This window comes from Phyllopteryx taeniolatus, chromosome 14, assembly GCF_024500385.1.
Source record: "Phyllopteryx taeniolatus isolate TA_2022b chromosome 14, UOR_Ptae_1.2, whole genome shotgun sequence".
NCBI lineage: Eukaryota > Metazoa > Chordata > Actinopteri > Syngnathiformes > Syngnathidae > Phyllopteryx > Phyllopteryx taeniolatus.
In genome coordinates, this window is record NC_084515.1 from 13578914 (window position 1) to 13722709 (window position 143796).

The 143796-nt window shown below is 41.5% G+C and overlaps 7 protein-coding genes across 11 annotated transcripts; 3 read left to right on the plus strand and 4 right to left on the minus strand.

Annotated features, from left to right (window-relative positions):
• The first annotated feature begins 540 nt into the window (after positions 1 to 540).
• mrc1b (mannose receptor, C type 1b) lies at positions 541 to 20135 on the plus strand. Its single transcript, XM_061797923.1, has 31 exons — positions 541 to 753; positions 1578 to 1940; positions 2296 to 2466; positions 2539 to 2694; positions 4305 to 4415; positions 4500 to 4637; positions 5228 to 5404; positions 6818 to 6972; positions 7054 to 7167; positions 7396 to 7511; positions 8146 to 8294; positions 8376 to 8575; positions 8992 to 9107; positions 9234 to 9306; positions 9973 to 10126; positions 10230 to 10268; positions 10358 to 10521; positions 11407 to 11468; positions 11655 to 11755; positions 11960 to 12102; positions 12945 to 13050; positions 13135 to 13259; positions 13367 to 13411; positions 13865 to 13967; positions 14536 to 14768; positions 14844 to 15009; positions 16785 to 16949; positions 18326 to 18442; positions 18535 to 18690; positions 18773 to 18802; positions 19550 to 20135. The coding sequence occupies exons 1-31, from the start codon at positions 681 to 683 to the stop codon at positions 19795 to 19797; spliced, it is 4269 nt and encodes a 1422-aa protein (XP_061653907.1). The 5' UTR covers positions 541 to 680; the 3' UTR covers positions 19798 to 20135.
• Positions 20136 to 21889: 1754 nt separating this feature from the next.
• cacnb2b (calcium channel, voltage-dependent, beta 2b) lies at positions 21890 to 39766 on the minus strand. 2 transcript variants are annotated; one of them, XM_061797926.1, is made up of 14 exons: positions 39572 to 39766; positions 35138 to 35143; positions 31975 to 32040; positions 31591 to 31713; positions 31380 to 31519; positions 31249 to 31310; positions 31141 to 31166; positions 30516 to 30596; positions 30360 to 30418; positions 30037 to 30146; positions 28194 to 28345; positions 28026 to 28121; positions 23644 to 23817; positions 21890 to 22527 (listed from the first exon to the last, which is right to left on the minus strand). In XM_061797926.1, the coding sequence occupies exons 1-14, from the start codon at positions 39617 to 39619 to the stop codon at positions 22048 to 22050; spliced, it is 1623 nt and encodes a 540-aa protein (XP_061653910.1). In that variant the 5' UTR covers positions 39620 to 39766; the 3' UTR covers positions 21890 to 22047. The 2 variants fall into 2 exon arrangements, with proteins under 2 accessions (XP_061653910.1, XP_061653909.1); XM_061797925.1 differs by lacking the exons at positions 35138 to 35143; positions 39572 to 39766 and adding an exon at positions 35561 to 35855.
• Positions 39767 to 40104: 338 nt separating this feature from the next.
• tmem236 (transmembrane protein 236) lies at positions 40105 to 44357 on the minus strand. The gene is made up of 4 exons (XM_061797928.1): positions 44062 to 44357; positions 43738 to 43810; positions 42775 to 42898; positions 40105 to 41967 (listed from the first exon to the last, which is right to left on the minus strand). Exons 1-4 carry the CDS (start codon positions 44307 to 44309, stop codon positions 41333 to 41335), a joined length of 1080 nt encoding a protein of 359 aa, XP_061653912.1. The 5' UTR covers positions 44310 to 44357; the 3' UTR covers positions 40105 to 41332.
• A 935-nt stretch (positions 44358 to 45292) lies between these two features.
• LOC133489144 (collectin-12-like) lies at positions 45293 to 74023 on the minus strand. Its single transcript, XM_061797929.1, has 23 exons — positions 73561 to 74023; positions 72485 to 72535; positions 60505 to 60627; positions 59766 to 59852; positions 58179 to 59222; positions 56901 to 57431; positions 56676 to 56818; positions 56497 to 56606; positions 56357 to 56421; positions 52805 to 52903; positions 51444 to 51528; positions 51287 to 51362; positions 51106 to 51201; positions 50881 to 51027; positions 50711 to 50801; positions 49605 to 49791; positions 49427 to 49521; positions 49024 to 49112; positions 48845 to 48932; positions 48419 to 48473; positions 48187 to 48349; positions 48007 to 48119; positions 45293 to 47380 (listed from the first exon to the last, which is right to left on the minus strand). The coding sequence occupies exons 1-23, from the start codon at positions 73565 to 73567 to the stop codon at positions 47173 to 47175; spliced, it is 3753 nt and encodes a 1250-aa protein (XP_061653913.1). The 5' UTR covers positions 73568 to 74023; the 3' UTR covers positions 45293 to 47172.
• Positions 74024 to 75748: 1725 nt separating this feature from the next.
• clul1 (clusterin-like 1 (retinal)) lies at positions 75749 to 83465 on the plus strand. Its single transcript, XM_061797927.1, has 9 exons — positions 75749 to 75905; positions 77196 to 77332; positions 77602 to 77750; positions 79200 to 79370; positions 79484 to 79916; positions 80732 to 80851; positions 80943 to 81142; positions 82197 to 82372; positions 82442 to 83465. The coding sequence occupies exons 2-9, from the start codon at positions 77236 to 77238 to the stop codon at positions 82461 to 82463; spliced, it is 1368 nt and encodes a 455-aa protein (XP_061653911.1). The 5' UTR covers positions 75749 to 75905; positions 77196 to 77235; the 3' UTR covers positions 82464 to 83465.
• Positions 82617 to 106425, minus strand: yes1 (YES proto-oncogene 1, Src family tyrosine kinase). The gene is made up of 12 exons (XM_061797924.1): positions 106065 to 106425; positions 97641 to 97931; positions 96335 to 96434; positions 95932 to 96030; positions 93600 to 93703; positions 93321 to 93470; positions 91918 to 92073; positions 90815 to 90994; positions 88879 to 88955; positions 87429 to 87582; positions 87198 to 87329; positions 82617 to 84555 (listed from the first exon to the last, which is right to left on the minus strand). The coding sequence occupies exons 2-12, from the start codon at positions 97921 to 97923 to the stop codon at positions 84347 to 84349; spliced, it is 1644 nt and encodes a 547-aa protein (XP_061653908.1). The 5' UTR covers positions 97924 to 97931; positions 106065 to 106425; the 3' UTR covers positions 82617 to 84346.
• A 3217-nt stretch (positions 106426 to 109642) lies between these two features.
• adcyap1b (adenylate cyclase activating polypeptide 1b) lies at positions 109643 to 112333 on the plus strand. Of its 4 annotated transcripts, none has more exons than XM_061798455.1 (5): positions 109643 to 109939; positions 110099 to 110203; positions 111042 to 111194; positions 111432 to 111536; positions 111893 to 112333. In XM_061798455.1, the coding sequence occupies exons 2-5, from the start codon at positions 110100 to 110102 to the stop codon at positions 112074 to 112076; spliced, it is 546 nt and encodes a 181-aa protein (XP_061654439.1). In that variant the 5' UTR covers positions 109643 to 109939; position 110099; the 3' UTR covers positions 112077 to 112333. The 4 variants fall into 4 exon arrangements, with proteins under 4 accessions (XP_061654439.1, XP_061654438.1, XP_061654441.1 ...); XM_061798454.1 differs by having other exon boundaries at positions 109646 to 109939; positions 111890 to 112333; XM_061798457.1 differs by lacking the exon at positions 111432 to 111536 and having other exon boundaries at positions 109646 to 109939.
• Positions 112334 to 143796: the final 31463 nt, after the last annotated feature.

Sequence of the window (143796 nt, forward strand, 5' to 3'; positions counted from 1 at the left end):
TGGAATCAATTGCTGGTACTTGTGAAATGCTATTCCAGGCAAGGACCACTGGAGTGCATACCACAATTCCAAATAAATCAAAAATTGACCCTGGACCCATTTCTGGAGTCAACACCACGTTTGGGAAAGACTGCAGGTCTCTGCCAAGGCCTAACTTTTAACCAAAGTGGACAAAAGTTACTATATGTCTCCCCCCAAATGTCATGGTTTTTTTAATGGTTTCTTACTTGGCCATGCGGAAATTGGCTAAGAAGTTTTTGCATGATCCTGTCCACAACCACAAGAACAAAGAAAACATGCACCAAAAAAAGAAAAAAAAAAAAAAAAGAAAAATGGTGTTGCGCCATGTTTATAATTGTGTTCAAACGTTTGGCGTTACACAATCAAACTGACTTTCATCCAAATTCTTTGTGTCAATGATGGGGGGGGGGGGGGGGGGGGGGGGTAATGGAACGCTGTACCAAATTGTGACTGATGCGTCACGTTTAGCATAAATGTCTTACACATCAATTTTTCCCTCGCTACAGGACAGGAAGTGAATGGGGCCACTTTCTCATTGAAGCCAGGCTAAGAGGGGGAAAAAAGGATCAGTTCTGTTAAGAAGTCTTCCTTTCCATGGTCACGATCATAAGTCCGCTCCTTGCAACGCACGGGCCACGTCTGCAGCGCTTCTCGGAAGGATGTCGAACGCCGGGATAACACTAGCCGCCGTCACGCTCCTCGTCCCGATGTATTTGTGCTTGCAGATGAATGGTACAGTATTCATATTACTACGCTATTTTCTTTATGTGGTGTTCTCTGTTGCAGGTACATTATGCAGGCTGCTAGCCTGAGAGTCGAATGACTTGCCATAAAATTAAACTTTTGTTTTTTTGGGATCAATAATACGTGTTGATGTCATAGGCATAGGTTTAATTGTAAAAAATTGCTATGATTTAAATAGGGCCTTTTAAGTGACTTAACGATGCTTACCAATAACTTATGGGGCCAATTAAAATCTATAAACTGTTTGAGAGTGTATGTGTGTCTGTATTCATGTTACTAAATGTATGCTTTGGTGAACAGATGGTGTTGAATTGCAAATTTATTGTAATTCCCAATCATATACAACACAAAAAGTCTTTGAGTTTGAGTAAAACTATGAAAGGACCAACTGATTATTAACCCTCCTGTTGTATTTATTACTCCGGAACAACAATAATGATCCGGCCTCACTTTGAACTGGGGCCTGTTTAATTATCAGTGTCATAAACATCAATAAAAATGCAATAAACATTGTGTATATCATATCTCATCATAAACTCATTTATAATAACAATTTAATAGTACATTACTACTCACAATTCATGTTCACAAATATGTGAAATTAAGCCTTTTCATTATATCTGTTGATTACACTGAACCATTCCGAAGAAGGTTCATGGTGAAAATTTACTTTTATCTATTTCTTTAAACTTTAGAATGGGTCAGTTGAACCGGCAACACAGACCTCATGATTTGGACATTTGGTTTTGTTGAAAAGTCTGCAGGAAGTAAACACATGTGATGGGCCACTGTTGTTTCGTTTCCCCGTACAGATTCTCCATTCTCGCTCTACAACAAAGCTTTGAGCTCGTGCCTACTGAAAAGGTCCTCCCGCTGCCTCGAGGTGCGATGGACGAGCGGCGACCGCATGTTTGTCACCTCCACCAAAAAATGTCTGGGGGCGCAGGGCAAAAGTGTGGGCAGCGAGGTCAACCAGTACGACTGCGACGATAGGACCGACCTGCAGAAGTGGGAGTGCATGAACGGGACACTGCTGGCGCTGAAAGGCCAGAAGCCAGAGCTCTATATTGAGCTCAAGCCGGACGGAGGCATCGCGCTCTCCAGGACGACAGGACCCGGCAACAGCTTTACAATCACCGGGACGGCCAACGGCGCCTGTTCTAGAACCCACAGAGGTATAGTGCACACCGAGGTGGATTATTGCTGAAGAACATAATCGAACTGCACTGTCAAAACACTCCCCAACACCACTAACTCCCCTGTTATGTTATGCAGGGTCAACCCATTTTTTTTAAGTTGAAAAATCTAGAAAATACATTAATTTAAAAAAATGAAAGCAATTTCTGATGGCTGTATTTTTAGTTGTTCTTTTTGTAACACATTTGTGAATTGTATTTTAATTTGACCTGTCTTAATGTAAATAAAGATGACAAAAATATAATTTGCATGTAAAAATAATTAGAGTGGGTGGGTTAGCGACCAAGTGTACATTTCAATATGAATTTTGTCAATCTTCTCTTCCAATGGCAGTATTGTACTCCATTGACGGGAACGCGTATGGAAAGCCGTGCATGTTCCCCTTCCTGTACAAAGATCGGTGGTTTGGAGACTGCACGCCGTTCGACTCCTCTATCAAGCGCCCCTGGTGTGCCATTGGGACCAAATATGAACACGAGCAGTGGGGATACTGCCCGACATCATGTGAGTTGAGTGTACATATTATGTCCCCCCCCCCAATATTATATTATTTTTTGTTTCTTTGTTGATGCTCAGCTTCGGAATACTGGAAGAAGAATCACATCACAGGAGCTTATTATCAGCTCAACGCTCAGTCGGTTATGAGTTGGGCGCAGGCTGACGAGAGCTGTAAACAGCAGGGCGCCACCCTGGTCAGCATCACCAATCCCAACGAGCAAGCTTTTATCTCAGGTAAGACCTCGAATGGGGCTTTGCTGCTCCTGAACTGTGGCAGGAAAACTACAGTACAGTATACAAGTGCAGTAGAAAATCCAAAGTGAGACTTCCAAATTGTTCTCATTTTTCAATAAAATAATTTCAAATCTAAAGGCAATTCTAAATAAATTGTACATTACTTAATTCAATTGTGACAGAATATTTAATAATAATATTGACACTATTTTATAATAATTTATAATTTATTTATTTATTTTAATTTTATAATTAATTTACATGTCTATTTATTTAATGGCATTTTAATTAAATAAAATTCATGGCGGCACAGGGATCGACTGGTTAGCAAGTCCGCCTCACTGTTCTGAGGACTCGGGTTCAAATCTGGCCTCGCCTGTGTGGAGTTTGCATGTTCTCCCCGTACCTGCGTGGGTTTTCTCCAGGTACTCCATTTTCTTCCCACATCCCAAAAACATGCATGGTAGGTTAATTGAGGGCTCTAAATTGCCCGTAGGTGTGAATGTGTGTGCGACTGGTTGTTTGTTTGTATGTACCCTGCGATTGGCTGGCGACCAGTTCAGGGTGTACCCCGCCTCTCGCCCAGAGTCAGCTGGGATAGGCTCCAGCACGCCCCGACCCTAGTGAGGATAACCGGTGCGGAAGATGAATGAATGAATGAATTTAATTTTATTATAATGTTAAATAAATTATTAACGTATTTAACATGGAGATTTGTTTGTGCCAAAGATAAAGACGTCATTAGAGCAGATGTACTAAAATGTGAAAAAAAAAACAATTATACACTCCTATATGGATTAAAACAATTAATTTCAATTTATATATATATTTAATATAATAACATTTTTATTGATTTAATGTCGTTAGAATTTAATAGATTTAATCAATTTACAGATTTTGTAATAATTTAGTTTTTTAAATTTATTTAACTACATTTTTATTGTTTAATAATAGATTACCTATTTATTTAACAAACAATGTAAATGCTATAAAAGAAAACATCACGTACGACACATGAATGTCACTGTCACAAAACCTAAAAGGCAACATTTTGACATTTTAGCTTGTGTACCTAAAACTCAAGTCAAGTACAAACACTCACTCTGACGGGAAAAGGCAATTGATGAAATTAATATCTGTCTGTCAATAAAAAAGCCACAGAAAAAAACTTTTTAGTTCTCTGGATGCTCACTGACTGTACTGCTGATTGGTTCTAGAGAAACTGCAACATCCGTAAATAAAAGTGTCATAGCAAGCGTAGGGTTCCCCAAGTCATAGTCAGTCCACTCCAGGGACTCCCAATATAACAATCTATACGCTTACTTTACAAAAAGCAGTTTAATATTATTATTATTATTACGACTTTTATGAGACCAACTATTCGTCTCAGAGAACATGCACCCTGCATCGTGGAGCTTGGACATTAGAACACTTTTCTACTCATCTCCATATTAGTTTTATGTCATTGTTCTTGAGAAGTTCTTGTGATTTTTGGCGACCTTCTGATTAAGCAATAAAAATGAGGAACAAAAGGGGGAAAAAAGAGGAACAACCTCTTCACCCTGTTTTTTTTCTTTGTGTACTTGCCCCCCTCTGTTATCAACACACAGCACTATTAGGAAATGTGAAGAATAAGCTTTGGATCGGGTTGGTCCTGAACCCCGACCATGGTTGGCAGTGGACGGATAGCAAACCCATGCGATTCCTGAGATGGGATAGTGGTAAGTATACGCTCAAGGAATAAGGTTTTCAGACTTAATGTCAACTCTCCACTGGTAACAAGAAGGATGCTGCTCTTGTTTTAGGATTCCCGCTTCCTAATCCGGGCCACAACTGCGCATTCCTGGAGTCGGCCGGCCAGCACAGGTGGCAAACTTTCTCCTGCTCAAAGAAGATCGGCTATATCTGCTACAAACCTGGGGCCCCGCCTCTGCCGCCACAGGGTATACACCTTCACATTTCACTCTAAATAGTAATAGGCTAGTAGTAGCCAGGGATCCTTTCCAACCCCTTTAAAACATCAACAAAAATGTTCATATGTTAACATTAATGTAACAGTAATAAGAAAAAATGCACTCCACAGTATTGTCCTTTATAAAACAAAATAGTAGTAACATAACTATTAGAACGTGAATAATTAAAGTCTGCATCATAATTTAATGCATCACACTGATCTATAACCGCCGGCTAACCTGATTCCAGCTCTGGCTGTCACTCACTCGGCCACGCCCCTTAAAGGTGCAATCCAACACACAAATACTACAGTATGTATAGTTTTTACAATTAAAAATACAGTTAATTTCTTTACATTCTCTATCATTGTGTTTTTATATAACAGTCGATTTTTCTTTATCAAAAATATGACTGTTTTGGGGGCGCTTGAATGGATGGATGGCATTTCAATGGGGGAAAATGATGTGGTAAATGAATTAAGTGATGCACTGGAACAAATTCAACTTGTCAGTCATGGTACCACAGTATTTGCGATAAGGATATCATTCAGCAGCGTGTCTATTTTCCTTTCCTGTCTCAGTTGAGCAAGGATTCTGTTCAAACCCCTGGATTCCGTACAACGGCCACTGCTTCCATCTCCTTCGGACCCCCAAAACGTGGTCCGAAGCGCAGAAGGATTGTCGCAAGGAGACGGGGGAGCTTGTGAGCATGCGCTACATTGAGGACCACAGCTTCGTCATTTCTCAACTGGGATACGGTGGGCGAGAGCAACACTTGATGGCAGTAAACTGTGTTAAACAACAGTGGTGTGTTTTAGCAGTTGGAAAATGTAAAGACAAAAAGGTCAACCGTTTTACAATCATATAGCACTTATGTTTCTAAATTATCATAATGATTGCATTGTTAAATATAATTCAGAAATAGTATTATACAAGGGGTCCTTGGTTTACATCAGTCCTGACATACAGACATTTCGAGGTTACAAATTGGTGCTCAGTTGGCACCGTACTTACTCTTATTCATTTGCCTGTTTTATATCTGTAATAGTTTTTGATTAACATGTTTTTCAATTTGATGGTTATTAGAACCATTGTGTTAATTGCAGCAGTTATACTAACAGCATAAAATAATTGAAATTCAAATGAATTGCACCTTAACCAAGCTACAATGCTAACTTTAGGTAATGCATATTTTTTTCAATAAATATTAAAATGTCACGTGTAGACTTGAATATCTTCAGTGTAACATAATGACCAATATGACCATTTTGCATTGTTTTTAAGCTAACAACAGCCTTAAAAATGTATGTATAGCATCACCCAAGCTACAATGCTAATACTGTAGTTTTAGCTTGAGAGTGCAACATATATCTATTCCGTAGATGAAAATAGTCAAATATTATAAAACATTTAAAATGCAAACATTACGACCAATATTATGTAGAAATCTCTCCACTTTTATGTGAAAACCAGTTGAATTGCTCTTACTGCCATATAAGTATGTATCCTAAAACAAGCTACGATGCTCCGCTTAAAATAGTAGAATATTTTTTAAAATGTCTCGAAGGCTTTGCTGTTACACAATGCCAAATATATAATATTCACTTGTATACAAATTGTCAAATCTCTCTACAAGTCAGTTAAAAAAAACAAAACACCTCTAACGAACTAGGATGCTAATGATTTAGCATATTGAAATGGTCAACTATATAATTTTTTTTATTTTATGAATGAGTAAATTCAAATGTAACTACAAAAAAATATATATATATTCTCTTAAAAACAAACAGTCAATGATCTGAAGTTCAGAGTCCAAACAAATTTCGCCTTAACCAAGTTACGATGTGCATGCCTTAGCTCTATAAAGTAAAATGAAGCTATATTTTATTTTTTTTCTCTAGATTTCACGGCTCGACCTCCAGCTGTACAAACATGTTTGCCATAACGACAAGTATTGTTTTACTATGATTCAAACGAATTTAGCCAAAGCTACGAGCTACAATGATGCTAATGCTGTATAAATGAGCGACGTTCACTAGCTAATGCTAACGTTAGCACAAACAGTACGTCACAATAAAACAATTTGGTGGGTCTTTTTCAAACTTCAATATGAATAAGTATTACAAAGAACATTCTGGGTATAAAAGGGGTTTCACACTCACTGTCCGCAGCCTCCACCGACGAGCTTTGGATCGGCCTGAATGACAGGAGGACCGAGGGCCTGTTCGAGTGGAGCGACCTGGCTGACGTCGCCTTCACCAGCTGGGAGTACGGAGAACCAACACTCTTGACAGACAACGAGGACTGCGTTCTCATTAAGGGCGAGGTAAGGAGCAAAAAAAAAAAAAAAAAATGTTAAATGAAGTCACGAATATGTTGTGACCAGAACATGATTTGTGTCCCACAGAATGGCAACTGGGCAGACCGCTCCTGTGATGAGAAACATGGCTTCATCTGCATGAAGCAGAGCAGCACGGACCACCAGCCAGATGAAGTTCACATGGATATTGGCTGCAAACCTGTGAGTGAAGTTCGATGACAAGGAAATCATGGATTTGTTTCTAAATACATTAACCATGTTTGAAGCAGTGGCGGTTCTAATTGGGGCCTGGGTGGAGGTTGGGGGGGTGCAATGCCCCCCAACACCCACCCAAAACTGTGCACCCCCCTAGGAAATGGAATGGACTCTAAAAACTTCGGCCACCACTGATTTTATCGACCTAATACAAAGAATTGATGTGCTTTCCAGGGTTGGAAACGACATGGCTCCTACTGCTACTTTGTGGGGACAGAGATCAAAATGTTTGACGAAGCCAAGAACGACTGCAAGGCAACAAACTCCTACTTGGCTGATGTGTCAAACGGGTAAGAGTGATTTATAGTTGATTACTGTGCACGCAACTTTGCAGAGGGAGTCCCTGCCATTCACAGCAGAGAAAAGGGAGAGGTGAAATAAAAACAATGAAACAAGTGTCTACTGATTTGGTAAAGCTCTATTTTATTGTATTCACCACTTGATTTTTTTTCCCATTCCAAAATAGTTTTTCCCACAAGTTCACAGTTTCCAGGTGTCCTAATGATAACATATCTGTGACATGCTTTGGTCAAAATATCCCAAGGGTCTCGCTCTACAATGGGACCAATTCTGAGTATGTTGTTGTGTCAGAATGCAGCTAAATTAAAAAAAAGCTCAACCCCAGACACATTTTCACAAATGCGCAGCTCACAAAATGTACTTCGTCGTGCAATTTCACACTTGATCGGTGAGGCAGGCACTTCAGAGACCTAACTATTTTATACAAGTCATTACAAAGTCATTTGTACATAATATTGCCCCTTAAATGCAAAAAGAATTGGTATCAGAATGAAAATAGCTTCTTTTTTTTACCACAGCCCCATCTGGTGGATATGGTGGGCCACTGACCCACTTACCACAAGCATCCTTGAACAAGAGATGTACAATGTTCACGACTGACTTTATGTATGCAACTGTCTCCAGGGTGGACAACGCCTTCTTGATCAGCTTAGTGGGGGCAAGGGCTGAGAAGTATTTCTGGCTGGGCCTCTCAAACCAGAAGAACTCTGACGAATTCGTGTGGACCAATGACAACGCGGTCAGGTTTACTCACTGGAATAATGAGATGCCAGGTATGGATGTGCTCTGCTGCAAGTAGAGGCGTAGACGGCGATGCCGTGATTCTTACCGTTTTCCCCCAACTGTTACTTCAGGTAGGAGACAAGGCTGCGTGGCCATAACAACCGGTATTTTGGCCGGCCTCTGGGATCTGCTGCCTTGCGACAATAAGGAGAAGTACATCTGCAAGCATCTGGCTGAAGGGGCGGTCTTGACACCGCTCCCGCCTACCATTAGCCCCCCGCAGTGTGTTGAGGGCTGGACACGAGTGGGAACGAGAAACATCTGTTCCAAGGTTTGTCTCGAAAATGGAGTTTGATGCTGGTTGACCGCCAAGGTGTTCCTTTCGGAAATCATGTAAAGTGGATTAAGTCATTTCAGATTCAGAGAATTTAGAGTCTTCAGTGAGCCTAACATGCATGTTTTTGAGATGTGGGAGGAAGCCATAGTACCCGGCGAAAACCCATGTTCGCACAGAGACAACTGAGATGTAGATCTGTTCACCACTAGTCCACCTTGCTGCCCATACAAATGCACATCATACATACATCTACAAGGGAAACAAGACTCTTCACGTTTATCTTTGTATCTATTTTTTTTGTCCCTTTCGTGATACTTTAATGGACTTCATAACCTAAATCAATCAGGAAATACTCATTGTTTCCCCCTATGTTAAATTATATAATCAAAGAACTGTGTTTTGCCCTCCAGTTCTTCACAGGGCCCCGTTCGTTTGAGAAGACCTGGTTTGAGTCCAGAGATTTCTGCCGGGCCATCGGAGGAGATCTTCTCAGCATCCATAGTAGCTCTGAGATGTTTGTGGGACGGTACGCACCATTGGGGGGGGGGGGGGGGGGAATATTACAACAAAAGACGTAATGACTATAATTTATTTGAATAATAAAGTAGGTGTGTAATGTATTATTTACATTTGTGATTTTTATTTGCCACAGCCACGGAAAGGCCTGGATTGGACTTCATATCGCTGACCCGAGTGTAGGCTATGTGTGGAGCGATGGATCCCCAGTAAGCGCACCACATTTTACACAAGCCACAAATACAGTATTGTAATCAGCTTGTTTTATGTAAGTTCATTTCAATTTACAACGTATTTTACAAGAGCTGGAAATATTGTAACTTGGCTTATTTTGTTGATTTATATCTATTCATTTGATTTTATTTACTGTATGTATTTGTACTTCTTCATGAAATCAACATATTTTTCGCAAGCCAACTTATTTATTCTTTAATTTATTTATGCATGCACTAATTCATTTATTATTTATTAATGATTGTTTTTTTTTTACACATTTATAGCTTTGTTGTCATTGATTTAATTTACGACCTATTTTACGACAAGCTAAAAGTATTGTGAATCGGCTTATTTTATTTGTTTTTTAATATTTATAGATCTGGCCATTTTTAGTTCCTCATTCATTCAATTTACAACACATTTTATTATTTAAATTATGATTACTGTTTTTGCATTTATTATTACTTATGTTTTCATTTATTTTATTTTACTTTTCTTATTTATTTATCAACCTGCATTCATTCAATATAATATAAAACATATTGTACACAAGCCATATTGCAATGTATTGTGAATTGGGAAATGTATTTATCTGTCTGTAGTACTCAATTAATTCAGAACAAAACCTTCATATACATATATTTTTTTTTATGCCGCAGCTCAACTTCCAACACTGGCAAGAGGGGGAGCCAAATAATTTTCAAAATTCGGAATCTTGCGCCGAGTTCCGCATATTTCGTTTCGATGACTCGGGCTCGTGGAACGACGTCCATTGTGAGAGCTACAACGACTGGCTTTGTCAGATCCGCGCGGGTAAAGAACCAACACGCTACAACTTTTGTTTTGATCCAAACCAAGCGGGTATATGTTTACCTTGCTGAGCTACGACCGAGTCTCGTGTGTCTCTGATTTACAGGAGTGACTCCAAGGCCACCTCCAAATGACACTGCCACCGGTGAGTAGACAGTCTACACACATACCAAATACACGTCACGGTCGGGCGGGCCGTGTATCTCAATGTTTCTGCCCTCCTCCCCACAACAGACATTAACACGACCTCAGACGGATGGCTCGAGTGGCGAGGGAGTCAGTACTACATCAATCGAGTCCCAATGGCCATGGACGACGCTCGGCATTACTGCAAGCAGCACCACGGTGACTTGGTGACGATCAACAGTGAAGCTGAAAATGTCTTCTTATGGAAACAGGTGCGAACGCTTAACTCAGAGGATGCTCTACAGTGATGTCAGTAACACGTTACTATAATATGGCCACTTTCTTGAGTAATCTAATGCTTTACTATTCCCAAAGAGATTAATGAAATTAAAGTTACTTATTCAAGCCACTGCACATTACTGTTGTTGCTAGGATGATTCACACAACACTAACAGTCTCTTTTGAATTGCATATAAAAGGTTTTAATGGGCAACAACAACGTATCCAGCTGGTAAACTACTAGGTAATTTGCAATCAGTGTTGGAAAAATTACTTTGGAAATGTAGTTGCTTACAATTACAAGTAACCCTGTGAAAATGTATTAGTAGTGTAACTATTTCAATTACTTTCTCAAAATAATATAACAGATTTTTTTTTTTTAGTCTTAATTTTGAATGAATGCATCAACAGGACCCTTGGATGATTCCCCTAATAAAGTGGATTAAAACCATAGGAATTAACCACATATTTGTTCTTTACACAAATAATAAACGGATGTTAATGCATAATAAAACGTGTTTGTTGCATTATATGTGTACAGCACCTAATTACAAATGTAATGTAATGCATTTTAGACAATATCGCTTGATATGAAAACACAAATAAGGGAATGTTTCATTAAGTCCAAAATTCTAAAAGAAACAAAAAATTAAACTATTCAAAAGTGAATGTTCTTTTATTTGTTCAAGAATGTAACTACGAGTCTAACCTTTTTAAAATCTCAGACAAACTAATAGATTGCACGACAAGGTGGTGCTTCGAGGTCATATTTGGACAAATATGTCATGTTTGAGAACACTGATCCTGAACCACAACACATAGAAGCTGAAATTGTGTTGTTTTTTTTTTTTTTTGTTTTTTTTTTTTGGTCAACACAGATTTCCAGAAGTTATGGGACCTATTACATAGGTTTGTCAGTGGACCTAGATGGCTCATTTTGGTGAGTAGGAATGACTGAAATACAATACAGGAAAAAGAAAAAAAAAGAAGTCCATTGTCATGCAGTTGCACACATCCCAACCATTCTAATTAGTTTCGCAAAGATTCTTTGATTTTATAATATTTTTGATAGATGGAATCTCTGCAATTGTTGTCAGTGTCTTTTTTTTTTAATGTGTCACTCAAGGTGGATGGACGGTACTTCAGTGGGGTACCAAAAATGGGACGAGGACCAACCTAATCAGAATAGCTATGATCAGAACTGTGTCGCTATGTCCTACTTTATGGGTGAGTACACATTGGAGGCTCGCTTTTAGACACATGTATTCAGTACCACGACATTTATACTACCTGCTTATATGACTTTTGAAACAGGACAGACAATAAAAATAGACAACAAAAAGAAATAATAAAAGACATATATGCAACCCAACATGCTACAAGCAAACCACTCCTTACCTCACCACATCTCGTCCTCCTCCGTGCTCGCAGGCTTGTGGCGTGGCTTCAACTGCGGAGAAGAGCATCAGTTTATTTGCAAACGTGGGACGACGGCGCCAGTCAACACCACCGCAGCCCCCACAGTTGCCCCCAGAGGTGGCTGCCCACTCAAATGGAACAAATTTGACTCCAGGGTAAGGTTATTGCCATCCTTCAATACGGCAGTACTTCTTAACGTTAGAGGGCCGAAGAGTTTTTTGACGGCGGTTACCTTCTTTTTATACTTAAAAAGTGAGTGATGCAATACGTCTAAGTTTAAGTCATTAAAGACGAGTGATTTCATGGTTTTATGTTTTAAAATGAACGTGGTTAACTTATTTGTACACTTATGACACTTAAGAATAGCAGACTGATGGTGACAGTTTGACCCTGGAACAGATTATTTCTATTTCATTTAGTAATTTGAGGGTCAGTGGACAGTTTAGACCAGGTCTGTCCACAGTCATCCAGCCCACCAAGCATTTCAAGAGTCCTGTAATATTTGTTGCATTAATTTAGTTGTTTTTTCCCCCCCTGAAATTGCTTAGTAAAAATGTGTACATTTATTTGTCATTTACTTTTTCCATTTATCCCATGAAATAATTGGTTGATTTATTGCAAATAACACAATAAAACAATTTGTCAAATAAACTATGTTGCATATATGTAAGAATGCAATAATATAAACATTATAATAACAATAAGAATAATTATTTAATTGAAAAAAATAAGAATAATTATTTAATTTTAAAAAAAGAAACTGATTTATGTACACATTTATTTTTATTTTTTTTAACCTCATCTATACACTGAGCTGGTCCAGCTGTCCGTTTTCAAACATGGCCTTTGATTTCAAAAGTTTGCCCGTCCCTGTTTTAGCCTTTTGTTCCACCTTTTTGTGTTAGTTGGGAATTATGTTTTTGGACCGTTGTTGTAGAAACTGTTAGTCTGTCAGTAGGAGTCTTTCTGAAATAACTCCTTGCTTTGACGTTAAAAGTGTTACAGCATCAACAGTAACCGCAAGACCACGTGGGAAGAGGCAAGGAAACAATGCTACTCTATGGGAGGAAATTTAGTCTCTATACCCACAAGGCGTGTGCAAGGTGTGCTGGTACATACAGTACATTGTAAATCACGCATTATAGTTGATTCTTGGTCAAGAAATGTTGTTCTTTGAAAACTCGCAGCGTATTTGGTCACCAAAATGGCAGAAGTGGCGGCAGACCTGTGGATCGGGTTGAACAGTTTAAAGCAAGACGCGTTTTTTTGGAGCGACGGAAAACCAAGGCAATACACCAACTGGGGCTACTCTGTAAGTGTATATACATACTCTATATACGATACGTATGAATAGAATAACATAGCAATAGCTTTTGGCTGCTTTGTATTTTAAATATTTCATTTCATATTTGTTTTTAGATACATCGACGTCGTCCAGGGACATTTTACCAAAGATGGAATGAGGTAAACGTTCAAGATTTCCATAATTCAAATTCCGTTATAAATAATTAATAAGGGTGTCATGGTTTGCAAATTATTATTATTATTTTTTTTTTAAAAGGATAACGATTTGGTAATTACCTTGGTTTTAATGTTACGGTTCAGTTAACTTTCGGTATAGTAAGAAGTAAGTAACAAAGAGGGTTAGGGTAAGTTTGACGTACTGCCAAAAGCATATCGCTAACCATGATGTCCGCTAGCCAAAGGTTGAGTTGCACTCTACTGCTGACAGAATAACTGTGGGACGAGAGCACAAGGCATTTACAGTTCCTGTCCCTTACCTAATATGTTCAATGCCTTGTGTCATGAAAAATCCAAATGTTGACGTACCGTTGCACCCCTGATAACTAATGATGAGCCGGTCTGAACATCCACTAATATCCTACCTGCATCTGATATTCCGTCTCTCTCCACTAGGAAAGTTGTGTTATCGTGACCAACAATCCCACGAATGGAATTGGCAAATGGTTGATCAAGTCCTGCAACGACACCAATGGCTTCATCTGCACCAGGAATCTTGGTAAGTATGTCTTGAAGCAGCCGTTTCCAAACGTTTTTATGCCATGCACCACCTTTAGCATCCCAAACGACTGAGCACACACCCTCAAAAAAGTCAATACAAAGCCTGGTTTAAATTAAGGGCTTAACGGTATATGTATTGAGCAGTTTTTAACAAAATTATTTTTGACTTTCCCATTTTGAGTGGTATTCCTACCCTTGCTGAAACAATTAAGCTCACCTAGTACACAGGGGGGGGAAAGTCCTTAATTTGACCATATACACGTTGAACATCATTAAAATGTGGTAAACTGGCGTAATTTGCCCTTCTTCTTGAACATAATAAAATAACTCAAAAATATAGATTTGTTTTCATAACTTCATGACTTTATTTCCCTTGAAATGTACGCAGTTATGTTTAATTGGCATTATGATAATGAGGGGGTCCTTGGGGGAAATGTCTTCTGCAAGGAAAGGGGTCCCTGGACCCAAAAAGTTTGAGAATCTGGAAACTGTTTTAGTTGGTATGAACCTCAACAACATCAGTTGTTCAAGTACCCCCGGCTTCAATTTTTCATTGTCCTCAACAGACCCGGGTCTCCCATCCCAAGGCGAACCGGTCGTTCCCAACATCTTCGTATCCCTGGGAAACGACAGCATCATGGCCGTGCCTGTCAATATGACGTGGGATGGCGCCAAAACACACTGCGAAGGCAACAAAGCCAACCTGGCCAGTCTGAGGAACGAGTGGACCCTGGCTTACGTGGAGCTGTTGGCCTTGAATCTCAAATCCCCTCTGTGGATCGGACTGAACAAAGACCAGGTGAGACGCTGCTGAAAATCCCGGTGGGGAAAACGCATTCCACGTGGGTAAATAATATACATCTGGGTTTTTCAGACCGGGGGTTATTTTAGATACATGGACGGCTGGCATATGAGCGTCGCCAACTGGGCTGAAGGGGAGCCCAGCCAGGACCGGCCATGCGGGTACCTGGACTTGGATGGAAAATTTAAAACGAGCCCCTGCAATCGCACCATGTACGGCGTTTGCATGCAGTCGACAGGTGCGAGCCGCTTGCATGCTCACACACACGCGCGGACAGACACACACAGGCACAGTTTTGTGACATTAAGCGATGTTAAGCTTTATCACTATAATGAGCGCCTATGGAGAGGAAAACGCTTAATGCACTATTTGGATATCTGTTGTTGACCAATACTGGCCACTCATGCCAGAGTAGCATCTGCCCCATTTGCACACTTGACTGAGGAGTATATGCACCATTTGCACAATCAACATTGTCCCAGATTATCGCACTACTCGTCACGTTAAACTGCATACACTCCTTGAAGTCTCGGCGCCCTTTGCACAATGGTCATTGCACCGGACTATTGCGAGATTAGTCATTCGAACTGCTCTAAGTGCTAGAGTACTCTGCATCTTTTTGCACAATTGTCAAAAAACAAACAAAACAAAACAAAAAAACAGATAACGAGCAACCCTTTATTGCTCAGTGACTGTTTTTGTCAATGTCTTTATGTCTCAAAAGTGTTCTCTGTCAATTGACTGTCTGTTGTCATACTAGAGCGGCTCCAACTACCGGAGACAAATTCCTTGTGTGTTTTTTGGACATCCTTGGCAAATAAAGATGATTCTGACTCTGATTAATAAAATCCAAAACATTAGGGATTTCATTCTAATATTTTCAGATGTGGAAGGGGGCATAATTAGAGATATCCACAGAGATTTTGGCGACGGTTGATCACAGTTTTGTGACAGTAAGCGACGTTAAGCTTTTTTTGTTACATTAAGTGTGGGTTTTTTTGACAGGATTACGTCAGCGCATACACAGAAAAACGTAATTAAATACAGACACTTCATGTTTTTAGCATGGATAGCAACAAATTGATGGTGCGCATTATACATACAAGGGTTTACCTGATTTTTGGGGTTGATTTTTGAGGTATACTTGAGCGTATTATACACGAGACATTACGGTAACTGCTTTTATGAAGAGTTATCAAGCCAAGTTTCACTCACACACACACAGTCGTACATGCTGTGCCTTTAAATTCTCTCTCTCTCGCTCTCTATCTCTCTATATCTCCCCCCCCATCCCCCCTCCCACACCCCCGTGTCTCGTCACCGGTTACGTTCCAAAAACTTTTGTTTTAGGTCTTTTAAAACTGGCACTCAGTAGTGCCGTATAGTGTACGAACACACAGTTACAACATTTGCACCTCCACATAACCTGCAGTTCTTCTTTAATAATGTTACGCAACTAAAGCTGCTGTTGTGTAAACCACATTCCATTAGCGTGAATGGCTCGCGTCTTCTGCAGAATATTTGAGTCACGTCAGGTTTAATTGGATAGCCCTTAATCATAAAAGTCTGAAAGGGCTTCACAGGCCCACAGTTGGCAAAAATCCACGACATCCCCTAGTCTAAAGCCCCCAACCGGGCAAGAAAAAACTCCAAACCCCATTTGGGGAGAAAAGAAGAAACCTACTCTTCGTCACCGTATCTCCATAATTTCTCCGGCGTAATGGATCTCTGTCGACAGCTTAAAATTGTTTTAAACACCCTTGGCTGCTGTTATTTTTTCTGTGTGTGTGTTATATTAATCGTTTGCCCGTGTGGCTGTGGTGTTTTCCATTGTATGTTCAATGGAGGACATGGAGGTCAAATACCCAAATATATAGTGGTACCATACAGTTATATTGAAATAGTTCTTTTTGAAAGACAGTAACAAACAACATTGTGTTGTGTCAAGCTATGTTATATGTTATGTTACGTTATGTTATGTTGCCCAACACCAATGACATTTGTCTCTCACAGACGTGGCGCCAACACAGTCAGCCAGCTTCCCGGGACTTTGCCCCGATGACGCCATGGCGGACTACAGCCAAAGTTACACGTGGCTGCCATATAAGAGTCACTGTTACTTGTTTGTCACAGACGAAATTGAATGGGCGGATGCAGCCACGAGCTGCGCAAGACATGGTAAGACTTTTGCGTGCGCACGTAGAACACCGGACCTTTATGCCTCAATTACCGGGAGCTGCGAGGTGCACCATCCACTTGAGGCAAACAAACGCCTCCCTTACGCGCAAAAAAAGCATTGCAATTGTATGTAATGATCCAAGTTCAGAGATTGTTCACACAGACATTAAAGAATGCTGAGCTCCTTTGAACTCTGTTGCTAACCAAGACAGCAGCACCTATACTGACGTTGCTTCCGGTCGTAATTCTTGAAAAGTTCAATGAAGCGCTGACCAGAACATTATTTGATTGCTCCAGCGCTGACGAGAACGATGTACTAATTATACGTGTAATTTTCTTGGGCGTTCTATCTAGAATATCATCCAAAATTAATAGAGGCCTGTAAACAGTCTCATTGTGGTCTTGCTGCTTGTTGTTGTCGGACTTATGATGATCTTAAGTCATACGGACAAGGCGTCTTTTATTGACAATTAGTGTTCTGGCGCATACGCTCTACAATGTTGCACATGCCCGGGTTTATGTTCCACCCAGTCCACCTTGTTTCATGCCATTTTGCTAAAATGGTATTTCCAGTTACACTTTACATTACTGATACTGTGTAATTTCGTAAAAAAAAAAAAGATTTCTCCTCCATCTGCAGTTGAGTCAGAAAAAAAACACCCCTGGCCACTATTTGCAAAAATACCATGTTTTTACTGTAAACTATACAAGTTCAATATTTATGGAATGGGAATCGTAGGAAATTAGCGATTTTTACGTGAAGTGGCCATTTTTAGGCATCCTAAAATTGGTAAATGAAAATGTATTTATTCATTAGTTGTTGTTTTTTTTTCCCATTTATCTCATTAAATCATTGGTTTGTTGATGTATTGTAAAGAGTACAATAAAAAAAATAGTAAAATAAACACCCTTCATATACATTTACGCATGTATTATTCATGTTATTAAATAGATACATTGTATTATTAATATTTTAATGTATAATACATCTTCATATAAAAGAAATATAAAAATGTAAATTTTCAAATTTAATTATTTTTAGCTATTGTAAGCCTCGTAGTACAGACGTATTGCTGCTACACCAGAAAGGAGGGAAAAAAATGAATTAAAAAAACAGGATACTGAGCTTTTTTTTCTGGTGTGGGAGCAATATTCTTCCATAACTGAAAAATGTGGCTATTAGGCTAACAATATTTGACTCACACATTGTAACTTTTTTTAGTTTTTTGTTTTACCTGGCCTGACCCATCTGCCCGTTTTTAAAAAACGGTGGCGCTTGAGCACAAAGGTTTGCCCACCCCTTTCCTAGAGGTTGTTCCTCATTTTGAAACCAACTCGCTAGACAGAATAAAACCTGATCGCTTCCCGTTCTTAAGGTGGATTTTTGGCCAGCATCGAAGATCCCGATGAGCAAGCGTTCATTCAAAGCAATGTGGAAGTGTTCGAGGACAGCCACACCTCATTCTGGATCGGCCTGTACAAAACTCATAAAGGTACAACTCGCGTACATTTTTTTTTAAGGGTAATTATTATTATTTTTTTTTAAAATCACTAAGCCTCACCTAATTCCATTGTTGGTTATCAGGCACATGGCTGTGGCTGGATAAAACCGTAATGGACTACACAAACTGGGGTTCGGAAGGTGCGGAGAGGGACTACGGAGAGATACGAACCTCCGATGGGGAGTGGTCGTCGGGCATGAAGTGGAATGACCGAGCGTACATCTGTGAAACACCCAAAGGTAGCGTCTGCTCACCTACAAAGTGTTGATGAGTTTCAGCACTTGAAGCCAAATGATGTTTTGTTTTCTTGTTACCCAACAGTGATGCCCAGAGATACAGACCCCGAATCTCGTAAGTTGCTCCTGCGCATATTTTTTTTCATTCAGAACATGACGCACAAAAAAACTGTCAAGGACGCATGTCTATAAATTGAACAGGAAGTCCATTATTTTAATTTGAAGCGAATTACTAGGCTCGCAGTACCTTGAAGAACTCCTACTCGGGAGTCTGCCCAAATTAGCCCCAATTGGACGCAGATATCCGAGACAAATGGGAAAGGCTAAATTGCAGCTGGCGAAGCATGGAGGCCAAGTTTAGTTCGATGATCATCTCTAGAATTCACTAAGAAAAGGTGGTGAAGAGATGAACCCTCAGCACCAGTTTCCCCGATCGACACGAAAGTCTATCATAACCACCCAAAAAAAGTCTCAAGGACCAATGTCTGAAAATTGAACAGCAAGTCGGCCATTTTGGTTTGAAGCAGCCGCTTGAGGTGAATTCCTGGGCTCCGAGGAAGGAATTCATCCATATGATCCCCAATCCAGTATAAGCGCAACCTACTTCCGCATTCAGCAAAGCAGCTTTTGAACTATTTTCCTATTTGACTTGTAATTTCAAAAATTGTTTTCCATCAATTTGTTTTAGGTATTTTATTTAAGTAATGTGATGAGGCGATTATACTATTTAAATTGTATGGTTTCACAGTCAAAACGGCCCTCTGAGGAAAACAATCACTCTAATGTGTCCCGCGACAAAAACGAGTTTGACATCCCTGATTATCGGGAAAAAAAACTTCATGATATGAAACATTGTGTGCAGAACCGCATGCAGGCGGCAATGGCAGCTCGCGCGGACACACCAGCCTGATCGTAGTGCTGATCATCACCCTCACGTCTTCGTTGGCCGTCCTCGCCTTCTTCCTGTACAAGACGTCGCCCCGCTCGCTGCCCACCTTCGACAACCCGCTCTACTTCGGCAACGAGCGAACGCAGCCCGACGTGGTGGACACCAACAAACTGATTGAGAAGGCCGAGGAGGAGATCCCTGAGCCAATTATCGCCCTGTGATCCGTGCACTGGCTGGTGGGAACGTGCTCATCTCAGGCAAATGTATCACACTGGCACGCTCCACATATTTGTGTTCTACTGTATAGGATATGTATTCAGTTATTTAATAATAGTAAGCGTGAGTTTCAGCGGCAGCAGCCATGTGTGACCTTGTGGAACTGAACTTTTTAGGCTCTGGGAAGTCTTGCTGGAACTGATTTGGTAGCTGATTGTTTTTTTTTCTCTTATTCTGCAAATGAGTGTACATAATGAATGAAATGCTGTTCATTGCTTGTGTTCGTCAATTGTGTACAAATGGCACTGCTTTAAATGACAATTAAACATGGCTTCAAATGTCACCTCTGAGCCTGCATGTATTTACCCGAGCCTTACTCGCACAACACAGCAAAGCGGGATAGTTAAATATCTCTTGAGGGATTATAATGAGCAAAACAAATTGAACATATCAAATATCACACAGTGAAAATTGCTTCCACAAAACTGAGGCAGGACAAACAAGCGTCTTCACACAATTGTCGCGATTTTCTGCTTGATCCCCTTTCACACAGCTGCTGTCCTGCCTCTGATGCAGGAAGATTTGCCGCTTGACTTTGACCTTTGACTGCCCATTCCATGTGTACCTTTTACACAGGCCAGCTTTGATGAGCGGTGTGAAAGAGACATAACAGTTGAGCTAGCATTTCTTTCCCACCTGTGTCTGTGGTGGGATATTGTCTAACTACGTGTTTTCACATATTAAATATTGTACTTGTCAGACGGTGATGTTGTGTTGAAGCCTGCTTTTGTGAAACCAGCAACGTTTTACATAGAAACCAGCAAAATGCTTTCAACTATAAAATAAAATACATAAGAGCAACAATTCAACACAGGCCAGGAGAAGTTAGGGTCGGGTACAGGGCTTTCACTATCGAACCTTTTTAGAATCAATTATCCTATCGCCTTTTCCATCGAGGAATCCCCCCCCCCCCAGTTTAAAAAAAAAATAAAACATTTTTTTTTTGTTACAACTAACGTATTTTATTATGAGGGATGGACTTCTATCCTTAAACTGCATATGTTGGTACTGTGTATGATACAAATTCTGTGCACAGAATTTGAGACAATGACAACGGTTAGCAATCGCAATTAGCATTAGCACGCTAGCTATTACCATTTTTTTTTTTTTTTAAACCCTATCGACCATTCAGCTCACAGATCATGTTATATGTACATGAGACATCTAACAGTGTCGTAAAAATAACTTAGACGATCCTCTGTCCTCTTTAGCAATGTTTCCCATTGGCCCAACTCTGTGTCCGTCTGCAACAAATGTCCGTGCGGTAAACATGGACAGTGGCCAAGCATAGTTCCAGGCGTCGCAATAATGCTTTAATTAACTTTTTTTTTATTGCCTCTAAGAAAAAATTCTGTCAACCAATTTTTATGGTCGATTTAGCAGAGTTAGCCGATTTGTTCCCCCAACAAGGAATTGGTTGACTCTACCCAATAAACGATTTCAATTACCTATGGATGCCACAAGATGGTGGAAAAGAGCTATTTGAAGCTCCTCAACTCACTTTGACAAAATTCCTTGGCACCAAAGCACTACGAGAAGTTCCTCAACTCATTTCAAACATAGTTCCTTGGCACCAAGATAACCACAAGATGGTTGCAAAGCACTATGTGAAGCTCTTCAACTCCCTTCAATATAGTTCCTTAGCACCAAGAAGGCGCCAAATCACTGCATGAAGTTCCTCAACTCCCTTGAACACAGTTCCTTCGCACCTAAATGCCGACAATATACGATGTGAAGCTTCTCAACTCACCCCATCAGTTACTTACCACCGAGATGTCAGCAAAGCGCCACATGAAGCTGCTCAACGAAAATCAACATAGTTTCTTAGTACCAAGATGGCACTTTTTTTTGTTTGTTTTTTTTAAAGGGGAATGGGCAGTGTGAATAATGTGGGTGTTGAAACCTTTTGTCAGGTGTGGCTCTCCTGACAACTGTAAGTACTACAACTACTTTTACTAGTACTACTATACTACTAATAACACATTGGTTTATATAGAGCTTACCTACAGTATCAATCAAAAAAACTAATATAGTCACTTGTGCTAGTGAGATTGATTTATTTGTATAACTGCTCTGTTTGCACCGAAACTAGATCAAAAGTTACTGTTATTAAAATGTTTTTTTTTTTAAATGTACAATAATAAATGTTTGTCGCTCCTATTTTTCACACATTTAGTCTAAAGTCAGAAGAGAAACTAGTGTAAATGCGAGTCCCTGTGGCCCAGCCTGGGGTTTCTGTCTCGGTCCTTGTCCCTCTCCCTGGCTCCTCCTCTCCTCTCTCGCTCTCCGTCTCTGCCCTGGTGGTTGTTGTGGTCCGGCAGAAAATGCTGGCGAGGCCTGTGGTGGTCGTGGTCGTCGCGGTGATGATGGTGATGATGATGGCGGTGATGGTGTTGGTCCCGCTGGTTATAGCGTCCATCCTCCTCCTCGTCCTCGTCCTCGTCAAGCCTCCGGGTGTGACTGGCGTCTGTTCTGCGGTGATGGTGGTGACGATGGTGGCGAGAGTGCTGGCCTCGCTGGATTTCTGTGCTCAGGATATGCTCCTCGTCATCGTCCTGTCCTCGACCCTCGTCGGGTTTCTGCTGCTGGGCAGAGGCGGCGGGCTCCTGGCCGGAAGGGTTGTCGCGGGGACCCTTCCTCTTGGGCGCGGCCGACTTCTTGCTCTTCTGCTCGTCCTGGCAAAGTGAAAGGCAACGCACTTTTTGACTTTTCAACATGCTGAGGCCATTTCAGTATTTTGAATTACCATTAAAGTCAAAATGAAACTACAATAAGAATACCGAATAGGAAATTAATTAAAAATAAGGAGAATAATTAATTATGAATTATGAACATTAATTAGGGTGGGTAGGACATCCTGTAATTTGGGGTAAACATTTTATATATTTTATAATTATTCTTTTTTTTTTTTTTAAACATGATGAATCCATTTGTTAAGTATTTTGTATAAAAGTGAGCAATCCATTTGTTAAATATTTTTTCAAATAAAATATAACAACAGTAACAAAAATACTAAAAAGTAAATGCAAATATTAATTATAAGTTCTTGAACAATTAACCTCTCGATAATTTTAAAAATAAAGATAATCAAATATTTTTTAAATACTGTCATTTTGGATCAATCTTATATTCAAATGCATTTCAAATTTTTATCATTTTTCAAACATGATTGGGCCATTTTTTGGTATTAATAAAACATATTTAATTTTGCTACTGTTACATTGTAATTTTACCAGGGAAAAAAAAACTTATTTTTCATGAGTAAAAAATATCCAATACAGACCTGTTTTTAGGCTTTCATATTTGTGAACCCTATCTTCAACAAAATTTTCAAAGTATGATTATTCTCATAATATTGTACACTTTTCCTACTAAAATTATGATTGCAATCATATAATATTTGGAGTTTTTTTTTTCCTCTATCGTCATTTTTTGTTCTTTTCTAATAATGACCCTAACACTCAGTAGTAAATACATTTGGTTTCAAATAATTTCAAAAAGTTGTGGATGGTAAGAGGAGACACAAATGAATGCAATGATGGAGTGGAATTGGATGATATGTCACTCACCAGAAAATGTCACTTGAGCATCTTTTCAGTGAAGGAGTAGGATGACGGGGAGAAATGAAATGTCAGATGAATAAATAGAAGCAAAAAGATATAACTGTAAGCATTCCTGCAATATTTATACGATATGCCTCTGTGGCCAGACTGATGGGTGGGACATGTTATGAGATGACATGACATCACACGGGCTGTTATGATATGTCACGCGTCCCCCGTGTTACCCACCGGTCTGACGGTGGGACTGGTGGGCAGCGTGTTCTCGGCCAGGCGGGCCACCAGATCGTTTGTGGGTTCCATCTCAGGAGGATGCGTGGCCCTCCAGTACAACTCCAAGTAGTCGGCGATGTGCTCGCAGGCGTCCAGCAGCTGGTTCTCGTCCAAGATAACGTCGAACATTTCCTATGGAAATGGACCAAAAAAACAAAACAAAACATAAAAACAGACATTAGTCATTCCGGCAGGATAAACATCAAAGGACACTTCATTAGGAACACCCGTAGAATTTCATGAGATCCAGTGCAAGAGTCAAACAATAATTCTACCTTTAAAATGATAATAATAATGTTGAGTTTTGATTTACAGTCATTTCGTAATGTTTATTATTGTGGTTGTAATTTTCAATGCAAAGCATCATACTGAGTGACAAATGTTTGTAATATTTTATAATTAATCATTAATCATTAACATAAATACATATGGTACACCTGCATTATTTTTAAGAAACAATTAAAATGATCAGCTTATTTAGTGAAATAATAATACAAATATTAATAATGAAATTATTATTTATTGAAAAGTAATATTATTACTATTAATTGTATTATTTAAATACAACAGGCATTCCTGAAAATCTATATGAATATTTTAAAAGACATTTTATTTATCAAATAGTAGCTAGTATTATGAAATATTAATAATAATAGTGAAATAAAAATAATAAAAAAGAATAATAAAAAATTGCAATTACTATTATTAGTTTGAAAACTAAATAATGTAATCCAGAAAAAAAAACATTTTTTGCATGACAAATTTAAAAGTACTTTTATTATTTATTTATTGAACTATTTATAAGTTCAATAAATAACAATAGATATTCCATCCATCCATCCATTCTCTACCGCTTATCCGGGTCGGGTCGCGGGGGCAGTAGCTTCAGCAGGGACGCCCAGACTTCCCTCTCCCCAGCCACTTCATCCAGGTCTTCCGGGGGGATCCCGAGGCGTTCCCAGGCCAGCCGAAGGATGTAGTCTCTCCAGCGTGTCCTGGGTCGTCCCCGGGGTCTCCTCCCGGTGGGACATGCCCGGAACACCTCACCAGGGAGGCGTCCGGGAGGCATCCGAATCAGATGCCCCAGCCGCCTCATCTGGCTCCTCTCAATGCGGAGGAGCAGCGGCTCTACTCTGAGATCCTCCCGGATGACCGAGCTTCTCACCCTATCTCTAAGGGAGAGCCAGGACACCCTGCGGAGGAAACTCATTTCGGCCGCTTGTATCCGGGATCTTGTTCTTTCGGTCACGACCCACAGCTCGTGACCATAGGTGAGGGTAGGAACGAAGATCGACCGGTAAATTGAGAGCTTCGCCTTTCGGCTTAGCTCTTTCTTTACCACAACGGACCGATACAAAGTCCGCATCACTGCAGACACTGCACCGATCCACCTGTCGATCTCCCGTTCCATTCTTCCCTCACTCGTGAACAAGACCCCAAGATACTTGAATTCCTCCACTTGGGGCAGGATCTCATCCCCGACCTGGAGATGGCATGCCACCCTTTTCCGACTGAGGACCATGGTCTCAGATTTGGAGGTGCTGATTCTCATCCCAGCCGCTTCACACTCGGCTGCGAACTGCTCCAATGAGAGTTGGCGGTCACGGCTTGATGAAGCCAACAGAACCACATCATCTGCAAAAAGCAGAGATGCAATACTGAGGCCACCAAACCGGACCCCCTCTACGCCTCGGCTGCGCCTAGAAATTCTGTCCATAAAAGTTATGAACAGAATCGGCGACAAAGGGCAGCCTTGGCGGAGTCCAACCCTCACCGGGAACGAGTCCGACTTACTGCCGGATATGCGGACCAAACTCTGACTCCGGTCGTACAGGGACCGAACAGCCCGTATCAGGGGGTTCGGTACCCCATACTCCCGAAGCACTCTCCACAGGACTCCCCGAGGGACACGGTCGAACGCCTTCTCCAAGTCCACAAAACACATGTAGACTGGTTGGGGGCGAACTCCCATGCACCCTCGAGGACCCTGCCGAGGGTGTAGAGCTGGTCCACTGTTCCACGGCCAGGACGAAAAACACACTGCTCCTCCTGAATCTGAGATTCGACTTCCCGACGGACCCTCCTCTCCAGCACCCCTGAATAGACCTTACCAGGGAGGCTGAGCAGTGTGATCCCCCTGTAGTTGGAACACACCCTTCTTAAAAAGGGGGACCACCACTCCAGTCTGCCAATCCAGAGGCACTGTCCCCGATGTCCACGCGATGTTGCAGAGGCGTGTCAACCAGGACAGCCCCACAACATCCAGAGCCTTTAGGAACTCCGGGCGAATCTCATCCACCCCCGGGGCCCTGCCACCGAGGAGCTTTTTAACTACCTCGGTGACCTCAAACCCAGAGATAGGAGAGCCCGCCTCAGAGAACCCACACTCTGCTTCCCCATGGGAAGGCGTGTCGGTGGAATTGAGGAGGTCTTCGAAGTATTCTCCCCACCGACTCACAACGTCCCGAGTCGAGGTCAGCAGCGCCCCATCCCCACTATACACAGTGTTGGTGGTGCACTGCTTTCCTCTCCTGAGACGTCGGATGGTGGACCAGAATTTCCTCGAAGCCGTCCGGAAGTCTTTCTCCATGGCCTCACCGAACTCCTCCCATGCCCGGGTTTTTGCTTCAGCGACCACCAAAGCTGCATTTCGCTTGGTCAGCCGGTACCCATCAGCTGCCTCAGGAGTCCCACAGGCCAAAAAGGCCCAATAGGACTCCTTCTTCAGCTTGACGGCATCCCCACCTTATGGCCACAGCTCCGGTCGCCCGCCTCAGCAACGGAGGCGGGGAATATGGTCCACTCGGACTCGATGTCCCCCGCCTCCCCCGGAACATGAGCAAAGTTCTGTCGGAGGTGGGAGTTGAAACTCCTTCTGACAGGGGATTCTGCCAGACGTTCCCAGCAGACCCTCACAATACGTTTGGGCCTGCCACGTCGGACCGGCATCTTCCCCCACCATCGAAGCCAACTCACCACCAGGCGGTGATCAGTTGACAGCTCCACCCCTCTCTTCACCCGAGTGTCCAAGACATGCGGCCGCAAGTCCGATGACACGACCACAAAGTCGATCATCGAACTGCGACCTAGGGTGTCCTGGTGCCAAGTGCACGTGTGGACACCCTTATGCTTGAACATGGTGTTCGTTATGGACAATCCGTGACGAGCACAGAAGTCCAATAACAGAACACCGCTCGGGTTCTGATCGGGGGGGCCGTTCCTCCCAATCTCGCCCTTCCAGCTCTCACTGTCATTGCCCACGTGAGCATTGAAGTCCCCCAACAGAACAATGGAGTCCCCAGCGGGAGCGCTCTCCAGCACCCCCTCCAAGGACTCCAAAAAGGGTGGGTACTCTGAACTGCTGTTTGGTGCATAGGCACAAACAACAGTCAGGACCCGTCCCCCCACCCGAAGGCGGAGGGAGGCTACCCTCTCGTCCACCGGGGTGAACCCCAACGTACAGGCGCCGAGCCGGGGGGCAATAAGTATACCCACACCTGCTCGGCGCCTCTCACCACGGGCAACTCCAGAGTGGAAGAGAGTCCAACCCCTCTCGAGAGGACTGCTACCAGAGCCCAAGGTGTGTGTGGAGGCGAGTCCGACTATATTGAGTCGAAACTTCTCGACCTCACACACCAGCTCGGGCTCCTTCCCTGCCAGAGAGGTGACATTCCACGTCCCTAGAGCCAGCTTCTGTAGCCGGGGAGCGGATCGCCAAGGTCCCCGCCTTCGGCCACCGCCCAGCTCACACTGCACCCGACCCCTATGGCCCCTCCCACAGGTGGTGAGCCCATGGGAAGGGGGACCCACGTTACCCTTTCGGGCTGTGCCCGGCCGGGCCTCATGGGTGCAGGCCCGGCCACCAGGCGCTCGCCTTCAAGCCCCACCACCAGGCCTGGCTCCAGTGGGGGGCCCCGGTGGCCCGCGTCCGGGCAAGGGAAAACGAAGTCCATTGTTTGTCGTCATCATTAGGGGTCTTTGATAGATATAGATATTGTAAAATAATATAAATAAATCCTTTTATTAATATTTCATAAACAATAGCGCTATTCTCAGCAGCATCTAATGTTCTGGTTGGTATTTGAATAATAATAATAATTCTTATTATTATTTTATTTTTTTTAAACAGAAGACATCCTATCCCATAATGTGTACGGGTGACCCAAATAAAGTTTTTTTTTTTTTTAAATCTGTGTGGTTTAAAAAGCTTAACCTTCAAAATGGGATGATTAAATTAACTACAATATATTGTCATTCCATATTGTTATTATACAACGGGTGTTATCATATTCAAAAACAGTTGCTTTTCGGCCCATATTCGGCCACGGGATGCCGCTGACCGGCGGACACTGGGCGAGCTTGTCTGCAGCCACCAGCTGGACATTGAGGTGTTTGGTCTGAGACTTTCCCCTGGTCTTGATCAGCCTGGTCAACACCTGTCGAAAAGTAAGTACATTTCTGTAAATACATATCTTTAACGATTATATCTTCTCACAAGTGGAGCTTACCTTCGGAGAGGAAATCTTGACGTAGACGAGGATGGGAGCTAGGGAGGTCTTGGACACCTGTAAAGGGTGGTTGACGGTGTCCGCATCCAGCACCACCAGCTGCAGGCTGCGGGCCAGTTCAAATATGCGCTCCACCTCCCCCTGGATCTGGGCTGAAATGGCACAAGCACATCTCACAGGTAATTCATCAATTCTCATTCACTGACCTATTGTCTACATAAGGCAGACATAGCAGAGATAAACAAGCGTCCATGTTCTTCTTCTGAATTAGCACTCCAAACATGCATTGAGATTTTAATTATATAACAATATCGTGTTTTCTCACATAGCAGTTCAGTACCTCAACTGCAGAGTACCAGGTGTTCATTGGAGGTAAGCTTTCATTTGTACGAAAGCATATGATAATAATTTACTGATTCATAGCACCATTTTTCTTTCCACAAATAAATGAAGAGATGTCACGAAATAACATGTATTATAATGAATATTAATAACAGACCTGTTGGGTTTTGAGCTCATTTACTTACTCAGCTGCAGAGCGTATCAGGCAGTTATTAAAAGCAAGGATTGAATTTTTACAAATGCATTTTAATATCAAATTAAATAATATACCGTCTATATATATTTATATATATATATATATATATATATACACACACACACACATACATTATATTATATACATTTTCCCATTAGCTTCTATTTTTTTTAATATATACTGTACATATATACAGTATAAAGCTATACACACGCGCATACACACTCACACACGTGAAATACAGGAAATACATAATTACAGTTAAGTTTATATTACACTGGCATAATTTGTAAGATGTATACCATTATTTCAGGTAAAACACATTTTATTTTTATTTTAATGGAATTCAATTAATAAGGCATTTCAGAATAGCAGAATCATTCTACTAAACATAGCAATAAAGAAAATAATGAGATTGCGCCCATTCATTCATCTGTCACATTTTCCTCAAATTTGCAAATGTTTCATACATTCTGTCAGGGTCTGTAACTATCTGAGCATACAGTATATAAAGTATATAAATATTGGCGGAGTAGTTTAGTCTTTAAAACTATTCCAACTCAGAAGTAGCGCGACGAAACGCTAACAATGCGAACAGCTAGCCTGCTAGCGTCCCACGTGTACATGGTGCTTCAGTGCACAATCGAACACCGCTAAATACTAACGATATGCTAAACGTTAGCTCAAAAAGTAAGTAAATAAATAAAACTGTTTTAATAGTGCAATTGGAAAAGTCTGCTACTGAGCTATATATATATATATATATATATATAAAATATTTCAACAGTCAATGTGTCAAGACCACCATCAGGCATTTTGTAAAGGCAGACAAGTGGGATTGTACATTTGGCCACTACAGGAAGGAGCAGCGGGATGACGGAGCATTCTAACACTGATAACATGGAAACGCATTCCCTTATACGTACCAGCGGCATCTGCATCAGGTGACAAAAGAACAACAAGAAGACAAAATTGAAAGTAACAAAGTACGTGACATTAGTAGTTGTGTTATAATGGGAGGCAACATGTATTAGCATAAAGCTAAATATGGCTTGTGTCGGGCCGAAACTGTCTTCGGGCAAATTTGGTCAATTTCATATTTTTCACAAATCCATACTATTGGTCAGTCCTCATGAGGGTGTGTTATTTTTAGCAATGATCGACCAATCTAAAGTGTTGAAACTGGCTTAATGATGCAATGCTAATGGCGCAACAAACATATCGGTTTTTATCTCCTGAAAAGTGACGATTTTGTAAATATGAGTATTCCGCCCGACACCGTACTTAAAAATACAGTATATGTACCTAAATTGGAGCGGGTGTTGGTGCGGTCAATTAATGCTTTTTTTCCAGGGTTGTTGAATATGGAGCGTTTGGCCAGAGAGATGTCCGCTGTCACCCGTGTGATTGTGATTCTGCAGGAAAGAAATTCAATTATTATTCTTCATATTCAGGTAGTCCTCAGTTTGCAGGTTATAAATGGCACGCAATGAACTAGTTATGTGGTCACACGGCACAATTTTTCATGCTTAGGTACCGTTGTACTTACAAACATTAAATGACTACTAGAACTTTCCTTTGGACTCAAGTTTTCTTTTCCGACATAAACAGCACCACACTTAACTGACCTGCCGTCAAAACGATGTTTCAAGAAGTCAAAGAGAGCTTTTTGCATCATGTCTGTAACCTAGAGCGCCAGGAAAGGGGATTCCAAGAGGCATCATTTCGATATTAAATAAAGCGTGAGGTTGAAGTGGGGGCTCTTTAAGAGGGCGGGAGCTCACCTCTAAGCCCTTCAGTGATGGCCCCATGAGAACCACGGGGCGCATGGTGGGCACCACGTCGTACATGGACACCTGTTCCCCCTGCGCCCAATCAAAGACACAACTATTCAGTCTCATTGCGCTGTTTGTATTTTGAAACAGTGCCACCTATTGGATTGAATGACCTCATAGCAGTTTAGGCATTTTTTTTTTTCACAACTGAAAACAGTCATCCCATCCCATCTATCCATCCATCCACTCTCTACTGGTTATCCGGCGGGGCAGAAGCTTCAGCAGGAAAGTCCGGACTTCCCTCTCCCCAGCCACTTCGTTCACCTCCTCCGGGGGGGGGTTCCCGAGGCGTTCCCAGGTCAGCTGGGAGACGTAGTCCAGGAGCAAAAGAATTAGATGCCTGAGCCACCTTATTGCACCTTACTGCTCCTTTCGATGCAGCGGCTCGCTATCTGTAAGGGAGAGCCCGGAGACCCTGTGGAGGAAACCCATTTCGGCCCCTCTTATGCTGCCTCTCGACAAAACTCCGCCGGGATGGGCTCCCGTTCAACTGCGCCCCGTATGAGAATAAGCGCGATAACTGTAGATGGATGGAAGTCTACAGTATATGATTAAAGAAAAATAACTGACTTACCGGCTTCTTTTTCACTTGCTGATTGGCTGTTGAAGGAGACGGTGGGTTTACATTTACTCATGTTGGCAATATCTGGACTGTATGTGGACTTCCTATTTCCAATCTCACCTTGCGAAGGTGGCGTGTATTTCTTTGAATTCATATCTTGAGCCACTTGTGATGACGCTTTGCTGAAACAAAGGAGATTAGATTTGATTAAACAGCACTTCAAAAGTCAAGTTTGGTTAATGATGGCCTACTTGGCTAAGGCCTTGGCCGCCTTCCTGGCCTGGACTTCTCTCCTGATCAGGATGGTCTCCAGGTTGACCGGACTGGGGATGAAGCCCACCACGCCGTCCTCCTTCACCGGTCGCCCGATCCACCATTCGTTGTTGAATTTCTGTTAATCCCAGACCAAAACATGGAACAAAAGTGCCCCACACGTGTATCCCACACCTGAATGTTCCCAACCTCTTTAACATGGAGGAAGTCTCGGGCCTCAAAGGTGATCGCCTGGCCCGGCACCGGCACGTTGTCGTCATCTGCCGGCGTGTAGGAGAAGTTGCAGCGTACGGCGAAAGCCACAGGCCGGTACTGAGGACATGGACACCAGAGCGGCTATCATGAACAACTGTCGAAAGGAGCGTTCACATGAATTTTAGGCCAGCCACGCTGGATCTTTTTTGACTCTGGATAATTGCTAGTTGATCTAGAGTAGGCGACAGTGCAGTTGCACTAGCCAAACATATCATCAACTAATTCTAAATCAACCTTATTTATTGAACTAATCATAATTATTCATCTGAGGGAGACATTTTGGAGACTGAATGAGGGCTGCAGTTAAGTCTGAAATACCTTTGCTTTCTCCAACTGCACCTGGGCGTTTCTTTCCTCAGCGGCGTCCGAGTCGTGACGCTCTCCCTGAAGGAGGACACAACAGTATTCATTATTCCTCCGCTTTGATTAACAGTGCGCAAAGTCAAAAAGTACTTCCGAGAAGCTACTTTCGGGGTTCCCGAGACGATATTGGGTTTACTCTGAGCTGGCGTAGACATCTGCTCGCACAGCACCCGGCTGTCCTATGAGCCAATGTCACCCGGCCAATAACATATGCACGACGCCCCCGCTGAATTATTCAACGATGCTGATGACTTTTGGAGATGTCTTCTTCTGGCTGGAACAAACCATCCTTCATTTGTGATTATACCTTAGATACCACTGCTCTTCAACGACCCTATTTCCTCAAATAGTAGCTGTGCCCCAAGACTGTTCAAACGCTGACTAGAAACGTGTACTGACTGCTCGAGCGCTAACTAGAAATGTGCTAACAGTTCGAATGCTGAATAGAAACATGTACCGTTGGCTTGAGTGCGGACTAGAAATGTGAACTGCTTGATCGAGCGCTGATGAGAAAAATCTACTGAGTGGTTCCCGGAAACGTACTAATTGCTGGAGCACTGACAAGAAATATGCACCGATTGCTCGAGTGCTGACTAGAGCACTGACTAGAACCCTACTGCTTGCTCGAACGCTGCTGCTCGAGCACTGACTAGGAACACGTGCTGATTGCTCGATTGCTGACTAGAAACATCACCTTTTCTCAAGTCATCCCAAACTGTTTGATTTTCACTAATTACAGTGCATTGTTTGTGCAAAATCCTACGAAATGCTCAGAAGAATTTCCTTATATGTAGTATATCGTTTGACAATGGTACCCAACAGTGACACACTGTATTTACCCATTCGAGTAAATGCAACTCGATTGGCTATCAAGCAGCTTTTTTGCGACTCATTTCCCGTTGGCCCGCCAACGAGGTTCTGACGCTCGGCCCCCGGGTGCTGAAAAACTCCCCAAAAGCCTCCTGTGCTGCTGCAACTGACCCTCGCTTACTTTGCCTCATTTTAATACGCCGTCATGAGATGGCTAAATTCATTTGCATGCTGTGCACGTCCCAATCCTGTTGTCTCTCAGACACTTTTTACTTGGGCAAAGGTAAAGGCTACATGCCAGCACTTTTCACAGCCAATTCTATATTTTATAGGAGGTAAAAAAAAATACAATAAAAATTCAACATGCTTCCCATTTAAAGGACCTCTCTCCTTCATGATTGTCTCCCAGTAAGGAGATTAAGATAGCACGCCCAATCCGGGATTTAAAAAGAGAGAGAGAGAGAAAGATAGAAACGACTCCATGTCAGCCCTTAGATAAGCGATACCAAACTGTACAGTATTATTATTTTTATCTGTAACTTTAGGCCTGGCTAGCGCCGCACTTGTAATGGAGACGTTTGATTTCCTTTGAAATGGAAATGAATCTTGATCACAGCCATTACCTTAAGTCTTAAAAGTATTTGTCATTTTCTTTGGCTTTTTTGTGACGCCACCACATAAGCGTATGGCAAACACACACACACACACAAACTATTATACGTTGATAATGGAGACGATTTTTGACAAAGAGGTAACATAAACGTCATTATAATTATTGTCATAATTATGGCCCACAAATTGTTCAGACCAAAAGTGACGAGGAATGTATTACACTTTTCATAAAGTCAAACGTGCAATCTGTGAGACTGCTATGGCTCACTTTTTTTTTTTTCCCCATTTATGGGAAAACGAGTGCGAATGTGAGCTCTGATGCTAAGACTAATACCGTACTGTTACCTGCAGTATTTTAATGCTAGGAACAAACCCAATCCTTAGTTTCTGTTCAGAATGTGTGCTTACTGGTTTGAACATATTTTTTTCAAACGTTCATACTTCCAGATTGCTGCCCCACTTCCTGGCCCAGAAAGGAGAGCAGGTATCTGGATGGAAAGGCGGCGTAAGAGGCTTAAGAGAGGTCGCCGGCAATAGGCCAGGCAAAGACACGCTGCCAAGTTTTGTTTTTTTTAGACACTCAAACGCCACACGCAGCCTGCCATCATGTTTCTCATCACATCATCAAAACCAGTAACCGTAGTTCCTAATAGACAGCTAACCAGTAAGGATGCTAACTACCTATTTCGTCACAGCTACTAGTCACCAACATGCTCAGTCTAGTCCAATCCAATGAACTTCTTCAAAGATTTTCAGCCTGGGGCAGAACTGGGAGAGGGGCTGCTTTCTAATCCACAGCAGGGGGGCGGATCGGGTGGCGGCCAAAGCCACTGGCTACCCAGATATGTGATCCAATACTACTTTTTCTGTGAAACCACCAGAAAGGGGTACCAAAAAATAAATAAAAATAAAAAAAATGCAGCCAAAAGCGACGAATCTGGACCATCGCAAAAATACATCACAGTCGGAGACACTTTGCCGTACACGGGTGATGTTGTTTCTGTGTGCTTAGGAGGAGTGTGTGCTGTCCAGGCTGACACCCACACAGGGGACACAGAGGTTTTATCAAGTGTAATGGGAAAAACTGTCTATTTTGGCTACCAAGGACTTGGTACCTATGAATAAGAGTTTAGTTTCATCACTGTTGAGTTGTAGAAAGTTGGATGAGAACCAGTGCTTGAGTTCAGAGAAGCAGTCAGTAAGGGAGGAAGGAGGAAGCGTGCCAGTGCGTTTGGTGGAGTTGGGTGTCGTCCGTGTGAAAGTAAAAGTTGAAATTGAATTTATGGAAAATATTCCCAAAATGTAGGATGTATGTGATAAAGAGGAGGGGGGGCCAAGACAGAACCCTGGGGCACACCAGAAGAAACTGGGGACTGATGGGATTTGAATGGTTTTATTTGAACAAACTGTATTGTACTGTATTGGTGTGGCCTGGCAGTGCTGCGGCGGCCGTCGGCCGGCTGGGTCTCATTCGCACTAAAAACACAGAAACTTTTTTTTGTGTGTGTGCGTGTGTGTGAAAGCCCATGTGCATTTTTGATTGGCTGTTACATCTGTTAAGTCACGACGCCGTGCATCAGTGATTTTAGTTTTGAATCGCAGCGAAACCACCCTGAAATGGTCCATTGACCGAATTGTCAACAGTTTGAATCCCATCTCCGACTGTCCGCTGCTGAAGTGTCCTTGGGCAAGACACTGACCCCTAAATTGACCCCAGGCATTGTAAATGACAAACTGATTTCAATTACCTTACCCGATTAAAAATAAAATTATAATATTCAATCTTAACTTCTCAGAGAAAAAAACAACAACAACTGCCGAACTGCATCAGATCAAGCGGAATAGTAATATCATCCAACATTAAAGCCTTCTCTTGCATTGAGTTCTGAGGATGCATCAACTACCGGTCGTGGTTCCAGACTATTAGAGATTATGCAACTCCTTCTCCATCCACACCATAGTGATATATAGGCCGTCAACACACGCACACTGACTGGTTTTTGTGGAGTGGAAAGGCCTCACACAGGGATTAGCGCCCAACACAACAGATGGCGCGTTCTGTCACACTTCCTGTTCCAAGTGCACGCGCACCAACACACAACAAATGGAGTCTTTTTACCTTTTTCTTGGGCGGCATGCTGCTGTCATTCCACGCGCGTCCGAGTTTGGGGGTTCACGTGCGGCGCCGTTTGGGTGACACTTGGGCCACCATGTTGCAACACCGGCGAGGGGACTTGCCCAGCGATGGGCGTAAAATCACTTCCCAAAGGGAAAAAAAGTAAAGAAGAAGGGGGAAGGAAGAAAGAAAGAAGAGAAAAAAAAAAAAAAAAAGCGCACGATTCTTCTTCTTCTTCCACGGAGACGGCGACAGGCGTGGGACTGAGGGGGTGCGTGAGGGTGGGTGGGTGGGTTTCGCCTGAGCGTATTAACGGCTTATTCCCCGGTGCCCATCTGTTGCGCGCGTCTTCCAGCAGCGAGCAGACCGACGCGCGGTGCACGCCGGTTAAATAAACCCGCCAGTGCATGCGCGTTGGGTTTGTCATCCATGCTCCAAGTGTGTGTGTGTGTGTGTGTGTGCGTGTGCATTTGTTGAGTTGGACTAAAACGTGAGTCAGTGAAGCGGCACAATCCAATGGGGAGATTGCATTCAAAAGCATGTCATTCCAGTGTGGGCAAATCCATTTTAGTTCTCCCAATAGTCACTTGATAGTCCCCAAAAACATTTAAAAAACAATTTTTTTTAAAAATCGTAAAGTTCATTCAGATTCTTGCTGATGTTTGTGGTGTTTTTGTTTTTTTTTATATATGGGAAATAATAATGGCTATAGGTTGGGGATTAACTAATTAGATGTAACGGAATTACGTAATTTAATTACAAAAATGTATGTAATTGCATTTCTAGGAGAAAATGGGCAATAAAATTACAGTTGCTTTTGGAATTTTCCATGATTACAATTTTAGGTACGTTTGAAAAAAATTATTTATTTCACATCACTTCCTACTTCTAATGCCGACGCTTGTGATTGGCTCTCTACCGTCATGTGTCATTCTGCTCCAGTCCCAAACATGACAAACAGTGAATACAGAAAGTATTCAGACCCCCTTAAATTGTTCACTCTTTGTTATATTGCAGCAATTTGTTCTTTTTATTTTTTACTCAATGCACACACAGCACCCCATATTGACAAAAAAACGGAATTGTTGAAAGTTTTGCAGATTTATTAAAAAAGAAAAACTGAAATATCACACAGCCATAAGTATTCAGACCCTTTGCTCAGTATTTAGTAGAAGCACCCTTTTGAGCTAATACAGCCATGAGTCTTTTTGGGAATGATGCAACAAGTTTTTCCACACCTGGATTTGGGGATCCTCTGCCATTCCTCCTTGCAGATCCTCTCCAGTTCTGTAAGGTTGGATGGTGAACTTTGGTAGACAGCCATTTTCAGGTCTCTGCAGAGATGCTCAATTGGGTTTAAGTCAGGGTGGGCCATTCAAGAACAGTCACAGTGTTGTTCTGAAGTCACTCCTTCGGTATTTTAGCTGTGTGCTTAGGGTCATTGTCTTGTTGGAAGGTGAACCGTCGGCCCAGTCTGAGGTCCTGAGCACTCTGGAGAAGGAATCTTATTTCTCACCATCTCGGAGTCCTTCAGATGTTTTTTTAGCAAACTCAATGCGGGCTTTCATGTGTCTTGCACTGAGGAGAGGCTTCCGTCCGATCACTCTGCCATAAAGTCCCGACTGGTGGACGGCTGCAGTGATGGTTGACTTTCTAGGACTTTCTCCCATCTCCCGACTGCATCTCTGGAGATCAGCCACAGTGGTCTTTGGGTTCTTCTTTACCTCTCTCACCAAAGCTCTTCTCCCCCAATTGCTCAGTTTGGCCAGACGGCCAGCTCTAAGAAGGGTTCTGGTCGTCCCAAACGTCTTCCATTTAAGGATTATGGAGGCCACTGTGCTCTTAGGAACCTCAAGTGCAGCAGAATGTTTTTGTTTGTGGTGCTTTTCCGCATGATGTATACATAAGGCAACCAAAACATTTTTTAATTATGTAAAAAAAAAAATATTATTTGTGTGAAGAACAAATATGTGATTCATTTCAAAATAATAATCTATGCTTTTAATACACTTTTTTTTTTACGAGGAAAGAAAATCAATCCAAATGTAATTAGTTACTGTATATTACTTTGAGAAAGTAATTGAAGTAGTTACACTACTACTATATTTTCCATCCATCCATCCATTTTCAGAACCGCTTCTCCTCGTTCGGGTCGCGGGCGTGCTGGAGCCTATCCCAGCTATCATCGGGCAGGAGGCGGGCTACACCCTGAACTGGTTGCCAGACTATTACATTTCCAACAGGATCATTTTCAAAGTCATCTTCCCAACACTGATGCTACAGTACTCTCTTTTAGTATCCCATTAAAGGTATAGTTTGTGGTAGAAAGAAGAAAGAGAAAAAAAAAAACACTGATATAAGTTAAAACTATCTATATGACCTGACAGTAGAATATCATTATAATTGTCTTTTGATAAATTATCCCTCCCTGGCCCCCTTCTAATGTGAATTATTATTTTAAAACTCGCCACACCGTGATATGTCAATCATTTGCGTGCACACACACTTGGCACACTCGTTTTATGTAAAGTTGTAACATGATGATAATTAAGCTGGAAAGTTGCGAGAAAAAGTCGCTGGCCCTAATAACTTTATGCTGTGCGTTATTATTTTGTAGAGGTAATTAACAAGAAAAGATCCTGTATTGCAACTCGATGTATTGCCCAGGTGCACGTAATGTTGGAGCCAACGAGTGTATGACCTCTTGACACTCTATTGAAACACTGAGTGCAGCAATGACGTACTCCTGGCTTAATTCAAACAAAAACCTGTTGGATGGCTCCAGTAGGGATGGATTCTTACCCACGTACAGCCCTACTTGTTTTATTTCTAGAATGTCAGGTTAGTAACAATCATAGGCCCATTGCATGATCAGGGCTTGCATGTTGTTAAGAAGTTATTACATAAGGGAGATGATAGGAGCTATGATACGCTGAAGTAACAACACACCATTTGAAGGCTCGCCCGGGTGCAGTGAAGCATGCGAGCGCTTTACTTCCTATAAGCATCAACAAACGAGCAGCCAAGTCTCCTCAATGCAGAGCACGGACGCCTCATTAGAACAATTCTGCCTTCATCATGCTCACTTTTGGTTAACACTGTCAGAGAGGTATTCATTTCATATGTTTATTATTGTGCTTGCAGTTTGCAGTCATATTTACCAAGTACATCTGCATGTATGGATATTTATTATTCACCCGCAGGTGTACCGAATGAAGTGACCGGTGTGTATTTTCCCCACGGTGACCACATCGGGCGGTACCGTTGCCGGGGCAACGTGCTGAGAAAGTGATGTTAGGGCTGGTGATGCAGCAGGATGGAGTTCCCTTAAGTCATGTGATTGTGTCGAGTCAGTCGCCGTCACATGACCCGTGTTGCCCCCATAGATAAATAAACGGACATCTGTACTTAAGCCGCTTACAAGCAGAATGTCTGCATGTCACTGTGTGTGTACATGCGTGTGTCTGTGTGCATGAGAAAGTGAGAGAATGTGTGTACGTGTGAGAGCGAGTCAGTGATTAACAATAAAACACACAATACGTTCCAACTATTTCCAACACTACAGAAGGAGCTGAAGCTGCAATTCCCAGCATGCCTAGCGGCATTGCTGCAATCCCCAGCATGCCTAGCGGCATTTTTGTAAAACAACCTGTGAGGCCAAACATATTGGATATGCCAAAACCCCCAGGTTTTGTATATAATAAAATACATAAATATTAGTAAAATCAACACTTTTACACATACGTTTAACAATTTTGTGTTTATTTGATCAAATAATTGGATAATTATGAAGCACTAAAGTTTGTCCACCCCGGCTTTATAGAAAATAGATGGATGTTTAAACGTCTCGCCTTTGTAATAGACGCAGAAGGTACAAGGAAGTTTGTCGCTTTGGACTTTCGAGCTCCCGCTGTACACATTCAAAGAAGACAGTAAGACAGTAAGCTCCGCTTGAGCTGATTGATAATGTATTGTCATTTTACTGTCGCAGATGCACGGACGCCGGTCACTTACGTAGGTGGACTGCACTCGCCGCCAGTTGCCCAGCCCACAGCAAAACATCCAGACATCAGCTCTCGGGAGGAAGACGAGGCTGAAGATGCCCGCGAGTGAGGAACTTTGTTGTTTCGGGCCAGGCAGGCGCTTGACGTACGGGGAGTTCCCGCCTGCGTCGCCCACCGGTTCTCCTCGGGAAGTTGCGTAGGGGGAGTCAGCGTGCCAGGAAAGGTATCATCTCACTCCACATCCTCGCCATTGATCTGAGATGTTGGGGGGTCCGCCACACCATTGCCCCCCTTTCACTGCTTACCTGAGTCACTGTGTTAGCACTCTTCTTTGCGTGTTTGTGTGTGCGCGTTGCAGTTGATGCTCTGCCTCCCTGCCTCTGTTGCCATGGCGCAGCAGGTAACTTTAGGTCTAGCGCAGGAGGCACACGGTCTGAATTCAAATGACTAAGATCCCGCCCCTTTTTTCCTCTCACCCGCCCCTTCCATAATGGCTGCCTCCTTTCTGTTGTTTTCTTAAAGTAATCCTCTCTTTGGTGCGCGTCCATTAAATGAATACAAAGTGCTCTGTGGGGTTTTGATTACCTCCCCCAAGGAGGCTGAATCAACCCTTTAAATACTAGGGTAGAGCAGTTTTTTTTTGCTTTACCCAAGTAACTTTTTAAAAAATGCGGATCATGTCTAATGACACACTTTTTATGTAATAATTTTCTGATTGTTTTTCATTAGCTGGGAGAAGTCACATGGCGCTACTGTCTTGTAGTGAGTTGTCCATTTTGATTCAAGCTTTTAATTGAATTTTTTTGAAATTGTTTTTGAGAAAACATAGGAGAACAAGCAAGCAGGGGAGGCTCTATCAATTAAGCAACATTTAGTCCACTTATACATTAATATGGTTATATGTCTCTATTAAATTCCGAAGAATTGAAATTTGAAGATTAGGGGCACATTATTATTCGACAAAATTAGGTCTTACTGTTAAAACGTAGTTACATAAGCCATACTTTGTATTTCAAGGTCTCAGGTACTCGTGAAGGCTGCTGAGACACGCCACCGATACTTAAGGTAAACATTTTTGTCATGCAGTAAGTCCTTCTTGCCAGTAGTTTGCGCTACACTGCAGCAGTTTGACACCGATGAATCCTCACGTGCGTCAGAAAGAAAGGACTTTGTACACAATTATCTGCCATTGTGCAAAAATTTTGTGATATCGGTGAGTACTCAAGAGTGAGGAGTCATTCTGGTACCGGTCTAAAAAAAAGTGAAGATATCGAACATCCCGACATCATTTTTGAAGTCATTTTTGTTTGTTGATTGGCTGGGAAAGAAAGAAAAGGCAACACGTGTGGTGTACATTCTGACTCAAGGTTCCAAAATATGATTCCTTGCCCTATAAAATTGCAAAAAATATATATTTTGGGAAATTATTAAATTAAAATTGTTCCTTTTCTTTTATGTCATCTATAATTTTTTTATTTAGTTTTTTTGATTGGCTGTGACAAATAGGCTAATGGTCATAGACAGGCATTTGGGGTCCATTTTATTTATTATTACATATTTTATTATGAATATATATTTTTAGAAATTTTCTTATAATACATTAGGAACTTTACCCATGTTTTTTTTCCTGTTTTGCTGGGAGATGTCCATTTGGACTCCTGTCTTGGTAACCAAATATGGTTCCTTGGATTCATATTTGTGTGCTGTACAAAAATGTCCCATTATGAATATTTATATTATAATTTGTTGTTAGGATTATATTGTGATATTGTCAGAACATGCTGTGCCTGTTGAATATTTTCATCCTGGTCATGCAGGTGAAGTAGAAGAAGGCCAGGCTGACCAGGGCGTTTTTCACAGGAAACAAGACAGGCGTGACGGTTCCGAAGACGGCCAGCAGGGCCACCCGCATGACCAAGAAGGGAAGGTCCTGGAGGGCCACCCCGGCTGAGGACCAGAACGGTCCGTCAGGGGTGAGGACCGCCCGCAGGCAGGACAGGAAGGCCAGGATGAAAACGGGGTACACCCAGGGCGAGTAGAAGACGGCCGGCTCCCCTGCCACCCGGACCAACTCTGCCGTGTCCAACCAGAACAGGAAACAATCCACAAACACCTCTGACCTGGCGTCTCTCCTCGCCAGGAAGCCCAGGTGGCCCGAGAAGGCTCGCGAGGACGAGCGCAGGTAGGCGGCGCCGGATGTTCTGGAGGCGATCGGCACGGAACGGCCCGCGGGGACGTCGGGACGCCTGCGGGGGGCGTCGGGTTTGTTCGGGGGCTCCGGTTGACGGTTCGCCGGGGAACCGTTCTGGGTTTGGTCGGGCTGCACCTGGTTGGAGACTGAGCTGGCCGTTTCCAGGTGGGTCAGAACCGGGCCCGGCAGCTCAAAGGTCAGGTCCAGGTTGTCAACTGCAAATCACAACAGCCATTGACATCGTGTACAGCACTAGTCAGATATTTACACACAAATTTAGACACTAGAGGAGGTGTGACCAAACTTTGTCATTGACAAATAAATTGTACAATTAAAAAATAAATAAAAAATGTTAACACCAGAAAATGATTGTAGTACAATATTTGTATATTTTAGTAGCTTTAAAAAAAAAAAAAAAAAAAAACAACTTGACTTACTATATTTACCATATAATATTTAGAAACTTGTGATTTTGATGATAAAACTATGTAATGTTTCAATACATAAAATATCTGATTTGTCGACAGGCTGGGAGAAATCCCATTGTTGTTTGTACTCAAGTTGAAGTAACCCAATACGGTACCTTGCCTTGTCAAATAAATGGAAAAAAAAGTTTGATTTAAAGATATCTTATAAGGTATTATTATTATGTATTTTTTTTAAACTCAAAGCTGTAATGTTGCTGGGGGGGGAAAAAAAGCCATTTTCACCCAAGCCACTATTCAAGGAGATGACGCAATGCTGATTAGCTCCTATAATATCTTGTATTTTTCAGTATTTCATCCTGATCTGGCGCATTGAAAATGACATATGACGGAAAATGACGCACTTATAGCTAGCGATGTGCAGAACGCGTCCCTTTGTCTCCCGTTTGTAAAAAGCAAACTCAACATGCGGTGTTACCACATAGTTATTTTTCTTAGAAATGTATTTTTTTTAAATATGTCAATGAATTGGGGCCATGCAATTCTAAAACCAAATGAAACCATTGAACCTGTTATCGCTTGTAAAATGTACATTACATTGTCCAAGGAGCCTGCAGGGCCGTATCCTCTCCACCAGGTCCACGCAAGTGAGCGACAACATCACCAAGGAGACGGGCAACTCGGCAAAGTGGTCCAGGCGCACGCCCGCGTTGACTTGCACCTTAAGATAGGTATAAAAATAAAAAATAAAAATAATAATAATAATAATAATATTCCAAAAATAAAAATCTCATTATTAAGCATTTGGGCTCGTGCACTGTTAAGTGTTGAAGACCAGTCAAAAATAACAACAGGTGTACAGGCGTGTGTGTGCTGCTGGTAAAGTTAATGGGCAACCTGTCACATTACTGACTGTGTTACTGAATAGCTCACAGGGTCTTGTGATGGTGGCCATTTTCTTAAAAACGTGACTAAAGTCCTTCTTCTGAGTGCATGTGAAGACAATAATGGGTCAAAGTAGTGGCAGCTTTTGACTGGGATTAAATAGCTTACTGCATTTGATTATGCTTCATTTTGCTTTTAATTGACAAGTCTACCTACCTATTCCTTTTCATAGTATAACTTTTTTTTTTGCTGAGCATTTTTAGCAAACCTATTTCTGAAATATTTAAAAACATTTCTAATTACATTTTATTGTGCTTTTTGATATTTGTATTCACCATTTTAAATGTTTTATTATGTAATATATTTAAAGCTTTAAAAACGTTAGAATAAAAATTCTAATTGACAATTTCATCTACATTTTCTTTGTTTAGCATTTAAAAAATGTAAATAGGTTTTAAAATTATTCTCTATGAATTGCTTATTACTACTAATTATATTAATTACATAAAATATTTTTTAGTTGAGAATCCTATCATCCTGTTTATTGTTTCGCATGTTTTAATGTTTAAATATTGAAAAATATTTTTGAAATGATTATCACTTAAAAAAAAATCATAATAATAATATGTATTGTTTGATTATTTGTATTTTTTTGCATTTATTTATTTGTTTTACCTGGGAGCTGGCTATCACAATAGCAAAGCAAGGTAGTGTGCACAAGACGAGATACGCCAGCGCTGTTGGTCTCCTGGGAGGGGGGGGAATCAAACACGTAAACGTTAAAATCCAATGCAACCTCAGGACACACAATGCCGAGGGAATGTGTTTTGCAGAGCGATACTGTCATCTCGTGGCGTTTTATAGGTATTGCTTGAGCAGATAAGTGTCACGTAACTTCTAATTGGTGTTTACATTAGCACGCTCTTAATAAATATTGAACCGTTTTACTAAATTCCGATTCTCATCACACACATGACATCATCACTGCGATGCACTCACCAGCGTGCGGTCTTGAATCTCCGCCTCCTCAGGGCGTGATACCTGAGGGGCACCCACACCAGGAGGGCACAGGAGGTCACGTAGGCCACTGAGGAGGCCACCGCCAGCCAGTAGGCGGTGTCGTCGCGTCCCCTCACGTCGCTCAGCAGGCGGGCGAAGCGCTCGCCGAGCGCCAACGCGGGGAAGGCCAGCGCGGCGAACTGCAGCAGCTCGTACGCGGCCAGCTTCAGCGTCTTGGCCGAGGTCATGGCGACTGACGACGCCGACGATGATGATGACAGAGCGGCTCGGTGGACTCTGCACGCTTTGGGAACGGGAGCGATCTTACGCTGCACGCTGACAAAGCGATTGTTTTACAGCTCAGCTAGTGCTCACTTTATATGAGACACATCCCATGATGACGGCGACATTACGCAGAGCTGCACACATATTAAAACTCAAAGGTCTTCATCGGGCTACCGTACAATTCGGAATTGAAATATTACTGAAAGTGTATTGGTAATTGAAACAGTCATAGGATTTGAAAGTGAAATGGCAATTGAAATTTTATTTTGTGACTGAAGTTGTATTTAAGTAATTCAAATTGCATTTGAAATAGCAATTTAAATTGGATTTGTGACGTATTTTTCATTGAAATAGCAATTATAAATTGATTTATAATTGAAATAGTAACTGATCTTGGATTCGAAACTGAAATTGTATTTGTAATTGAAATAGATTTTGTATTTTTAAAACTAAACTTTTTTTTTAAAACTTAAAAAAATATTGACATTTTAAATAATCAAAACAGTAAGTACTGTCATGGAAAATATTTGAAAGAGTAATTGAAATTGTATTTGTATTCAAAATAGTAACTGGACCTTTTGTAATTAAAAGATGAAATAGTAATTACAATTATTTGTAGTTGAAATTTTATTTGAAATAAAAATATTTGTAATTAAAACATTTTAATTAAATTACCATACTATATCACAATATTAATACTGTAAAAATGTGTATCAATCTAAAAAAGTAATTTAAGTATATTTGTGGTGAATAAATTTTATAAATTGAATATTTTCATAGAAATATAAGATTTTTAGATATTTTAATTAAACAAGACACCACCGCACACATTGTTCTTTACATTTGGCCTGTTTGTCTTTTTATTGTGAATACCAATTTATAAGTATGCTTAAAATAAAAACAATCGTATGTATGTTTTAAAAACCTAAACAAAACAGGCAGCACCTTCCACTGGGCATTCAATCCAACACCCTGAAATTTATTACCCCTCAAATCAATTTCATACAAATTAAAAAGGCAAAAATCTAAATGAGAGTGACTCCACTGTTTCTCCATTTCAAGTTAATGACCTCATCACCTGTCATTCCTCACACACAAGTTTATCTTGTATGGAGTTAAGCAGTGTTAAAAGCTTCAGGAGTGAATTCAAGTCATATTTTTAAGTTCAGCTTTGAAATGCGCAAAAGGAAGTTTTTGTTTGTTTGTTCGGGTTTTCATCCTACAGTACGACGATCACAAACGGCGACGTGAAGAGATTCCTTCCTTTTATAATGTACAACCGGCAGAAACGGAGCATCGTCCCGCTGTTCTTGAAATACGTACACCCCCTTTGCTCCGCTTCTCGGTATTTTAAAATAGCATGACAATCAAAATCAATACATAAATTAAAATACTCTACAAAAAAAAAAAAAAAAAGACAACACAGAGAGGAGCTCGTCCCCCCCATTTTGTTCTCTGAGGCTGAGCGCTAACAGTATTTACAGGGCCATGTGCATGCTTTGCTTTGCTCACCTCGCCCCCCAAAAAAAACACAAAAAAATAAAAAGTGGCGTCAGTTTTCAGTACTTGGTAAAACATAATACAGAATGTAGTGAAAGTCAATACCACTTTTGTATGACACCGTTAGCACAGTAGTGAGTACGAAGGCTGTTGTCGCATGTTAGTTTGTGTGGATTCAGACTGGACGTTGCGTCAACAACAACAACAACAACAACAACAACACAAAAATTGCAACTAAGAATGACGGTGATGCGGAAACCCTTCCGATTTTCCCCACCTCAGACAAGAGAACAACTCCCACCGCGACGGACGACAAATTTAGCTCATTCTGAGACCCGGAATAACAACGCGGCGTTCAATTATAGCCGTGCATCTCTCTGCCTTCTCTCACCACATGCACAATGAATACATGATTATAATTTATTTGGAATTCTTTTTATTTGAAAAGACATTTTCTAAATTCACAGAAAGTATGAAATATTTATCTATATTACATCCTGTTCTGTTGTGGGTACTATTGACCCATTCTGTCTTAGCGACTTACAATTCATTCATTCATCTTTCGTTCCGCTTATCCTCACAAGGGTCGCGGCCGTGCTGGAGCCTATCCCAGCAATATTCGGGCGAGAGGCGGGGTACACCCTGAACTGGTCGCCAGCCAATGGCAGGGCACACAGAAATAAACAACCATTCGCGCACACATTCACACCTAAGGGCAATTTAGTCTTCAATCAACCTACCATGCATGTTTTTGGGATGTGGGAGGAAACCGGCGTGCCCGGAGAAAACACACGCAGGCACGGGGAGAACATGCAAACTCCACACAGGCGGGGCCGGGATTTGAACCCCAGTCCTCAGAACTGTGAGGCAGATGTGCTAACCAGTCGTGCACCGTGCCGCGGGACTTGGGCAAATATTTTTATATTAAAACTTCTGCTTGTTAAAAGCGTAATCAACATCATGAAATGTAAGGTTGAACTAATAATTCAAATAATTTATCGATGTTTATTAGGACTTTTTTCTTTTTCTGACAATTCAGGACAAATTGACCAATGACCATTATTGCTGTTCCTGTGAAAGCATAACAGGAGGGTTACAAATAACATGAAAACTGACTTCTATAACTTATTAGCTAGATATTATGCAGAAAATGAAGGGCGCGTTGGGAGTTGTGCTCATTTTTGCCAAGCTGGAAAATCGAGAGGGTTGGCATCTTTATCTTTGATTTCAGAATCGTCACAAAAAAACAAAAAAAAAACAGAAATGATCTGGCACTACTCTGCTGACTTTTGGTGTAAATGAGTGTTTGTGGGGGCGGCGGGGGCCCTATAGCAAGGCCTTCTCCGAGTAGGGGCCTTGCAGCGGCTCGGCGGACGGCGGCGCAATCTGGCCAGAGGGGGCGCCGTAGTTGGGCGGCGCCTGCATCAAGGCGGCGGGGGGGCCGCCCGGGTAGGCGTGAGCGTCGGCCGGCGGCATGCCGCCCGTTGCGGCGGAGGCGTAGACGGGAGGCTGAGCCATGTACATGTGAACGTCACTGGTGACATGAACACAATGTCACAGTAGAGGGTTATTCACAGAGAGTGCTAATTTATCTGAAGTTATGGTATCATTAAATGTTTGTATATTTCAACTTGAGTATATTCCAGTAAAAAATGAATATAGCACTGCTATTTTTTTAAAGTAAAAAAATGCTTTTGAAGATGAAAAAAAATATTAAAATTGAGATAACAGCAGCAAAGCTATATAAAAAATGGATATAAATAACAGTGTATCACAGTTGTCAATAATTCCACCTTTATAATAATTTTTTGAATTTTAAATTTGTAATAAAAATGTAAACATTTAATTAACTATTAACTCAAATGTGCTTTTTTTTTTTTTTAATTTAACCAGATTTTTCACAGTATGTGAAAATCAATCCAAATGTTATCCTTCACAAAGAGCTAATTAGAAATGTGCATGTGTAGATGACTTAAATAGTGAGTGCAAAAAAAACATCAACTTCACTTAAGAGTGCAGCAGTAGCTGCTACTGAGTGGGCAATTTGGTGAATTAGCCTTAAAGATGTGAAAGACATGTCGTGAAACTGTCTTGTCGCTAGGCAGAATTCCCAAGGCTTAACCTGACTGTATGTCGTTGCGTTTCGTGCGCTTATCTGACCTGGGTGCGGGCTGTCCGGGAATGGAATGAAGCTGCTCCACGGGCATGTTGTAACCCGGAACGCCGCCGCCACTCATGCCGTACGAACTGGACGCGGGAGCGGCGGGGTACACCTACGGTACCGCAAACGCCTGTTAGAAGAATACTCACGCTTTTGACAGCGGGATTCATACGTTGCACCTGCTGCTGTGTGGCGGCGGTGGCGGGGGGCTGCTGCATGTAGTACTGCTGACTCTGCAGCTTGGCGTACATGGCGTACACGGGGTCTTCGTTCATGAGCTTGGCGTACAGCGACAGAGCTTCCATCACCTTCACGTTGAGCTCAGACAGCTCAGAGTGCTTTCTGGTCACGCACACACAAACAGGAATGACGAATCATGACATTCTGGGAGTGTTTGATGATAGGAAGTACCGGTCTGTGTCCTCCAGTTTCTGGTCAATGAGGGGTCCCATTTGATTGCACGCTCCTGACACAGAAACAAACACAAGTTACTCCATTTTTCATACATTAACTACCATTACAATTAGTTTTTTTTTTTTTTTTTTTTTTATATTTACTGTAATTTTTATTTTTACTTAGAATTTTTATTTTCATTACAATTAGTATTTAAATTGTAATCAAAGTATACACTTGACATTTAAATTTAAATCCAATGTATATTTCACTTATTTCAATTTCATTTACTATTTTGATTGCAATGGTAATTCAAATCAATATCTTTCTCAACTTAAACTTGCTTCACGGGATTAACAAAGTATCTATCTATTAAAAATAACTACCACTGTTGCAAACTGCTAGTACTATTACTACGACTACACCTCCAAGCATGTAGTCTACCTTCCAGCTGTAGCAACTCAAGACTGTCTGACTGGTTGTCTGTGGGGTCTGCGCTCTGAATCATCTGCAACAGTTGATCCATTTTGTCCTGAAAGTCCAAAAACACAAACACAAACCTTTAGTCTCTTCAAGCAGGATGACGCCTTGTTGAGTAAACTAGTCCATTTTTTTTTTCTTACCTCATCGATAAAAACAGGCTCCTGTTCCGGCTCGATGGTCTCCACCCGAATGTCCTCGCTGAACTGCACCGTCTTTTTTTCCGTCTTCACTGTGACAAGAGGAACACAGGTGGAATAAAAAAGCTCTTTGCTATTCATACAAAGAAAGTGAGCCCCCACTGCATTGCGGATTTTTCTGTTTAAAAGTTTTTTTTGGTGTTCAAAGAAGTTTACAATGTGTTTAAAAAGTGTGTTTTAAAAAAGGTTAGATGTGTTTAAAGTGACTGGGGTGGCTATTTTCGGGCTTTGCAGAAAAATTGTTTTCATTTGGTCTTTCTATAATGTGGGTGGCTATGGAACTTACTTCTAATCGTAAGTGTGTGTGTGTGTGTGTGTGTGTGCGCGTGCGTGTGTTTGTACGTACTCATCTCCGGCTCGGCTGTGAGATCAGCGGTGACAAAATTGGAGGGGAACAGGCCCACCCCCTGATAAGTCTCCCCCTTCCACCAGTTAGGGTCGCTGAAATGAAGAACGTGTATTCAGTCACATGACACACACACACTCATGCTTTTGTGTGCGTGTGTGTTTGTGCGCGCGTTGACCTGTCGTCCAGAATGGTGATGATCTCTCCCGACTTGAAGGTGAGCTCGTTGTCCTCGGCCGCCTCGAAGTCGTAGATGGCGCGCACCTTGCGTCCGTCCGACTTGTGCGCGGGCATCAGCGCGGACGTGCTGGGGTAGAGGCCGGACAAGGACGTCTGGTTCTGCTCCTTCAGGGACAGCTCGATGGCTGCCGTTAGGACAACGCGGGGACGGACGGACACTTTTGAGTCTCAACAAATAGCTTCCAGATTATGGCGATTCAAATTCAAACGTACTTCTATATTTGAGCATACACAACTACAGTACACAAATGTTTTGTTTTGTTTTTTTAAATTGAGAAAAAAAAAAAAAAAAAAAAAAGAGCCAGACTAAACAAATGGGAATTGTTTGTATTATGTGCCTTTAAAAATAAATAAATAAAGTTTCAACATAAGTAATTAAAATGTGAACTAACTAAAACATGAGCTAATTTCTTAAATGCTTCATTAATTACAAGGTGAAATAAATGCCTTTATTTGTTCATTACTGTATGTATTATTTCATTAGTTATTGTTTAATACATTTTAACTTCTTTTTCCTGAAAAGAAAATACAAACATTTACTTTGTCGCACTCAAAAAATGGGATAGGTCTAGTTTTTATATGAAATACATAGTAAAAGTAAATGAATTAAAATGAGATTTTATTAAACTCTGTTTCAAGCTGAAATATTTTATATTAAATTTATTACCAGTTAATGTATTTGGTTCTTTTATCATGATCCATTTATTTCTTTCATGTTCATATATTTTGTTATCCAGTCATTTTCTAATCCATCGTTTGTTGACCTGTTAATAAATTTTATTTTTATTATTACCTGAGAAAAAAATGTAAGCCTTTTTGGGAGAAAATTGGGAGATGAAACCTTTTCTTTGGACAGTGACAATATGCAAATTAAAGACAAATTGAGATAAGATTTGCTGAAGAAAGTCAACATAAAATGTGCCCGCTGCTTGTACAACCCCCCATTTTCAAGGCTTTTTATTCAATAACAGCGCAAGTGGTCTCTGCGTTGATATTTTAAAAAGACAAAATGGTATAAGCGCTTGAAGAGTCTCTTGACTTTACCTTTGGCCAAGTCTTCTTCTTCTTTCTTGTTTGAGGAAGTGCCAGGATCCTTAGCCACTAAGGCAGGGCTCGCTTTTGCCTGCTCCGCCGCCTACGAGAGCAAGACGGTCACACGCTGTACTCAGAATCTAAAGCCAATGACCGGACGACTTTCCGAGACACGGTCCGACCTGGGAGCCCACCGCGGGGAACGAGACGCCCTGCTCGCGCAGATTCTTGATCATGGCCGAGATCAGGCTGAGTTGGGGGTCGTTGCGGAAGTCCTCGGCCCACTCCACCATCAGCGCCTTAAGCTTCTCGCACACTTTAGGGTGACCCTAAGAGTAAAAATAATCAAACTACAGGCAGCGCAAAAACGATCAATTCATCCTTTACGGATGGAGATGATTGAATACCTTATTTAAGACGTTACTGACTTCACTGGCAAACTCTCTGGAGCACACTTCCAAGTGAAAGATCTTGCCACAGTTTGACACACATGCACCGAGAAGCTGCGGACACACACACACACAGTGACATGTTAACAACACACACAGTAATGACAGTGAAAACACATTTGGACACGTGTGTGCTTACAGTGAGCGCCTGCATGGCCACATGGGGATCCTTGTGATTAACTCGTCTCATTATGGAGCGAAGGCATTCTTTAGGTCTGCCAAGCAATAAAGATACATAAAATGTGAATATGTAACACATTTGTAAGAGTATAGACTGTACCAAACAGTGGACTGACCCAGTGCGCGACTGTCCTATCTTATCACATATGTCCAAGATGAGGCCCCAGTCCTCTGCTGTGTTCATCTCACTGGTTGCTTTCTCTACAGGGAGGAAACACGTCAAGGCAGTCGAGGTACAGAAAAAGTCAGTCAAGTCATCAACTGGCACAAGAATGGGGCCGGGGGGGGGGGGGGCTTGTCAGCTTGACGGTGCTTGAGAGAATGTGGCGACGAACCATCCACCCCTAATATTACCTGAACCCACAGCTTCTGTGTCTTTGAGCAAGACACAGATACCCCAAACTGCTCCCTGGGAGCTTTATTTGCCCCGTACTCCAGTAAGCGTTTGCTGACTGGGTAAAATCCAGAGGAAAAAAAATGATGTGCATGTGTTCACGACAAATAAAGATAATTCGTCTTACGTTGAGCAGCGAGTCATTACCAGCTGATCAACTGTTAACATCCACCAATGGAAGTAGTGATCCAGACCGTTTTCTGCATCATCTTCAGATGCGTACCACATTGCTTTCTCCTTGCCTGCCCGTCCGAACTCTACTGGAATGTTCCATCACGCTGGTGCTGGATGCAAGCCAAATGAATAACAGCAGGTGGCCAACACTAGCTACTCCTCCGCACAATGATGCCTTCGAAGGAGCAGGGTGTTTAGGTGAGTTTTATGAGCAGTGAGGTGAATTTGTGAACAGTGAGCCGCGAATAGGCGGGAGTTCATTGCATTTGCATACACCTGCGCATATGAGCCCAAGAAAATACAATGTGATGGCGTGTTAATTAGTTGCTGACTTAAGTTATTTAAATTACGCCCCCACCCACAAAATAAAAAATAAAATCAATAAAAACTCCACATTACAGCAATAGTCATCCCTCGCCAGCAAGCTAGTCGGTAAGCTTCATTGGCACGAGCTAGCCGGCTAGCAATCAGGTACTGTGCACCTGCACCGACTAGAAATACCCGGATGTTCCACTTGTCAACACTTGGGTAACAACAACAGACAAACTTTAAAAAGACTTAGAAGTCGGCTAATTGATGAGTTACAGATAACAAAATATTGGTCATAATGCCCCGTTCCTAGTTTCTTTCTATTGATAAAAACAAACAAAAAAAAAAACGTTTCCAGTTCGTCATCATGTTGGTGAATTGATGTGTCAGGGTTGCTAGGCTAGCAGAGCTAACAACACTCACTCACGGCGTGACTGACGTGTATCCCTACGCCACGGTAAACGACTCGGCGCATACATTTTTAGGCTTAGAAGTCACGACTGTGCGTTTTCGACGCCTCCAACAACAATCCATTGGCCAGTCGCGCCACTAGCCAAACAATGTTAGCATGTAGCATCCTCTTGGTCGGGCTCCACTCACCAACATCTTGGTCAAATGGGTTGGTCGCGAAGAGCGGCATCGCTGGAGCAACAAACGTCACCTTCCTCGGCTGTTGTTGTTTTCCTAGTTTCCCTGCTCCTTATTTGGTCGTATACAAATGCATAGTAGCGAGCGAGCGACCACTCAGTTGAATGTCCCCCCCCCCCCAAAAAAAAAAAGCGTCGCCCGGCCGATTTTTCTACACAGTCACTCCTTCTTGCTGGACAGCAACACGCAAGGCATGCTGGGAAAGCGAGTCTTAAATCCACCCTGGAGGAGAATCACAACAACGCTCGAAATGTGTGCTTATATTCAACAAAACTCATTTGTCTAATCTTTTAAGACAGTAGAAGTCTACTGCAGATGACGTAAGCATGTAGCTCGTGTCCAGTCCTTGTAATAAAAAATAAAAACAAAGATGATGTCATCGTCACATGATGATGGCAATCACGTGTCGTCTAATCGGGCAACACAATGCCAACAATGGTTTTCGTCTCGGTGTTTTAAATTGAATTTCAATGAAATGTCAATAATACATTCAAATCATATTCAAATGTTCATTACTTAATTTCCAGCCAAAATAATAGTGTGCAGGGAATGGCTATAGTTTCTGACCTATTTATTATATTTGTATACTGGTACATAAAAAGCTGTTAAACATGTGCCCCTTTTAAAATTACATTTAAAAGCTTGTAGGTCATGTTATTTAATGTAGTTTATATATATATATATATATTTGTACATTTAGATTTTTCCTCAATTAAGTAGTAAACGGTATATTTTTATAAATTGATTAATATATATGGATATTTTTAGCCTATTTTTAAAAATTATTATTTGTGTTTTTTCTTTGTGTAGATTCTCAGTCATCCAGGTCATCCACCGCAAAGGTTGAATCGAGGCAACTGGACTATTCTTGTTTGTTGACTTTACGGTCATTTTTTTTTTTTCCTTTTCCAAAAATGTTCAAAAATCACCTGTGCTTTTTGGCTAACAATATGCTTTTTGTTTTATTCAACAAGATTGTTCAACATGATTCTAGAGAATGAGAAGATGGCTGAAGAGCCAAAGTGTGCCGGTGCCAATTTTTACAAACAATTTGTGCAGTGTTGTAGCAACTACAGGGGAATTAAGCTGATAAGTGGTATGCATTATTTATTTTTATCAATGAAAACTTGTGAAAGAGTAGTGGAGGCCAGTTTGAGACAAGAAGTTGAGATTTGTGAGCAACAGTATGGTTTCATGCCTCGACGGAGCACCTCATATTTTTGCCCTGAAAATGCTGATGAAGAAGTACAAGCAGTCTGAAGGAGTTGCATTGTGTCTTTGTGGATTTAAAAAAAAAAAAGCTTACAACAGGGTACCAAGGGGGAAGTTTTTGAACTGTATGAGGAAATCTGGAGTGGCAAAGAAGTATGCTAGACTAGTTCAGGATATAAAACAGTAAGACAGTGGTGAGGTATGCTGCTGGAGTGACTTCAAGGTGGAGGTGGGACTGCATTAGGATTGGCTCTGAGCCCCTTCCTGTTTCAAAAACGGGCAATTGCATTAAATTGATTTAATAAAGTTTTTTTTATATATATAGTTAAGGCAATTATTATTGTTTTAGTCTTACATCATGATTATTGTGACTGCTCCCCCTCTCTTCTCATGCAATGGTCTATTCCACCTTCTTACTCTGCATGTGCAGACTTGATTCAGGAAGACGGTAGCAATGGAAATTTCTTGGAGAGGAAAAGGTGAGAAGAAAACAGTTTAAAAATAAATAAATTAAAAACAAGCAAAGTTGAACCTTTTCCATGGTGACGCCAAATGTGTGTAACTGACAACAGCAAGCTCGTTACAGTTGCAGTAGCACTGCTGACAGTATTATACTGCAGATATACTATATATGACGCTTTTCGTACTGCGTACTAAAGCGGTCAAAATGGTAAACTATCAAATGTTGATTAATGTTCTTATCAGTGATGGTAAAAGAGTTGAGACGATTCGCTTGTTAGGTAATCCTCAAGAATAATTTTAAGGAATTCATCATCGAAGACCTTGGATTCTATTTTCGTGACCGGCGTGAATCCAGCGCGACGGGCGGCTTACATCAGGTTTTCGTAATTTCGTGTGTGGGGGCACACATACGATATAATATACATTTTATTTCATATTAAAAATCGTTAAAATATATTTTTTAACAATGGAAAAAAAAAATCCTTTTTGATTAGATTTCATTTGCATATTGTACTTTCAAAATCCTGAGAATACATTTGTTTTTATTTGTTTATTACCAGTTATTCTTTTTCTATTTATCACATATTTTACCACTAACAGATCACTTTAAGAATTTGTTATTGAAGACAGACTTACACTGTTACAAAAGCATTTTATTGTAATGAATGTTGTGAATTATTATTTTAAAGACGTTGATTAAACTATTCCCTGAACAGTACACAAGTTGGCAAATATCAATTATATATAAAGTGATTATGTATTTAATAAGCGCCCAGCATCTTTGACATGCTATATTTAGTATTTGGTGAAGTAATCATCTTGTAAAAAAATATATACCTGTATAACATTGCATAGTGCGTATTTGTGCCTTTTACATTAACTTCACACTAGCACTTTTAGGGTATTTAAAAAAAAAAAAAAAGGAACTTCCAATAAAACAGCAGCACAGCTCACATCGAGCATTCCCTTTAAATGGCTGTTTCCTGTTGTTGCTGTATAACTTTGGATTAAAGAAAGATTAACGACGTTGGGAAACATTATGAACAGACAAGGAGGCTGCAATGATGAATGAATTCGATGATCGGCATCCTCAAGTCCTTCACTCATCCATACACACAAAGGCGGGCTGTGTACGTGTGCACGTTTTGTCTCTTGCACCACACAAAGTGCGTTTAAGTCTCTCCGAGCGAAGCTCCAACTTTAGCAACAAAGTCCTCTCTTCTTCTCCCTCTTCTTCATCATCACCTCCATTGTTCGTCACACGCTCGATTGTTCCTCACGCAGTGTTCGATGATGCTACGAAACTGGGGCCGGTGCTGCGGAAAATGGCAAAAATAAGACATGAGCATGTATGTACAGTGTTATATGCACCATTTACCATATATTGACACAAATGTCTGTCATGGAGTTAAACTAATGCGTATTATTAATATACACCACATAGTAATCCATCCACCCAGGTACTCTGGCTTTCTCCCACATTCCAAAACCAAGTGTATTAAGCATTTATATGACAGAAAAGACCAGAGAAATATATATCTAAATACGTATTTTATCGATGTAAAAAGATATTAGCATATATGGTCTTGGAGTAATCCAGAAGTAATTGAAAGAAATCCTTACTTTAATATTATGGTACGTGGATTACCTTACTGACCACATTTTTTTAAAACAGGAAACTAGTAACTGTATCAGAATACACTTTTGAAGTAATCCTCCCAACCCTGCAAACTGTGCATAGGAGATACTGACCAATGGCAGTCCGTTCACAGATGAAGCCCAAGCGCTCGGTGCAGTAGAAATCGTTCCAATTGCCGTTTTGGATGAGACCGGCGCAGTCCTCGCCGTGCACGTGGCCGCGCGTCCAGTTATCAGGCTGGCCCGGATTCCATTTCCTTTTAGAGGCGCCACATGGACAACATTGATGGCATGTATATTTCAGATTGAGGGGAAGATCAATGAAGACTCACTGGAAAACTGGTATGCTTCCATCCACCCACTTCCACACATTTTCTTCCTCTTTGTCAGTGAGGCCCACCCAGAAGAATCCTTTTCCTGTGACCGTGTTCTCCACAAACATCTGAGGAGAACCACGACATTGATCACTTTGTTTTTTTTGTTTTTTAAAGTCGAATGTTTTTCCATTCACCTGTTCCTCATTGTTGTTGATAATGATCAAGTGAGCCACCATGTTGGAACAAAACGTACTGGCCTCGTCATAGTTGACCTTCTGAGTGGCGGCGGAGAAATAATAGCAGCTGTCACCAAACCTCCTGAATTCTGCTGGACAACCTGGAAATGAATCCTCAAGGTTAATAAGCAACTTGACAATTAATCAGTGGTGGGAAGTAATTGACGCCAAAGTCAAACCCACCAGGAGCTGAAGTGGGGGCAGGCGGTGGATTCTGGGCCTGCCTTGTCACTGCGCTTTGCGGTTCATCAGCTGGTTTGGTGGCCGCACTGGGCTTTACCGGCTTTAAAACACTCGGAGCAGGCAAGCCGGGTAACCCCGGAGGACCGGGAGGGCCGATGTGTCCGACAGGCCCACGTGGCCCCTCTAAGCCAGCAGGTCCCGCAGCTCCCCTGAGACCCTGCGGTCCTTGCGGCCCTTGCACGCCCTGTAGTCCATCTCTGCCCGGAAGGCCTTGAGCTCCGGGGTCGCCCTTGTCTCCAGGGATTCCAGGTCGACCTCCAGTCCCTCTTGATCCTTTAGACCCAGGAAGGCCTCGGGAGCCAGGTGTCCCCTTTGGACCAGTTGCACCATGTTGGCCAGGAGCACCTTTCTCCCCTTTAGATCCCATCATACCTGGCATCCCCTTGTCTCCTTTATCACCCTTCTGGCCTGGCTGGCCTACAGGGCCCTGGGGCCCCTTGTCCCCCTTGGGGCCCCTTGGACCAGGTGGACCTGAAGACAATTAGAAACAAGTAGGAGGCCTATGTTCAATTGTATGGCTACTGCTGAAGCTACACGAATAGCCTTACAGTAAAGTAGTCATCTGCCAACCCCACAGAGACATTGTTTTCTAGCACAAAACACAGGTCACAGATTTATTTTTCCCCCTTCAAAATATAGATGTTCAGTTTTAGGGTTGGGATTTTGGGTAAACGTTAAGGGGTGAGGTTTGGGTTAGAGTTTAGCGGTAAGGATTTTTGGTTTCGGCTTGGAGGTGAGGTAAGGTTGAAGGTTAGGGAAAGGGTAAGACTAAAGGGTTTAAGGTAAGAGTAGGTTTTAATGGTTATAGTTTAGAGTAAAATTTTTAGGTTGGGGTGATGTAGGGTTTAGCATTGGCGTGAAGGCTTAGGGTAAGGTTTCAGGGTTTACAGTTTTAGAGACCAGGGGTTTAGGATAAGGGTTTGAGGTTTAGGGTAAAAGTTTAAGAGTAGGGTTTAGGATTTTGGTAATGGTTTATGTATTGTTTTAGCTTCAGGGGTTTAGAGTTCATGTAAGTAGTTTTGGATTTGTTTTAGGTTTCGGGTTAGCTGTTATCGCTACTTGATATTTGTACTTCCTAACCAGACTTTGGACACCCCTGCTCCACCTTCTGGGGAAGTTGATGTTGAAGTTAATGCATACAAATTTCACAATGACAAAATTTATGTTAAAAATACCATTTTTGCCCCCTGTTTTGATTCATGCAGGACACCATCTTACCCTGGAGGATGGTGAAGTTGGTGATGAGCTGCGAGTGCTTGCTGTCCACCAGCTTCATCTCCTCCATCACCACAGACAGGCTGTTGACTTCTTTGTCCAGCCGGGCCACCAGCTCGTCCTGCTGGCCTCGCAGGTCTCTGTTCTCGGCCTTGGCTTCGTCCACGCTGTTGTTCAAGCCCAGAAGCACGTCGGAGTGGCGCATCACCGTCTCTGCGCACGACCTCATGCTGTTGAGGTCCAAGCTGATGGTGCCGAGGAGCTGCGTGGCGAAGCTCACGTTGCCTGTCACCCTGTCGATGCCGCTCTCGTGCTTATCCAGGCGCGCTTCCATCTCATCAAACTTAGATGAGGTGGCGTTATCGTGGTCCCTCTGGTGGTCCATGAGTTCCCTCAGGTTCTGATCGTTTCCCTCGGCGAGGACGGAGGTGTTTTGGATCTGGCTCGCCAGCGTACTGAGCTGAGCCCCCAAATCGTCCAAGGCTTCGCCGTTGGACCGCACGGATGCCGAGTTGTTTGCTGCCAAAACCTGAAGGTTCTGGACTTTCTCCTTGAGCCAGTCTGTGTCAGCCCGCGTCTGTCTGGCGGTCTGCTGCAGAGTCTGATAGTCGTTCTTGAGTTTTTGCACCACCTGCCCGGCGTCTTCCACCGTCTTCTGCAGCGAGCTCAACACGTTGCGCTGCTGAGCCTGCGTGATGTTCAGCGCACTGATACTGACCTGAGCCCGGCCCTGCTCTTTGACCTGACCTTGAATCTCGGACTGGAGTCTGACCGTGTCCGTCTGGAGGTCGACGATCATGCCGCCGTAGGACGTCAAGGTCTGGTTGACCCCGTGCAGCGAGGCGGCGTTGCCCTTCAGTAAACTCTGCAGGGAGACTTGGCTGTCCTGCGTGTCGTCGCCGGTCAGTTGAAGTTCACTCAGCACGTCTCTGTTCCGTGTCGACCTGACGGCGATGTCGTTCAGCTGGCTCTGCAGGGCCTCTAGATCCGATTTAAATGTCTTTATGTCACTGGTGGTGTTTACCGACTTCTCGCCGGTTTGATAGTCTGAAGAGGAAATGTAAAAAGGTGAAAATAACTTTGAACCTCTTTAATGTTGAACAGTTTGTAATTTGGATTTTTTTTTTAAATTTATTTATTATTTTTTTTAAACACCTCTAAAGTAGCATAACATTACGCAAGACTTAATCCTTCCTCAAGAGACCTCAGGTCAGCCAGCATCAAAGGTTTCACTTTGCTTTTACGTTGGATTTTTTTTGTTAGCAGCCTGAATGACAAGGATTGTACCACGCACGAGTGCCATGGCCGCTTGTTGCTAGGCAGAATTCATAATTTGAGCTGTTAAGGGTAAATATTACCAAAAAAAAAACAAAAACATGTTTTTTAATTATTTGTATGCAATTAGTTAGGCCTCTGGGGAGAAGTGTGTGTGTTTGTGCACTTTCACAGTATTAAATACTTTATACGACTAAAGTGGCAAGCCGGTAGGTCTTACAGTTCGGAATTTGGCCAAAGTTTTCATAATAAATATGACAGGCAATGTCTGAATGCTAACGCTAACGCTAACGAGTGCGTGGCAGCGAAACTCACCAAGTTTCTTTAAGTCGGTCTCCACAGCGTTGATTTTGCCGCCATAATTCTGCATTCCCTCGGTGACACTGTCCATTCTCTGGACCACTGACATAAATGACATGAAGAGTTCATTGTGAATTGCCTTAATGTGTGCGCAGATGACAATGTTCAGCGCCTGATATTTACTGAAGTGCCAAGAATTCACTCAGACAAGCTGTGCAACCCTAGATGGCATCACAGTACACATAGTTTACATTTATGAACCTCTGTAGGTGCTGCTGTATTAATTAGCAACTGAGTTCAATTTGAATCAGCTGTTAATGCTCTGTACGTGAACAATAGCATCTGTGAACTGATGGAAAAACACTTACGGTGCTACCTATTTTTTTTTTTCCTGATGAGGAAAAGCGAGGCGTCTTCTATGTGCAAACAAGTATGCTTACACGACTCACAAAAAGTGAAGGATATTGGCGTTTCAGGTGAAATTTCATTCCAAAGCCCAATAACCTGTAACTTTTTGTGAGTAGTGTACATTTTGAAGTTGATGATGATGATGACAACTTTTAAAAGTGTGTTTAATTGGAAATGAAGCGACTTGGGTGTTATTTATGTATAGTGCAATGATGGCACTTCTCTCCCTCAGGACACTCTGACTTTGGGGTTAAAGTAAGACAGGTTGATATTTCTCTTGTCAACACTTGACTTTAAAATGATATCATGTGACGGTTACAGTGCACAAGAAGTCACCGTCACCAACCTTTGTACCCAAGGACAGCCACAGCGATGGTGAGCAGGGCGCAGAGGACGTAGAGCAGCACGATGGCGGCACGTAGAGCCCAGTCGTTTTTACACTTGGTGCACTCTGAGCCTTCCTGGATTCCTGCAAGACACGGAAAGCCGAATTAAAAAAGAGGAAGTCGTGGAAGTATTTGAAGTGCAGTAGCGTGCGTTTGATGTGGCACGTACTGTGCCTGTTATCGGGCCGGCTACTGTGTAAAAAGCATATTTACAATGAAAGCGCATGTGTTCGCCAGGTGGAAGAAAAAAAAAAAACTGCTCTATCCCACTCTTGTGTCATTCGTCCTTAAGATCTTTGGTCACGAACCAGTGGAGATATATACTTCTGTACAACACCAATAAACATGCGATATAAACAGTAAAAGCTTGTATTCAAGGGCTTTACTCGAAACGACCGAGTAGCCTCGAAAAAACCTCCAGCACTTTCCAACAGGCTAAACACTTTCAAATTGATGTGACGTGAGGAACATACTTGGGAAAATGACCAAGACCAGATGCGGCCTACCAAAAAACAAGTGATTTATAATTTATTTCCAGACAAAAGACAACAACTAGCTGTGTTGCGCTCCAACGAAAGAGATAAATTATTGCAGAGGTGAATGATTTTATGGTTTAGAGACTGTGGCGCATCCATTTACTCAACTGAAGACAGTACAAGGCAATTATGAGAGAGGCCTTTGGCAATAAGGGTACCATCATTAATTGCCCAAATCATACATGTCAAAACATGTCAAACTCAGGCCCGGGGGCCAAATTTGGCCCACAATGTAATTATATTTGGCCCGCAAGACCATATTAAATGTGTATTAGAGCTGGCCCGCCAGTATATAGCACATGCGCCACTAATATTACAAATCCCAGAATGCTTTGCTAGTGTGTTGGTCCATCTGTCTAGACCCTTTCTGTTGCAGTCGTTAGCAACTATGCTACCAGTCTCCTCATGCAAATTTACACTTCGCCTTCCCAAAAATGGCCAAACGAAAGATGGAAAATGTTTAACTTCCAAGACATGTGGGAGGAAGATTATCTGTTAATAATTGCTTTTTTTTGTTTTTTTGTAATGCCCTTTATCAACTCACTGAGTTAATAGTTTGAGGTTTGGATTTTTATTGAAGGGCATTCTTTTTTCTTTTTTGGGTTGCTTTGTTGTTGGCCTCTGAAAAAACATTTACATCAAACAGAAAGGTAGTTGGAGATAAATAGAAGATAGAGAGACAGAAGAAGTCATCTTATCTATTTAAATACAAAACAACAAACAAATACCACTGATGTCTTTTATCGCAAATTTGATTTCTTGTGTTTATAATATTAAAGTTTGTCTATTCAGTGTTAAAGCAAAATTTAAGTTTGTTGTCAATGATAAACTTTAACGCTACATTTCTGCAGAAAATGGAAACATACACATCGCAGTGATTTTTCATTAAATATTGAGTTTGGCCCACGGTGAATTTGAGTTTGACACCCCTGGCCTAAATAAATAAAGACTAAGAAGAATACTGAGTTTTATCATCGAACTTGACAGCACATACTCTGCCCCCGTGCAACGACAAAAACTGATGTTAATGATAATAATGATGTTAATATGTGTATTTCGAACCAAAACGGCCGAATTCCCAGACTGTTTTGTGGGTCTTCTTGTGTCTACCAAAAGTCATGTTTCGATGAGTTTGGTGTGGAAGAACAGGTTCACCAAACACCTTTGTGGCGAACAAATTGTTAAGGCCTATGTGTCTCAATGCTTATTGTCCATATCATAGGTCCAACGCACTCAAACGATCTCCTAAGCCAAGTTGGGACTGAAACTCCATTCTTCCAAGTCCAAGGGAGTGGGATCAGACCACCAGGTTGGTGGAGGGGTCCATGAATTCTGGCCCCTTACATCTGTCCAAACATCACATCTAAGGGGGCCCCAGCTGCGGACGTCGACGCGGTCACGCCGGGCTGTCGTCTTGTTTACGCACAGCCTCCTTGAGGGGGCGCCACATTAGAGCCCCCCCCCCCCCCCCCCCAACTGGTTTGTTCTCTTCGCTTAAGCACAACATCATCCCACCATGTAAACAAGATGAGCCCCTGCAGCCTTGAGGGGGGGGGGGGGGGGGGGGGGGGGGGTTCCTGTCCGTTTGTACCAGATTGTGCCATTCGTACATATTTTAAGGGCTGGAGGCATCTATGTTTATGGAGCGTCATCAGACTTCACTGTCATGCTGCACACAATGACAAAAACCTAAATTTATGAAAATTAAGCATCATGCGTCCTTTTAATATGTGACGCTTATATTTGGTAGCAAGCAGAAAAAATCTCAAGGACAAGTCATTCTTTGAGAGACCCTGGGAAACGGCCAAATCGACCCTTAAAATGGCTGCTTCAAAACAAAATCTCAGACTTCCGTGCTTTTTCGAGCGTGGGTTCTTTTTCTAACTTTTTGTGGGTCAACTTATGATACACACGCCTACCAAATTTCATGTTGCCAAGTGAAACTGGGGCTGAATTTTTAAAAACTGAGCCTAAAATGGTCGCCTCAAACCAAAATGGCAGACTTCCTGTGACTTTTTGGTCATGGGGTTTTGAGACTTTTTATGTGGCTCTACACATGATCGAAAAACCTTTTCGATTTTTGAGACCACTAAATGAAACTGGTGTCATTGGCTGAATTTTTAAAACATTCCTGCTAGTCCTAATGAGAATAATAACAAAGAAACTATGCTATGATATCTTTTGAATTCATTTATTATAGAGGACTTTATAAAAACTGAAAAAGTTCCTTTGCCCTGATCTAGGTATATATAAAAAAACATTTCCATGTACAGAACCTCGCTGCTGAGCACTCTAAGGTCGCTGTGTGGAAATTTCCATGGTAACACAAAAGCAAGCTTGTAGAGCACAGCAGAGTGGTTTTGTGTGAAGCCCCTTTGTGTCCCAATTCCATGTTATATACAGTACCAGAGCACGGCCATTCCCACAGCCACGGCATTTTTAATTTATTTTTATTTGGTCATATTACATGTGTCCTAAAAGGAACACGGAAGGACGCAATACAGACTTAGTATGTTTGTACTAGAGCTCCCCCTACAGTTGGCAAAAGTTACATGAGTCCAGTAGATAGCTTTTCATTTCGTCGGAACGTCACCGAAGTAAAGCTGAGAGTCACTTTGCATTAGCGCCGGCCCAGTGAAACCTTAAGTAAACAGAGTCCAACTTTGAGACAAATTAGCGTGACGTCGCCACGGTGGAATCGCTGAGCTAGCTTAGCATTCCTGAACTAAAGAGGGCCAGAAAATAGGCCGTCTCGCACATCTGGAACTTGTTTACACTGCAGCCAACTCCACATTGGATACATGCGCGCACAGTTCATCAAGGGACTACCGTATTTACACCGAGAGTGGTTTGGGGGTGCTTATTCATTCAACTGTAGATGGGCTAGGCCTTTATTTGTATGCATTTTGGGGATAGTTCATGTCAAGTGTAACGGGAACATAAACATGGACGCATCTACTGGAACACTAATCGCCGCATGACATGACAAGACTGCTTACGTGCTTTGGTAAGTGCTGCTGTTTTGGTTAGCAAGAGCATTCAAACGGGCTCAGCACTGAACTTTTTCATGTCCGTGCGCAAACGTCTATGACTGGAGATATTAGTTGCACCTGGTACCTACTTGGGGAAGATCCAGAGCCCCTTTCAAGCAGTGGCTGGACAAATACTACAGTAACTGTGTGAACACTATCGTGCAGAAACACTCACATCCCCCACGTGTGCCAAAAGGTAAGCTGAGCTGCATTGAGAGATTAGGACGCACAGATTAGCGCTAGCTTCTTATAAGCGGCACACAATTGCTTGGTGAAGTGGCAGTGGTGAAGAGTACACACAGTGTAGAATTAGAAGTGCTGATTCCACGAGTAAAAATGCTTTTATTGTCTTTATAGGTGCTCACAGTTTTCGGTTCTGCTCTAGCGTGCCCATGCTAACACTTAGCTCCGCCCTGGCTGTCGTGGTAATGAAATCAGACCCGCCATCGGCCCAGAAGGATATGTTTTCAGTTGCGAAAAAATATGAATATGGCTCCTTGAGAAGGACGCGCCAATCATCCCCCTGCAGATTCCAGCGGCTTGGCATGGCCTCCATGTTGCGTCTGACTTCTTCATCCGCTCTCGTCAGACTCGCTCCAAGATGAATAGTCATGTTGGACCATTCCAGATCAATGTGCTTCTGATCTAAACCCAGCATGAGTGCCTCACGGTCTGACTCGCATGTGGATTGATGAGCCCCCTCACCCCACCGCCCGTGGAGTGTCCTCATGAGGCTCATTTTAATGCAATGACCCCATTCCATCACGACAGCAGTCGTAAGAAAGCAAGCAGATTTGTAGCCTCCATGTTTGTAGGTCAACGGAGGTAATCAAAATGCTAGGAACGGCTCTCAAACGCAATAAACACGTTTGCTCCTGTCTCCGTTTTTACAACCGCTTGTCTTCTCTCACAATTCTTCTCGCGTTTTTTTTTTTTTTTTTTTTTAAACGGGCAACGCCAATCAATGGTAACTTGTCTTCACCAGCCACTTTGCTTTATTTGTGCGTTGTTTTTTTTTTTTTAAGGCATCTGCCGAGCTAACAAGTGCAAGACCTGCACGGATGGACGCAATTATACTCCCGCCTTGTCCAAAAAGATGTCATACAGCTTTCCAAAATCCTGCAGATTGCACAACTTTGCTCAAAGTTGTTGTTTTTTTTTCCATGTGTTGTGAGATGACAAATTAACGGGAAGTGAAACGATAATTGAACGGCACCCAAGTGCAAGTTTCTGCTACAAGGAGCAGTAGGCGTTATTTTTATTTTTTTGCTTTTTAGTGTGAAAATGTACTGACTGCTTAACTGGTGTGAAGACGGAGAAGAAAAAGAACACACTGCATTTCCTCAAATAATGACCGTTCCGCAAAGTGAGAACTTTCCTGTTGCTAACAAAAAGAGCAGCACCCAACGAGGCACGTAAACAGTCTCGCAAATAAATAAAAGTGTGGCGTCTTACCTACTCCATGGTGTCAGTGAATTGCCTAATAAGCACCTTACTGTCAATAATCGATGTACTCTGTCGCTGAGTAAATATTTTATCTCCTCAAATAGTGGCCATCCCTTGAATAGACATAACGTTTCCGTTTCTTACCCATAATTGACACCTTCCGCCATTTGCAGTTGAGTAAACATTACACCTCCCACAGTTGAGAGAAGCAGCTATCAGCTGTCAAACATATTTTCTCATTCAGGTTATAAATATTTTATCACAGCCGAGCCTTGAGTTTCCCGTCCAAACCATGGCGTGCACGTTTGTTTAGATGTGGTCCCGCGTTCCGGGTGGTCCGCCGTGTAAGGATGCTAAATCAGCATCGGCCTGCGCGTTGACCTGACCTCCTGTTACGAGCGTCCAAACACGACCGGGGCAAAAGCACACAGTGTGGTCGGCCGCCCCGCCAAGTCTGGCTGAAGTGGAGGCAAAAGGTGCTGACCACAACATTGATGGCGTCCAAGAAGCCACGAAAAACGTTGAGCACAATCCACTCTACTAGACACATGTGGTAAGTTGAAAAAAAAATCTTGACTATTGGTTGTTGTTGTCATTGGATGTGCTTCTCAAACTGAAGATGAACGGGAATGTTGAAATGTTTTCCTCAGGAGCAGATGTGAACAAATGCGCCTCTCTTGGACCGGTCATCCCAAAACACTTGAGAGCTGACTCAGTGGAAAACTCGTTTTGCCCTACATGAAAACTACAGGTGCAAAGGTCATAAACAGGAGATATCCGGATAGGTGAGCGGGTCGCGGTCCAACATAATGACAAGCCGGGAGGGACAAAATAAGTCACCGCAACTCTTGCTGGATCCGACATAATCGGATAGTCAGCCGAAGCAAAAGAGTCGCCACTTTTGCAGCCACATCTTTAGCCACTCCTGCCACCAAAACTTCCACTGTATTCAAAAGTTTTAAACTAAAAAAAATCTTGAATTTGGTGTTGGGTTCCCCCCAAAAAGGAAAAAAAACCAAAAAGAATTTTTTTGTTTTGTTTGTTTTTTATTTTTTTTTACACGAAATGGATAAAAATTGAAAAGAATTGACCGATTCATTGATCCGCAAATGCCAAACCGCGAGAATGTGGGAGTCCACTGTACAGCCAAACGAAGAAGCGCCACTCTCTTCTTGGTTTGTCTGTATGATTCTATTATACTGCCTCCTGGTGGCCAAGGTGGGCACACGGAGCAGCAGAATTTATTGAACTGACTCATTAAATCATAATGCACAAACTGTTTAACTATTTTACATGCTATATAATTGTTATTACTGCATTTTTTTTTATAAAGTCCAATATTATAGAGTGCTATTTTCCTTATTAAAAACACATTACAAAATGAGTTGTTGTTTTTTAGGGGGAGACTGGAACAGATTAATGACATTTCCATTCATTTAAATGATCAGAGATGATTTTTAGATACGATTGTTTTAAGTTACAAGAGTGCTCACGGAACGGCTTCAACTCACATCTCAAGGCGCCACAGTATTCAGCCGGAACGACAAACTCGTTCCGGCGTCCAGCAGCCACTCCTCTTTCGATTTTGTGTCTCGCTACGTTTCAGAATACTGAGATTGACGTTGATGATGTTCTCCGGAGCCCAAAAACCTTTTGATGTGATGTCACTCCAAATGCGTCTCGATTCTGAGACGCTAAATCGAGTTAGACACCTCCAATCCTTATGTTTTTCTTGTGCTTGAGCCCAGAAACAGCCCCCCCCCCCCCCCCCCAAAAAAACAGGACATTATTAAATGAAAAATGACACCCTAGCAGATGTCCATTTGATTACCACTCTGTCACACCTACATTTCGCTTTCAGTCCCCCAATAAGTTGCTCAACAAACACAACAAACCATGTGACATCACACTCTTCTCTTATTGGTCGCAAGATTGCAAACAGGAACGTTGGTTGTACTCACTACTAGTGAAACAGCGCTGATGAACCAAAGAGTGCGAATTGAATTGCACTCTCACTCTCTGCTTCTTTTTCAGGCTTTTGTGTAGCACAATTTCTGTCACGCCTTTTCATGTTCTTGTTGTGTGCTTCTTTTTCAGGCTTTTGTCGTAGAGACATTACCCTGACACTTGGGGCTGGCTCTCGCTCTGGTCTTCTTTTTCAGGCTCAAGTAGTGAGGCCAATTGGCATCGAGTCGCGAGTGTGGCTCTCGCGGTCTCATTTCTTTATCGTCACAACTCGTATGGTCAATCCGTGACACCAGTTTGACCGATCTACACGAAATTCAGCAGATTTCTATCATAACAGGTAACACGAAAAAAGTCTGATAGACCCATATTAGATCGTGAACAGGAATTGCCGAGCTTGTACTCCTACTACTCCTACGAACTCCTACTAGGGAAGCAGGTATTCTAAATTGCCAAGCATTTTTTGTTATTTTTTTGCCTACGATGCCACAGCATGGTGTGAAACTACGAGGACTGGCACCCGAGCGATCCTGTATGACAGACTGGTCAATCCCGGATTGACCAGTCACTAAATGCTCCTCGTGCAATCTTTCCTTTCTTGTGAGGAAATATACTACACTTGAGACCACGAGGGAGTGATTAGGACAACAGAAAACAAAGTCACACGTCCATGGAGGAGGAGCGCGAAGAGAAGAGAGGGTCGTAAGTAACATACTGAAAGCATTCTTTTCTGCTAATAAAGTTGCCGTAAATTAGAACCACTTGCTGTAGGGTTCCCCCAAAAAAAGAAAAAGTCAGGCAAGGAATGTGACTCCTCAGCTGGAAAACTGACAAAAGCAGACCCACAACCAACACCACCGTGTCCCTCCCCGCCTCACGCACATGAAGAGATAAATAACTTATAAGGAATATAAACAGAAAATAACCCCCCCCCCCCCTACTGAAGGTTGAGTTACATTTTTCCATCTCCGTGGCACATTGCTGACGCAGCTGAGCCCAGACGCGGACCCTCAAGAACCCGCAACACCCACTCGTACACCCCCCCACCCCCTCCACTCAGTGTATAAAGGTTTGCACTTCTAATGCAGGAAGCGGCTCAGCAAGTTCTCAGGTTCGGGATGCGAGTTCACCGTAATAACAAACCTCTTGTGAAAACTCTTGAGCAAAGAGCAAAGAAAAAGCAACACGAATTGTGCACACATGGAAAATGCGGGCGGGAAGTCCTGGCGCGAGCACATACGACTCCCATAACATGGAATCCATATTTGTCTTTCAACTTAAAAAAAATAATAATAATAAAGTAAGAAAGAAAAATGTATAACTCATTTTTTCTTTCTAAAATGCCGACTGTAACATCAGATTGATATGAATAAAACTCAATACAAATATACACAGTATTTTATGATAAATAAATATAACCTGTAAGTAACTGTTTACATTTGAATCCATCCATCCATTTTCTGTACCGCTTTATCCTCACAAGGGTCTCGGGAGTGCTGGGGCCTATCCCAGCTAACTGCGGGCAGGAGGCGGCGTACACCCTGAAGTGGTTGCCAGCCAATCGCAGGGCACATAGAAACAAACAACCATTCGCACTCACATTCATACCTATGGACAATTCCGAGTCTTCAATCAACCTCGCATGCATTTTTTTGGGGTGTGGGAGGAAACCGGAGTGCCCGGAGAAAACCCACGCAGGCACGGGGAGAACATGCAAACTCCACACAGGCGGGACCGGGGATTGAACCCCGGTCCTCAGAACTGTGAGGCAGACGCTCTGACCAGTCGTCCACCGTGCCACCCATTTTAATACATTTTAAAAAATATTTTAAATATTCCTCGCCTTAGGATACAACAGCTACTGAACTCAACTGACTTCACAACAAGCAGCGGTTTGGCAGCTAGTGCACAATTCTTCCAACAATGACGCTTCAAGCTGTTTATTGCCTCCACCAGTTGAAGTTTACTCTCAAACTTAACATGCCGCAAAGAGAATTACACCTCGTGTATATAATCACATATCACCTAGCTTTGCCGTAGGAAAGTCAGTTTAGCTTAACGCTAACAAACAATGCAAAACGCCCTAGATGAGCTAATGAATAGCATAAGGTGTCACAGTGTTATAACCCTCAAAGCAGCGGATATTTGAAACGGAGCAACACATGGAGACAGATAACGTAACAATACTCACAGGCATAATATATTCTTTTTCCGGTGCGAAGAATGGCTAATATTACTGCGGCTTAATGAAAAGCTGTGACCATCTCCATGTATATTTGTATATTTGTATATCTGTACTATACTGCTCCCCAGGTGGACGCACAAACCAGAAGAAATTACATTTAACATCATTACAACCGATAATTTTTCCCTCCATTAAATAGGACTAACAATCTATATTACAATATGCAACATATTATAACGAATATGTGAAAACATCAGTTTTACAGAGGCCACCTCTGTGCTGCTGGCACCATGTGTTGTGCGGTAAAAAGTCAGATTACAAACGCGTCATTAAAGAACAGGCTGTTTTCACATTAATTTTGCAGAATTTTGTACAAAACAAAAGTTGCGCAATGGATTTAGTAGAAAACATATTTTGGGGTTACGTTGATTAAAAACCTTAGAACCCTAAATGCATTGAAAGTATGGAAAAAGTATGGAAAAATCAAGTTTTATTAAGGTAGCATGTTTTTGGGTTATGGTATTATACTTTTTGTCCAATTTCCTACTAAATTCTCATGAGGTGACATCGCAAATGGAGTATAACAGGTGAAATCCGTGAGATAATAGGTCGAGTTATGGTCTAGTTACAGCAGATACTGAATCCATATGAGGTGGAAAGCCCTAATTCTCATAATACGTAAAGAATCTACAAAGGGAACTCTTGGAATGCAGCTAAACAACAAGACTCACTATACTCCAGCAGACTAAATGGAGACCAGACGTAGCTATAAATAGACACGTGGATTATTACTAAACGAGACCCAGGTGACGTGGTGCCATAAGAGCAACAAGGCAGCGACTGTATGCTTTCAAAATAAAGGGAAGCAAACATTTTTAAAACGCTTTCATCCAAATACCCCGTTGAAGAATTACAGCATACATTTTTTTTAACCCCGTTCTTTAGCGTTGCTGAATATGACATTTTTGAGGGGGGCGGTCCTGTCTCAAATGAGCCATTGCTAGCTCCGCCCACCCCATCGACTGCAAGGCCGATGCCAAGGACGGCTATGCCAGAATGTAAAGCCCATAAAGACAGTAAAAGAAAAAAAACAAGAAGAAAATAAATAAAAGCTGCTTGAGACAACTTAATTCTTCTTTGCGGTGGTTTGGAAGGGATCTGACCCAAATGGCAGCAGTGCTCCTTGCGGTTTTAAACTGATCCATTTCGTTATGCTTGGGTTTTCCACTAAGGGAAAACCAGTGAAGAAGAAACGGGTCTAAATGGATGAGCCGCGAGTGTTGCACCTGTGTGTGTGTTTAATACGTATTTTGGCTGCAACGAGACCATAAAAGAATGGTGGACCGCAAACTTTCCCCCCCATAACTTACAGACTATCTTTTAACACCTTATCTACTAGTTTTAAGAAAATGAACACTTTTTTTGTTGAACAATGTCACTTCACCTAATGCTTTTTTTTTTTTTTGTCCCGTAAGGGCCACTGTAGCACTGTACTCAGGCGCACACTGCACCATTACTGTTTAATGAACTCACCCATGTTTTTGACAGAACATTCATTTAATTGTGACATTATGAATAATATAAGGGGGGGAGGGGGAGGGGGGGGGGGGGACAAGAAACCAAGTGTTCTACAAGTTAGCTGACCCAAGTTTTTCCAGACATGAACCATCATTCAGACGATTTCTTTCTTTTTTTTTTTTTGCTTTGACTTGCAAGGAGAAACTTGAGATAAGAGCACTGTATATTAGTGGTAAAAAAAAAAATCAACTCACTTCACAACAACCTGCAGTTTGGAAGATAGTATAAAAAAAAAAAAAAGAAGCAGTTTATTGCCAATCCCAGTTAAGTTAGAGAATAACACATTGTCTACTTGAAACAACCACATAACTTTGCCTTGAAGTCCGCTAGCTCGATACTAAAACATGATGGGAAACACCACGTATGGGCCAACGAATAGCATCGGTGTCGTAATGCTACAACCCTTTAAGCAACAGAAATTTGAACACAAATGGAGCAACACATGTAGACAGCTAATATAACAATACTCACAGGCATATATTCTTTATCCTCTGCGAAACGCTCTCCATGTACAGTACTGTATATCAGTATGTGTGTATTTCCATGCACACCAGAAAGATTGGCACAGTGTCCATTGAATTGAAGCAGAAAAATCTACAAAAACTTAATTTACATTCTATTGAATTGTTATTACTGTACATTTTTATGAAGGACAATACTCTATATACTATACTAGTTTTAGTACAAGATTAAAGCTGAAATGTATTGAGGAATAAACAGACAAAACTAGCACTTTGATGAATAATTTGGCAAAAAAGACTACTCTCATATTATTTTTCCTTTTTCATTTAAAAAAACACTTTCTTATTGTTGTATAATTTATTTTCAGTGTAGCCCTAATTAATACTCCTTCATAAATTGTCATACATGAATGCCAAGTGGCATCCGTAACCAGCTGTTGCAGTGCATTCTGGGATCTGTAGTACCAGCGGTGCGCGCGTTATATACCACAGGTTTAGACAAAAAAAATGTTTTTCTTCTTCAAGTGTTTTAGTGCCGTTATTTTTTTTTTTTCTGAGCAGGTTGCGGTGTCAGGAGCACACAGGATGCTACGTGTTGTCAGAGGAATGCAGAAATATCACAAAAAAATACAAACGCAGCTGCTAAAAATAACATCTCCGTGCAGCAAAGCGAAATGTTCTTTGAAGACTGTGAATTGAGAAGACAGCACGGCTACGGAACGTCGCGCAGTACTCACCGAACCTCTTGTAGCCAAAAGACTGCACCTCCTCCTCTTCCGCAAAGTCGTCTGAAGGGGAAAAGCACAAGGAATAAATGTGATGTTTACAGTAAAGTCCACAGCTCCACAGCTGGGGTGCGTTCACTGACTTCTCCGAGACGGTTTTCTGGACCTCTGTGTTGGTTTCTGTTTCTCAGAAGCATCTCTCCCCTTGTACTGGTTGGTACCAAATAGGTCCTCAGAGTTGTCGCTTTCCGACAAAATTATCTTGCAACTTTTTCTGGAAGGCTTTTCTTAAGCAAGGGGCTTCTGCTAAAATCGCACATGTCCAGCTTACTGCAAAGCGTTTTGATTTTGGTAACCAAAAGTACGTGGGTGGAAAATGAAGTCACCCGTTGTGGCACTTGCATGATTTTTGGAAATAACACAGATTATTAGCCTAAAAGCATAGTTGCCTAGCTCATTTTTGAATTTATCTTGAAAAATTGAAACAAGTACAACAACAAAAGAGAGCCCAGTTGGTTAAAGAATTAAATAATTAATTGGGGGTGGGGTGGGGGGAGATTAATAACTGCCCCAATTTGTCTTCATTTTATATATATACATTTTTTTTGTTGGTTTTAATCCAAAAGATTAACATTAAAATTGCTGATCATTTGTTTCCCCAACCTCTTGTTGCTAGGCAGAATTAGTGGGGCTCAATCATAACTGCCCCCCACCGACCAACAAAATGAATGCCAATCAGCCAACTTTGTACCAAGAGAGTTATTTTGCACTAATTAGAATATTATATTTAGTGTTGCTTACATGTTAACATAGTAAAATAGAAAAACTAGTCATGATATAATACTGTAGTAGAATAGCTGACACCATGCATGTCTCACTTTGTCTTTTGTCTCTCTCACTCTCTCACTCACTCACTCACTCACTCACACACACACGGCACGCTAAGTGAAAGCAGATGTGAGACGGGAGTCGTTGCCCACGCATTCCACAGGTCGCATGGTGTGGCTAAACAAAAGTGGTATCTCCAATGCACCTCATACACACACACGACACACTGCATACAGTACATAAACAATATATGATCTTACCTTTCATTGTGCCTCTTTGTCGTCTCTCCCATCCACTCACTGCATTGCTCTGGCTCCCTGAAAATCCACTATTTTCTTTTTTTATAGGAATAACTCCATCACATGCACAGCTTCATCCGTCACCCAGCTTGATGCTGCAAAGCTGCAGGACGAGCGCAACCAAAAAGCTGTTGTTTTCTTCCACACTAAAAAGCAGGGGGGGAAAAAAAAGTTGTTTTAGTGGAGGTGTGTGAGGGGAGGAAGGCAAAGAAAGTAAAGAGGAGAGCGAGAGCGCTGCGGCAGGAGAGGAAGTGCTGGAAAAGCCTGCGAGGCTGTTTGGAGAAAGAAACCACGTCTTCCCACATCTGGCGGCACCGTCTTGCATGAGCACCCACCCCCCTTGTGTGTCTGTGTGTGTGTGTGTCTAGCAAAACAAAGAACACGATTTTCATTTACAATAAATAATGATAAAATGACAAACATTGCATGTCACTTCCAGATGCTGCTTTGGCAATGCAAAATATTAAAATCAAATCAAATCATTGAAAAAAAATAAAAACATAAAATGAATATAAAATACCTAAAATATGTAATTATAAAACAATATATTGTAAAGATAAAATGACTATAGATTGTGATGAAAAAATAAAGTAAAATATGATCATATAAAAAAATGTAATGCTGAAGAAAACATGACATAATTGAAAAAATAAGGTTTGTAATTGCCCATAAGTGCCCCAAGATAGCAGCAAAAACCTGACTAGTCAGGGAGCCTGACTAAATGAAGCCCCTCCCCTCACTTCACTTCAACATAGTTTCTTAGTTCCAAGATGCCACAAGATGGCACCAAAGCAGTATTTCTATTTTGGACATGGCTTTGGCCCGAGTACAAAAATCATGAATGAATTTTGAATTGCTGAATTTTTCAGCAAAAAACAGCAGATAGGTAAAAAATAAATAAATAAATCTGTTAATAGGTGAATTCGCAAATTGTGAACCACAAATATGTATGTGTGTGTGTGAGTGGGGGGGGGGGGGGGGGGGTCACTGCTTTTACTTTCTGTGAGATTTCTGTAATGTATAATGTGTCCTAGCTTACTCACAGTTGGGAAACACTGCAAACCCAGTTCTGATTTAGTGGCAAACAAGTGAATTCCTGATGAGGAGTTTGTCGAGCTCCCTGGGAAATGGTCCCAAATCCCAGAAAAAACACAATTTTCAAACCAAAATGGATGACCACGTGTTGGTTACACAACATTTATTACCGTTCTTCCTCATCATGAAGAACACGGTTTTGGTGTCATGAGTGCGACAAGAAAAGCTTCCACGGCCTGTGTATGAAATATTCCATGCGTGTTTTTGTAATACGAGCAGGACCCTCCTGCTGTCACGGTGATAGGAACCAGGTGGAGTAGATCCAAAGTGGTTCTGATTAGCGTGCCGGGACCGCTTGATTTTGCGGGTCACGGTGTGCAAAGGGGGCACATTCTTCAGCCCATAGGGAAGGTGCCCCCCCCCCCCCCCCCCCCACCCCTTCCCGCCCTGCTAAAGAGCTGAACAGGAGAGAACAGAGTATTTACATAGTGTATTAATTTGATGTTGTCACAAGAAGTGGACGTCAAGAAATCATGACGTAGACAAAAGTGTTGGGACACACCTCTCAGTCTCGGCTGGACCCAAAAGTTGCGTTTCAAGCTCGTAATGAGCCTCGTTTTCAAGTTGTCAACCACTTGATTTAAGAAAAAAAAAGCTATATTTGGAAAAAATAAAAGAACCAAACACTAAACATAAGAATATACACAAATAAACAGCTAATACATATAATTATATACAAATAAAATTACTCGTGAAATATAATACAAAAAGAAGACAAAAATGATCATAAAATACAATGTAAAAAATAAAATCTATATAAAATATAATAAAAAAAGAAAAGGAAATTTAATATAGATATAAAAATAACATTTCTAATAAATATTTGAATGTGCTTTGTGAGTCGCGTCGCTTCCACGGCCCATGCAAGAATCACAACTGTATTGTATGCTTCTAGCTTTGTAGGAATAGTTTAGATGAAGGCCCTTTTACTGTTCCCACTGCAAAACACAGGATGAGTTTGCAGACACACTCCTCTAACATATTTTGGTTTCTAAATTCTAAATGCATCATAGCGGTGTTGAAAACAAAAGCGGTGCTTGGCGGCGGCGTGTTGAATACGGGATTAACGGGCATGGACATCAAGCAAAGACGCTAATAGGATCACGCTCAATGTGGAAAGAGCACAAATAGACCTGGCACACACCAAACAATCCACACAAAGTGTTTTGTTCGTCTTGTTGACATTGTTAGAGGATCTACAGGCTGGTACAGTAAGTCATATTTTTTTTCCAGTTGATTATTTATGTTTGCTCATATTGGCACGTCTTTGTCATCCTCAACAATGAAAAAGAGACATTTCCTGAGAAATTGCTTTAATTAAAGCCTACCAGATGCTTGTTTGTGTTGCAGTTGCATTTCTATAACAGCTAACAAAAAAAAGTTGCTTTAAAAAGGGGATATTATTCAGCTACCATTGTTTAAAAGAGGCTACTAACAGATACATTCGAAACTAAGGCAGATTATCATAAACACTTTTCCAAGTGATAAAATAATTGGAATAATACTAATAGGGAAAAGGGAAAACAATATCAAATGCATTTTGATGATATAATATACATTATTATATTTAAATAATTACTTTTCCAAGTGATAAAATAATTGGAATAATATTAATAGGGAAAAGGGAAAACAATATCAAATGCATTTTGATGATATAATATACATTATTATATTTAAATAATTACATTCATGTAAGTACTGTATGTATTTCTGCAACATTTATGCAGGGCGAGCCTCATATTATTTACCATATTTGCCCAAAAAATAAAGCAAAGATGAATAATATATTATAAAATCATAAAAATGATCAATTATACTAGTGGTATTTTTTTTAACTGTTGATGGTAATAATTAAATATTGATAAGTATTATAATGAGTGCAATAAAAATACAATCTATGTGTGCCCTGCGATTGGCTGGCGACCAGTTCAGGGTGTACCCCTGCCTCTCGCCCACAGTCAGCTGAGTCAGGATAAGCGCTAGGGAAAATGGATGGATTATTATGTACAATTCATTTCATTATGATAAATGTAAGTGTTGTTTGATTTATTTTAATATTTTACATGCTAATAATAATAAAAAATAGCATCATCAAACAATGATATACATGCAAATAACTATGTTGTCGAAAATGTCCTATTAATTTAATTATAATAAAATGTCAATAATGAAAATAGCATATAGCATTTGTATTCATTATAAAGTGAGGAAACTATAATTCATGAAATAATGAAAAATTAAATAATGTATTATTATATGCATAGGTAATGAATGATTAATGAATATTAAAATAGAATCTAAATAATTTAACAAATACTGTAATTGTATCAATCCTATTTTCCTGTTGATGGATGTTTTTTTTTTTTTTTTTTAAATCCTCATACTTCAGCGCCCTCAAGTGTTGAAATTTGGCCAGAAACTGAAATCCTATTCTCTTTTTTTGGATCGAAATACATAGATGGAAAATTTCTATTTGTGCGTCGTATGTGTGTTTTTGCCAGACCTGTTACCCCTTCCATACCCGAGGCCAAAAGCAAAGAAATGAAGGTTGCGCTGGGTCTGGCTGTGCTGGCATCAGTGGGCCTGCTTATCAGCGGTGCCTCGGAGGACAGAAACGCCTCAGAGGATGCTTTAAAAGGTGACTTGTTACACACAGTCAAGTATGTGCTGCTTATCCGAAGCCAACGCTCTTAGCAAACGTGAATCTGTGGATCTGAACAACACTCAATGTAGTTCTGTTTACTTTTGGGCTTTGACATGACAGCATGGATGTTGCATACTATTTGTATACAAGCAGTTTAAAAAAATTGCATTATTGGAAAGACGGTGGAGAGGGGGGGCGGGGGGCATGTTGCACATAACTTACCCACAAATGTAGACTGATCGGATTTTGGTTGTGCTCGTCAGAGCTGTCCAGGGCCGGCGAGAAGGCCGTGGGCGAGGAGGTGAAGCGGGCCTTGTACGGCGTGGGGCAGATGAGGGAGGTGATGTGGAGGAACGAGCGCAAGCACGAGCACCTCATCAAGTCTCTATTGCACAGCGGCGACAAGAAAAAGGTTCGCTTCGCACCATTGCAGCGATGTTTCCCAAACCTCTGTTGAAGCAAAGTACATGTTTTGCATTAGAAAAATCTCGCAGCAAATGAAAATGTCACAGAAAGTATACATATTTACTGAAATAATGATGATCTCGTCTCAGTTTATTCACAAAATTAGTGAAAAGTGAAAAATCTGACCTTGTTTATTGAACACAAAGCTATTATTTTGTTATGCAACAGATGGATGCGCATGTTAATCGTACCGTCTGCCATCTAGTGGACCAGCATTTAAATGTTCGGCCTGTCACGATATGTTGCTGGCATAGATAGATGAAAACAGATTTTATTTTTAGAAAATAAATATTAATGTTAAACAAAATGAAGTGAAATTGGATAACTGTGCGAGAACAGTTGGGTGGAATCTTTTTGGATCCAGGGAACCTATATGGAGGACATATTTTTACAAGCACCCCTCATAATCCTAACGCCAATTAAACATAACCACATGTACCCATCAAAGCACTTAAATAGTTGCCTCTTTTCAACAACAACAAAACAAAAAAAAGAGAGCAAATTAAATTTGTAGAGATGCAAAAATTGTAATGTTATGGAAAAAAAAAAAGTCACAAACTTTACAAGAACAAAGACGTATTTTGTGCGGATGAAAGGCCGTAATCTCATGAGAATCTGGTCCTAATAGAGTGATATTAAAGTTTAACAAAGGAAGAACGTTATCTTTTAAGAAATTAATTTCCAAAACACAACTCTATTCTGGGAGAAGCAACTTTCAAAAAAGTAGGACTACAAAAAACAATGTATTTTTTTCTTGAAAAAAAGGATTTTGTTCCTCCAATAATATGCATTTTGTTCTTAAAAATATGACTATACAAGTATGTCAGATTTATGTGATAATTTGTCACAATTATATTAGAGCTTTTAACCGACGCAAAGCTAAGTTTACTAGGTTTGATTTATTGCTGCGCCGGTTTCCATACGTCGGTTCAGTGGTTCCCCGCAAATACCTTATTGGCTGTTTTGTCGCATCTTGGCGCCAAGTAACTATGTTGAAGTCAGTTGAGGAGCTTCATTTAGACAAAATTAGTGCTTTGCCACCATCTTTTGAAATCTTGGTGCCAAAGAACTATGTTGATGTGAGTTGAAGAGCTTCATTTACACAAAAGTAGAGCTTTACCACCATCCTGTGGCATCTTGGTGTCAAGGAAAAATGCTAAGTGAGTTGAGGAGCTTAATTTGAAATAAATTACCCATGGGTTTTCACAATAGCAGGGGAACACTGTGTACACTTATTTAAATAACAGGACATAACTTATTAAAAATGATTTTCGGGCCCCTAAGTTACAGCTCGCGAACTCCCGGGGTTCCGGTGACCCCAGTTTGAAAAGAAGCGCCTTGGAGAACTGAAAGAGGCTGAGTGCGAAACAAAAACATTGTTCCTCTCTTCCACCAGGGAGCGGTGCAACTGGCTCAGGACGTGACGGAGAAGCTGCGGGAGGCCGAGGAGGAGTGCAGGGTCTCCTTACAGTCGGAGTGGGATGAGTGCAGACCCTGTTTGGAGGATGTGTGTAAAACCTTCTTCACCAACACCTGCCGCAGAGGCTTTGCTGGCTTTCAGACCAAAGTAGGACCACACTCAGTGTTCAGAACCAGTGACTAAGGAATTCATTATTTACAAACACAGATTTGGAATGAACTTACCCCCCCAAAAATGTTTTTCCTTCTTCTACCATACAGGTTGAGAACTTCTTTCGCCGTGTATCAAGGCGCTTCAGCTTCAGCGACCTGGCCGTGGAAGCGGACGACGTCCTGGTAAACCAGGACCCGGATATCCCCGACCCAGAGGTGGTCCGCATCCAGGATGCCTTCACTCGCCTGACCCGCAGGGTGGGAACGCTGGTGAATAGCAGCGCGGCCCTGGCCTCCAGAATGAGCGACGGGCTGGACCAGGCTGTCCGCAGGGCTCTCCTGAGTGGGCCGCCGGTTCCGGGGGCCACCCTGGACCCAGACGACCCGGCTCACGACTCGGGCTTCCTGCAGGGTGTGGGCCTGGAGGATGTGCTGGACTCCTTCTTCGACTTTGGCCACAGCGTGGTGGAGGAGTTTGGGGCAGTGATGACGCAGACGTTTGTTGGCCTCAACGAAGCGCATGCGGAGGACAAGAAGAGAGGTGAGTGTTAATGAAATGAGACACTAGGTACAGTGGAACCTTGTTTTAATGGACCTGATTTAACGGACTTGGGATTTAACGGACAGAAAATAGTGTCCAGTTGGAAGTTTTGGAACTCAAATTCACCCGTTCCATGCACCAGCGAGGTAAGGTATATTTTTTTCCAATAATTTTCTACTGTACTGTGTGTTTTTAAGGTCGCGAAAAAATGTGCTTCAGCTTAACGGACAATCGGATTTAACGGACATCCCCTCTGAACGATTAGTCCGTTAAATCGAGGTTCCACTGTATAATCTAAAAAGTGTAAGACTTCCATCCCCATTAGAAGGTATAGGCCAGGGGCGTCAAACATATGCCCCACGAGCCAAAGCCGACCCGCTAGGGGGTACAATACACCCCAAATGAAGAATTTGAAAGTGAAAAACTATGTAAGACACTGTGGTGGTAGGGACAAAGGATAATTTTGAGAATTACTCTGATCATGTAGAAAATGGAATGGTAATAATTCCTAGGTCTTCATAAATGTATTTAATTTTAAAGTGCAATACTATGTTTCTAAGTTTCAAGTACCTATGACTTAAAGTGTTGTGCCTTAAAATACAATAACTGTGATAAGGTATTATGCACAGATTGCACAATTTTCAACAAATCTGAGGTTTTGTGAAATGATGCAACAGTATTGCAAACTATGGTTTATATTTCCCCCTGAAAATGGAGGTCAAGGAACCAAGCAATTTCCTTTTGTTTTTGTTTTTTTAAAACAGTGGAAGGATGCAATATCCAAAGATAACATCCATCTGTGTGTTGGATTGCAGAGAAAATGTTCCCACGCCTCCTGCATCACAGGAAGTTGTGCCGAGACCTGCGCAAGCATTCATCAGAGTGCTGGCAGCTGCAGAACCAGTGCGAGGCCTGCCAGGGGGCCTTGCTGACCGGTAAAGCGCCGCCTCGCCCGCCCACCCACCCACCTCCACATTCATCCTCTGACGTCCTCACAGCATCATCTGACGTCCTCCCTCTTTTCAGAGTGTCCCAGCGTGAGGGAGCTGCACGTGGAGCTGGAGCAGGTCTCGCAGCTGCTGGGCATGTCCCGGGAACAGTACGACGAGGTGCTGTCCATCGTGCGGCGCCACGCCGACGAGACTCTGGGCTGGCTGGGCAACATGGCCGCGGAGTTCGGCTGGGTGGCGCGGGCCGGCACGCAAAACATCTTCCGCATCACCAGGGTGAGCTGAGGAGACGGGAAGGAAAGTTATTCTTGAACATCTGCTACACTGACGATTCATGCATATATTAACATAAATGCATTGATAAAAGTTAAACGCAAATGTGCCCACAGAGGTGTCATTTGAGTTCATTTAAGTAAACTACATGGAAAAGTTAGCAACTGCACAGTGATATTTGCGGTTTGGCATTTGGAAATTTGCTGATTTTTTGGGGGGAACCTATTCTCCGTTATTGCTGTTTTGTGCTCAGGCCAAAGCCACGTCTAATGTAAAATTAATGCTTTGCGCCTCCCTTGTGGCAACTATCGGCACTTACAAACCTTTCTGAGTGTTCGTCAACTATTTGCAGATTTTCGCTAATTGAGGGAGGGCTTAGTCCCTAGCGCCCCGCAAATAAAACTATATAAAAATATAAAGGAAAAAAATCCCCTTTAAAATACCTCTCTCCATCTCCTTTATTAATTGTACAGACATTTTAACATACCTGTCAGTGTGTAAAAATGTTAGCTACTGTACAATTAAAAACGAGGGATGGACGGGTAAAGATAGATCCCAGCTATCAGTATTGGGCTGGGCTTGTTTTAATTTCATCATTTATAATTACACGAATTTTAATTAATTTGCCAGTTCATAAGATAAAACATGTTAAATGAATTTTTTTTAAAAGGTTTTAATGAATACATTTTAATGAACCAGTTTTAGGAAAAACGTCCAATTTAATACAACACATATAAGAGTCTTGACAACGGACTTTTAAAGCTCGGTGGGCCGAACTAGTCCCTTTCCTATGTCAGACCAAGTAAATTGTTTTAGTTGTAACAAACCACTGTTACACTTTTTTGCAGTTAATACTTCAGGTACTCGCTTAGCGGTAGCTGAAGTCTCACGATATTTGCTGTAGTCTGGCATGACCTTGTCACTGTCATCTAGGTCAAAACCCAGACGACCAAAAAAAATAATCTTCGACAAAATACCTGTTTTGGATGTCATTAGTGTACCTAATGACGTGTCCAGTGCCTAGCTCTAGAGTCAATTGTTCCTTCTTGCCCTCCAGGTGGTGCCAAAGAGCCAAGACCAGAACCTGTCAGCGGTGGACACCCAAGTGGAGGTGAACATCCTCAACTCTCCACCTTTCGTCTTCTCCGTGCCGGGAGAGCTGGAACTGCAGGACCCGGCCTTCATCCAGTATGTGGCCCAGGAGGCCCTGGACAAGTACAAGGAGATGATCAGGTAACGGGAATGATGGATAGGAATATGGAACGACACTTTTGAGTTGCACTCACATTTGTTGTTTTGCAGGTACAACGAGGAGGATGAGTGAACAGCCAATCACAGAGCTCCGTAGAGTTGCAGAATTGAAATACTTTACCTGTTGACAGATAGTCAAACACAATATGCAGTTTCCACAATATCCAAATGTTACATTTTGATGTTCACAATAGAAACCTCCAAGATTGCAGCACAGCAAACTCAATTCAACTTTTCAAGTAAAACTTTTATTTTTTTTCCTGTACAAAAATTCTATTAGTTACCATTATTCCCCACTCAATCTCTAGTTCAAGTCCTAAATTTGGGAACAATCACATATTAGGTTCTCCACAGCCAAACACACAATGAAATTCAATTCAAAACAATAAAAAGTTCACATCTTTGTCTGAACGGCTATTTTCCCCATCATGCACCACTGGACAGACAGCTACAAGGATCGCTAGAGGAAAATAAAGGTTTGAAAATAACAACTTGGTGTTGTCATTCTGTGGTTTTAACACTAACAAAATCCTATTAAGCATAACAGTGTAATCAAGTTAGTGACAATTTCTGTGCGAAACTGGCTGACAATTATACATTTTAGTCACTGATTAATTTCAATTTGTCTTTAAGCTTAGGTATACATGTGTGCCAACATGATAAATAAATCAGAATTGTGCGATCCTTCCATGGCACAAATGTCTTGGAAATGGTAGTATATGTTTAACTTGGTCAAAAACTGACTGAAATATTGATTCCTGGTCACAGGAAATGCCCAGCTCAATTTAAAAAAAAAAAAAAAAAAAAGAGACATGACTTTTGTACTAGGGCATGACTCACTGATGTGAAAGTCTGTAAAAAAAAAAATGGCTGATCCATTTGAGAAAATTAACTCCTTGGTCACAGGAAATGTCCATTAAAAAAATTGCATTCAGGCATGATTAAAATAACAATTGGAAAGTGTCAAAAAAAAGAAATGTTTTTTTTTTTTATGAGAGCTATGACTGAAATGAATAAAAAAAATAAACCTTCCGGTCGCAGAAATGTATATTCTAAACATAATAGAGCTCTTTTTCACACTGATGTGACAGTATGTAAAAACATGGTGGGAATAGTGACAGAAAAAAAACAACTCGTTGGTCACGGGAAATGTCCATCCTCAACATAAAAAAAGAGGGGTTTTTGTCACTTGGGCATGATTAAAATAACTCAATGATTTGAAAGAGAAAGAAAATGAAAAGTTGCATATTTGACAGAAATAAAACAAAAATAAACTGCATGGTCACAGGAAATGTCCATCCTAAACATTAAAAACCGTTACTTTCTTTCCTGCACTTGGACATGGTTAAAATATCTCAATGAAATGGAAAAAAAGGACTGAAATATTGAGTCTGACAGTAATGAAACAAAAATAAACTCAGTGGTCACAGGAAATGTCCATCCTAAACATTTCTTTTTAGTTTTTTTTTTTTTGCACTTTTGCATGATTAAAATAAGTCTGAAAGCACATCAAAGAAGCATTAGAATAATAATAATGGAAAAAAAAAAAACATACAAAAATGGTCATTCAGCCACCTCCTCATACTTTCAAAAATAGCTTTTTTTTCCCTGGACATCCTGTACATTCTTGCATCTGACCCATCTGCTCCATTCACAATAAAATAATAAAATTACCACCAAAAAAAAAATAAACTTGTCAGCCTACACACACTCAGAACAAATTACTGTACATATAAAATCTGGATTCCCCAATATCAAAGAATTATTTTTGCAGAATAAAAAAAAAAAAATGGAGGAAAGGGGATAGGGGTTTCATTGTGTTTAAAAAAGTACCAGTAAAAATCATCATTGCATCCTGCAAGTATAGCCCCCAATGTGAAATGAGGACCCACTACTCCGGTATTGATCACAGTGTCGTGGCCAGTCTGTTTTGTACCAACACGAGCTCTTCTGAGTCTACAGGTTGTCCCCCGGCTGGTACTGGGGCTCCGTGGCTGTGAAGTAGTCCTCCAGGAAGGACTGGATGTACTCGAAGGTGGGCCTCTCGTCGGCCTCCTTCTTCCAGCAATGGCGCATCATTTCGTGCAGCGAGTCAGGGCAGCCCTGGGGACACGGCATGCGGTAGCCGCGCTCCACCTGCTCCAGAACCTCTCGGTTCACCATACCTGGAATCCACAGCACCATCGGATTGAGGGTTTACATTACAGCATGCCATGCAATATACAGTGGAACCTCTTTGTCCATGCCAAATCTTAGGGGAAAATATTCATTTTAAGCCCGCCGCACACCAAGCGATTGACCCTCGCACAAATATACCAAACCGCTGCAATGGAATAACTGCCTAATCAGGAAACAACATTTTGGGGCGCCACATATCCTACTAGTCTCCCCCCCCCCCCCCCCAATTGAACCACAAACATGGCATGATTGTCAAAAAGATTATTGCCCTGGCTACTGTATCTATATTAGAATATTACAAAGAGAGGAATTGGAAGAGAAATGAAGGCGAGAGCTTTTCAACCTTTACACTTGTATGACAGTTAAGCATGCGAAAATGCTACTTCAAACATTGCCTGTACAGTTACTAAGGCTTAATGTGTATTGTATACATTTGAAATGTGTCCTTATTCAGCATATTTTTCATGAATGTATTAAATGTGTTACAAATAAATGATCTGGGACGTACTTGAAACATACCGGTAGCTAACGTCAACTACACTTTGTGGATAAAATTAAACTGATGTTTCCTTTCGCAGTCATTTTGCTTTGTGCTATTTGTCATCTTCATGTTCTATAAAAAAAAAAAAAAATTAACGCTTTCCTCAAAGCGTTAAATTATTTTTGTTTTTTTTGCTATAATGACCCATGTGTGACATAAGAGTCTTCCAAGGACTGGGACTCATTGAGAGGTTAGGAGTCAGATGACAGTGGATTTGTCATATGGCCCTGTGGGAAGGGGGTCCCCATTATCTCACACCACGGGGAAGCGGGAACGAGACAAATACGGTTAGCGGTGTCGAATTGTGAATCAGATACTACAGTATATAAATGAAGGAACAACAACAACAAAAATCATCGCTTTTCATGCAGCTGTGTCAACATGACTATAGAAAGGAAGAGAAGTCCCTCCAGATGAAGTTGAATTAATTACATTGTAGGTTTTTTTTCCCCCCGCTGTGGATCTGGGAAGGCTACAGGAGACAGATGGCGATCAGGTCGGCCATATGGCGGGTCTGTGATCAGTGCAAGCTGCGGTGCCGTCCTCAGACACTCAAAAAAACATTTTCAACAGTACTAAGCCACATCAAGAATTGTTGAAGTAAATCAATTGGTAAAATTTCATCCTAGTGCCAGATGTATTCTGGATGGAAATCAAATTTAGTAAGCACAAACAATCCGGTACAAAAGGAACATCACGTGACTAGACGCGGAAAACAGGTTAGCGGACTTCCTGTGTATGCTGAGCTAATGAGCATGACTAAGATTTGATGACATGCCAGTTTGAAACCGAACTTCATAACATTGTGTTTTATTTAGTGCTGGCATCTTCGGAAAAAAGTTCAATACATCTATAGCCTTCATTTATAAAAATATGATACATAAACAACAACAAAGGCGAAACACCGACTATTGTCATCTTTGGTAGCTCTGCGGGGACATCTTGTGTTAAACAAACGACATTGTAGATGTTTAGAAGAAGAAGAAGAAGAATCACCTTTTATTGTCATGAACATGCATGCATGCACACGAAATTTGTTCTCTGCATTTTATCCATCACAGTGAACACATACACATGTTAGTGGAACACACTGGTTTCAAGTTTCTACGGCTGCTTTGTCACGGTTCCTGTCGCCATTCGCCCGAGCCGGGAGGAAGTGCTTCGACCCGTTTTGCTGAATGCGGAAGTGGGTGCGGATATACCCTATTATACCCAAGCTAATCTAATGAGATTTAACAGGTATATACTATATATACACGCCTGAGCATGTTAAATGATTTGATTGTAACTTGGTTTGGCATTCGTGTTTTTTTGTTTTTGTTTTTTTTACCCTGCATAAACATTGACATTTTTATTCTAATTGGATAAGATTTGTTCAAAATATGTTTAAAAGAAGAGATAAAATGAAGTTTGAAAATATCTTTTAATTATATAGATTATTTTAAATCATTTTTTAAATTAATGTATCTTTTTGTACATTTATATATTTTTTTAGATTTATAGTTTTTTTTTCCAATTGTGTTGTCACCAAACATCCATGTGCAAAGAGTTAAAATAATTACCCATCTTCAACAAAATTATTAAATAATTGATAAACACATTGTAAATTTTAATGAATAATAGTAAATATATTAAATGCATTTTATAAAATAATATATTTTTTTTAAATGGTTACAATCAAGTCAAAATCATGCCATTAATAATGTGTAATGTCACCAAAAGTTTATGAGCAATAGTTAAATTAGCTATCATCTTCAAAAGAAATTGAATTTAAATTAAAAAAAAACATGTTATTAAATTTTCCTTCAAAAATAAAAAAATCACATTTTTATTTTCCAATTCTAATGTGAATTGGCATTTTGTCACCAAAATGTCATATGCAGGTAGTTAAAATAACTACCCATCTTAAAAAAAATTCAAGTGAAACTTAAATTAAATACACACAAAATTAAGTAAAATAATCAAAAAACTGAAACCAGAAAGTTGCATGTAGAAATAACTTGGCAGATGTCAAGTCCCTTTTACACAGTCTGTAAAGCCGGCACTTTTGGGCATCTATTGTATGTGTGAAAGGGGCGAAATTCTCACCTGGATAGGGCACTCTGCCTTTGGTGACCAGTTCAGTCAGTAGTATACCAAACGACCACACGTCTGACTTGATAGTGAAGCGGCCGTATAGAGCTGCTTCCGGCGCTGTCCACTTGATGGGGAATTTAGCACCTGGAATGACAAGGAAGAAAGTTTGAAACTGTGATAGTGGTTATGAATGTTACCATTTTTGGGGGGCGCCCTCTATGATGAGCTGGCGAGAGACCGTACCTTGCCTGGCCGTGTACTCGTTGTCCTCGATGAGCCGCGCCAGGCCGAAGTCGGCTATCTTGCACACCAGGTTGTCGGCAACCAGGATGTTGGCGGCTCGCAGGTCCCTGTGGATGTAGTTCATCCGCTCGATGAAGGCCATGCCATCCGCAATCTGCAACAAGGAAGATAAACGATGTAGGCGGAGGCTGCTCCAGGTCGTGCAATTCCTAATTTGACCTCCAATTCGTGGATTTTTGCTATTTGTGGCAGAAGTCAGTCCCTCTCCCCCGTGAATAATGGGGTTCACTGTACTTCTTTGACACCAAATACTACTTTCCTATTAGCCAGGGCTTCGGCAGCATCTTGTGGTATTCTAGTCCCTCATGGAGAAAGCACAAAATACGGTGAGAGCTGCGAATAGCTGAATAAGTCAGCAAAGTGCCAAACATAGTTTCTATACAAAAAAAAAAAAGCGCTAATAAGGTTAATTCATGAACAGTGAATCACGTCGGATAAAAAAAACATTTTTCATTTTCTTGCCTTTATTTAAAAAAAAAAAGAACATTATTTCAAATTGAAAGTGCAGGAAAGTGCGCAAAAAACAAATTGCTGCATGAACATCCCAGAGATCTGAAAGTAATAAGTTACGAATAAGTAAAAGAAAGGAAAACGAAATGTTGTCAAACAGCTTTACAACAGGGTACGGAATAACGCAAAACAAAAACAAACAACAAATGTATGCAATGAAATATCTGCCAAATACAGGCTTTTTGAAAAATTACACGAGATATTTTGTGATGTTTAAAAGGGACTTGCATCATCACAACAATAAATAAATGATTAAATAATAAAGAAAAATGTAAGTTAAGAATGAGTGTTTTGTTGGTTAAATGCTACCTAAAACATTGCCTGTATAGATAATAAAGGTTTACAGGTGGCAAGCGTTCCCATTACTTCCTATGTGAGAAATTGTTTCAAAACCCGACCAGCATTGTGTTTGACATTAGAGGTTTGACTGTACAAGGTATTAGGGCTAATCATGTTCATGCAGGCTTGCTCATTTCCAAATAATCCAAAACATCTTTTGTCTGCCAACTCCCTCGGAGGCGATCGCTATGCGGCTCCCTCGAGCTTCGTTTTCAATTTCCACCTGGCCGAGCGAGGGACGAGTGTGGCGGGGCAAAGTGAAAGCAAATCGCAGCACGTGTTGGAGGCGTTCTGGGACTTTAAGTGGCTCTGTGATGAGGAGCGCTTAGGCGCTACAGGCAGCGAAGTGTTGAAAGATGAGGGAAGACACACGGGGCGGCGGCAGGAAGCCAAGAGAGATGTCAAGTTGGATATTAAATAAATTTGAAAACCTGAATGGAGAACCATGCCAGGGGCACTTGTGTCAGCCTGACTCCCAACCTTTGTTGTCACACGTATTGCTTTAAATTTTAACAAGCAGAGGCCTGTCTTTGCATCCTACCTGTGCGGCCATGTCCACCAGCTGGGGCAGCTTCAGGTATTTGCCATCTCCCTCCTTCAAGAAGTCCAGCAGACTCCCTGAAAGAATTTGGAGGAGGAACATTAAAAAAAAAAAAATGATATACGAAATTAGCAAGTGGTGCCATTCATTTGCTAAGGCTTAATGTACACTGCATGGTTTAAGTGATCATTCTAATGTTTGTTCTTAAGTGGCACGATTGGCATATGAGTCATGGCGGCGTAAAGAGCAAAAAACCTGCAAGGAATCGGATATCAGGCCTATTCTAAAATTATGTACAAATCTGATACGTATTGGACATCTGCCAATCCAAGTGCAGCGTCAATGGGCGGATCAGATATACCACAACAATGCGAGTTTGATCAAAATACACCAATCTTTTTGGGGAGGTCGTCAATTACTTACAGATTTTCGATTTTCTCGGCAGGGCACGGTTTCGATCCCCTGCAAATAGCAGGGGTTCACCCGGTTAATGCATTAGTTTACTTCGGTGTTCTCACTGTCTGGTGTTGACGTTTGTGCAGTTATTTGTGCAATCTGGGCTTGTGCGCATGCGGTTTGTTTCATGTGTTCAGTCAGTGTAAACACAGCCATACTGGATGTGTGTCACTTAAAATCTACATGAAAAATAGGGAAAATATAGCTAGGGCTGGGGGGAAAAATTAATAAGTTGGCTAAGTAAGGACCAAAAAAATAAATAAATGTTCTTGACAGAACCATGTTTGCGCTGCCAGAACCAATGTTTTACATGGTCATTTATTGCAGATGGATGCAGTGTTGGGCCACTGAAAAACTTCACCAAAAATGACAGAGGAGCATCTATAATTGATTTTTAAGACACTATTAGATGTGTAATGTACATATAATATGATGTATGAGTGAGCTGAATGGTCGTTAGCATTTCTTTTTAACCTAAAATGGTCATCGCTAGCGCGCTAATGCTAACTGTTTAGCAAAGGCTGATTTTGTTGCCTCAAATTCTGTACAGTTTGTACCATACACTTAGTACCAACATATGCAGTTTAAGGATAGAAGTCCAGCCCTCAGAAATGAGAATAAAATGCATATAAGTCGTAAAATAAATAATAATAAATAAATTCAACTAAATATCTATCGGATAATGGATTCCAAAAAGATTTGATCGTGACAGCCCTAAATATAGGTATTAGATTGGAATTGGGTACTTGGACCGCCGGTGGTAATCCAGCCTAAGTAACTTACTTTCCTAGAGTTCATATACAGGTAGCGGAGGATAAACAGCTTTTATGCACATCAGTCATGAGGCGCGGGTGGAATGAACTAGCTGGAATTTTATGTCACCTTGAAACACTTCTTCAGCTGAAGAAACACGTGAAAGTCTCCACTTAATACTTTAAGACTTAATTACCATGAATAATCACTTCCAAAAGGGAGTAAGGCAGGAAAGCTATGTGTCAGCTAGTGTTGGTTTCAACAATTATGACTTTCCACACAACTTTGTGGAGGGGTGTCGCATGGTTTGCGCATTAACGCTACAGATTTGGGAAGACATCTGTTAGAAGGCAATTTTAGAATAATAATTAACAATAAGAAGACGTGGTTATATCAGCCAGTGGTGGCTTTGCGCAAGCACCATTCATTTGCTGACTCATACCTGTTCAGTGGCACAACACTCTCAGTCCCTATGTTGCCATTCAAACAGCCTAGAGGGCGTGGTTGACATATGTTAGCTTGGTCTTTGGATTGTGTAGCAGTCTTGCTTGTGCCCTATGGATGCTGTCTGGCAACAACTGGGCGGCCAAATGCGACTGCACAGAGCTCTCAGATTTAACAATTGGCTCTGTTTCCAGTGTAAAGTGTGACGCTAAGTGGCTAAGATAGCTTATCTGACAGTACTCTTCTGCCTTGGCAGAGTTTGGGAGCGCAGTCGGGGACTGACCTTTGCCCATGAACTCTGTGACGATGTAGATAGGCTCTTCGGACACCACGGCGTAGAGAGGCACCAGCTTGTCGTGTCGCAGCTTCTTCATGATCTGGGCCTCCTGTAGGAACGCCTCCGGAGACATAGTGCCTGGCTTCAGAGTCTTGATGGCCACCTTGGTGGTACCATTCCATGTGCCTGAATTAACAACAAACAAACAAAACAAACAAAAGGAAGGCAAACAACCACAAACATTATGAGCACATCTTCCACATAAAAACAAACATTGTCCTGAAGAGTTTTAAAAATACGTGTTTTTTGTTGAGAACAATATATCCGCCACCAGGCATCGTGCAACAGTAATTACGCAAGTATCATAAACTGACCCCCCCCAAACACGTACATGTTCCAGATAAAACTATAAATCATGTGTGATAATTTGTCAAACAGCCAGTAAACTTGGTCACCAAAATAATCTCGTTCTTCCTGGTCGAAAGCCACTTAGTCACGCCCTGCTTACATACAATGAGCCTGGTCGGGAGGGCTAGTGCTTCCGTCATGAGGGCCGACCTCCATGAATGAATCTCACACGCAGAAGGACAAAGTAGGGCAACCATTATAACGACTGCAAGGTGGTGAGGACACAGAGGAATGGAGGTCACGCGGAGTGATTAACATAGCGGGAATTAAAAATAAGTGAAGTCACCAAGGGAATAATTGGGAGGGCATCAGGAAGAAAAAGGAAAAGACTGCAGAGGAATTCCTGGGATTGCACACTTGCAGGTCGAGGCTTGCTGCGGGCCTAATGAGGGAGTGAGGGAGGAGGATGCACGCTGACGAAGTGAAGCGTAGGAGGACGACCTTCCATTGGCGTACACGCGCTCGTGTGTGCCTTTGAGACTAAACGGACTGCAGTCGTCAGCGCTTTCCCCGATAAATAGGCCAGCTCTTTGCTGAGCTCCATTTATCAATCATTCTATAAGCAGTCTATCAGCATTCCTCACTGTTAAATATACATGAGCTATGAAGTGGACACTTAGTTTTCGGCTGTAAGCCCCATTTTACTCATTTGTGATCAAACCTCCGTAATTGCATGCCAACACAATGCAAAGCTGTCTTACCCATCCAGACCTCGCCAAAGCAGCCCTGGCCCAGTTTGACTTCCAGTCGCAGGGAATCTCTGGGGATCTCCCATGCGTCCTTGGCCAGTCCCTGAGTTTGCGGCTTCACCGTGGGGCATACCGTCGTCAGCCTGTAGCACAAACCGTCGGCATGTTCTGGAAAGGAGCGGGCATACAAAGGTAGAGACGGTGGAGAAAAATATGTCCTGTTAGTAGGAGCTGTAGCATGTGTGCACCAGTGATGTTGAATGCTCATCAATATCGCAATGATGACCTATCACGGTATAAAATGAATGCCGTCACGGTATATATCGCGATATAAATTAAAGTGCAAAAAATTTAAATATAAGTATTTTGAATGGGTTGCGAAATTGCAAAGCTAAATTGATTAAGAATATATATATATAGATAGAAAAAAAACAAAGACAATGTAATTTTATTTTATTATTTAATCTATTTTGTGAATCTCAAAATTAAAATTCAGCACCGTGTGGTGCAAACAAACTAGGGCTGAGGAGGGAAGAAGAAAAAAAAACAAAAAAAAAAAACGAATAACTGCAAAGTCGACTTCAAAAATAGGTCGACGCAGAATTTCTGCCTCGAAGCTCCGCCGGGACCAAAAAATAAAGTCACTGATAAACTTTGTCAAAAACGACAGAGGAGCGTCTGTAATTGATTTTTAGGACACTATTAGATGTTTAATGTACATATAACATGACATATGAATGAGCTGAATGGTAGTTAGCGTTTTTTTTTTTTTTTTTTTTTAAATCTAAAATGGTAATTGCTAGTGCGCTAATGCTAACCGCGAATGCTAACCGTTTAGCAAAGGTCTCAAATTCTGTAACGTTTGTACCATACACTCAGTACCAACATATGCAGTTTAAGGATAGAAACCCAGCCTTCATGAGAACAAAATGCATGTCAGTAAAAAAAAAAAAATAAATAAAATAAAATAAAATAAAAAAAATATATATATATATATATATATATGTATATATAATACATTATTTTGGGCGGCGATTACTTTTGTCGAAATATCTACAGGATAATCGTTTCTAAAAAGATTAGAACGTGAGAGCCCTAAAAAAAAACACACACACAATTAACATTTGAGGCCAATGTTAAAACTATTTTGTAGTCAATTTCATTCACTCAAGGTCTTCTGATTTGGAAATTAGCGGGGCTTTCAGGCATCACAGGAGGGGAAAAAATAAATCCTTTGAAAAGCAAGATTTAATATATGTATACGCCAGCAGCATATCTGCAGCTGAATGATTCACTTGCTATACAAGCACAGCATTAACGCCTGATTAAAGTAAGAGACTGCTGTACAGTTAGTGTAACATTGAGGAGTAAACAAAACTCTGCCTAAATGCTCGCTGTCATCAGATGTTGCATACCTGTGTAGTGTTTCACCAGCTTCTGTAGCATCTCAAATTGTGCCCGAGTTGTGATGTAATAACCCCCATTGTCCAGCTTTCGGATTTTGTAGTGTTTCACATTGTCTCCCTTGACTTCATCCCAGTCACGGATAGATAGAGAGTAGGCACCTTTTAAACAAAACATTCACAAAATGCTTACGTTTAAGTTCACATATTGTATAATAATTCACACACACACACACACCCTTAACATGCATTCCCCCCCCCCCCCCACAAGGAAAAAACAAAAAAACGTACCTTTGGTTGTCTCACTCTCTCGTGCCAAGAAAGTACCTCGCTGGTTGCCTGGAATTAATAAAAGCCTTTCTGCGTCTTTGCGGCCCATTTTGCCAAAATACCATCTGTGGAAAAAACAGTTGCCTGAGGTCTGAGCTTTTGAAATATGTAATTAGAAGGGTGTACAATTTTGTGTACACACAAGCTTGTTTTTATATCAGTTCAGTCATGTCTAGTATATTTTAACATATAAATATAACATAAAAGTAAAACAAATCATACTTCTAAAGGGCCACAATACACTCCTTCTTACAGATGTCATAGATAGTTGTTACCTCTACCCACATGAGAAAGTTGGTAAATTAAACGTTTGGTAGCCTTTCATACATTTTATAAAGAATATCATGCATTTCGCAAAACTGAATAAGGACTAATTTGGTCAATTTTGGTTTGTCAAGTACTGTTATGAAACCATGCATACGTTGTGAATAAAATATGACTAGGGGTGGGACAATAAATTCATATATAACAATGTACAACCCCAATTGCAATGGAGTTGGGACATTGTGTTAAACATAAATAAAAACAGAATACAATTATTTGCAAATCATGTTCAGCCTATATTTAATTGAATACACTACAAAGACAAGATATGTAATGTTCAAACTGATAAACTTTATTGTTTTTAGCAATTAATCATTAACTTAGAATTTTATGGCCGCAACACATTCCAAAAAACTTGGGACTGGGTCATGTTTACAACTGTGTTGCAACACCTTTTCTTTTAACATCCATCCATCCATCCATTTTCTGAGCCGCTTCTCCTCACTAGGGTCGCGGGCGTGCTGGAGCCCATCCCAGCTATCATCGGGCAGGAGGCGGGGTACACCCTGAACTGGTTTCCAGCCAATCGCAGGGCACATAGAAACAAACAACCATTCACACTCACACCTACGGGCAATTTAGAGTCTCCAATTTATGCATGTTTTTGGGATGTGGGAGAACCCGGAGTGCCTGGAGAAAACCCACGCAGGCACGGGGCAAACATGCAAACTCCACGCAGGCGGACTCCACACGGATGTAGCGCCGAACTGTATTTACTGACAGTGTTCCTGAGCCCATGTGGTGATATCCTTTACACATTGATGTCGGTTTTTGATGTAGTGCCGCCTGAGGGATCGAAGGTCACGGGCATTCAATGTTGGTTTTCGGCCTTGCCGCTTACATGCAGTGATCGCTCCAGATTCTCTGAACCTTTGGACCGTAGATGATGAAATCCCTAAATTCCTTGCAATTGTACGTTGAGGAACATTGTCCTTAAACTGTTCGACTACTTTCTCACACACTTGTTCACAAAGAGGTGAACTTCGCCCCATCTTTGCTTGTGAATGACTGAGCAATTCAGGGAAGCTCCTTACATACCCAATAGTTTATCAGTGAGAACATTAAATATCTTGTCCTTGTAGTGTATTCAATTAAATATATAGGTTCAACATGATTTGCAAATCATTGTATTCTGTTTTTATTGATGTTTAACACAACGTCCCAACCTCTTTGGAATTGGGGTTGTATTAAAAAAAACAAAATGTTAACGTATTGAGTCATTTTTGTCTTCCGATATGTTGATTATCGCAATCTCTGTATGGTGATAACATAGCTAGTACCATAGGTAGCTAGGTTGTTGTTTTTTTTACCAGAATATGGATTATTGCGCGATCGCTGTATTGTGATACTATCAATATTGCTGGCAAAGTATTGAGTTACTTCAACCAATTATGGTGCAATTGGTGTTATGTGATGACATAATTTGGTGAGCTGCTCAGTTGTCATCCAATCTATGCATTTCGTGCAAACGCCGTACTATGATATCGGCTCATCTGTTACACTGTTTTCTTCTAATATATGGATTATCACACAATCACTGTATTCTGATAACATGCATAGCGAGTAACATTTTTCTTTCCAATGTACTGGTTACTGTGCAATAGTTGTCGTGGTGCTATTGCATAACTGGCATTGTATCCCAATGTCATCGTATTGTGAAACTCACTTGATGGTTCTGCACAGAAAAAAAACTAGCAGTTTCCTAAGATAGGATACAATAACCGGGCAAGGTTTTACAAATACTGTACACATAATGTATGTGACACATGATGACCAGCAATGGGATTTCTACCAACTTGTAATCGCAACACAGGGCACTACTGTTTAGCCTCAGCACGAGTACATGATGGGCTGTCACAGTGTGACCACGAAAAAGCATTTCTCAGACTGAGCGTGTGGAGGAATGCCTTGAAAATGGCAGGGAGGAGAAGACGGAGAGACGACACGGTGGCTAGCAAGGCGTTCTCACTCTTCAGCTTGTATGGAGTCGGCGGGGGCCACGTAGTTGCTGGGGATGTAACCCTTCTGTCCCGTGTTGATGGAACGAGCCTCCCACCAGTCGCCTTCCCTAGAAGGAGAGGAGGGCTTCGGTGGGATTTACAATGCAAACAAGCATGTCAAACAACTTGACGGCTGTGAATAAGAACAACTGCCAATCCAACACTCAGTATGCATTCAACAGTGCAGAGTTGAACATGAAAGTGATGACAACAGATGGCCCAGTCAGAGGAGCCCATTAACCCAGACAGATTTCAACTTTAATAGCAAACCCGAAAGAAAAAGGGATTAAATACACACACAGACACACATCCACACAGCAGGGGAGCACGTCTGGGTAAAAAATAAATAAATAAATAAGTGACGACACTCACGTGTTGTTGATAATTTGAAAGCGATCGCCTTTTTTGAACGACAGATCGTCCGACGTTCTCGCTTCGTAGTCATACAGCGCCACGAAGAATGTGACGCCGCCTAAAGGCAAGACAGAGATCAACCGATGATCGTAATCATTAACACAGCTTCCAGGGTTGCTATATTTCATTAAACAGAGCGCAATCAATGACTGGATCAGCCCCAAATTTTACAATGTGACACAAAGTTTGTTATTCAGTGAAAAAAAAATTATATCCTGATCCAAATACACATTGTACACCTTAACATAATTTATTTACAGAGAAAAATTCTTTGAAAACAATAAACATAAATGTTTCATTCTCCGGGTCTGCACAAAATGTACAGTACAATTGGAATACTCTAGTAACTGAAGTGTTTTTAAAATTCTATACGAACAAATGTACAAAAGGTAAAGGAAACAAAATTTAAATCCTAGATTATCTGAAAGAAACCAGCGTGACAGAAATTTGTCATGTTATTCACAAAGAATTTACACAAAAACTCTGCAAAAAAATAAAATTGCACAATTCTTTTATGTCCATATCCATACCGAATTGTACAGTGGAATAGAAAAAATATGCACAAAATGTCAGCAAATGGAAAAAACAAAACAAAAAGAAAACTCTTGGTTATCATGTTTTATTCACTGAGACATGGAATCTGTAGGCGAGAAGACTTGCATACAAACTTTAAAAAAAAATAAAAAATTTAAAAAAAATTAAAAAGGATAATTTTGTTGGCCCACTTCAAGTCACATGACCTGTGTAATTGATTAAGAGTCAGCTTCTCGGACATAGTGTGAAGCAGACTCAGATATGTTTATCTTCAGGAGGAAATTGAGCGGGTAGGATTAGATCAGCGGCATTCCCTCAGGTCACATTATCCTCATTGAGACAAGAGTGAGCAGTGTGCGTGTGTGCGTTTGTGTTTATCACTCACGATGCCGGGAGAGCCTATCAAATCAACATTAAGTTCAACGACAGAGACTATAAGAAGCAGCATTGCACAGACGGAGGACGATTTTCTTTGGAGGCCACGTTGCTTCCCATGTCATATATTTATTTTTGTTTCATTATTTGGCTATGGTCCTTGGCTAACATCTGCTTTTTATACACCGCAAATGTTTAACTTGCGCTCTGTTGCAGTCACTGTTACTACACATTTGAAGCGTCTCAATTTGAATTTTTGAACTCAACTCAGCAGGAAAAACATCCACAGCTGAACGTAAAACACAACAAAAAACATAACAAATCAAAAAATCAAAAATATACAATAGCCTCCAACCTGTGATGACACCAGGGAAGGGACTGCTCACAGCCACGGACGTGAAGGAGGTGGATGCGCCGCCAAAAGGTGTCATGGCGGACGACGCGCCACCAAATGGGGTGAGCCCGGAGGCGTGGCTGTTGTAGCTGCTGTTGAGCGTCTTCACCGCCGGCGACTGACCCATCAGCGTGGGCTCGGGACCGTAGTGGCCCAAGTGGGTGTTGACCGGAGTGTTGCTGGCGTTATCCGGCCGGTACTTCAGTGCCGGGCCTTTGTCCTCTTTGCTCCGGACGCAACCCATCGTCAAGCCTGCAGTGCGACACAAGTGATGGGAATCAGTCAAGGATGCCTGAAATGCATCTCAAATGTCTAAAGAAAAATAGATGTCCTATATATTTGTTGCACTATCACTGTATCGTGACACTATCGATAAAATTTGCAAAGTATCATGATATTGTATCGTGACTTATTTTTTTTCTTCCTATTTATTGATATTGCACAATTGCCGCATTGTAATGCTATCAATATTGCTCGCAAAGTCTCTTGACAACATATTGTGAGCTTAAATTGTTTTTTCTCACAATATTGATTGTCACGCAATCACAGTATTGTGATCCTATCAATGTCGTTGGCAAGGTACTGTGATAATATCGTATCGAGTTAAATCTTTTATCTTTGTAGAAAGGCCCTGAGGCCCTTTATACAGGAAAACCACCAAAACATGAGCCGGGCTGACCGAAAAACCAACAGCACCACTTAATGGAAACCATGCAATAGTCAATATTGTGAATGTCTTGTATAGATTCTCAGTCATCCATCATCATGGATATCCACTAAGTTTGAATCAAAAGCCACTACTTTGTGGCTGAAAACGCTTCCCCTTTGATCGAAAAGACTGCTACAATTGTAACCATGCAGAGGGATAAGCCCCAGTGAATTTACATTTCTAGTGGGACTGGCACCTAGAGGGAGGCTATTTTGTTTCAGAATGCGTCTGGATGACTGGCCGACTACTTAATGGCCTCTCTCACTGGCCGAGACGTTGCCACGACTGCTGAGTCGCGCTGCTGCTTGTAGAGTTAGTCGCTGCGACTCCAGCGACCCGGGAGACCAAAATATTGCTTGTGCTCTCACCATGATGAGATCTCAGAGACATCTCCAAAAAGGTGACCACCAATTCACCCGGAGGCCAGTTGTATACAGTAGTCATATATTATTTAAATAAATATATAAAGTATATTATTGTGTTTGTGTGTGTTTTCAAATAAGGAGATTATAAAGAGAAAATCAATATAGATACATTGACTGACATCATTAATGTATTTATTAATCATAATTAATTTAGACCTGGTCCAGCATTTTTTTTTATTTTATTTTTTTAAATGGCCCTAATTCCTATATAATTTCCAATACACAAGGGCATCTTTGAACAAAACATACTCCAAGTACAGCATAGTATTCAACAAATACAGGACAACTACTATACGGTAGCCTGCATGATGTCAACAAAGATCCAACCAACAAACTCCCGTGACTTGATAATCTCAAACAAAAGGCTGCGCAGCCATCCGAGCTGGAAACAAGATACTTCCAGCCTGTGGCCGTTTCACTGACACAGATTTAAGACACGGAGAAGAAAAAAAAAACCCACAGTATCGCCCCTCTCCTCATAGATATACGAGACCCTTACATTTATCTTGTCTGAACTTCAAGGACTCCCCGCAAATGAGGTAATCCTACTCCGACTCACTCTTCCCACGAGTATTAGATAAACACGTCACGTGGAGTGTAGTGCTGACAGAATCCTCTTCGTGATGATTTGGGCTTTAACATAATGAGATTCTCTAGCATGTTCTGTTAAAAGTGTGTGGCTAAACAACCAATGAAAGCATACTTTATAATGTTGTGTTATTGAGGCGTATCTGCATTGCATGCTTTTGGTAGCATGCCAGACGTATGGCTGTGAAACCAGATGTACTTTTCTCACACTCACGCTGTATAATAACAGTTGCTGGTGGTTTGATTTGTCAAAATACTTTGCTGTAAAATAGTCTTTTATCACCCTTTGGGAAAAAAAACGCAAATGCGCCATACACCGCTGACATCGCACTGACAAAAAGCGGAAAGCTTCCTCGAACTATGACTATTAATAACTTTATTGATTTTTTTTCCTAATAATTTCAAATATTTTCCCAATATAGCTGAGATGGCAAAGGGCAGCACAACAAGCAAAACTCATGAGACGCATGCATCTTCTCATTTCAGATGAACATTGTATCGACTGCCTTCCGTGAACAATCGTGATTGGGTGAAAGCCGATCCTGAGGCAGTGAGATGAACGTGCGGTGGTAAGTAAGTTATTCGTATTCTAACACCGCTGCGTAAACTAATTCAATGTGTGCGGTTGGTAACCTCAAAAGAGTTTATGTTGGGACCATTGTAAAGCGAGGACAGCATGTATAATTCCAAGCAAATGACATGTTCCCACCATGATTGTTGTTTGTTTTTTGGATACAAACAAAACAACTGTACATGTTATGTTAAAACATTCAAGGTCAATTTTAGTGTAATTCAAAGTTTGGTTGGCATTGAGGTGAAAAAGTTACGCAAAGACAGATTGTTTCTTTCATATTTTCTACTTCTATCTTTACGCACGTGATTTTAGACTAAAAGATCCAAGATCAAATGCAAAGCCGGCCTCTGGGGAATGCAGGGATTGAAAGCCACAGACCAGCAGAGAAGTTTCCCGACGTAGAGTCGACACATTCCAGATGTCAAGGAGCAGCTGGTTAAATAAGTTGGCAGCGAGCCTCAGACGTTTGTTGTGGAGGTAGAAGCACTGATGCACTTGAATGAACTTTATTCACCCCCAACCCACTGCACAACAGACCTACGCATCCTATCTTCTAGCATTGTTGAAGGCATGTTCTTTTTCGCATACTCAAACTGATCAACTCCTTTTAGTCACTGTGGTAGCAACACTTACACAACCATAATGGTTTAGTTAGCAGGATCACGCAAAAACAACATAACCTCAAAACTAAAATAGTTTAACGTACGTACGTTTTCATTAGTGCCAAGTGGGGCATTATGGCACTTTGTAATGCGACTTAACACCTACAGGACTGAGGGGAACGTTTGGATTGTTGTGATTTTAAATGTTTAAAACTGTTCAGAAGAAATCTGTAGAGCTTTTGCAACTTTTCTCAGTATCGGTTGCTTGTCATATGCACGAAAACATTTGGTAACATTTCTTGAAAAAAATACCTCAAAAGTCACACTAAACGTCTAGATTTTGAATCAAAAAATGAGATGTTATCAACAGATCAGATGTTATTGATAGATGTTATTATCATTCAAGTTGAGAGTGCACCAGGTGATGCCAAGACCTTCTCGGAATCGGTGTTTGTTTTTCCTCTTCCAGCGAATCAATCACATTATTTTCTGGGCTGGACATGCCTGAAACCTCACACATTTTTGCAATCGCGTGTATCCTGTTGATAATTAATGTATTTTAGGGGTCCCCAACACAACACCCTAAAACCAACTCACTAGTGCCCCCAAGGAAGTTAACAATTTCCCAAATCGACAACAGTTGGTGGATGTGTGTATCATAGGATGCGCGGAAAAGTCTCATGAACTGTTGCATGAAATTGGACTGAAAATTGGACTTTGATCAAATTTCAGATGTCAGACCTTGACAAACTTCTCCTCGAGAATGAAATGAGCCCCGATCAGAAGAAGACAGACGGGTGACGCTAAATTGCCGAGCCTTTTTTGTCTGCGTCTTTTCATGTGGGTGGAGTGTTGTGTCAAAGTTTAATGATCATTTTGAGGATTCACCATGACAAATTGCTTGCAGCTTTGAGTGTTTTTACCTTTTGTCCAACTTATTGTTACGCTTGTAGGAGCATGAAAGTTACTTAAACCTTTTGGCAATGGTATTTAATGATTCATCACATCCAACAATACTTTTTATTCAAATAAAGTGAGGGCAGGCTAGCAAATCTATCCAATTTCTTTTGCAGCCAGTCAAGAAGAATGACAGCATCAAGACAAAGACAAGATGACCTATCCCTAACACAGAGTGGGAAAAAAAGCCTTTTGACAATAGTGTGCATCTTTTGTTTTGGACAAAATACGCTAGGGTGGTGGTGGTCCTAAGTGGTGTGCACACAGCATGCTTGCTTGGCCAACTCATACACATGCTAACTGTGGGTCGTACAAATGCTAATGAGGGTACAGACTCTGCAATCCATCAAAGTATTTCAATTTAAAAATGAAAGAAAGAAAAAGAACAATGGGTGCTTCTGCGGGCAGGATGTGGGGTCTAGCACATCAGTTTGACATACGGTATTTGGGCTTTCTTCTATAAACAGGCAATCTGTTGACTTAAGGAAGTAGAATTTAAGGCCACTTTGATTAAAATTTAAGACCAAATTTAAGTACAACCACACAACCTTATGACGTTTGAAAAGGAGCAAGGGTAATGTCTTAGAATAATCAATGACTACTTTTTAAGGCAAAACCACAATAGTTGTGAATAACCTGTCCCACCTTTTTACAGTACCAGTGTAGGAGCTGCAACTACACATAAGAATACTGTACAAACATATGTTGTACAAACAAATGTTCGGACGGCGGGGGGGACCCCTGTCCGAGGCCACGCGATTGGATATGTGCCAGATAACCCGCAATGCTGTGTCAGATTAAGGAGACACACACTGCCGCTTCCCACCGGAATCTTCCGGCAGGAGGGAAGCTTTGGCTTCCGCCGCCAAAAACATTTCATCAGCATGCACACTGTTGCCTCCATCGTGAGTCAACAAGCTTATTTTGGATGCAAAGGACGGTATTATAAATTGCTAGTGACAAAGACAAAGGAACTACTGTCCAAAAGTTAACAAGCATCCAGAACTTAAACGAGAACCGGGTGATGATATAAACAAAGTGGATTTGCAAATGTTTTGCATTTACTCACAAGCAGCCTTTTTACAGAGTGACACCGCAAAATTAGAATAGAAATTATACAGTATGAGAATTTCATATTATGATTATAGTGACCAAAATTAGCAAGTTTTTCAGTATTATCAGGGTATTGCGAAAATAAACACGTCAGGGATTTTCTTATGGGAGTGGCCCAAAGCAGACCATTAGGTACACTTGTATAATCTAACAATAGCCAACACAATGCTCAAACTATGCTAAAACTACAGACAAACACTCCATCTATTGTGAATGAACTAAAATTTCACAATTGGCACCAATCTTATCGTCAAAAGACAAATGTTACGGTTATCAAAGATCAAATGCCAAACAGTGCCAGCACAGAACACAAAAGTTTTATGCAGACAAATGACGGCCCTCGAAGATATTCCATTTCCCACAGGAAAAATAATTTGAAGCACAAACAAATTGACGATCAAACAGACAGCAGGAACAGGCTGTGTGCAACTGTGTACTGACAGCAAAGGCTCGTTCAAGTGAGTTACACTCCGCTCTTACATCCAATCAGATCAGACTCCAGTCATGGAAACTCTAGGAGCGGCCTGTCGACCTTTGAACACCACAACTCTCGTAAATGCTAGTTTAGCAAAATGTTAAATGAATGCTAAGTTATAAGTTATATTTGTTCCATAACAACGCTCTTAACTCATACCACTCGTATATAAAATGTTGTCTGCATTGTTTGATTCCTAAAAAGAAAACAAACTATTGATGTTACACGAAGGAAAATATTTTAGATGTCATAAGACTCAGAATATATATATATATATTTTTCATTTTACTGTGTACATTATTTGTTTTCCAGAAATTAAATGCCATTAAATCTGTGTCTATTTACGCAATTATTAAGAAGATGTATGTCTTGCATTTGTTACATTACCAATGTGAACTGAAAACCAAGCTAGCCTACATGCCGAACCGTGATTTACCATTACCATTACGTCGTCAGTAAAATAGCACAAGGTCAACACCAATGCTTCATTGAAGGATAAACCCGCGCTAGTGCCTGAAATCTAAGATGACATCCTCGGGGGGGGGGGGACTACTCGAGCGCGGCGACTAGAAGAGCAACACTGAAGCGTAACTCAGTAATCGCCCTGGCACGCGCTCTGAGTCGTCTTCTCTTCGCCTGCCAATCACGCAGGAAGGTGGCGGTTAGTTTGGGGGGGATGGGGGTTAGGAGTTGGGGGGCTAGCTGAGGGGACTTCCTTCCGAGTCCCATTCACACCGCCGAGGCCACCTGCAGAGGCATCTTCACGCCATAAATGTAGCAAAGCATCCCCTTGTTGCTCCCTTGGGATTGAGCAACACTCTTAAGAAGGGTGCACATACCAATTCTTAACACCTTAACCAAGTTTTGAAATGTGAGACCACACCCGATGAGCAAAAAAATAAAATAAAATAAAGAAAGAAAAATCAAGTGATACAACTCTACTGACAGACTAACATTTTTGTTTATGCCAGGAAGGAGCTAAATTTAGTCATAGTCGTCAGCGGAGGCTACGGAGAGTCTTTGCCATGCGTATGTTTTTGTTCTGCTGAGTGACTATTAAAAATTGCAAGCATCTGTGAGCCATTTAGCTATTTTAAGGGAAATGCTGAAAGACAAATTTGAAATAGTAAAGTGTCACACACTTTGTAAAATGTCACACACTTATTTAAAAAAGTTTTCGATCATGGTATCAATCTGTGATGGGCCGTGGGGAGATGAATCTGCTGAGCCCTGGATGAGTCCATGAATGCCAGTAGGTCCCCCCCCCCCGCCCCACCACACTCTGATGGGGTCCCTCACGTTTCTCATGTTCAGTCAAGGTCTTCTACAGATGAAACAGGGACGCCGGGCAGCTTTGGAGCACGTTTATGGGCCCTCAGAGTCGAATGACGCGCCGCTGCATTGGCCTGGCTCCAGAGTCGGCGTCAGCACGGGGTGGGGGTGGGATGGGGGGGCACATGTTGCTCAATAAATGTTGGTTAATATATATATTTTTTTGTCAACAGCTACTTTACTAATCAATCTGTAGTACCAAACTATGCAAAAGAGCACACACTCACTCACTCGCGCACACACTCTCTAAGGTAGGTGTAGGTAATTAAACACATGACACAGCTTTACAAGAGTTGAAGGTGACGAGCGTAAGATAGCGTGGAATAAATACGCTCCCCATCCCACTATGGAAGCCAGACCCCCTCCACGTTTTGACACACCCTATTACATAAGGTCAGGTTTAAGTTGCGTTCACCCCTTTCACTAAGGTCAACTAGGTTTTTCATCCACATGGTGACTGCTCTGGCAAATTTTTCTTCGAGTGTAAAAATCTCGCCTGGCATTCACCGCAATCACGTTTACCCATCCTATTCCCCCTGCATTTTCTTAAGCCATATAAACTAACCTTCTTGTACGTTTAGCTCTCTTGAAGCATGCATTATTTCCTATTTTCATTGATTGATAATTCCAGGGCAACGAAACGTGTAACATTTAACATGCGTATTATTTGAGTGGTGCAATTTGGCCGTTGTTTCATGCGTTACCTTGATGTAAACATCGCCCTATCCAATTTGGGTCACTTGAAATACATATAGCGCAAAAGCGCGCATAGCCACTAAATCGGAATTGGGGACTTGGACGTGCAATGTGTGAATCCAACTTTTTAGCTGCATTGCATCGGGGAACTGAAAAGTATGTGTGATCTGCCCAGAAGATCCTTCACACCTCCTGTTTAAATTTCATGACACCGGGTGCAGTGCCACTTGTTAGTGCTCCTCACCTTCCTGTATCGTCCAGTTGTGTGTGTGTGTGTGTGTGTGTGTCATGGCAGTCCAGCCAAGTGGGACTGTGCAGTACACACAGAGGGATTAACATGCACGAGGATTACTGTGGGACTGGTTGGAGTGTCCAAACACAGGAGCAGTGGACATTACAGTACAGTAGGGACACATGTTTGCCCTACCAAAAAACAAACAAACAAACAACAGTGGTACTTGTGTACTTAATGTATGCACACACACACAGACACACACAAAACAAATGCTACAGAACTAGTGGACATGGAAGTTTAACACCAGTGTGTTAAAGTGGAATAAGTCTTGGGTGAGGCCCAAACAAATTTGGTTGTTTAAATTTAAACTAAAAAAATATCAAGGTTAGTTGAAAAAAAAATTAAGTACGAGAGCTACACTTTGCTAATATATTGTGTGCTATTTTACTCTTTAATAGCCAAGCGACCACAAATTCAACAGGATTCGCTCGCCCAAGCCTTGTTTGGAGGAACTTGGGTCAACCTAACAACCAGTACCAGTACCAGTACCGGCGTCGACGCACAAAATAGATCAACTACAACAATTCCCAACTTTTTGAGTCTCACAACACAACAACAACAAAAAACTACCAGGCCTCGCTCGCCCTACACCACCCCCCCAGAGGGCTCGTTGTCTTACCTTTTACCAAGCGACCTCTGCAGCGTCGTAGTCCGGCTACATGCGTCTTTTTTTGTCCTCCCTTTTGTTATTTTCACGTCCCGAAGTGGAGGAGACACACACCGACAATCAAATCTCAGTCGTCCGTCCCATGCCGACAGCGACTAAACTCCACCGCCAGCAGCTCCGAGACGTCTGCGAGGACCCCCCTCGGGTAGTCATTCAAAAAGAAACAACAATATAATAAAAAGACGGGGAAGCCGTCACTTTAGAGCGACTATTCGAGCCGGTGGAAATGTCCTTTAAAAAAAAAAAAAAAGAAGAAGACCGATCTATGATGAGTTGTCCCAGCACAATAGCCGGGCTAGCCAGCGAGGGCCAGAGAGGGAATCACGATGCGTTCAAGGACCCGCTATAAAACACGTACCTTCGGCTGCTCTGATTCCTACTCTGTCGAAAACAGAAATTAACTGTACACCCTTGTCAACGTGACACGATATTACACATTTACTGTAAGTTAATTTAGAAAAAAAACAATCAACGTCTAACTTAATCAAACACAATCGTTATATCTTACAGAATTGTGTCTTCTCCACATAAACCTGAACGTCTCGTAAACGACTCTCCTTGCGCTAAATATGGCCGCCTTGTGTGGACGCTACAGTAGTTAAATATTTTAATTACACATCAAATTAAAAAACACATCTTGTTTTTTTTTTATGGGTATCAAGTAGTTTATAAACTTTATCAAAGTGGACACTAGCAGTGCAACTTGTACACATTTTTGGAAGGGGCATTTATTGTACGTCCAATGTCCAAGCATCTGGCGCCCCCTAGAGGTAATACGAGTTTGTGTCTTGTGCAAAAAGAAATACAATATGAGCGCATTTGGTATAAAGCAAAGGAGTCATTAAAAATGTTGAAAAAAAAACACACCGACTGTTAAATCATAATCCTTTAGTGTTTTATTCATCTTAAAATAAAACAGGAAAATTGGCCCTCAGTAGAACAGAAAAATGTATGTAGATAGCTGGAAAGATGGATACATATACAGTGGACATAAAAAGTCTACACACCCCTGTTCAAATACCAGGTTTTTGTGATATCAATACATTTGACAGATAAATTATTTCAAAACTTTTTCCCACCACAATGTGACCTAATGTGAAGTCAGCAAAAGCCTACCAGAACATCCGAACTTTATTTGGAGGTGTCTGCTGTAACATTAGTTTAAATGCGATTTGCCACATTTTACTTCCCCCTTAAAAAAAATATATATATATATATATATATATTTTAATAAATTGAGTTGCACAAGGTTCTAAGATCACATGATGGTGATAAAAGTTTTTAAATGGTTTATCTTGGTCCATTTTTTTTAGATATATATATATCACAAAAACCTGGTATTAGAACAGGGGTGTGTCGACTTTTTCTATCCACTATCAATGCATCCAGCGAGCCAGCCATTCCCTTCTTGTCCTGATGGTGGCGCCGTGTCCTCATCCCAGCAGCGCGCGTGGTCACTTCTCACTGCAACTCGTGGACACTCGTTGGGTGGTGGTGGTTGGGTATTAGCCCCCCATTCGTGACTGTCTCCATCGTCATATTGCGTCAGAGTGAACGTGATGACGTACTTGCTATGCAAAGTGCAGTTGTACGACTGGCAGGTGGGATTCAGTATACAGTAGTCAATGAATGTGAGGGGCTCACAACAAAGAAGCCTGTAATACATATCAGGGAATTATTAGTATTGCATAATGACCTATCGAAAGTTAGAATGTTTGTGTGTGTGTGTGTGTGTGTGTGTGTGTGTGTGTGTGTGTGTGTGCGTTGGTTCCGACGCGTCAACAGATGATTCACACAACTTGATGGAACGTTTCTTTATAAAAAAAAAAAAAAAAAACACTCTGCGTCAAAGGCCTGCTCCAATCCGATTACATCGTGAATGAAGGAATGGATGAACGGCTGAATATCCCCCCCACTCACCCACTCCTCTATTCCCCCACATCCACTCACCTCGGGCCTAATCGACATCCGTCCGCGGCCATCATTAATATTATTGGAATTGGGTGAGGCAAAGTGAGCGTAAATTCCAAGAAATTGAAGAGAAATGACTCACATGGGGGATGGGGTGATTATTTAGGGGCAGTGGGGTGGCTTTTAGTCCCGCACAAAACCAGGATGCACTTCTACCCACTCGAGATAAAACACTTAATTGGACTTACTGGTTGCTGGTGAGGATGATGATGATGATGATGATGATGACGTGATGTCGTATTGGATTACAGCGCATGAGTTTAGTGTGCTTAAAACAAACAAACAAACAAACCCCCCCCCCCAAAAAAACAACTCCAATGAATAAAATGAAATGTTAAATTAATAATAAATGGCATTAAAATAATAATTTAAAAAAAACGTCAGTTTAGTATATGACTAAATAAAGAAATACCTTAAAAATGAATCACAAACAACTAAGAAAAAAATAAATTCATTACAAATAAAAGAAAGTGTGAGTAATATGCTAAAATAATAATTAAAAAAGAAAAACAATTATAATGAAAAAGTAAAATTAAAAAAAATCAAATAGCACAAGTTTTGTTTGGAAAATCATTTTAAAATGCAACTAAAATTACACTACACTTAATAAATAAATAAATTACAATATAACAGTATTTAAGTGTAGTGATCTTTTAGATTAAATTGTATACTAAAATATAATCATCATTTTAAAAATACGTAAAATACATCAGTTGAAATATAACACTGTCATGAGTTTAGAATGGCAAAATAACGATTAAAAAAAACAAATACAATTTTAATATAAAATAAAATTCCTTAAAATAAAAACAGTGAGCTGAGCATAGTAAAACATGAGAACTAAATCGCTAAAAAATATATCAAAAATAATTAATATAACAAATGAATAAAATAATTAAAATATGCAAGTTGGTATCATGAAACAAGGATTTTTTTTCTATTAAATTGTGTATCAAAAATAAATGCATTAGAATAAAATATAACAGTCCGTGCGTGTGGTTAAAAAATGTAAAACAAAAAAATGTAAAAACAATGAATGAAAAGCCAAATAAATTAATTTAAAACAGCTACATTAAAATAAAATAAAACTTATTAAAATATAAAAGTGAATAAATACAATCTAAAGAAAAACATGCAGGATTGTGGGCCATAGAGGATTTCACTAGGCCTGCCAAGCAATTCTGTTATTTAAAAAAAAAAACACACGCACACACAAATGTTCATATATCATACATAATTAAAATAAGAAGAATAATAAACGCAGGGGAAAGGCGGCTCACTCTTGCTTTGACAGTAATAGTAAAAGTAACTAAATAAAAACAAAGTTTGCAAGACAACTTCTCGAGCTCGCAGGGTGGGTGGAGATGTGTGTGACGAATGAAAGGCACGAGGAAGGAACTGTACCGTTATATTCCTGCAGGAGGAAGACTTGATGACGTCCGTAGCATCCTTAACGTGACTTATTGGATGGAGGGAGGGAGGGAGGATGAGGAGGAGGGAGGGAGGGAGGGAGGGAGGGAAGGAGGGAGGGAGTGAGGGATACTTAAAGATAAAAATCCAAGGCGATCGGGACCAAAAAAGTTTCGAGGCGATATCTACAGGAGCTGCTGCTACTGCTTTTGTTGTTGTTGTTGTTTAAAAAAAAAAAAAAAATACTACAGTATTGCACAGTAGAAAGCTTCATTGTGAGGTTGTTTTTTTTTTTTTTTTTTAGTTTTTTCCCCCCAAATTATTATCGGGAGGAAGGAAGAAGTGCGAGTGGGGAACATAAGAGGAGAGAAGAGACAAGCGCACCGCACCAGGCAAGCCGCGCCCGGATCACACCCCAACAGCCGCGTGCGCTTCCTGGCTTCGAGGTAAGGTGCAACCGCCCCTCTTCCTCCGCAGCACTCCTTTAACCCCACCCCCCCCCCCCCAAAAAAGTCAATTAGACAAAAGTTTGTTCTTTTTTTTTTTTCCTGCATCCCCCCAAAAAACCTCTACTCACAATAAATTCATATTTTGTGATATTACAGCATGGCCAATTCGAGCAAAGCCACTTTAATCTTGCTCATCTACGGAATCTTAATGCACTACAGCGTCTTCTGCACACCTCTGGGACTAAGTTACCCAAAAATCAGGTAGGTCCGCGCCCTTTTTTTTTTTTTTTAAACCTCCTTTTATGTTAATATTTTATTTTTTTGCAATTTTTTTTTTATTCCCTACATATGCTCGCGTATTGAATGCATGTGTTAAAAAGTGTGCACCACGTGCGGAGTCTTTAATGCAGGCGGCATCATTAAAGTGCAGTTTTGGCGTGCGTAATTACGCGCGAGGAAACAAAAACAAAAACAAAACAAAAAGCACCCAAAACGGGGGAAGGAGACTGTGTGGAAATTGGCGTGGAGGTATCTGTCCAGTGGGACCTCTTCTGTGAAGTCTCCCCCAACCTTATTAAAAATGAGAGCGCAATGGATAGCCCACTGGAGGAGGAGGAAGAGGAAGAGGAGGAGGAAGAGGAGGGTGCGTCACCAAGGAAAGCAAGCGAATAGGAAAAGCTTTAAGATGTAATCTTTAAAAAAAAATATATATATATATATATATATATATATATATCCTCCATTTTCTGTGACATTTTTTATGGGAGGCGGCGTGGTTATTATTTGACGATTAATATGTATTTTCTTTCCTCTCGTTGGTCGGTTTTGTCGTGTTTTTGTTGTTGTTGTTGTTGTTGTTGTTTTAAATAATGAGCGAGCACCATGTTGCGAGGGAAAGGCGGGATTTGAAGATGTAAACGAATAAAAAACAAATAGGGAAGAAAAACGAGGTATGAAGGACGCATTTTAATCATTAGAACGTGCTTAAATTCGGGAGAGAAAGTGTTTGAAAAAAAAAAGCCATTTTTTTCACACGCTTTTTATTATTGTTTTTCCTCCAAATTTTTTTCCAAAGAAAATGTGATTTTTTTTTGGGCAGGCTGGACAACGACGCGTTCGACGAGGACGGCAATTCCTTGGGCGAGCTTGGCTTCGACGGCGATCCCCTCGCCTTACGCAGCGCGGCGTCCTTAAACGGCGGCGGCGGCGGCGGCGGCGGCGGCTTCACTCTCTACTACCCCACCGAGAAGCGGTATTTCATATCATCATCACTATGATTATTACTATCATTACACTTTTTTTTTTTTAAAGTGCATTTTGTGCATCCCTTCGCGTTATTTGTGTCGTTCCCCCTGCACCCAAGTGCGCATTTTGGTCATTGTTTTGTGTGTGTACGTGCGTCTTTTTGTCCTCTTTTCAATTCAATTTCATTTTTTTTTTTTTTCTTTTTGTCGTCCACTGATGATGTATGTGTGTTTTGGCACCTCAGAGCAGAAAGGCATGCTGAGGAGGAATTAGATAGAGCCTTGAGGGACATCCTGGGTCAGTTAACCACGCGCCATTATCTGCATTCTCTGATGACAATGCGCGCAGGGTAAGGGCTTGCTGCATCCACCTTGTTTTGGCTCATTGTTATTTATTATTATTATTTTTTTAAATACCATCGTTGTCAATGTTGATTTTTGTGTGTGTCTTGGCTGTAATGTCTTGAAGGGGAGTGAAATAATCATGTGATTAATCCATCAATTGATTTTTACCCCCCCCCCCCCCACCCTCCACTCCCTGTAAACGCGTCAGAATACCAAATCGGCCTGTAAATGAATTATTGATAAGGCCAAGGGATGCATTATTAACGCCCCCCCAAAAAAAGCTTACATTTAATCCTTAATCGATTTTTTTTTAAAAACAGAAATACATATTTATCCTTTTTTTTTTTTTTTTTTTTAGCAGTGAGGAGAACAGCATGGAGGACGAAGCTGAGCCACTCTCCAAGAGGCACTCGGACGGCATTTTCACCGACAGCTACAGCCGCTACAGGAAGCAGATGGCTGTGCAAAAGTACCTGGCAGCCGTCCTGGGACGAAGGTACAGACAGAGAGTGCGCACTAAAGGACGACGGCTCGCCTATTTGTAGTGCAGCCCCCACCCCCCTCAACCCCCTCAACCCCCCCACTCACACCTCGTGCGTGTATACAGTATATATATATATATATATATATATTATATATATATGACACCCCCCACCCACACGCACGCACACACAACCAGTGTCAACCGCCTATCATCCACATAGCTGAGCAAACCAGTGGATTTCGCCTATCTGTGTTCTCCTTTCAACATTATGTATTTATGTATGAAGTTAAGCCATTAAAATGGATATTTTATTAATAATATCGTTTCCCCCCCACTCATTTTCTTTGCGACATGTTTAAAAAAAAAAAAAACAACAACAACAACAACACTTGATGATTAACCCTCCTGTTGCGGTCGAATTGAAGTATTTGAATGTAAAAGAAGTCCACGGTATTTGCAATGAAATTTTTCTTACAATTTGGGATAATTATACATGCTCTGGGTCAAAATGACCCATTTTCAAGGGGAAAAAAAAACATCACACATTTGCAATGAAATTGTTAGTGATGATTCTAATAATGACATACAAACAATGGTTATTATTATTATTTTTTTGTGACACTTTTGGATAATTGACCATGCCTCGGGTCAAAATGACCCATTTGAAGTGGAAAAAAAATCACACTTGCAATCAAATGGTAAGAAATTGATTTGATAATGACATCCCAAAAAAAAAGATTGTTTTTCTTCCTATTTCTGACATTTGAGGACAAATAAACATGGCCTGGGTCAAATTGACCCATCCTAAAACAAAGTATTTTCACATATTTGCAATGAATTTGTTATTCATTCAGTTAGTAATGAGATACAAACAATATTTATTGGTATTTCTTCAGTTTGGGACATGCCCTGGGTCAAAATGACCCATTTTAAAGTGAAATCATTTTATATTTCACATATTTGAAATTAAATTGTTGAGGTAATATTGAAATAAAAACAATGCTTATTCATTCCCCCCCCCCCCCCCCCCCCCCCCCCCCCCCCCCCCCCATCGTGGACACTTTTGGGTCAATAAACATGCCCCGAGTCAAATTGAGGCATTTTAAAGTGAAAAAAAAAAAAAATTAAAATCACATTATTCTCATATTTGCAGTGAAATTGTTTGTCATGGAGTTAACAGGGAGATATAGACACGGTTGAGTGGGATTTATTTTCACATTTCTGATACTTTTGGGTGATAAAAGGCATCCCGAGTCAAGTTGATGCAGAAATATGTTTGCTGTTCATAACAGGAGGGTTAAACCGCACAGTCGGTGGACCAATATCTGTTTATTTTCATGTTTCAAGATGTTTAAATAGAAAAAAGATCATAATTGTGCACCTTCAACGTTTTGTGCTTGAACTAGAAAAGAAATCCTAAAAAAAGATCATCTATACATATATAATATATATATACATATATGCAGAAAAATAAATAGATAAAAAAAAAGACAATCAAAGTATTGAATGTTATACTTATTTTTGTAAGCTATTTTTTTAAGCGTTTTTTTTTTGGGGGGGGGGACAAAAGCAGGCCCAAAGAAGCGGTGAGCATGCTACATATGTGTACGTGTCTGTTTGTGTGTGTGTGTGTGTGTGTGTGTCAAACACTCCATTGGAATTTTATTCAATTTTTTTTGTTCTCTTTGTTGTTTCTGATGCCTCAATGCTGCTCACATTTGCACATGTGTGGACAATACGTGTGTGTGTGTGTGTGTGTCTCGAAAGTGCGCTTGGGTTGCGTTGATTGTATTTGGGGTAAACAGTGGTGCGAAAGCTACATATACTTAGTAGTCTTTGTGTGGAATTCTTATAATCTGCATGCCGTTGTATTGCTGTTGGCTAAAGTGGTGTTTTGTGTGTTTATAGCAGGGATTCCCAAACTGTGTGGGAGTGGCCGGAGTGGGGGTGCGCCAACTATGTCAGTTTGTCAGCAACGTCATTCATCATTAGGATGAGTTCGGCGCTACATTTGGGCATAAACCGGGAGATAAGGAAAAGATTATGGTCGTCAGATGCTGTTACATAATGGTGCACCTCCAAGCACCCCCTCCCACCCACCAAAAGAATGTTAAATATCAGCATTTTAGTAACAACCACGCCACCCAAAATACACTACAGCTACCGCCCCATTTTCTACCACATGAAATCCACAAGCTAGTTATGTTATTTGGCCACATGTTGATTAAACAAAGGAAGAGGGGGTGCGCTAACTCCGCCGGGATGCGAAAGGGTGGTTAGAAACATTGGTTGTCTATAGTGATGGATTTTGGGTGGGAATTTAGACGTGGATCACAGGTGGTGCGCATGATAAAAAAACTTGCGATGCAGGGGGGGGGGGCGGGGCGGTGGGTGGGTTGGTGGGGTGGCGGGGGGGCTCAAAAAGTTTGTGGCATGAGGTACAAGAAACGTTGCAATTTGTCGTCGCAATGATTTGGGGTTGAAATTCGGGTGTTACTGGCCAGAGGGTGCACCGTAAAAGTGCAATGCTAGTCTGAGGTGATAACTGCACATTTGGAAGTGATTTAAAAAAGGTTAAATATCAACATTTCTTCTGTACATTTTTAAAATCATGTTTTCATGATGAAACAAGGTAGAGGGGGTGCGCCAACTCTGTCAGCATGTTGAAGGGGAGGCAAAAGCCAAATTTCATTGAGGAGACACTAATTAGTTTTTGATTGAACCTTTGTTTGTGGGAAAACAAAACAACAGACCACCATTATACTGTTTCTTGCTGCGCACCCCCAGGCGTGTATACACCACTATTTGAAATCCCTCTATCAATAGATGAGGAAGCGATGGGGCCAATCAGAGGTTGTTACAAAAGAGCAAAGAAGGCACACAAAGAAGGCATTTTGCCCACAAAATAATATTAAATATCACCATTTCATAAATTATGATTAGTTTTTTAAAATTACACTGGTAATCCCGCACACCCCCTCGAGAACATTTGCACATCTACAGCAAGGAATACGCCACAGTTTGAGAATCCCCCCATCAGGAGTTAAGGAAGAAATGAAGGCTATCTGATGCTGTTACATAGGACAAAAGAAAGTTAACACACCTTCGCGCACCCCCGTTTGTTGAATCGGCTTCATCCTGAGGCATCTCCCCCCATCGTACGTTGATTTAAAATGACGCAAATGTGCTTGAAAACGCCCACCCCCCCTGTCCCGCAAACACGGCTTCTCCCTTTATATGGTGTGATTGTGTTTGAACGCGTGGAGTGTATTTAATTGATGGAGTTGCAGACAGCTTCTGGCTTTTGGTGCCTCGCTTCGATGTGACAAAAAAACAAAACAAAAAAAAACAAAAAAAAATTAATAGTTTGGTTTGAAAAAAATAAATAGAAAATCGCCACAAGTGAATGATGGCAATTTCAGTGGCCCTACAATGCTGCAAGTCCATTAGCTTACATTGAAAGTTTTACTGTTTTGATCACTTGGTCAATGCCCAAGAGTCATAGAATTAGGTTGGTTTTTTTTCCTCTTCAAGCATGACCAATGATTCATTGAGTTCAAATATATATATACATATATATATTAATAAAATAGAATGTATATGTCGATGGAGCGGGCAATGTGTGCGTGTGTGCATGATTTTGGGGTTCTTCCATGTCTGTGAGAGTTGTACACAATGACCTGTGTTTGTTATTGTTGATGATAAGGTGTTGTTATTTATTTTATTCGATTTTTTTTTGTTGCTTTATATTAAATGAGGAAAAAAAAAAGCCCAACTCTATTATCATTTCTGTGTGCGTCACTATATCGAAGAAGAAAAAAAACAAAAACAAAAACAAAAGGGTAGTGATGTTGTGGGGTGACAAACGCCTGTTGTCATCTTTCTGAAAGCGCCAAACGCCTTACGTCAATGTTGAATTTATTCGTAACTAGAAAACAATGTGTTTGCAAAAGTGATCCTGAGTACAACATGGTGACGGCACACGAGTCCTATTTTGGAGGCAGGGAGGTGGGTTGGGAGGGGGGGGGGGGGGTCTTCCATTTGCTCAATGTCAATGAAAGTGTTGTAAGATTTGTATGAATAAATTTTTGTAAACAACATCTCCCAATTAATGTCTACTTTTTTTAATGGCAAACAATCCGTCTTTGTGATGTGTTGAATTCACACAAATGGAAGTGCACGCACGCGGGCGCGCACGTACACTAAACACGCACGCCACAGAAGTGCTCTGAAAGACACTCAAAAGCCAAAGAACCAAAGAAACAAAAGGCGTATTCGTCCCCGACGTCAAAAGCGAAACCTCGAATGCACTGAATCAAAACCTAGAACGCATCAAATCAAACCTTGGACTCACATACACAGAACAAGAAACAAAAAACAAAGATCGCCACACAAAAACTATTATTATTATTATTTTTTTTGCCGCCTCATCCGTCAAAAATGAAACCACAAATGCACCAAACAAAACTTCGAATGCATCGAATCAAACTTCAAACACACGCACACACACACCACAAAAGTACTTTGAGAGACACTCAAAAGAACCAAAACAAACTTTGAACGCACCAATTAAAACATTGAATGCGCTGAATTGAACCTTCAACACAAACACTGCAGAAGAAGCACCTTGAAATACACTCAAAAGGCAAAGAACGGAAATGTAAAATCGTCACAAATTAAACCTTGAACGCGCTGAACAAACCGTCCAATATATCGAATGAAAGTTTCAAATACAAATAAGTACTTTGAAAGGCATCAGAAGGAACCCAAAGAGACAAAAAGGTGTATTTTGGCGCCTCCCCTGTACAAAATTAACCATTGAATGCACCAACTGAAAATCTTGAATGCACCGAATTAAACCTCAAGAACACAACTGCAGAAGAAGCTCTTTGAAGGACACTCAAAAAAAAAAATTAAAAAAAAGAAACCACCAATGCACTGAACAAAACCTCTAAACCACATCACAGAAGAAAAAGTACTTTAAAAGACACTTAAAAGCCAAAGAACAAACAAACAAAAGGTTGAACTTTTGACGCTTGGCTCATCGGATATAAATCCTCGAATGTACCGACTGAAACCTCGACGGCGGCGACTCGAGCATGGGATGCAAGCAACTTGACGACATCCCCTATCTTCCTCCTCCTCCGACTTCTTTCGCTGGCCTTGGCGGCGCAGCTGAGTCCCACGGGAGAGGAGGAAGGGTGTGGTGATGCCGTGTTTGTGATCTGATCCGCACGTGCGCGTGCGTGTGCGAGTAGATGCAGCAGAGCTCAACTAACCCAATCAGAGACATGTTGCATGGCAACCGCGCACACAAAGGGGACACGGTTATGTGTACGCACGTTTCGACATGTTTGCACACACCGAGAAGAAGAATATGGAGGATGCGTACTTTTGAAGTGCTAACTTTGACCTCAGCTGGGGTTGGGGGGGGGGGGGGGGTTCTTCTTCTTCTTCTTCTCCGGCGGTGGGAGGCGCAGGAGGAGAATGCAGCACAGGTGGAAGAGCCGATCTAAGACGTTCGGCGAAAAACAGATTAGCTCAGAGACGGGACATGTTTGCTTCCGCCCCGCCGAGGAAGTGCGAGAGGGTGACAGATTGTCGCCTGTCAAGGTTTCTGTTTTCTGTCTTACGTGCGGGACCTTCCGCATCCTTTATTTATCGTACGAGGGGTGTTGACCCACTGCACTTTTCTTTTTTTCAACTCGACAACAAAAGCCGATAAAAAAAAACGGTGTCCTTTCGGGTCACCTCGTTTATGCGGCATCGCTTTTGTGAGGAATAAAAATAGGGACTCAAATGCACCTTTCACACTGAGTTCCCAGTGCTGGTTAAGTTGCACTCTGATTGAGTAGAGTGAAAATGAGCAGTGTAAAGTGAAAAATTAATGTCTTCTAAATTTGAGCTTTTTTTTTTTTTTTTTTTGTGATTCTTTGAATAAGTTGCAACTGCTTTGACACATCAATGCAAGTGATAATGTACAGCCCTCAGCAGTTTCCTACGTTATCAATTGCTTATGTCATGTTAATCAAAATTGATTATAACGGGTCTCTATTGAATAGTCTCACCTCAGATGAAATTTAGGCATTAGTTCATCGTGTAAGTCTTTACATTCAAAATGGTTGAATAAGTTGCATGTACAATTTCCCCGAAGCAGATTGTCCCATGTTCACATTTCTACTTTTTTTGTGTGCTATCTTTCCCTTCCGGTGACCGCAATGAGATGGTTCGTCAACAAATTTCAGCACAAACAATATAAGCGGAAATGTGAATCTTGTGAAGTCTCTTGCAATCAAGCTCCCCCATTCTGCACACTAAGATGTAACCTACAATTTAAAATAATGTTCAGGTGTTGACAAACGTATTTTGTTGGGGAAAAGTTTCAGTTTGCACAACTCCCCCCCCCCGCGCTGCACCACACCCCTGTTGATGAATGTATTTTGATTGAAAAAAAAATACAAATAAAATGGCTGTCCAGCTATGCAACAACAAAATTGTGGCTAGTGAAAATGTTTAGTGGCTCGTAACTATGGAAAACCAGGAGCCACAGTTAATGTCAACCCCTGCATACAATGGCGCCTTGACAAGTTTATTTCATTGTGTGACCATGGTTGTATCTGAAAACACCTGAAAGCAAATCATCTTTTTTCTTTGAAATGAATGGAAACACAATTAATCTGTTCCAGCTCTCCCAAGAAAACACCAAAATGCGTTTTTTTAGCGTGCTTTTTCAGAAGACAAAAGTACTGTAATGTATAAAACCTCACCGGAATAAAATTTGTATAACCTAACATACATAACCCGCAAACACTCCTTGTCCCTCCTTGTTGTTCTGTGGGGTTTATTGGTGGTTGCCAAACCAGCCTAATGGTGCATTACTGCCACCAACTGATATTTTCCTTCCGCTGTAAGGAAATCAATGTGAATTGATGGTGGCTAGATGTTGTGAAGTTGGCCGCCGCAATCTAGCGGCGTGGGATCTGAGGTGCACTTGTGTCTTAAATATTTACTCATATCTTAGGACAAAAAACAAACAAACAAACAAACAAACAAAAACATCGGCCAAGCAATGCGTCGTATCTCGAAAAACTCGGAAGTCTAGGCGTTCGTATCTCAAGGCACCACTGTACTTCCTTGACACCAAACTGTAGCCACTTTCCTATTTAGACAGGGCTTTGGAATTTCAGAAAGAGCACAATTTTCCAGAGAAGGACCCTGAGCTTTTCCCTCTGACATTGCCAACTAGTGGCCTGGCATGCAAATAACATGCAAAATTTCCTTCACTGATATGTTCCACCAAACACATTTGGATTTTCACGCTAGGTTGCGATGGAGGCAAAGGCTCCCCCATTCTGAACCAATTTGTAAATGGCTCCTCCACGTCTCCGTGAGCGCCGGGCAAGCCGTTTTGCGACACGTCTTCAGCATCTTTGAGGTGAGGGGAGGAGGTTTTTCCAGTTTGAAACCCGGTGGGCGCTTGAGGGCTTGTGGTAATCACGTGGAAGGTGAGGGAGGGAGGGAGGCAGGGGGAGCTTGTGTCCTGGGAGGGAGGTGAAGGGAGGAGGGAGCAGACACACCCATCTTTCTTTGTGTGTGATGAGGCCAGGCCCACATGTGTGCGTGTGCGTTTAACTCATTTACAGCCTGCATCAACCAGAAGCCTGCATTTTCCTATTGAGGCAGAATAAAGTCAGAATAATTCAAATGCTTTTTAACCATAAGAGGTAACAAAAATATGTGAGTAACATTCTTAGTTATTGCTATTAAAGCTTAAAAGCTAAACATAAACATGATGATTTTGAAGTTCTCATTTTGGCTTTGACTTCACATCATAATACTACCCCCCCAAAAAGATGAATTAAAAAATAATAATAATAAAGACAAAATGCAAAAGAATTTATCTTTTAAAAAATGTTTTTCTCAATCCCTAATTTATATTTTCTTACGGTTACATTTTTTTTGAATTTGTTCCACATTTTCTTTGAATATACATGTCAAATTCTGAGTTGTCATGCCAAATTCAGAGGATCCTTTGTATTACAAAAATCCAAATATTTTTCTTTATTTCGGAATTCATAGATTTGCATATTTTTTATATATACAGACAATAAGATTTGGGTGATTTTTAAAAAATTCTATGTCAAATTGTCACGGTTCTCCTGCAGAATTGTTCCAACCTCGACGGTCCATTGTACGACAAGAAAAAAAAATTCGGAAATTATAAGCCCCCAATTTTGTTTCGAAATTCTGAATTTAATCAATAAGTGTACTAAAATTATTTTCCATTTTTTAAAAATACATTTGTAATTTCTAAAGCAAAAAAAAAAAAAATCATAAAAAGTAATTAAATTTTTTTATTTGTATTTATAAATACATTTTATTTTATTTTTTTAAACTTTTTTTTTTCCTAAATCGTTTGTCAAATTTCAAGCTGTTTGACCACCGAACTGGTTGAATTCAGACTGTAAATTAACTTTTAAAATTTTGCATGGATGAAAATATATTTATGCTTTATTTGTGTGTGTGGGGTGGATCATTCTTTTAACACTTTGAAGCTCTGTGTGCCTACTGGGTACAAATTACCGACTATACAACAGTATTTGCGCACATTTTTTCTCATGACATAATAATGTAGTTTTGTAATATTAGGATGTTTAACACCCATAATAATGACCTTACTCTTGTAAAACAATTTTTTTCGTTTCAATCTAGCCCTACTACCCCTCAATTGTACTCTCATGAATGAATGAATGAATGAATATTAACCAGGGGTCATGTTTTAGGGAGTGAATGGGGTCGGTCTGGTTCTTGTGGGGAGGAGGGGAGCTCCCCAAAGTCCCATATAGTAGCTGGTGGTGTCACATGTTTCATTAAGCAGGAGACAGCGTTAAGTCCCACTGGGAGACGCAGCAGAGGGAGACATGCCAAGCTTTTGTAGACACGGACCACCGCTCGCTCGAGGGGGGGGGGGGGGGGGGTTCGAAGGGGACGAGTAAAAAAGAAATAAAATTCAAATGAAATAAAACCACGACCACTCATGTTTTTTTCTGGTTTTCCACCTCAGGAAATTGGGACATTGTCTTAAGTCACTTGCCCGGGTTTCAAACTGTCAAAACAACTCATGACGAAGACGCCATTCCCGTTTTGACTGGGCGCCATCATTTGTGCCACATCGTAGAAACTTGTCATTTTCAAAATATTATCCAAAAAAAAAAAAAAAAATTACAACAAAAAAAGGTAGTAGGGTAAACTATATATATATATATATTTATTTTTTTTAGACACTAAAACAACAAAAATATTGGGAATTTGTGGATAAATCTCCCTGCCAGTCTAGGTCTTCAAAGAAAAGAAAAAGCAGAGAAAGTTGGCAGAAATACAATCAGAAAGTCTCTCCATAAGGCTTGTAACACACGTAAGGATTTTTCAAATCTTAAAAGATTGTTTGTCTGTTACAGAGCCCACACGTGAAGATAAACAATCAGGCATTTAACAGTTTTGGTCATAATGTGTGCGATGTGCTCCGATCGTCTCAACGCACCGCACATAAAGATCAAAGATCATAAAAATCTGTTCCAGTCCTTCAAGACAGAAATCTTGCGTGATCAAACGTGATCTAACCAAAAAAAAAAAAAGATGAAGAAAAATAGCACCGAAGAAGACACAAGACGCGAAATGGAAGAGGTCACACAAGAGGAGGGAATGATGGTGGTCTTGGGACTTTTTTTCACATTTTTTAACGGAAAATCTTGAGTGGAAAAACTTTGCGGAAATGGTAAATAAGCACTCTGGGCCTTCTGACAGCTCCACGAGCTGGTACTCCTGATATTTACTGATATGTATTTATTTTGAAGGCCTGATTTGACATAGCCCCGAAATCTGAGAGAGGGAAAAAAAAGAGATTTATCTATAAATATTAGACAAAAACACTGGAAAATGACTCAAAAATATATTTTAAAAAAATGACAAACTTCAAATAAATAAAAACATAAATAGCAACTAAAGAAAAAGAACCAAAAACCTAAAAAACACAGTCTTGGTCCTGAAAAACAAATTAGCAGAGAAACACAGCGAAAATCGTAAGGATTATGATACCAACTTTCCGTGCCATTTGCTGGATTCCTTTGACCCTGACTGACCCACTTGCCACAAAAACATAATCGCTCGGAAAAGCTGCAATGTCTTACTTTCCTGTCATAAACAAAAAGACAGTTAGGTCTTGTGCAAGTCAGTTGTTGGCGTGATTGCACTGATCGCTCTCAAAAGCTCTTTTGTGGAACAAGTCCCTCGGGATCACCACTACTTGCTTTTCATCCTCCATCCACAAATATTACCAAAACCCTCAGTCAAAAGCATTCAACAAAAAAATCAAAAGATCTTACAGACTCATTTTGACGACCTGTGTTACGCGTGAAACGGTGGATTTAAGATTTCTGAAAAGGAACGTAGGCAGGTCAGGTTTAATTCAAGATATATGGACAAGGAATGATGTCTAGTCAGAATCAGAATTGTCGCTATCTCAAACTACAGTTACAGCTTGTTACAATATCAGTCATTCACATCGCGGCTATCTGCAATTGAATTGGAGATATTTGCAATAAATGCCGTTAAATGTTGAAAAGTCTTGCCATAGTGCTGCTGCACGATCAACGACATCCTCGATTCATCGCGTTCAAGTCGGCTTTCATCACATTTTAGTCGACTACAAAAAGTCGACTAAAACCTCTTGCGCACCATGCGCTGGATTTAGTAGACCCACTTCCCGGCATAGTAATGCAAACTCGCAAAAACTGCAATCTCAATTTCTTTTATAGCTCAACAAAACCACAAGCGGGTCTAGTGCCAGTCTGTTGTTAGTGTGTGTTGCTGGGAACTACTTGCTCTCAATTGCTCTTTTGTGGAAGAAATCCCCTCAGGATCACCACTACTTGCTTTTCCTAAAGTGCGTCCTCCCTAAAAAAGGGAGCGGTGGGTGACTTCTTGAACCCGCCCCATAGCCCAAAGAAAATGAATGTTAATGAAGAAGAAGAGTGTGTCGCGGGTGAGAGATGCTCATTGCGGCGTGTGTGATGACTCAAATTGGAGCCGACGTGCGAGCCCGGGCGCGTCGTCGGCGTCGAGTTTTGCCAAATATCATCGGAAAGAGCATGTTCTTTCTCAGGAGAATTTAGCCGGATTTCCAGCCACAAAGCACAGAGCTGTAATTAATAGTAATGGTACATGTGTTCGTAAACAGGACAATTTGCTTTCCCACGCGGAAACATATTAGGGTAAGTGGAACTGCCACACGTTCATTGTGTAAACAACTACAGTGCAGCTCAGCCTCTGGATAGCGCATGTCATGCCGAGCGATACCAAATGCCATCCATTGATGTTTTCATAGCATCATAATTTAGACTTTTCGAACGGTTACTGTTGAACTTGTTTGCACTGTTTATTTCGTGAAAATAAGACAAATGATTGATTTTGCGCTGTCCTTAGAGAGTATACTGTACATTCTTGAATATGGATTTCATGATTTAATTGCATACGTTCTCCATTTATGAATGTACTGCTAGAAGTTTGCAATTTTGCGTGTTTCATTTTCATTAAATAAGAAAACACCCGTTATATTTTCAACGTCGTTCCCTTACTGTACCCAAAGTGACCCGAACCGTGACCTTAAAATCAAGGAACGCACCGAACTGGGATTTTCCCCGAGTAACAAAGCACAACAAAACAACGAAACAAAAACTACACACCAAACTAAATTAAACCTGTTGGTGAATGAAACCTGTGTGACGTGCCTACAATAAATCCATCAGTCATTCATGCATCAACGCAACCATCGATCCATCCGACCATTCTTCCAACCTTCCATCCATCCATTATCTACCCTTCAATCCACATTCCCATCCTCCTACGCATCCATCCCACAGTGCTTCGAACCATTCATCACTTCTTCCGGCTCTACTGTATATTTATATGTCCAGCTATTCATTCCATCTATCACCTACCCATACAGTATGTCTCTCTACAGTTTAATTCAGGATATTCATCCTTGCGATCCGCCCCTCAATCCTCCACACGACATCCTTCAATCATCCATTGCCTAAACGTCGAATCCCGCCAGCATAAATCCATTTTTTCCCCAACTCTACATCCATCATCTCCATTTTCTTACAGATGAATCCAAGTGACCACAAAAAAAATATCAAATAAAGTGCATAATTCAATAAACTGGGCATGGGAATAGCGCAAATATTCTTGTCACTTCAGAGTGTTTTCATTTCGGCCGTGCTGCTATTTGACGGTCCGGTCGGAACAGCTCGTGTCTGTTTGTTTTTTTGTGTGTTTTTTTTTTTAGGTTTGACATCACCGTGCTGGCACGTGGACGCGACGACAACACTGTTCTGCAGCAAAAAGAAAAACAAACACCGTGCATCACTCCATTGACTAATACGAAGATGAAGAAAAGCTGTCGACATGGTCGATTGTGTGTTTTGAAGGCGCTTATTAAATTATCCTCTCCAATATATTTAAATGACCTGCTGTGCTAAGTGTGTTGTTTTCAAGACCTCCATGAGCTATTAGTGAGAATGAGTCACTTCCAATAAAGGGATATTTTTATACTTAACCCCCTGGCTATTTTGACCTCGTGTGCTAATAATCCCTTTTCTTCATTCGTTTTGTTCGCCTTCCTGCTTGTCTGAACTCAACAAAGATGTATAATCTGTGATTGACGCACCCCGAAATACTCACCAATGGTTCGGGGCTGACAGTTCGCAAAGAGCTATTTTCGGCGAAGAGAACAAAAGCCCATAGAGACACAAAAAAAAAATAAAAAATACGGACTAAATATAGCTGTTTTAAGATTTGAAGGGGAAAAAAAAAAAAAAAAAAAAAATGTCCATTTGTTAAATCTGACAGATGGCTCTTATTGCTTGGGAGGCATTATTTGTAATTAGCGGCATGTCACATTTCAAATGACATCACTTAACATTTTGACAGCTGTGTCGCAACATCTGCATTACGCAACTGCTCGTATACATGATGGATTTCGGGTCCAGAGCAGAAAGCAGGACGACGAATAGTGAAGTTTTCACATGTAATTGCCCGCAAGGCCTCCATTTTGGAATATCGTTATTGTCTCTGTACATTTTTGCCAGTAGGGGGCACCGATGAACCTGTTCAGGCCTTCGTCACATAGCTCAGACGTTTGGTCAAGATCTGTCCTCAAATTTGGTGTTTTACGGTGAGCCAGTAAACCTTTGTCGCCACGTTCTGCCCACACGCAACAAATACTCAAATTCCTCGGAAGTTGGCATCCCAGCTGTTCAGTGCACTTGATTAACATTTGGTAGTAACCTGTATGCCAATTTCATTTTTTAAGGACAACCTACAAATGGCTAAAAGGACCGCTTCCTCTCTTTTCAAGCATGGCTTCATGAGACTTCTTTGTGGGTTTAATCGTGGTAGACATGGTTACCAAATGTTATGTTCCGAAGTACATCCGTTTTATCTGGCTAATCTGATTTAATAGGGTTTCGTGTTTTATGGCGAGTAATTAAACTTCACCAGCATGCACCACCGATACGCAAGGTCAAAAACTCCAATATTTTGTAATTTAGCATTGTTGATATGTTTATACGTAGTTACATTTGGTAGCAATCAGACAACATTTCTGGAGGACTCCTGGAAATGACCAATAAGGACCCCAAAATGGCCACTTTAAAACCAAATGGACGGAGAGGTTCCTGAGACTTTTTTTGTGGCTTTACATACTCATGATAGACCCGTTTACCAAATTTCATGTCGCCAAGTTAAACTGGCTCCGACCTTGTGGCGCTCACTTATTGCAATAGTTTCATGTTTGATGGCGAGTCAGCAAACTTTACGGCCGTTTGCTGCCTGAATGCATTTTCAAAACTTTATTATAGCTCTTCTGAAGACTAGAATCAACTATATTTTCTCAAGTGCAGCAGGAATTCGAACACCTTGCGGCGCATGCAGATGTCATAATTTCCCCTATTCATTTTTTTCCCTTCCCCGCAGCGAAAGCTGCCCTCAGGGTCTTTCCCCTGATCGGCAGTAACCGGACACGTACCGAGCAGCGGCTGTCACTCAAGCAGGTTCGCCGCGGCCGCAGAATATTCATCGTCGGTCCATTTGGAGCAGGCGGCCGGTCGGTGAGTGACAGCTGCTGGCCGGCATGTTTGTCGCAATACGGAAAAAGATTGACTCAGGCGCGCTGGCAGGAGGCCGAATGAACGGTGTTTAACATACAGATGCCGCACACCATTATTCCTTTAATAACTCATTTGCTTGTAACATTAGCGGGTTAGTCAAAAATGTGAAGGAATCTTTATGGTAGGGGCTGCCATTCTGGTTTGCGGCGGAAACTTTCAAATGTCCACGTGTGAAAAATAGTGCCCCTGAAAAGAGATACGATAATTCTGTTTTTTAAGGGATGCCTTGATTGGATCCCTTTTGTGGTCTTAAGTGGATAATTAGTGCACGCCATTGATTTACTCATTCGCTGCCAGCTGTTTTCAAAGCAGAGTTCCCCATATTGCCAACGGTTTTGAGAGCATTTTGACTGATCTTTCAAGATCCACAGAATATCGTGTTCTTTCACACTATAAGCACTGAATCTACCAAAAGCGAGAGTCGACTTTTTGTTTCTAGCTTTTTCCTGTTCTTTATTAATCAGCAATAGAACATGGGTGGGTTTCACCCAAAAACACTGCTTTGACCTAAGAGCAGAGAAAAATATTTATTTTCTGTGAAAAGAAACATGTCAAGCAGAAGAGTGACTTTGACGCTAATACGTTTTCGCTTTTGAGACACCTTCAACTATAAAAACGAAAACAAGGCTAAAAAGGGCTTTTTTTAAATGCCAAAATCATTTATTTACAGATACAGAACTACGAAACGCGCCGTGAGTGACACTGCCTCAGCTTATAGCTCAAATTGAACGTCAGTGCCTTTTACGTCGTTCGCCATTCACTCCATGAACTGTCATCTTTTCTCACGATCGCGACATACACTTTCTATTACCTACTGCAACACATACTGTGTTTATGCCGTACAAATACATACGTTGCTCGAGTGTGAGGTGACTAAACTCCTCCGACTTCCGTGTTTCTCTTACACATCATCAACTTGACAAGCCAAAATGTAACTCCTAATCTTTATCTTGATCTCAAATCCAAAGAAATGCAATGCCGCCATCTACAGGGATCTGTTATTCACTACATTGTTTTAGAAACCTGAATTTCAAAGAGACACAGGTCCACGTCTACCCGTTGAAAAACGTAATTGACGAATATATACGTCAGCGGCAGTAAATGGTTGGATTCCCGCTGACGAATATCAATGTCCACAGCAATGAATAAGTTAAAGGGACGGGACGGCCACTATTAAGAAAATACGATACATTCAGCATGCACGACATTAGGTTATCCTGAAACAGGGAAATCCGTAATAGGCAGCACAATTTGAAAAGGTTTTAGGTTATAAATTAGTATTAAGGTTCAAGTTAGGATTTGAGGGTCAGGGTTTATGTTTAGCGTTAGGTTTAGGACAAAGTTGTCTCACCTAACCCTAACCCGGCGTGCATGCAGGTGGACAAGAACAAGGAAATGCTGCAAACACTGGAGGGTGAGTGAGAGGGTATCGACCCTCGGTCGGAACGTCTTCCTCTTGTTAGCAAAATTCTATTTGCGGACCAGGAAGCCAAGCAGACCCGATTTACGCTGAGTGACGTTACATTATCTTGTCTCTCCTCTCGGCACAGGAGATCTATTTCCAGCCCGACACTATATCTAGTCATTCAAGTGTAATTTAGGTACACCCGAGTGATTGAAGAGTGCAGTTGTATAGTTGCTGCCAAGCCGCTTAATTGGGCTCATTAATCGGCCTGGCTGCTGAAGTATGCTTGCCCTCGTTATCGAGCTGGCGGGAAGGGAATCTGAGGCTTCCCTGACACAGTCGGGCCAATATCTCACTTTGCTGGGCTTGTCTGAAAGGCACAGGCCTTTGCAGACTTTCATGTTAGGTCTCAGTTTACGTTTCCATTTAGCAGAAATTGTGTGGAAGGGGCTCATTTTGATGGAGTCCAAACTGGTCTTCCATACACCGGTACACACTTGTGGTAAGATCACGCTTTGCTGGGTTCTGTGTGGAAAAATAATGAGGAATAAATGTAGACTCTAGTGTTTCATCTCTGGAGTGTCCATTTTCCCTTAACAGTTGAATTGGGCTCATGTTGAGGGCCCTGAAAATTGGTCTGTCTCGCCAGCACACTAAGAGCCTGATTTACAACAGGTTTGGACATGCAAAAACGGGTGCAAACTTGATTGCGGAGTAAGTATAAGCAAATAGATGAATTTAGCATGCGCAATGTGATTTATAAAACCTGAGACAAATTGCAATGGTTGATTTTGAGTCTTGAAATAGCACGTCAAACGATACCGCTGTGTGTAACCGTGACAAGGAGGGCAGACGAAATTTGCGGTGACTGGGAAAACGGATGTTTCCAACGTGTGTGAACATTTTTGAAATGCCAGGAACAAAATGAATTGATTCAGCAATGCGATGTTGGAGCTTCCGAATGGAGTTAGGTCTGACTTGGACCCAGTCACAAGAAGGAGTCATGCCATATGACAAAACCTTTTTTAAACTCTGCATTTCCTCAAGTCTAGATCATTTGAACAATCGACAATTAGTCCTGACTCCTAGCCACTCCCAGATCAGCTTTTCGGCTTCTAAAACAATCTTACGCAGTATGGGCAATCAACACAAAACATGGCTTTTGTGCAGTTGCTGGCTTCACCTATGGCGCGATCAATTTATTTTCTGTAACTGAGAAATGTTTGTTTTGTCTTACACTGACAATTCCAAATAAACGAAATTTCTGCGCTGTTTTGCCAATTGTTCCAAGGTGAAAACTATCAGCGCTATCTAGTGCAAGTGCAAAACCCTCTTTACGGTGGTCTCCAGCACTTTTACACCCGTTGCCAACAGCACACACAATCTGTTCGTGTAAGTGAACATGCAATTTAGCGTCTATTCTGTGGGATGTTTGTAAATGTTTGGAGTGTTAGTAAATCACGCGCAACGTGCCCACCAACAGTCTGCTAGAGGTAACACGCAATTAAGCCACTGCTAGTTGGGATCTTAGCAAGCAAAAGTCTCGGCAATACGAGCCACGTCTCCGATTTGTCTTTATTTTGTGGAAACTGCGTAAAAGTGGCTCATGCTGAGGATCGTGCAAAACCGTCTGGCACACACTAGTGCACACGATCGCATCCATGGCGCGCTTCGCTCGGTTCTGCGTGAAAGGCAACGCCGTTCCCCGCCTTGTCGATCCGCCGCCAGACTTGTCACGGTTCGCCAAACCTCGGAGTCGGCCGTGCAATAATAAATAAAGATGTTATGTCGATTCATGTCGTGGGCGGACGGATTGCGGGCCCCAGCGGGCCCCGCACCTGACACCCTCCAATTAGACGGTGACAGATGCTCGGCGCGTGCGCACGCACACTAATACGCCACGCCGCGTTTTTAACCTTACCGCCGCCCACACTCCTCCCTCCGGCTTTTGTTCTGAGGGTGCCTGTCACCAGATGTGGCCCCGCTACAAATTTAATAACGATGCAAAGAAGCCACTATACGTGTGTGTGTGTGTATGTGTTGGTTGAAAAAAAAACAAAGCTTGCACTTATCCTATATGTAAAGATGGAGCCCTTCCAACACCTCCTTAGTACAGGCTCCATGTGTCAGTAGTTAATCCCTCCCAGGATGCACCCCCCTCATCAGCACCTCCACAGATGGGTCACTTTATTTCCCCACAGACTACTAATAACGCCCCATTGAGGGATTCCAAAGGGGGCCGCATTGCCCCTTTAACACCAGCGCCAGCAGCTGAATGGTGTAATGATGCAAGCGGCGGTGTGCTTGAGGGACAGAGAGAAGGAAGGAGGAAAAGACAAAAGCTAACGCAAACAATCATTTTCTTCAAGTGCCCGCTGAGGAAGTTCGTACAAAACATCTCGAACTAACTTTGAAAAACCGCTGCCAAGGAATTCAGCCAAATGAGCGCCAATCGAAAGAAGGTATACTTGACAAATGGGTGGCAAAGCACCGGTTTTCCCAATGGACATGAAATTGGGTGGAAATATCATTCAAAAGACACAAAAGGTCTCATGAACCCATGTCCAAAATTGATCAGGAAGTCGGCCATTTTGGTATGAGGCAAAATATATATATATATATATATATTATATTGCAAGAAATGTATGATAAAAATGAGAAAATAAAAACAAATAAGGACAACAGAAACATGTTATGCATGTTTTGTCATTTCAAAAATGTTGTTTTTTTTAAAACCTCAAAACAATTTGATCCGCGACATAACAGGAGTGTTAAGCGATGCGTTACATCCCTTTTCTCCATGTCGTGTTGCTCATTAAAACAGGAAAGCGGCCAACGTGTGAGTGTGCAAATCTCGCTGCTAATTATAGCAGAACATTATTGCGCATGCAGTCTATATATATATATATATATATATATATACACGCACAGTGCTGCAGTGCACAGCAAAAAGCAAAAAGAGCAGACTCGGAGGAGGAATTAATAGTTCAGGAACATCTTGAAACACTGATTTGGTTGTTTTGCAGACATTTTTATACTCTAAAATGCTTGATCCATGGTGACGTACAGGCTGGTTGTAAAAAAAACAAAAAAACATTTGGTTTGAAGAAGTAATTTGCGCCAAATCTTAGCATTTTCATTTTCCTAAATAAACCCCGGATGCAGGTATCCTTCACACAAAATAGTAAATCGTTTTTGCCCGAGCCATAAAATGCTGCCGAAGCATGGCGTCAAAGTTTGATGATCATCACATGGATTTGTAGTGAAAAAGAGGTTGAAATAACCCCCCCAAGAATTTTGGTTGGAAGCAGCCATTTTGGAGGTAAATTGCAGGGCACGTACTTTGACGAACTCTTACTAGGGAGTTTGCCCAAATTAGCCTCAGTCGGAAGCAGGTACACCGGACAAACAGGCGACAATAAATTGATGGTATTGAGGCTTTGCTGTGAAAACGGGGGTAAAGATAAAAATAACCCTAACCCAAGACCAGATTCACCGATCAACATGAAACTGGGTGAACGTGCATCATAAGGGGACGCATTAAAAAGTCTCAAGGGCGCATGCCCGAAACTGAGCAAGATGTTGGGTTTGATTCGCAATGGCAAAGTGTGCAGACGTTTTTTATAGTTTGATTGATGGTGGCAGGCTGTTTTGTGTGTGTGTGTTTTTTTTTATTTTACAGTTTCAAAAAATGTTAGGACAAATGAGGCTACATACTTAAACGCTGCGCTTAGTGATTAATATGCGAGAGAGGATTTACGGCATGAGGAAAAGCGAAGACGATGAAATATAAATGAAACTCGCGCGAGTGACTGAAAGTGTGTGAACACATTTGCAATGACGTCTGCCATAAAATAAAATCCACTGGCGTTTCCTCATCTTAAATTCAATATTCACACTGATATTTCCAGCAGCGGGCAATTATTGTAATGCAACTTGGGCCGCCAATCTTTTTGAGGGTCTATTAAAAGATGGTCCTTTATCGAGGCCAGCGTCGAAGCATGTCAGCGAATTCCTACGCACACATTTGGAAAAAGACCTCGTTTAAATGATTCCTAAACCGAAGAACATTGATTTGTGCAAACGTCCTCGTGGCGCCATTGGAGGAAAGTATAGAGTAGCCATAACCCATTGATCGATTGTATCCAGAATATGTAAAGCTACCCTAAAAGTGGGCATGACAACCATAGCGACTAAACCTACACTTAAAGGAGAGATACTGTATTGTGCATTTTTTCCTTGTCGCAGTGGGCAAACGTTTCATTCGTACCTGTGCCGGGCAGTGCCGCCATTCTGTACCGGGTGATGCAGTCATTGTTTGTGGTCGGTCGCTACTTTGCGTAGTGCCTCATTGTGCCCCTTTATTTTTTGCGGTTTTCCAGCTCAATGTGGGCGAGACAGAGGACTTGAAAACAGACTATTTGGCACGAGCATATCAATGGCGCATCCAATGCAGAGCATGCTCGCAAGTGCACTAGAGAAACACAAATTCATTACGGCCGTTCAAGTCCAAACGCAAGACACACCTACAGTATTCCGGACTGCCTACTCACGTTATCATTTGCCATTTTAATTGATGATTTAATGTTCTGTTATTTGTACTTTATTGCTTGATTTCTTTTAACTATGTTTGTACGCTGACCCCTTTTGTCAAGGCTGTAAACAATTATGTTGACATGATCTCTTATGGGAAAGGTTCAAATTCAAATGTTGACTATACAAACGTTGGAATTTACAAACCCCATTCAAGAACCAATTAAGTACGTAAATCGGGGTTCCACTGTATTGATTCAACTCCTTTACATCAAGACACTGTAGAGTGACTTCAGAGATTTATAATTTATCAATACAGTACATTATAAAAGACAGATAATTGGTGAAAACGTGTGCAAAGATGGAGAACTGTACTACTCAATTGTAGAGTTTAGCACTCACTGTTTTTAAGCCTTTCAGTTTTCCCGATTTGTGGGGGGGCGTGGCTAAAGTGTTTCTACTTGAACCTGGGATGTGGGGGTAGGCGGAGCAAGCAAAAATAAGAACTAGCACTTGCAGAGGCAGTACTTCATACAATGCACTGTGTCTATGTGGCACACGGATATCCCCAAACACAAACAGCCCCCACCCTACCACCGCATTCAGCCGGCAATCAAGTGCCGCCTATCACTGTTGGCTTATGCAATGCAGCTCTGCTTACCTTTTGGCTTTGACATAGTAAGTAGGAGGCGCACACCCGTTGGTGATGTGGGCGTTTCTGGATACTAGTGCTTCTGCATGAGAGTGTTGTACTCTTTCCATCACTTGAAAATGGCTCTTGAGCTTCACCTAGGATAGCTTCCACGTCATGGGTGGAGTTAAACACATTGGTTGGTTAGCTGTTTAGCGACACACTTTGGATACATGCAGGAGAAAACAGAGATTTCGTGGACCTGTGTTTTTCTGCATTCACTTGAGCTGCACGACACGTCTGCGCACGTTATTCACGCCAGAATGTTCCGCATCCTCGTGGTAGAATTGCTTTGAAGGTCAAGGTGATACAGAGTGCACATCGTGAATGCGGGTTTTCTCATAAATGAAATCGTCCTGTGGCTTGTTAACATCCAACAGCAGTGCTATATCATTGCAATCCTCCACTGTCCGGTGAGCTTAGTGGGAGGGGGGCGGGAAGCCGGGCATGCACTATTGATAAACAAGCCGGTACCCGACACGCTCGGCAGCCTTCCCACAGGCGCCGTCGCTGCGCACCAATACTCGGTCCAAGCGTATCCGTGGCCGACTCGCAGAGCGAGCATCTTCACAGAATCCCTCCGAGGACCCGGATGGAATAGAGTGGGACATTTGTCTGTATGAATATTACATTTATTTCCTTCCATCCAAGAGTGAATTATTGAAGAGAATGCACTCTGGAAAACAGTTTTAGTGGGGTTGCTTTGTAGACACAAATTCCATCAATCTTATGCCTGGTGTAAGTAAAAAATAGAGAGCTTGAAAGATTGAAAGCGTGGTGGAATTCCTCCCTGCTGGCTATGAGAGTGCCGGTTCGTCTGTCTGCACAAGCAACAGATGGCCATGGTCTTTGGGTTGCTAGGAAACTGGTAATCAAATACTTTAATTCAGATTGATTTGGGAATCGGAGGTTTATTAAAAGCACAGTGTCTTTGGTAACCGAGACGGCAGGATGTTTCGATTTTCCTAGATAAATATGAGATTGTTCCAGGGAATTTCAGAGAACGTTGGCGCGGCACACTGAGCAGGCTGTGAATCCAAAACTGATCTCCAGTGTTTTGTTGCCTTCAAAAAGAATGGGAACCAAGACGACACGTCATTGGTGGCAATGCACAATTTGCCGCATTGTCTACTCATGCTTTGTGCCACTGAAGGCAGCAGTCAGTCCCTGGTGGATTGCTAATGCTGCTAACTGCACACTGCCGGCTCGATTCAGCTCAACTGTGCTATGGGATGGTCTGGTTTTCCACTTAAATCCAAGGGAAACTTCAAAAACCGCGCCGTATCAAACGCATCAGTCAGAACAAGACATGCTAACAAACAATAATCGGGGACAGGGACGCTAACCCTTTGTTTCCGCCTTTGCAGGTAGTATCGGAACCTTATCCCTTTGCTTTAATCTTTAGAGATAGTATCAAATCCCTAACTCTACACATTTGTTTCCACCTTTGGAGGTAGTATCATAAACCAAACACAAAACTATTTGTTTCTTCTTTCTCAGGTAGTAGGCTTTACTTCTAACCCCAAACCCCTAAACCCGAACCTGAGCCCTTACCCTAAACCATTGGTCTTCATCTTCGGAGGGATTATCATAATTCTAATCTGTTGTTTCAAACTTCGGTGGTCATATCAAAACCCTGACCCTTTGTCGGTCCCTGTGGAGGTAGTACCTGAACCCTTACCCTCTGTTTCCATCTTTGGATGAACTTTAACCCTAAACTCAGCTCTTTGTTTCCGTCTTTAGAGGTAGTGTGAGAGCCCTAAGCCTAACACTCTGTTTCCATCTTCAGAGGTAGTATCTAAATCCTAACCCTTTGTTTCAACCTTTTGAGGCAGTATCAGAACCCGAACCCTAAATCCAAACCTTTGTTTCTTTCTTCAGAGATACTTTGAGAGTCCTGACCCTAACCCTTCGTTTCCACCTTTGGATGGAGTATCGGAACACTAACCCTCAGTTTCCGTCTTCAGAACCTTTTGTTTCCGCTTTCAGGAGGGAGTATTTTAACCGCAACTCCAACCCTTTAATTTTTTTCTAAATTTTTTTTTTTCGACTTTTGGAGGTAATGCCGGTGGCCTAACTGCAACCCTAACTCTTGGTTTCCGCCTTCTGATGTAGCGGACCTCCACGCATGTACCCAGTACAGTACTCTACTCCTGATGAGCGAGCCGTTGCATGACGTGGGCAGATGTTTCCAGATGTTGCCGCTAGAGCTCTGCGGTCGTTATCAAAGAGACCATTTGTTGAGCAGGCCTGCGCCGGAGCGGGAACAGTCAAGACTCCTGCGACGCCGCTACGCCACCACAGCCGTCGCCATCAGTTGGAGGGACAGATCAGAGCCGATATAGCCTCTCCCTACTGAGTTGACAAACAGATCTGCACAGGAGGCAGCCAAAGACGGATGTAAAATAGAAATTTGAAAACGGCTGATTGTCGGTGTGGCATGTTTACCAAGGTTCCCCCATCCCACTCGCTCCCCTTTTCATCTAAAAATAAGCCTCAGATGGTGCCCCTCATAGCCCAGTTCTCTTGATGTGTTCCATAAGTTAGTCAGACGGATGACTCACACGGAAGGAGGGAGTTACATTTGTACCTCCATATCGCCAGGCCACATGTGGAGACGGCACACAAGTGAGCATGCGGCAGCAAAGTGATTGTATTAGAGCATGTCCAGTCTTTAGTCACAGGCGCACAGGAAACGGCTCTAATGACCATGCATGGGAGTGTTCACGCTGATGGATGAAGGTGTAGCATTGATCAGATACGGCGATTTATTTGCAGTGTGGCCAACGGGAAAGCGGTTAAACTCCTGTGGACCGCATCTGTTAGCCGTGTGTCATTCCTGACATCATTAGTCTGAGACACACAGTCCATGCCACACTGCTAGAAGCTGAACATTATATTTTCACCTGCACTGACATGGAATGGGAGGCAAAGACAAAATTCCACCTTCGGAAATAGTATCCGTGAAGACATTTTACCATTTTTTTCCTGTGTAGCTGCTCTGTATGAAGATAAAATGGAGGAGACTAAATCGATCTGGAAACTTCCTGCCTTTCGAGGTAATATTAGAGCTGCATCCAACGAGATATAGAGATCTGCTTTATCCCGTGTCGCTGTTCTATACAATATCCATTGCCAGGGAACGGGGGAAATAAATAATAATAGATAATTTTGCGCCTTTTGAAGTCGTATTAAAGCTACATCCACAAATGCATTTTGACATCTTTTTCCTGTAAAACTGCTTGTTCTGTACAAGCGTCATTAACACAGAAAAAGGAGTGTAAATTTGACCTGGACTTTTTCCACCTTCCGAGGTTAGTACATTGATGAAGACATTTTACTGGCCAGTTGCTGTGTTGCTATTCTGTATAAATGGCGGTGACACACAACAGAGGGATGACAATTCTGCAATCTTCCACCTTTGAAGGTAATATTAGAGCTCCATAATCTGACTTTCATAGAATTCAGAATGGTTGCTAATCTTAACAGCTAAACAATAACAAAGCTACTGGCTGTAGTAGTGAAGTACTACATGCTCTCAAAAGGTTTCCGAGGGGCAAAATAAAGTACTCAAGTCTATTTTAAGAACCACGGTGAGAGGAATTAAAAGAAGAGACTTCAAGGTGGCGTAGAGCTGCACCTCATTACAGTCTGAGCACTGTTTGTTCCATCAAGCCAAGAGTGAGTGGAGGCCTGACAGAACTGAACAAGTTGCATGATCAAAACGCTCCCAACAGCAATTATTTTCAATTAGCATCTTTAGTCAGACATTTTCTCGACTATATTAAGAAATATTACCTGTTGCCATCATAAAACGTTGAAATACTTTCTACCTAATGTCCCATTCAACCGTGTTATGCATAATAAAGGTTCAAATGAGTCTGTGACATGGTTTAGGTTTGACATCTATGCGGTTTGTCGGTCTTTAATGCAACAGGCAATGAACAATGAGGCATAAGGCTTGCAAAACGTGTGGATTTCAAATCGCCGTCGTCGTGACGGCGCTTCGTCAATTAATATTCAAGTACCTGCCCACTTCGTGGTTGGTTGGAACCCACCCACTCAACACACCTGAACGGCAACACGGCATTTTCGGGTTTTAAACGAGCGAGTGTCAGCCATACATATACAGTCTACAGGCACACTGTAAATGTGTTGTGTTTTACAACAATACTCGATTATATTCCGAATTTTTTAACTGTGGCTATAAATAGCGAAGCTTGAAGTCATTGTCACCAGCTATGAACATCGCATGCAGGTCCAAGTCAAACGAATGAGAGTGGATGACCAGCATAACTGCAAAATAAATTTTCACCCACGTCCCCTTTCAGCACGTTCCCTATTAGTGGGCCAATAATTTTTAAATTATGCTTCACAATGATACAACACGCGATGATGCTATGATCACTTGGCCGCCACTAGCCACAAGACACCATGCTATTGCCAAGGACCAATCAGAACAAAGCTGTATTCTATATTTCAAATGAAGATTCATCCAATCAGAACAAAGCTTATTTACATATCAAAGATTTATGAGAAATCCAGCCAGGCTAAAAGACCAACTAGAATAGCTTGAAAAAGGGCATTCTGGGCATTTCCAACCCAAATGATCTTGCAAACCCAATAAAAGGACATTAAACATTGATGGCATGGAACAGTTTAAGTAACATTTGAGCAGACTTATCCATCATATATGTCCAAAAACAAGTTCTACAGGTTTCGCTTGTTGACAGTAAAGACAGTGAATTGAAGCTGTCAAAAAAATCTACACAGAAAAACACGCTATGGATAAAGCTAAAGCTAAGGTTGTTTTACAACCTGCACCTTGTGCTAACAGAAATTTGAAGGGTTTAAAAAGAAAAAAGAAACAAATATATACCAATGACAAGAACTGATGTTAGCTAATAAATACTTCATGCAGTGAAAGAACATAAAACATCTCTAAAAAAAACAAAAAAAAAACAAACTGAAAAGGTTGTAAACTCTTGAGGGTTAAACACTTTTACTAGACGTCAATTGTACGACGGTATACAATATACCTTAATAGACATCTTACTCCATCTGTGTTGAGTGAATAAACGTTTCACAAGGTTTTAGACCTCATTAAAACCCATCGAAAGCACATGTCAGATGTCTGCCGTCTTCAGGCACCGTCAACCTGGTGATGCATCCCGTTACCGGCGTGATCCCAACTCCCCTCAAAATAAGAAATAAATAAGTCACAGCCCAGTAAAGCGTGAGTAACAAGAGTGTCAAAACAGCGCACACACACACACACACTTTGGGTTCAAACGTGTGTTACCGACAAAGTGGGAGCCTTTGTAAACGGAGTTCACAATATTAGCGCAAAAAGGGGAAAAAAGGAGGAGGTGCTATTTGGCCTCACGCTCTACGTTGAAGACAATAAATGAGCGAGAAAGCGATCGTGTTGGGGTTTCACATTGCCGCAGGCAAGTAAGACACTCGCAAGCAGACTGACGTAGATAATGATATGATATGGAAATACAGGTTAAAACTCAAGGGATGTCAGCAGGTGGTCACAAAAAGTTTCATGTCCTTGTTGGAAATATAAACGACTGACTTTCAGCAAAAAAATGTGACTAACTTGACGAATAAAGCTCCGCTGTCGTCTGCACGGTCATAGGAATCTGCACGCAAGTTTTGGATAAAGCTACGCGGCCGTCCGGACAATCATTTGAATCTTTCCATAGTCATTTGATTAAATATAGGCTCGGGATAAAGCGATGCAGTCAAACGCATGATGAGTGAAATCTGTCTAAAATTAAAAGAGAAACCCGGAAGAGTGAAGGCTATGGATAAAGCTATGCGGCCTCTGACATAGTCATTTGAATTAGGACCAGCGGTCCTACAATCTATGCCAACGGGCGGTCCAATACAAATGCTTTGTCACCAAAGTTAACATTTACCAGAGTGCATGTATTACAAAATATTTAGTTGCCTGGAGTTGTTTTTAGCTTTGACATTTTGAGTTAGAAAAAAGGATGAAGAACAATAACTAGACAAAGTGATCCCTACTGCTGCGTTCTACGACCTCAGGCTTGTTAGCATGCCAGACAGCGTTGCATCTCCTTTTTAAGGGGCCGCAACACCTATTATTGACTTTCTCTCTTTGTCGGAAATAACAACGTGTCAGGAGCTCGTGCGTGCCAGTGTAAAATAAGAAGAATTCACATTCTGTTCACGGTCTGAAAGGTCTTGTGGATAATTCTCACGAACAGGACGGGCATAAAATCGCACCGCCACTGTAATTCCCCCCTTTTCAGATTGTTTTCCGTCAGCAGGATTTGACTCAAGCAAATGAGGAAAACATTGCCACAACGTTAATGCACAGCAGATTGGAGATTGCGCTTGGAGACGCACCAGCACAAAGTCAACAGAGGAACAAATGCTAAATATATTGCAGCAAATGTTCACTTGATGACAAACACGCATCATTGTTTGGTAACTCCGAGGTAATGTGGTTGCCCTCTTTGCCGTACTGGGCTTAAGCCATGGAATGTACCGTTTGCATGCACATCACATTCCAGTACAATAACAATATGATTAGTTTCTATTTTATATGCACAGTGAACACATACACATGCACATGTTTGTGGAACACACTGGAGCAGGGGGCAGGGGGCAGCTGAAGCGGCCGGGGAGCATTTCGGGGTATCAGTGTCTTGCTCAAGGACACCACAGCCGTACAATGCATATAGGATTCAGATGCTTGCTGTATTGGGACCCCCTGGACAAGGGTGCATACATTTCAAGCATATGCATTATTAACACATATCTATTTATTCACTGATTATTGTGGAGATATCCAAGATTCAGTGTGCAAGATTTGCTTGCTGCCATCCAAAATGGAGAAAGTGATTTGAGCTGATGAAGATGAAGATGCCTGTGGACAAAGTTGACAAACGCAAACCACCAACACTTCGACATCGAGCCTCAAAGTGAGCGTGGGAACTGGCTCTGGCCTGATCTGGGACTTGGATCTTATTAATCGATATAATCATTTTTTAATAAATGCCTATTGAGAAAACTATGGCTGTTGTGTGATAATGAGTCATGCCGTATACTGATAAGGAGCTAGGTAAGCTATCAATCCCGCAAATGAACCCTTGGTTGTTCCATTTATTTCTATTCAGACAATGTGAGTGCTGAGTAGGAATACAGAAATTCCGCTGCCAGCGAGGGCCAACATTGCATCACAACATTACGGTAAAGGTATAATATGACTTCTTTCTCCAAAATATATGTATGTATATTTTTTCCTTAACGTTTCTAATCTAAATGATTGGCATGGAATCTTATTTCGACGCCACTCGCATTGTTTTATAACAATGAGGTTTCACGGACAGGTAAGCCTTTGTCCGGCTCGTTATGCTCGGTGCACAATTAATTACGACGCGCACATCTGTTCGTGCTGACAACTCCATGAGTGAAATATTTTCATTTCAAGTCAATACAGTCTTCCCAGTGTCGTACATTTTTGGGTCTTGCATCCGAGGAAGTTTGAGACTCTTCTTCCAGGCCTCTCTTTGTTTGTCGGAGAGGCGGGCGCAGTGGGAGGAGAGTCTCATTAGAGTGCGTGTCGATTGCTATTCGGTGCAGTTTCTCCGCTGGGAATGCTCGTCAAGCTAGGTCAAAGTCACATGTTCCATTACCTCCACTTGTGTTTCATACCAATTTGATCATCCCCCCCAGAGAGACGTCGACCTGTTCCCGGGAAAGGCAAAAGCAAACATTTAAGCTGAGTATTAGAGCTTTGGCAGGGCGAAATCGCGAATCGCCGTAATGGATGCGCGGCGATGCCAGCGGGTGTTCAAATAACAACAGATGGGCGGCGCGTATACCCCTTCATGAGTGGTGGAAACAGCATGAGGACTCTGCACTGATTCACTGTCACATGAGTCAGCGGGCTAGAAGAACAACGAACAAACCATCCACCCATCCATTTTCTGCAAGCGCTAGTACTGTTCAGGATCACGGGGGGAGCTGGAGTCCATCCCAGCTGATTTTGGGAGAAGGACAGTTAAAAACAACTTCGCCAGTCAATCACACGGATCCCTATGGCTTGCCACTAATTCCCGGTTTCTGTTGCAGCTGTAATAGAACCTCAAAGCAGAGAAAGTGCCGCTTTGTCTTCGTCCCAGCATCCCATGTTGGTACCATTTACACAGAAAAAGCAGACAGATGACAGCTAAACCCTAACCGTAACCACAACCCAGCCAAATATACGTTATATGATTATTAACCCAAATATTAACCCCAATCCCAACCCCTAACCCCTAAACTCAACACCTAAATCGTAACAGCTAACCTGAAGCCCTAACCCCTCACCACTATATTTAACCCCAACCACTAACCATAACCTCTTATATGCTTACCCTGCAAGCAAAGTGCCAAATGACGATGTGAAGGCAACCTTTCAAATGAGCAGGCTATTGTGGTTTACATCAATAAGAATAATGATAATAATAATATGGCCGCATAAAATAAACTAACAAGCACTTGTGATTGAGCGCGTCGTTATAAGTTAGTCAGAGCACAGGGACGGCCAGAGAAGGATAACAGGCTCTGCTCTACCATGACGAGCTCTAAGAAGACTCATTAAAAAGGGGACAACATCGACTTTTGCCTCATTTAAACTCGTCGTGTTAAGCCGCTGAATATTATTCCCAAGGATCCAAAGGGAACAGCTCGATATAGGAGCCCCCTGCCCACCAGCGTCTCCCGCCCCACCGCCCAAGTGAAGACCTACACATTATCTCCCAACGTTTGTCCTCCTATAGTTTTGCCGTCCAATCGCTGGGATCACAGCACGGCCTTAATCACGGTGGGGGCGTTGAGCAAAGGGGGGGGGGGGGGGGGGGGGGGAATAAATATGCTGACCTGTGCAACTTTATACTTTTCACACTGTAAGAGCTTACAAAAAGACGGCGGTGGTATGTCACAAAATTGTGGAAAGATATGATGATAAATGATTACTCTGTACACCTGCAACAGTATAATTTACGAGACAAACTTGGGTAAGGCCAATGTGCCAAGGTGCCTGGGCCGGATGGGAGAAACGGCATATTTTCATCACGCGCCTTTGGCATTTACAAACAAAATCTTACGGCGTGAGAAAGGACGCAGATGTCAGGATGTTGATCCCGCCGAAGATTACCGGGGAAGCGTCACCGCGCGGCTTTTGCGTCAGCCCGATAGCGTATTTTCGGAAGGCGGGAAAAGGGAAGAAACTAGACTGGCTTCTCATAAGCCGTGGTTTGCTCATACGCCCTTGGCTTTCTTGGCAAAAAAAAAACAATTCACAGGCACATTTAAAGGTGTGATTTAGGACTCGATCCTGACACTCAACAGGCAACTTGTGCTCTCCCGTAAAAAATTTGGAGACAATTTTGAAATGCAGCTGTAGCCTGTAACAAAAGTGCTGTGAAACTTTCTAGATCCTCTGTACTGCACCAAATGAGATACAGTAAATACATTTGTCTTTACAGCCCTACTTTTCGGTGACTAATGGAAGACCCCAAAGCTAAAAAAAAAAGTTGCAAAACATTCACTTTTGATGAGGTCTACTTTCGGCGACCACTTTTGACGAGTATACACCCAAAAAAAGAAAACAAATAACTTTTCTTCCCTTCAGTCAATAGATTGAATTACAAATGATTCAAGTGGAAAAGTTCCACCCTCGCTGGCGTCATCAAACGCGTCCATTAAGATCAAATCAGCCCGTTTGACACTTGAAAAACACACTCGAGGCTCGACTGGGAGCCGGTCGGGAAAAACTTTGCTCTGATTGTCGTTTCGTATGCGGCAGCGGGAATGTATCATGAGCTCCCCGTCGGAGCGAAATGGAAATGTATATGACGGAGATGCAAATGTATGCGCTTTCAGCTCGGCTCTTCTCAGGCCTGATCAAATGCTCCCGCTCTCACACTAACCTTTAAATGCCTGGACACCAAGATGATTAAACTAAACAAAACTGAGAGCCGGTAGGAATACATCTGACTGATTCTTACTTCCTGGTTTTCCGTCTGGACTCTCAGTTTGTATGGACTAACTTTATGTAAAGAAAGGACAGTGATTTGGATCTTCTGTGACGAGTGTGGTGAGTTTAAGTCCATCTGTTGGTGAAGCTACTGGTTTTTGTATTGATATTTTTCGACTTCCTGTTTTGTGTGTCCTGTCTGTTTTTATAGGAGTCAATGCAGACCAACCTTTTGTGAGTAAAAGGTTTTGATTTGGATGTTCTGTGACTCGTGGGGTTGCATGAGTCTATCGGCTTCTGCTGCTACCGGTAACTTCCTACATCCTGTTTTCTAATTGGCTGGACTGGACTCTCGGCTGGTATCGACCAACCTTCGCGAAGAGAGGACTATGATTTGGATGTTCAATGATGGCTGTGGTGTGTTTGAGTCCATGGGCTCTATTTTTCGTGAATAGCGTAAATCCAGCACTCAACCGGAGCTGGGAACGACTAACTAGCTTTTTTGTGAATAAGGACTTTGATATGCACCTTCTATGACAAGCGTGGTGCATTTGAGTCCGTCTGTTTGTGCTGCTACTAGTTTTAAATTGGTAGGTTTCTACTTCCTTTTCTTCCTACGTATTCCCGTTCACCTGATAGGCCTTGGTGTTGACCGGCTTTTTGTGAACAGGGGTCGTCAATTCAACCGGTTATGGTGCTACGACTTTTCTATTGTTAGGTTTCTACCACCGGGTTTCCTGTTTTGCTTGGACTCTCAGCCGACTTGCAACTTGTGCGCAAAGGACTTGCGATTCGCATCTTGTGCGACAGGTGTGGTGCATTTGAGACCACCTGATTGTGCAGTTGGACAAGACTGCTATGTTAGCACTTTGAAATTTTAGTTTTGAAGTTGCCCTGCTGCATTTCCCTTTTTGTTTGCCTGCC

What these genes read in the sequence shown, in the direction of transcription:
- mrc1b (XM_061797923.1), top strand. Translation starts at nt 681, where the DNA reads ATGTCGAACGCCGGGATAACACTAGCCGCCGTCACGCTCCTCGTCCCG. An exon ending in TTGGCTGATGTGTCAAACGG is followed by an intron (nt 7,512 to 8,145) that starts GTAAGAGTGATT and finishes AACTGTCTCCAG; the next exon opens with GGTGGACAACGCCTTCTTGA. An exon ending in AGATACAGACCCCGAATCTC is followed by an intron (nt 18,803 to 19,549) that starts GTAAGTTGCTCC and finishes CATTGTGTGCAG; the next exon opens with AACCGCATGCAGGCGGCAAT.
- cacnb2b (XM_061797926.1), bottom strand. Translation starts at nt 39,619, where the DNA reads ATGTTTTGCTGTGGGCTGGGCAACTGGCGGCGAGTGCAGTCCACCTAC. An exon ending in TGCAGTTGGAGAAAGCAAAG is followed by an intron (nt 31,714 to 31,974) that starts GTATTTCAGACT and finishes CCATGTCCTCAG; the next exon opens with TACCGGCCTGTGGCTTTCGC. An exon ending in TCAAGATTTCCTCTCCGAAG is followed by an intron (nt 28,122 to 28,193) that starts GTAAGCTCCACT and finishes ACTTTTCGACAG; the next exon opens with GTGTTGACCAGGCTGATCAA.
- tmem236 (XM_061797928.1), bottom strand. Translation starts at nt 44,309, where the DNA reads ATGACCTCGGCCAAGACGCTGAAGCTGGCCGCGTACGAGCTGCTGCAG. An exon ending in TTGTGATAGCCAGCTCCCAG is followed by an intron (nt 42,899 to 43,737) that starts GTAAAACAAATA and finishes ACCTATCTTAAG; the next exon opens with GTGCAAGTCAACGCGGGCGT. An exon ending in CTGCAGGCTCCTTGGACAAT is followed by an intron (nt 41,968 to 42,774) that starts GTAATGTACATT and finishes TGTGATTTGCAG; the next exon opens with TTGACAACCTGGACCTGACC.
- LOC133489144 (XM_061797929.1), bottom strand. An exon ending in CACAGCCGAGCCGGAGATGA is followed by an intron (nt 49,113 to 49,426) that starts GTACGTACAAAC and finishes CTCTTGTCACAG; the next exon opens with TGAAGACGGAAAAAAAGACG. An exon ending in CCCGGACAGCCCGCACCCAG is followed by an intron (nt 47,381 to 48,006) that starts GTCAGATAAGCG and finishes TCATGTCACCAG; the next exon opens with TGACGTTCACATGTACATGG.
- clul1 (XM_061797927.1), top strand. Translation starts at nt 77,236, where the DNA reads ATGAAGGTTGCGCTGGGTCTGGCTGTGCTGGCATCAGTGGGCCTGCTT. An exon ending in CTCAGAGGATGCTTTAAAAG is followed by an intron (nt 77,333 to 77,601) that starts GTGACTTGTTAC and finishes TGTGCTCGTCAG; the next exon opens with AGCTGTCCAGGGCCGGCGAG. An exon ending in CCAGGGGGCCTTGCTGACCG is followed by an intron (nt 80,852 to 80,942) that starts GTAAAGCGCCGC and finishes CCCTCTTTTCAG; the next exon opens with AGTGTCCCAGCGTGAGGGAG.
- yes1 (XM_061797924.1), bottom strand. Translation starts at nt 97,923, where the DNA reads ATGGGTTGCGTCCGGAGCAAAGAGGACAAAGGCCCGGCACTGAAGTAC. An exon ending in GACTCCATACAAGCTGAAGA is followed by an intron (nt 93,704 to 95,931) that starts GTGAGAACGCCT and finishes TTTTTTCCACAG; the next exon opens with ATGGTATTTTGGCAAAATGG. An exon ending in CACAGAGTTCATGGGCAAAG is followed by an intron (nt 88,956 to 90,814) that starts GTCAGTCCCCGA and finishes AAATTCTTTCAG; the next exon opens with GGAGTCTGCTGGACTTCTTG.
- adcyap1b (XM_061798454.1), top strand. Translation starts at nt 110,100, where the DNA reads ATGGCCAATTCGAGCAAAGCCACTTTAATCTTGCTCATCTACGGAATC. An exon ending in CTAAGTTACCCAAAAATCAG is followed by an intron (nt 110,204 to 111,041) that starts GTAGGTCCGCGC and finishes TTTTTTGGGCAG; the next exon opens with GCTGGACAACGACGCGTTCG. An exon ending in CTGATGACAATGCGCGCAGG is followed by an intron (nt 111,537 to 111,889) that starts GTAAGGGCTTGC and finishes TTTTTTTTTTAG; the next exon opens with CAGTGAGGAGAACAGCATGG.